General features: G+C 50.0%; 5 protein-coding genes, 2 long non-coding RNA genes and 3 other non-coding genes across 10 annotated transcripts; 8 read left to right on the top strand and 2 right to left on the bottom strand.

The window, feature by feature from the left end:
* Positions 1-37,127: 37,127 nt before the first annotated feature.
* LOC140400135 (histone H2B 7-like) lies at positions 37,128-37,592 on the bottom strand. Its single transcript, XM_072489609.1, has one exon. It carries the CDS (start codon positions 37,556-37,558, stop codon positions 37,181-37,183), a length of 378 nt encoding a protein of 125 aa, XP_072345710.1. The 5' UTR covers positions 37,559-37,592; the 3' UTR covers positions 37,128-37,180.
* A 19,022-nt stretch (positions 37,593-56,614) lies between these two features.
* Positions 56,615-106,856, top strand: LOC140400029 (uncharacterized). The gene is made up of 3 exons (XR_011937986.1): positions 56,615-56,723; positions 97,692-97,776; positions 104,821-106,856. It is a non-coding gene; the product is annotated as an uncharacterized lncRNA (long non-coding RNA).
* LOC140400134 (histone H2B 7-like) lies at positions 80,822-81,283 on the top strand. The gene has a single exon (XM_072489608.1). It carries the CDS (start codon positions 80,843-80,845, stop codon positions 81,218-81,220), a length of 378 nt encoding a protein of 125 aa, XP_072345709.1. The 5' UTR covers positions 80,822-80,842; the 3' UTR covers positions 81,221-81,283.
* LOC140400133 (histone H2B-like) lies at positions 82,099-82,505 on the top strand. Its single transcript, XM_072489607.1, has one exon. The coding sequence runs from the start codon at positions 82,119-82,121 to the stop codon at positions 82,503-82,505; it is 387 nt and encodes a 128-aa protein (XP_072345708.1). The 5' UTR covers positions 82,099-82,118.
* Positions 106,857-106,967: 111 nt separating the features above from the next.
* On the top strand, positions 106,968-107,474 carry LOC140400132 (histone H2B-like). Its single transcript, XM_072489606.1, has one exon. It carries the CDS (start codon positions 106,968-106,970, stop codon positions 107,352-107,354), a length of 387 nt encoding a protein of 128 aa, XP_072345707.1. The 3' UTR covers positions 107,355-107,474.
* Positions 107,475-113,582: 6,108 nt separating this feature from the next.
* LOC140400028 (uncharacterized) lies at positions 113,583-129,016 on the top strand. The gene is made up of 2 exons (XR_011937984.1): positions 113,583-113,657; positions 128,522-129,016. It is a non-coding gene; the product is annotated as an uncharacterized lncRNA (long non-coding RNA).
* LOC140400027 (histone H2B-like) lies at positions 121,778-123,186 on the top strand. The gene has a single exon (XM_072489516.1). It carries the CDS (start codon positions 121,919-121,921, stop codon positions 122,303-122,305), a length of 387 nt encoding a protein of 128 aa, XP_072345617.1. The 5' UTR covers positions 121,778-121,918; the 3' UTR covers positions 122,306-123,186.
* trnam-cau (transfer RNA methionine (anticodon CAU)) lies at positions 126,753-126,824 on the bottom strand. The gene has a single exon. It is a non-coding gene; the product is annotated as a tRNA-Met (tRNA).
* A 2,485-nt stretch (positions 129,017-131,501) lies between the features above and the next one.
* trnag-ucc (transfer RNA glycine (anticodon UCC)) lies at positions 131,502-131,573 on the top strand. Its single transcript has one exon. It is a non-coding gene; the product is annotated as a tRNA-Gly (tRNA).
* Positions 131,574-131,973: 400 nt separating this feature from the next.
* On the top strand, positions 131,974-132,045 carry trnaw-cca (transfer RNA tryptophan (anticodon CCA)). Its single transcript has one exon. It is a non-coding gene; the product is annotated as a tRNA-Trp (tRNA).
* Positions 132,046-144,179: the final 12,134 nt, after the last annotated feature.

Here is a 144,179-nt window from a genome sequence, read left to right as displayed (position 1 = left end):
TACCGCATGGATCAGTTCTGGGTCCTCTGCTGTTTGTGATTTTCATTAATGACTTGGATGAGGGAGTTGAAGGGTGGGTCAGTAAATTTGCAGACGATACGAAGATTGGTGGAGTTGTGGATAGTAACGAGGGCTGTTGTCGGCTGCAAAGAGACATAGATAGGATGCAGAGCTGGGCTGAGAAGTGGCAGATGGAGTTTAACCCTGAAAAGTGTGAGGTTGTCCATTTTGGAAGGACAAATATGAATGCGGAATACAGGGTTAACGGTAGAGTTCTTGGCATTGTGGAGGAGCAGAGAGACCTTGGGGTCCATGTTCATACATCTTTGAAAGTTGCCACTCAAGTGGATAGAGCTGTGAAGAAGGCCTATGGTGTGCTCGTGTTCATTAACAGAGGGATTGAATTTAAGAGCCGTGAGGTGATGATGCAGCTGTACAAAACTTTGGTAAGGCCACATTTGGAGTACTGTGTACAGTTCTGGTCGCCTCATTTTAGGAAGGATGTGGAAGCTCTGGAAAAGGTGCAAAGAAGATTTACCAGGATGTTGCCTGGAATGGAGAGTAGGTCTTACGAGGAAAGGTTGAGGGTGCTAGGCCTTTTCTCATTAGAGCGGAGAAGGATGAGGGGCGACTTGATAGAGGTTTATAAGATGATCAGGGGAATAGATAGAGTAGACAGTCAGAGACTTTTTCCCCAGGTGGAACACACCATTACAAGGGGACATAAATTTAAGGTGAAAGGTGGAAGATATAGGAGGGATATCAGAGGTAGGTTCTTTACCCAGAGAGTAGTGGGGGCATGGAATGCACTGCCTGTGGAAGTAGTTGAGTCGGAAACATTAGTGACCTTCAAGCAGCTGTTGGATAGGTACATGGATTACGGGAAAATGATATAGTGTAGATTTATTTGTTCTTAAGGGCAGCACGGTAGCATTGTGGATAGCACAATTGCTTCACAGCTCCATGGTCCCAGGTTCGATTCTGGCTTGGGTCATTGTCTGTGCGGAGTCTGCACGTCCTCCCCGTGTCTGCGTGGGTTTCCTCCGGGTGCTCCGGTTTCCTCCCACAGTCCAAAGATGTGCGGGTTAGGTGAATTGGCCAATGATAAATTGCCCTTAATGTCCAAATTGCCCTTGGCGTTGGGTGGAGGTGTTGAGTTTGGGTAGGGTGCTCTTTCCAAGAGCTGGTGCAGACTCAGGGGGCCGAGTGGCCTCCTTCTGCACTGTAAATTCAATGATAATCTATGATTAATCTAGGACAAAGGTTCGGCACAACATCGTGGGCCGAAGGGCCTGTTCTGTGCTGTATTTTCTATGTTCTATGATACAGTATGAGAGTGTGTGATTTACTCACTCTCTGATACAGTGTGTGAGTGTGGGATTTACTCACTCTCTGATAGTGTGTGTGGCGGATTTACTCACTCTCTGATACATTGTGAGTGTGGGATTTACTCACTCTCTGATACAGTGTGAGTGTGGGATTTACTCATTCTCTGATACAGTGTGTGAGTGTGGGATTTACTCACTCTCTGATACAGTATGTGAGTGTGGGATTTACTCACTCTCTGATACAGTGTGAGAATGTGGGATTTACTCACTCTCTGATACAGTGTGAGAGTGTGGGATTTACTCACTCTCTGATACAGTGTGAGTGTGGGATTTACTCACTCTCCGATACAGTGTGAGAATGTGGGATTTACTCACTCTCTGATACAGTGTGTGAGTGTGGGATTTACTCACTCTCTGATACAGTGTGAGTGTGGGATTTACTCACTCTGATACAGTGTGTGAGTGTGGGATTTACTCACTCTCTGATACAGTGTGAGTGTGGGATTTATTCACTCTCTGATACAGTGTGTGAGTGTGGGATTTACTCACTCTCTGATACAGTGTGTGAGTGTGGGATTTACTCACTCTCTGATACAGTGTGTGAGTGTGGGATTTACTCACTCTCTGATACAGTGTGTGAGTGTGGGATTTACTCACTCTCTGATACAGTGTGTGAGTGTGGGATTTACTCACTCTCTGATGCAGTGTGTGAGTGTGGGATTTACTCACTCTCTGATGCAGTGTGTGAGTGTGGGATTTACTCACTCTCTGATACAGTGTGTGAGTGTGGGATTTACTCACTCTCTGATACAGTGTGTGAGTGTGGGATTTACTCACTCTCTGATACATTGTGAGTGTGGGATTTACTCACTCTCTGATACAGTGTGTGAGTGTGGGATTTACTCACTCTCTGATACAGTGTGAGTGTGGGATTTACTCACTCTCTGATACAGTGTGTGAGTGTGGGATTTACTCACTCTCTGATACAGTGTGAGTGTGGGATTTATTCACTCTCTGATACAGTGTGTGAGTGTGGGATTTACTCACTCTCTGATACAGTGTGTGAGTGTGGGATTTACTCACTCTCTGATACAGTGTGTGAGTGTGGGATTTACTCACTCTCTGATACAGTGTGTGAGTGTGGGATTTACTCACTCTCTGATGCAGTGTGTGAGTGTGGGATTTACTCACTCTCTGATACAGTGTGTGAGTGTGGGATTTACTCACTCTCTGATACAGTGTGTGAGTGTGGGATTTACTCACTCTCTGATACAGTGTGAGAGTGTGGGATTTACTCACTCTCTGATACAGTGCGTGAGTGTGGGATTTACTCACTCTCTGATACAGTGTGTGAGTGTGGGATTTACTCACTCTCTGATACAGTGTGTGAGTGTGGGATTTACTCACTCTCTGATACATTGTGAGTGTGGGATTTACTCACTCTCTGATACAGTGTGTGAGTGTGGGATTTACTCACTCTCTGATACATTGTGTGAGTGTGCGATTTACTCACTCTCTGATACAGTGTGTGAGTGTTGGATTTACTCACTCTCTGATACAGTGTGTGAGTGTGGGATTTACTCACTCTCTGATACATTGTGAGTGAGATTGTATTACTCTAGCTGAGGCCTAACCAACGTTTTTATAGTTCCAGCAGAACCTGCCTGTTCTTAAACTCTGTGCATCGGCAAACTGTCGGCTATTAGAGACAAGGGCCTGGCATTTTCAAGCTCAGTGTCGTGTCCTGTGGGTGGATCTCGGGAACGTTTCAGGAGGGTGGCGGTAATCCAGATTGCGGGAGGAATGGCCAATGGTCACGACCAGCTTTTAAAAGTGCCGGCTGTGATGGCTGTTTGAGATTAACGGCCATCCCGCGCGTTCCTGCCTTATCATCTAGCGCGCAAGTTGGACAGGCTCCTCCTGATGTCAGCGCGCTGTCCCAGGACAGTTATATTCAGCAAATTCTTGAGTCCTCCCACCAGAAGCAGCGGCAGAGAGCAGGTCACACATACGCTGACATCACGTGTTCTGGGCCCGAGAGAGATTCCTCCATTTTGCAGCTGCCAGCAGTGCTGGTGTGAACTCCAGGGCCTCTGGTGAACAACCCATGAAGAAGCTGAAAACAGGAACAAAGCAGCACAATGATGATTATTTGAGGGGTGGGTTTATAAATTGTGCCACTGCAATCAGGAGTCAAATTTCATGGGTGTTACATGCAGGGAATTACTGGCAAATGAATGTTTAAACCTCAAATTGTCAAAGACATCTGAAGACTAAGCATGGCGAGTTCGAGGACAAACCTCTGTAATATTTTTTCAATGGATGCAGTGACATCTTCAATCATCAGCTGAAGTCATTATCAGAAATGTAACATTGAATAACAAAGCAAGTGAGATCGTGGGGACCGAGCAGGCCCACCTGTCACATTAAAGTCAAGTGAAAATGGTGGGTCGCGAAGATCAGCCGGAGATGGTCGCAAAGGCCGCCCAGCGAGGGTCCCGAAGGATGGCCGGTTGGTAAAAATGGGACCCCAGTTAAAAAGTTTGATCCACACTGCCAAAGGCTTCCTTACCCATTGTATCCAGCTGCTCTGCTACCTTAAGGTACTGGTGTACATGCACACCAAGATCCCTCCGGTCCTTCGTGCCTCCCAGCGTCCTGCCATTTATCATGTATTCTCTTGTCTTGTTTGTCCTGCCCAAGTGCATCTCTTCCAGATTGAATTCCATTTGCCACTGATCAGTCCATCTGTGTCCTCCTGTATTCGGAGGCTATCCTCCTCAACATTTACCACCCCACCAAATTTCATATTTGCAGCAAACTTACTGATCAACCCTCCTATATTCATATCTAAAGCATTTGTATCAACCACAAACAGCAAGGGGCTCAACACTGATCCCTGTGGGAACCCACTGGACACAATCTTCCAATCAGAGGCTAGGGGCTGGTTTAGCACAGTGGACTAAACAGCAGAACAATGCCAGCAGCGCGGGTTCAATTCCCGTACCGGCCTCCCCGAACTGGTGCCGGAATGTGGCGACTTGGTGCTTTTCACAGTAACTTCATTTAAGCCTACTTGTGAAATAAGCAATTATTATTATTATTAGAAAGACACTCCTCCACCAACAGCCTCTGCTTCCTGCCACTCAGCAATTTTGGATCCAATTTGCCAAATTTCCTTCAGTCCCTTGGGCATGTGTCTTCACATCAGTCTCCCATGTGGGACCTGATGAAAAGCCTTGCTGAAGTCCAAGTAGATTACGTCAAATGCATTTCACTCATCTACACACCTGTTCACCTCTTCGAAACATTCAATCCATTTCGTCAGACATCTCCTCCCCTTAACCAAATCACGTTGACCTATTAATATCTGCCTCTACAAATGCAGATTAATTCCGTGTCTCAGATTTGCTTCCAATAGTTTCCCCACCACACAGGTTAGACTGACTGGTCTGTAGTTTCCTGGTTTATCCTTTCCTCCCTTCTTCAATAATGGTACCACATTGGCGATCCTCCAGTCCGCCAGCGCCTCTCCTGTGGCCAGAGAGGAATTGAAAATTATTGCCAGTGTCCCTGCTATGTCCTCGCTTGCCTCACTCATCAGCCTGGGATACATTTCATCTGGCCCTGGAGCTTTGTCTACTTTGAAGCCTCCCACTCAGAACCTCCTCTCTGTCTATATTAATCTCTTTAGTTTTATTACAATCCTTCTCCCTGATTTCTATACCCACACTGTCCTTCTCACGGGTGAACACTGACACAAAGTACCCATTTCGACCACACACAAGTTACCACTGTGATCCATCATGGGCCTTACTCTGCCCCAAGTTATCATTTTACCCTTAATGTACTTGTAGAACAATTTAACAACTTTATTTTACCTGCCAGTATCCTTTCAGTATCTGGTGCGACTGCATTTGGAGTATTGCGTGCAATTTTGGTCGTCGCATTATCGGAAGGATGTGGAAGCATTGGAAAGGGTGCAGAGGAGATTCACCAACATGTTGCCTGGTATGGAGGGAAGATCTTATGAGGAAAGGCTGAGGGACAGCTGAGGCTGTTTTTGTTTGAGACAAGAAGGTTAAGAGGTGACTTAATTGAGGCATACAATAGGGCAGCACGGTGGTGCAGTGGGTTAGCCCTGCTGCCTCACGGCGCTGAGGTCCCAGGTTCGATCCTGGCTCTGGGTCACTGTCCGTGTGGAGTTTGCACATTCTCCCCATGTTTGCATGGGTTTCGCGCCCACAACCGAAAGATGTGCAGGGTAGGTGGATTGGCCACACCAAATTGCCCCTTAATTGGAAAAATGAATATGGTACACAAAAATAAAAAATTTGTTTTTTTTTTTAAAATTGAGGCATACAAGATGATCAGAGGATTGGATAGGGTGGACAGTGAGAGCCTCTTTCCTTGGATGGTGATGTCTCGCACGAGGGGACTTAGATTTGAATTGAGGGGAGATAGATATAGGACAGATGTCAGAGGTAGGTTCTTTACTCAGAGGGTAGTAAGGGCGTGGAGTGCCCTGCCTGCAACAGTAGTGGACTCGCCAACACTAAGGGCATTCAAATGGTCATTGGATAGACTTATGGACGATAAGGGAATAGTGTAGATGGGCTTTAGAGTGGTTTCACAGGTCGGCACTACATCGAGGGCCGAAGGGCCTGTACTGCGCTGTAATGTTCTATGTTCATGTCTCCTTTTTGCTCTCCTCATTTCCGTTTTAAGTCCCCTCTTGCACATTCTGTACACCTCTAGCACTTCTGCTGTTTTGAGCCCTTGATATCTGCCACAAGCCTCCCTTTTAGACCATAAGACCACAAGACATAGGAGTGGAAGTAACGCCGTTCGGCTCATCGAGTACACTCCACCATTCAATCATGGCTGATTTCAACTCCATTTACCCGCTCTCTTTCCATACCCCTTAATTCCTTGCGAAATCAAGAATTTATCAACTTCTGTCTTAGACACTCAACGTCCCGGCCTCCACCGCCCTCTGTGGCAATGAATTCCACAGACCCACCACTCTCTGGCTGAAGAAATTTCTCCTCATCTCTGTTCTAAAGTGACTCCCTTTTATTCTAAGGCTGTGCCCCCGGGTCCTAGTCTCCCCTGCTAATGGAAACAACTTCCCGACATCCACCCTATCTAAGCCATTCATTATCTTGTAAGTTTCTATTAGATCTCCCCTCAACCTCCTAAACTCCAATGAATATAATCCCAGGATCCTCAGACGTTCATCATATGTTAGGCCTACCATTCCTGGGATCATCCGTGTGAATCTCTGCTTGACCCGTTCCAGTGCCAGTATGTCCTTCCTGAGGTGTGGGGCCCTAAATTGCTCACAGTATTCTAAATGGGGCCTAACTAATGCTTTATAAAGCTTCAGAAGTACATCCCTGCTTTTATATTCCAAGCCTCTTGAGATGAATGACAACATTGCATTTGCTTTCTTAATTACAGACTCAACCTGCAACCTTTCTACTTATCCAACGCTGTATATCCCTCAATATACATGGTTGACTGGATTTGTTGGTCTCACCCGTTTCTTGATTGGAACATGTTGGCCCTGTACTCTCCCTATTTCCTTGTTGAATGTGACCCACTGTTCTGTCACAGATTTACCTAATGGTGTCTGCTCCCTATCAACTCTGGCCAAATCATATCTGATCTTATTAAAATCAGCCTTCCTCCATTTGTGAACTTTGATCTCAGGTCCATCCACCTCCTTTTCCAGAACTATCTTGAATCTAATGAAGATATGATCACTGTCTGTAAAATGCTCCCCCAACGATACTTCAACCACTTGTCCAGCTTCGTTACTGAAAGTGAAGCCCAAGACCGCTCCTCTCTTGTCTGTCCCTCTACGTACTGGCTTAAAAAGTTCTCATGTATGTATTTTAAGAATTACGCTCCCTCTGAACCGTTCACACTATGACTACCCCAGTTCATATTGAGGAAGTTGCGATCCCCCACTGTTCTCACTATCACACCCCTATTACTTTTCCACTTCTCTGAAATTTGCCTCCATATTCACTCTTCGATTTCTCTCAGATGGTTAGGGGGCCTATGGAACACTCCAGCAATGTGATTGCTCCTTTTTGGTTATTAAGTTCTACCCATTTGGCTTCAGTATAGTTCTAATATCTGGGCACCGCAAGGCTGCCTACTTAGCCCCTTACTATCCTCCTTGTACACACATGACTGCGTGGCAAAATTTTGTTCCAACCCCATCCACAAGTTTGCTGACGATACGATCATAGTGGGCCAGATCAGTGGAATGACGAGTCAGAATACAGGATGGAGATCGAGAACCTAGTGGAGTGGTGTAGCGACAACAACCTCTCCCTCAATGCCAGCAAATCTAAAGAGCCGGTCATTGACTTCAGAAAGCTAAGAACTGGACACACCACTGTCAGCATCTATGAGGCCGAGGTGGAGATTGTTCGCAGTTTCAAATTCCTAGTGGTTCAAATCTCCAAAAATCTGTCCTGGTCCACCCACACCGACGCTACCACCAAGAAATCTCATTACTTCCTCAGGAAATGAAGGAAATTCGGCATGTCCACATTAACTCGTACCAACTTTTACAGATGCACCATAGAAAGCATCCTAGCTGCTGCATCACGGCCTGGTATGGCAACCGCTCGGCCCAAACCCGCAAGACACTTCAGAGAGTCGTGAACACAGCCCAGTCCATCACACGAACCTGCCTCCCATCCATTGACTCCATCTACACCTCCCGCTGCCTGGGGAAAGCGGCAAGCACAATCAAAGACTCTCCCACCCGGCTTCCTCACTCTTCCAACTTCTTCCATCGGGCAGGAGACACAAAAGTCTGGGAACACGCACAAACAGACTCAAAAACAGCTTCTTCCCCACTGTTACCAGACTCCTAAACGAACCTCTTATGGACTGACCTCATTAACACTACACCCTGTATGCTTCACCCGATGCAGGTGTCTATGTAGTTACATTGTGTAACTTGTGTTGCCCTATTATGTATTTTCTTTTATTTCCTTTTCTTTTCATGTACTTGGTGATCTGTTTAGCTGCTCGCAGAAAAATATTTTTCACTGTACCTCGGTACACGTTACAATGAACAAAATCCAATCCAATTGAAGAGCTTTCTAAGATGTCATCTCTCCTTACTGCTGTAATTCATTCTCTGATCAAAATTGTGACATTGCCTCTTCTTTTACCTCCTGCCCTATCTCTCCTGGAGACCCTGTATGCTGGAATATTGAGCTTCCAATCCTTCCCCTCTCCCAACCGTGATTCAGTGACAGCAAATACATCATAACCCCATGTTCTCACTTCATCTGCCTTGTTCGTCTGACTCGCAATCCCGCTGTGATATAGAACGCATACTTACTGTTTACTGCTAAGTTAGTGTGTGTGAGTTTTACCCTCGCAATGTCCCTGTGATATATAATGCATATTTTACTACTTCCTGCTCAGTTACTGGTGTGTCAGAGTGAGAGAATGTGAGTGTGTGTGCACGTGTTTTATTTTCAATATGACTCTATGATATATAACACATATTTTCCTGCTTACTGGTCAGTTATTGATGAGTGAGTGTGTGTTCCTGTGTGTAAGAGAGTGTGAGTGACCGCATTAATGTGTGCGAAAGTGTGTATTACCCTCACTGTCTCTCTTTGATACAGAACACATATTTTACTGCTTACTGCGCAGGTACTGGTGTGAGTGTGCGTGAGAGAATGTGTGTGAGAGAGAGGGCATGTGTGAGACGGCTAGTGCGCGTGCATGAGGCCTAGTGCGCGTGCGTGAGGCCTAATGCGCGTGCGTGAGGGCCAGTGCGCGTGCGTGAGGGCCAGTGCGCGTGCGTGAGGCCCAGTGCGCGTGCGTGAGGCCCAGTGCGCGTGCGTGAGGCCCAGTGCGCGTGCGTGAGGGCCAGTGCGCGTGCGTGAGGGCCAGTGCGCGTGCGTGAGGGCCAGTGCGCGTGCGTGAGGGCCAGTGCGCGTGCGTGAGGGCCAGTGGGCGTGCATGAGGCCCAGTGCGCGAGGGCTAGTGCGCGTGTGAGAGGGAGCGCGCGTTTGAGAGGGAGCGCGCGTGTGAGAGGGAGCGCGTGTGCGAGAGGGAGCGCGTGTGCGAGAGGGAGCGCGTGTGCGAGTGGGAGCGCGGGTGTGAGAGGGAGCGCGGGTGTGAGAGGGAGCGCGGGTGAGAGCGGGAGCGCGAGTGGGAGCGCGCGCGGGTGTGAGTGGGAGCGCGGGTGTGAGAGGGAGCGCGGGTGTGAGTGGGAGCGCGGGTGTGAGTGGGAGCGCGGGTGTGAGTGGGAGCGCGGGTGAGAGTGGGAGAGCGGGTGTGAGTGGGAGCGCGGGTGAGAGTGGGAGCTCGGGTGAGAGTGGGAGCGCGGGTGAGAGTGGGAGCGCGGGTGAGAGTGGGAGCGCGGGTGAGAGTGGGAGCGCGGGTGAGAGGTGAGAGTGGGAGCGCGGGTGAGAGTGGGAGCGCGGGTGAGAGTGGGAGCGCGGGTGTGTGTGGGAGCGCGGGTGCGAGAGGGAGCACGTGTGCAAGAGGGAGCGCGTGTGCGAGAGGGAGCGCGTGTGCGAGAGGGAGCGCGTGTGCGAGAGGGAGCGCGTGTGCGAGAGGGAGCGCGTGCGAGAGAGGGAGCACGTGTGCGAGGGAGCACGTGTGTGAGGGAGCGCGTGTGCGAGGGCGAGCGTGTGCGAGGGCGAGCGTGTGTGCGAGGGCTTGTGAGAGAGCACGCGTGTGAGAGCACGTGTGTGAGAGAGAGCGTGTGTGAGTGAGCGTGTGGGAGCGTGTCATGTGTGTGTGTGGGAGCGTGTGTGTGGGAGCGTGTGTGTGTGGGAGCGTGTGTGTGTGGGAGCATGTGTGTGTGGGAGCATGTGTGTGTGGGAGCATGTGTGTGTGGGAGCATGTGTGTGTGGGAGCATGTGTGTGTGGGAGCGTGTGTGTGTGGGAGCGTGTGTGTGTGGGAGCGTGTGTGTGTGGGAGCGTGTGTGTGTGGGAGCGTGTGTGTGTGTGTGTGGGAGCCTGTGTGTGTGTGGGAGTGTGTGTGTGTGTGGGAGCGTGTGTGTGTGTGGGAGCGTGTGTGTGTGGGGGGGGGCGTGTGTGTGTGGGGGGGCGTGTGTGTGTGTGAGCATCTGTGTGTGTGAGCATTGTCTCAATAGTCAGCATGAGTGTGAGTGTGTGGGGAGAGAGTGTGTGTTTTACCTTCATTATCTCTCTTTGATATATTACACATATTTTACTGTTCCTGCCCAGTTACTGGTGTGTGTGAGAGAGAGAGTGAGCGTGTGTTTTACCATCATTGTCTCTCTATGATAGATGATGCATATTTTACTGCTTATTACTCAGTAACTGTTGTGTCAGAGAGTGTGAGTATCAGGTGTGTGAATATGAAAGAGTGCGAGTGTGTGAGGGAGCGTGTGCAAGTGAGTGTCAGTCTGTGTGAGGGAGTGTGAGAAATAGTCAGCATGAGTGTGAGTGTGTGGGGAGAGAGTGTGTGTTTTACCTTCATTGTCTCTCTGTGATATATAACATATTTTACTGCTCAGTCACAGGTGTGTGAGTGTTTTATCCTCACTGTCTGTCTATCAGAAATAACATATTTTGCTGCTTACTGCTCAGTAACTGGTGTGTGTGTGTGAGAGAGAGATTGTGTGGGGAGAGCGCGTGTGAGCGTGTTTTGTACCCTCACTGTCCCTCTGTGAAATCAGCAAGAAGTCTTGCTGGAGAGGGATAGGGCCATATGGCAGGGCAAGGTTTATAATTGGGGGAGGGGGGAACTTCCGGTTGCGGCTATGTGGAGCTAAGTCGCACATTCGGCGGCTCCCGCAAAAACGGACTTTTGGGTTCTTTTCAGGGCCCCCAATTTGCGGATTCTGGGCCTCCCGGAGGGGACGGACGTGGGGGCCTATGTGGTCACCATGTTGAACTCGCTGATGGGAGCGGGGTCCTTCCAGGAGCCCCTGGAGCTGGAAGGGGCCCATAGAGTTCTGGCGAGGAGGACCAAGGCTAACGAGCCTCCGCGGGCGGTGCTGGTGAGGTTCCATCGGTTCGTCGATCGGGAATGTGTGTTCAGGTGGGCCAAGAAGGAGAGGAGCAGCAGGTGGGAGAACGTGGAGGTACGGATATATCAGGACTGGAGTGCGGAGGTGGCGAAGAGGAGGGCCGGGTACAATCGAGCGAAGGCGGTGCTGCACAGGAAGGGGGTGAAGTTTGGCATGTTACAGCCGGAGCGACTGTGGGTTACCTTCAAGGACCGGCACCACTATTTGAAATGAAATGAAATGAAAATCGCTTATTGTCACAAGTAGGCTTCAAATGAAGTTACTGTGAAAAGCCCCTAGTCGCCACATTCCGGCGCCTGTTCGGGGTGGCTGTTACTGGAATTGAACAGTGCTGCTGGCCTGCTTTCAAAGCCAGCGATTTAGCCCTGTGCTAAACAGCCCCATTGAGTCTCCGGAGGAGGTGTGGGCCTTTGTTCAGGCCGAGAAGTTGGACACAGATTGAGGGTCGGGACGAGCGATTGGGGACTATGGTTGATATGCTATGTTTATTTTTGTTTCGAGGGGGGGGCTTTTGTATTGCTCCAGGTTTCTTTTTCCTTGTGTTTTTTCTCTTTTGGGTCGGAGAAGGTGGCTGGGGCGGGTTGGGCACTGTTTTGGTTGGGTTGGTCGGGGGGGCTCTTGAAGGTGAGATGGGGCCCCGCGGGGGTGGGGGAGTCCCGAGTCAGGGGTGAGGGGGACAGGGCCTGTAAAAGGAGCTGCGTCAGAGGTGGCGGGGCCTGGTAGGTGGAAAGCGCGGGCTTTTTCCCGCGCTGAAGACTGGAGGGGCCGGGGCGGGGAAGCGAGGGTTGTTTTCCGCGCTCAGAACAGAAGGGGGAGGGGGAGAGCCTATGGATGGGGACGGGAGAGGAGGGTGTGCCACACAATGGGAGGAGTCGAAGGAGAGGCGGGAGTGGCCGGGGTCAGCAGGCGTCAGATGACTTGCGGAAGGGCAATGGGGGGAGTAAATCAGCTAGGATGGGTCCTAACCGGGGGAGGGGGGTTGGGTGTGGGGGGAATCGAGTTGCTGCTGCTATGGTCAAGGAGGAGCTGGAGCGAGTGGGGGGGTTTGAAGTGGGGGTATGCCACTGTGGGGAACGGGCCGGGTGTGGGGTGCGGGCGTGTGGCTGGCCGAGGAGGGGTCATGGCTAGTCGGCGGGGGAGGGTGGGGGGAGGTGTAGCCCCCTGATCCGGCTGATAACCTGGAATATAAGGGGACTGAATGGGCTGGTTAAGCAGGCCCGCGTGTTCACGCACCTGAAGGGGCTGAAGGCGGATGTGGTTATGCTTCAGGAGACACACCTGAAGGTGGCAGACCAAGTAAGATTGAGGAAAGGGTGGGTAGGTCAGGTGTTTCACTCGGGGCTGGATGCCAAAAATCGAGCGGTGGCGATCTTGGTGGGAAAGAAGGCGTCGTTTGAGACGTCGAGCATTGTGGCAGATAATGGCGGCAGGTACATAATGGTAAGTGGTAAGTTGCAGGGAGAGAGGGTGGTACTGGTCAATGTGTATGCCCCAAACTGGGACAATGCGGGTTTTATGTGGCGTATGTTGGGTCGGATCCCAGACTTGGAAGTGGGGGGCCTGATAATGGGGGAGACTTTAACACGGTGCTGGACCCGGCACTGGATCGCTCCAGGTCTAGGACGGGTAGGTAGTCGGCGGCGGCTCGAGTGCTGAGGGGGTTTATGAACCAGATGGGAGGGGTGGACCCTTGGGGATTTGCAAGGCCGGGGGCTAGGGAATTTTCATTCTTCTCACATGTCCATAAGGGTTATTCCCGAATCGACTTTTTCACCTTGAGTAGGGCGTTGATAGCGAGAGTAGAGGATACTCAGTATTCGGCAATAGCCATTTCGGACCACGCCCCGCATTGGGTGGACTTGGAGATGGGGGAGGAGAGGGACCAGTGCCCGCTGTGCCGCTTGGAGGTGGGGCTGTTGGCGGACGAGGAGGTGAGCGAGCGGGTCCGAGGAAGTATAGAGTGGTACCTGGAGACCAACGCCAATGGGGAGGTCCGAGTGGGGATGGTATGGGAGGCACTGAAGGCGGTGGTGAGGGGAGAGCTGATCTCCATTCGGGTCCACAAGGAGCGGAGGGAGTGGGGGGAGAGGCTGGTGGGGGAGATGGTGAGGGTAGACAGGAGGTATGCGGAGGAGCCCGAGGAAGGATTGTTGAGGAAGAGATGTAGCCTCCAGGCCGAATTTGACCTGGTGACCACCAGGAAGGCGGAGGTGCAGTGGGAGGAAGGCCCAGGGGGCGATTTACGAGTATGGGGAAAAGACAAGACGGATGCTGGCGCATCAGCTTCAGAAGCGGGACGCAGCTAGGGAGATCGGGGAAGTTAAGGTCCGGGGGGGGGGGGGGTGCGGAGTGGAGCTGGCATCACTGGGGGACTTCAGGGACTTCTACGAGGAATTGTACCAACCAGAGCCCCCACGGGAGGAGGGAAGGATGGGCCTCTTCCTGGACCAATTGTGGTTTCCAAAGGTGGAAGAGGGACTGGTGGCGGGATTGGGGGCCCCGATTGGGCTGGAGGAGCTGATCAAAGGGATAGGAAGCATGCAGGCGGGGTAGGCACCGGGGCCGGACGGTTTCCCGGTCGAATTCTATAAAAAATAGATGGACCTGTTGGACCCGCTGTTAGTTAGGACCTTCAGTGAGGCAAGGGAGGGGGGGCTTTGCCCCCTACGATGTCCCGGGCACTGATCTCCTTGATCCTGAAGCGGGACAAGGATCCCCTGCAGTGTGGGTCTTACAGACCGATTTCCTTGCTAAATCTAGATGCCAAGGTGCTGGTGAAGGTCTTAGCCATGAGGATTGAGGATTGTGTGCTGCAGATAATCCATGAAGACCAGACGGGGTTTGTGAAGGGGAGACAGTTGAACGCGAATGTGCGGAGGCTTTTGAACGTTATCATGATGCCGGCGAGGGAGGGGGAGGCGGAGATAGTGGTCGCGATGGACGCTGAGAAAGCCTTCGATAGGGTAGAGTGGGGGTATCTGTGGGAGGTGCTGAAGAGGTTTGGGTTTGGGGAGGGGTTTGTCAGGTGTGTTAGGCTGTTGTATGAGGTCCCGATGGCGAGTGTGGCTACAAACAGGAGGAGGTCCGAGTACGTTAGGTTGCACCGAGGGACGAGACAGGGGTGTCCCATATCCCCCCTGCTCTTCGCACTGGCGATTGAACCCCTGGCTATGGCACTGAGGGAGTCAAGGAACTGGAGGGAGTTGGTGCGGGGTGGGGAGGAGCATAGGGTGTCACTTTATGCGGACGACCTGCTGCTGTATGTGGTGGACCCGGTGGGAGGAATGCCGGAGATAATGAGGATTCTTAGGGAATTCAGGGACTTTTCGGGGTACAACCTCAACATGGGGAAGAGCGAGCTGTTCGTAGTTCATCCAGGGGACCAGGAGAGGGGGATTGGCGAGCTCCCACTAAAAAAGGCGGAGAGGAGCTTCAAGTATCTGGGAGTCCAGGTGGCCAGGAGCTGGGGGGCCCTGCATAGGCTTAACTTTACAAGGCTGGTGGAGCAAATGGAGGAGGAGTTCAAGAGGTGGGACACGTTGCCGCTGTCCTTGGCGGGTAGGGTGCAGTCAATCAAAATGACGGTGCTCCCAAGGTTTTCGTTCCTGTTCCAGTGCCTCCCCGTGTTTATCCTGAAGGCTTTTTTCAGGCGGGTTAACAGGAGTATAATGGGGTTTGTGTGGGCGCGAGAGATTCCGAGGGTGAGAAGGGTGTTCCTGGAGTGGAGTAGAGATAGGGGGGGACTGGCGCTGCCCAACCTCTGTGGATACGACTGGGCCGCCAATGCGACAATGGTGCACAAGTGGGTGATGGAGGGGGAGGGGGCCGCATGGAAGAGGCTGGAGACGGCACCTTGTGTGGGTACGAGTCTGGGGGCGCTGGCAACGGCACCGCTGCCGCTCCCTCCATGGAGGTATACCACGAGCCCAGTGGTGGTGGCTGCCCTCAAAATTTTGGGGCAGTGGAGGCAGCACAGGGGGAAAGTGGGGGCCTCGGTGGGGACCCCATTACGGGGGAACCACTGGTTCGCCCCAGGAAGAACAGGTGGAGGGTTTGCGGGGTGGCACAGGGCAGGGATACGAAAGTTGAGGGACCTGTTTGTGGGCGGGAAGTTCGCGAGCCTGGGTGAACTGGAGGAGACGTACGGGCTCCCCCTGGGGAACATCTTCAGGTACTTACAGGTAAGGGTGTTTGCCAGACGGCAGGTGGTGGAATTCCCGCGGCTACGGCCACACACAGTATAGGACAGGGTGCTCTCGGGGGGGTGGGTGGGAGTGGGGAAGATCTCGGGAACTTACCAGGTGATGCAGGAGGAGGAAGAGGCCTCGGTGGTGGAGGTAAAAGGTAAGTGGGAGGAGGAGTTGGGAGAGGAAATTGAGGCAGGGACGTGGGCAGACGCCCTGGGGAGGGTGAACTGTTCCTCATCGTGCGCGAGGCTCAGCCTCGTACAGTTTAAGGTGCTGCACAGGGCACACACACCGGGACAAGGATGAGCCGGTTTTTTGGGGGGGGAGGACAGGTGTGTTAGGTGCTCAGGGAGCCCAGCAAACCACACCCATATGTTCTGGCCATGCCCAGTGCTGGAGGAATTTTGGAAGGGCATAGCAAGGACGGTGTCGAGGGTGGTAGGATCCAGGGTCACGCCGGGCTGGGGGCCCGCAATATTTGGGGCGGCAGAGGAGCCGGGAATGCAGGAGGAGAAAGATGCCGGAATTCTGGCCTTTGCGTCCCTGGTAGCCCGGCGAAGGATTCTTCTTCAGTGGAACGATGCGAGGCCGCCTAGCGTGGAATCCTGGATCGACGATATGGCGGGGTTTATTAAGTTGGAGAGGGTGAAATTCGCCTTGAGAGTGTCGGTACAAGGGTTCTTTAGGCGGTGGTAACCGTTCTTAGACTTCCTGGCAGAGCGGTAGACATTGGTCAATGGCAGCAGCAACTCGCGGGGGGGGTCACTTTATTTTTTTGTTTTTGTTATTTACACTGGAGGTTCTGAGGGGTTGTATATACTTGTTGTATTAAGTCAGAGTGTTAATGTTAATTTATTATTCATATACAGGGGGGGAGGTGGATATGGAGGGTTGTTTTTCTGGACTGTGTTTTGTACTTAACCCTGTTGGGTTTCTTTTTCATGTTGTTATTAATATTTTATGAAAACCTTTAACAAAATTTTTTATTTTTAAAAAATAATTGTGGGAGGGTTAATGATGATGTGATTAGGCAAGAATTAGGAAGCATAAGATGGGAACAGAAACTGTCAGGGAAAAGCACAAATGAAAAGTGGAGCTTGGTCAAGGAACAAATACTGCGTGTCCTTGATAGGTATGTCCCTGTCTGGCAGGGAGCAAATGGCCGTGTGAGGGGACCATGGTTCACAAAAGAGGTTGAATGTCTTGTCAAGAGGAAAAAGGAAGCGTATGTAAGGATGAGAAAACAAGGTTCAGTAGGGTCGCTTGAGGGTTAGAAGGTAGCAAGGAATGAGCTTAAAAAAGGGCTTAGGAGAGCTAGGAGGAGGCATGAGAAGTCCTTGGCGGGTCGGATCAAGGAAAACCCCAAGGTTTTTACTCTTATGTGAGAAATAAAAGAATGACCAGGGTCAGGTTAGGGCCGGTCAAGGACAGTAGTGGAAACTTCTGCGTGGCGTCATAAGAGATAGGAGAGGGCAGCACAGTAGCATTGTGGGTCGCACAATTGCTTCACAGCTCCAGGGTCCCAGGTTTGATTCCGGCTTGGGTCACTGTCTGTGCGGAGTCTGCACATCCTCCCCGTGTGTGCGTGGGTTTCCTCCGGGTGCTCCCGTTTCCTCCCACAGTCCAAAGATGTGCAGGTTAGGTGGATTGGCCATAATAAATTGCCCTTAGTGTCCAAAATTGCCCTTAGTGTTGGGTGGGGTTACTGGGTTATGGGGATAGGGTGGAGGTGTTGACATTGGATGGGGTGCCCATTCCAAGAGCCGGTGCGGACTCGATGGGCCGAATGGCCTCCTTCTGCACTGTAAATTCTATGAGAGGCGTTGACTGAATACTTTTCTTCAGTGTTCACCGAGGAGAGGGGCTGTGTTTTTGAGGATGAGTGTGTGAGACAGGCGGGTAGGCTGGAGGAGGTAGATGTTCTGAGAGAAGATTTATGAGCAATTTTGAAAAATCTGAGGGGCGACATGTCCCCTGGGCCAGATGGGATATATCCTCGGTTTCTTTGGGAGGCAAGGGGTGAGATTGCAGAGCCTTTGGCTTTGATCTTTGGGTCCTCACAGTCCACGGGGATAGTGCCAGATGACTGGAACGTGGCAAATGTTGTTCCTCTGTGCAAAAAAGGCAATAGGAATGACCCGAGTAATTATAGGCCGGTTAGTCTTACTTCGGTTTTCAATCAGCTTTAAACAAAGCTTCTACTTGTAGGCACTTGCAGCTGGAGCTTGTTAATTAGTTAATTGGATTACGCCAGTTTTCAGAGGCTAGATTCACAGTATAAAAGTGATCCCCGACAGTGCAGACTTTGTTTGCATTCAGTGCTGAATTTGGTGCATTTGAGTGCGATAGTGAGAGTTTGGTGACTGAGGGAGTGCTGAATTTGAGTGCATTTGAGTGCTATAGTGAGAGTTTGGTGACTGAGGGAGTGCTGAATTTGGTGCATTTGAGTGCAATAGTGAGAGTTTGGTGACTGAGGGAGTGCTGAATTTGGTGCATTTGAGTGCAATAGTGAGAGTTTGGTGACTGAGGGAGTGCTGAATTTGGTGCATTTGAGTGGTATAGTGAGAGTTTGGTGACTGAGGGAGTTAGGTGAGGAGGGAGTAAAGTGCTCCTTTCATTTTGTTTCCGACATTTCCGCAAAGAGTGAGAAGAGAGCCAGGAGTTTACAGAGAGTGCAGCTGACTGGGAGCAGTGTCGGAGGGCGGAGATCCAGTTGGTCCACAGGGCAGCTATATTCTGTAAGGTAAGAGGGGATGGAGGCTAGGCCAGTTGCATGCTCCTCCTGTAGGATGTGGGTGGTGAGGGATACCAGCGGTGTCCCCGCTGACTAAAACTGCGGGAAGTGCACCCAACTCCAGCTCCTCAAAGACCGTGTTAGGGAACTGGAGCTGAAGCTGGATGAACTTTGGATCATCTGGGAGGCAGAGGGGGTGATAGAGAAGAGTTACAGGGAGGTAACCACACCCAAGGTACAGGACAAGAATAGTTGGGTTACAGTCAGGGGGAAAAAAACAAACAGGCAGACAGTGCAGGGATCCCTTGTGGCCGTTCCCCTTCAAAACAAGTATACCGTTTTGGATGCTGTTGGGGGGGGATGACCTACCGGGGGAAGGCCCTAGCGGCCAGTTCTCTGGCACGGAGTCTGGCTCTGGGGCTCAGAAGGGAAGGGGGGAGAATAGAAAAGCAATAGTTGTAGGAGATTCAATGGTTAGGGGAATAGATAGGAGATTCTGAGGTCGCGAGCGAGACTCCCGGAAGGTATGTTGCCTCCCGGGTGCCAGGGCCAGGGATGTCTCGGATCATGTCTTCAGGATCCTTAAGGGGGAGGGGGAGAAGCCAGAAGTCGTGGTGCACATTGGTACCAACGACGTAGGTAGGAAAAGGGGTGTGGAGGTAATGAATGAGTTAAAAGCCAGGACAGACAGAGTTGTCATCTCTGGTTTGTTGCCGGTGCCACGTGATAGCGAGGCTAGGAATAGGGAGAACACGTGGCTGCAGGAAATGTGTAGGAGGGAGGGCTTCGGGTATTTGGATAATTGGAGCGCATTCTGGGAAAGGTGGGACCTGTACAAGCAGGACGGGTTGCATCTGAACCAGAGGGCACCAATATCCTGGGAGGGAGGTTTTCTAGTACTCTTCGGGAAGGTTTAAACTAATTTGGCAGGGGAATGGGAACCGAATTTGTAGTCCAGCAACTAAGGTAGCCGATATTCAGGACGCCAAAGCGTGTAATGAGGCAGTGGGGAAGGGAACACTGACAAAGGAGAGTACTTGCAGGCACGGAGATGGGTTGAAGTGTGTATACTTCAACGCAAGAAGCATCAGGAATAAGGTGGGTGAACTTAAGGCATGGATCGGTACTTGGGAGTACGATGTGGTGGCCATCACAGAAACTTGGATAGAAGAGGGGCAGAAATGGTTGTTGGAGGTCCCTGGTTATAGATGTTTCAATACGATTAGGGAGGGTGGTAAAAGAGGTGTGGGGGGGGTGGCATTGTTAATTAGAGATAGTATAACAGCTGCAGAAAGGCAGTTCGAGGCGTATCAGCCCACTGAGGTAGTATGGGTTGAAGTCAGAAATAGGAAAGGAGCAGTCACCTTGTTAGGAGTTTTCTATAGGCCACGCATTAGTATCAGAGATGTGGAGGAACAGATTTTGGAAAGGTGCAGAAGTCATAGGGTAGTAGTCATGGGCGACTTTAACTTCCCAAATATTGAGTGGAAACTCTTTAGATCAAATAGTTTGGATGGGGTGGTGTTTGTGCAGTGTGTCCAGGAAGCTTTTCTAACACAGTATGTAGATTGTCCAACCAGAGGAGGGGCAATATTGGATTTAGTACTGGGTAATGAACCAGGGCAAGTGATAGATTTGTTAGTGGGGGAGCATTTTGGAGATAGTGACCACAATTCTGTGACTTTCACTTTAGTAATGGATAGAGGGATAGGTACGTGCAACAGGGCAAGGTTTACAATTGGGGGAAGGGTAAATACGATGTTGTCAGACAAGAATTGAAGTGCATAAGTTGGGAACATAGGCTGGCAGGGAAGGACACAAGTGAAATGTGGAACTTGTTCAAGGAACAGGTACTACGTGTCCTTGATGTGTGTCAGATAATTAAAGGTGCTATATTTAAATGCGCACAGTGTACGGAACAAGGTAGATGAGCTTGTGTCCCAGATTGTGACTGGCAGGTATGATGTGGTAAGCATCACAGAGACATGGTTGCAGGGGGTTCAGGACTGGCATTTAAACATCCAGGGATTCACAACCTATTGAAAAGACAGAGGTGGGCAGAGGGGGCGGGATTGCCTTGTTAATTAGGAATGAAATTAAATCAATAGCACTAAACGACATAGGGTCAGATGATGTGGAGTCTGTGTGGGTAGAGTTGAGGAACCACAAAGGCAAAAAAAACATAATGGGAGTTATGTACAGGCCTCCTAACAGTGGTCAGGACCGGGGGCACAAAATGCACCACAAAATAGAAAGTGCATGTCAGAAAGGCAAGGTCACAGTGATCATGGGGGACTTCAATATGCAGGTGGACTGGGTAAATAATGCTGCCAGTGGACCCAAGGAAAGGGAATGTTTACAGGAGGGCTTTTTGGAACAGCTTGTGATGGAGCACATGAGGGAACAGGCCATTCTGGGCTTAGTGTTATGTAATGAGCCAGACTTGATTAAAGATCTTAAAGTAAGGGGGCACTTAGGAGGCAGTGATCACAATATGGTAGAATTCAGTCTGCAATTTGAAAGAAAGAAGGTAGAATCAGATGTAAATGTGTTACAGTTAAATAAAGGTAACTACAGGGGCATGAGGGAGGAACTGACGAAAATCGACTGGGAGCAGAGCCGAGTGGGGAAGACAGTAGAACAGCAATGGCAGGAGTTTCTGGGAGTAATTGAGGACACAGTACAGAGGTTCATCCCAGAGAAAAGAAAGGTTATCAGAGGGGGGATTAGGCAGCCATGGCTGACAAAGGAAGTTAGGGAATGCATCAAAGCAAAAGAGAAAGCCTATAATGTGGTACAGAGTAGTGGGAAGTCAGAAGATTGGGAAGGCTACAAAAACAAACCAAGGATAACAAAGAGAGAAATAAGGAAAGAGAGAATCAAATATGAAGGTCGGCTAGCCAGTAACATCAGGAATGATAGTAAAAGTTTCTTTAAATACATTAAAAACAAACGGGAGGCAAAAGTTGACATTGGGCCACTCCAAAATGACGCTGGTAATTTTGTGATGGGAGACAAGGAAATAGCTGAGGAACTAAATAAGTACTTAACGTCAGTCTTCACAGTAGAAGACATGAGTAATATCCCAACAAATCTGGAGAGTCAGGGGGCAGAGTTGAATATGGTAGCCATCACAAATGAGAAAGTGCTAGAGAAACTAAGAGGTCTAAAAATTGATAAATCTCCGGGCCCAGATGGGCTACATCCTAGAGTTCTAAAGGAGATAGCTGAAGAAATAGTGGAGGCGTTAGTTAAGATATTTCAAAAGTCACTGGAGTCAGGGAAAGTCCCAGAGGATTGGAAAATCGCAGTTGAAACCCCCCTGTTCAAGAAGGGAACAAGGAAAAAGATAGAAAATTATAGGCCAATTAGCCTAACCTCGGTTGTTAGCAAGTTTCTAAAATCCATTGTTAAGGATGAGATTTCTAAATTCTTGGAAGTGCAGGGTCGGATTAGGACAAGTCAGCATGGATTTAGTAAGGGGAGGTCGTGCCTGACAAACCTGTTAGAGTTCTTTGAAGAGATAACAAATAGGTTAAACCAAGGAGAGCCAATGGATGTTATCTATCTTGACTTCCAAAAGGCCTTTGATAAGGTGCCTCACGGGAGACTGCTGAGTAAAATAAGGGCCCATGGTATTTGAGGCAAGGTACTAACATGGATTGACGATTGGCTGTCAGGCAGAAGGCAGAGCGTTGGGATAAAAGGTTCTTTTTCGGAATGGCAACCGGTGACTAGTGGTGTCCCGCAGGGTTCAGTGTTGGGGCCACAGCTGTTCTCTTTATATATTAACGATCTAGATGACGGGACTGAGGGCAGTCTGGCTAAGTTTGCTGATGATATAAAGATAGGTGGAGGGGCAGGTAGTATGGAGGAGGTGGGGAGGCTGCAGAAAGATTTAGACAGTTTAGGAGAGTGGTCCAAGAAACGGCTGATGAAATTCAACGTGGGCAAGTGCGAGGTCTTGCATTTTGGAAAAAAGAATAGAGGCATGGACTATTTTCTAAACGGTGACAAAATTCACGATGCTGAAGTGCAAAGGGACTTGGGAGTCCTAGTCCAGGATTCTCTAAAGGTAAACTTGCAGGTTGAGTACGTAATTAAGAGAGCAAATGCAATGTTGTCATTCATCTCAAAGCAGGGAAAGCTTTATAAAGCATTAGTTAGGCCCCATTTAGAATACTGTGAACAATTTTGGGCCCCACACCTCAGGAAGGACATACTGGCACTGGAGCGGGTCCAGCGGAGATTCACACGGATGATCCCAGGAATGGTAGGCCTAACATACGATGAACGTCTGAGGATCCTGGGATTATATTCATTGGAGTTTAGGAGGTTGAGGGGAGATCTAATAGAAACTTACAAGACAATGAATGGCTTAGATAGGGTGGACGTAGGGAAGTTGTTTCCATTAGCAGGGGAGACTAGGACCCAGGGGCACAGCCTTAGAATAAAAGGGAGTCACTTTAGAACAGAGATGAGGAGAAATTTCTTCAGCCAGAGAGTGGTGGGTCTGTGGAATTCATTGCCACAGAGGGCGGTGGAGGCCGGGACGTTGAATGTCTTTAAGACAGAAGTTGATAAATTCTTGATTTCTCAAGGAATTAAGGGCTATGGAGAGAGAGCGGATAAATGGAGTTGAAATCAGCCATGATTGAATGGTGGAGTGGACTCGATGGGCCGAATGACCTTACTTCCGCTCCTATGACTTATGGTCTTATGTCCCTGTCAGACAGGGAAGAGGTGGTCGAGTGAGGGAACCATGGTTGACAAGAGAGGTTGAATGTCTTGTTCAGAGGAAAAAGGAGACTTATGTAAGGCTGAGGAAACAAGGAGAGGGCGTTGGAGGGATACAAGATAGCCAGGAGGGAACTGAAGAAAGGGATTAGTAGAGCTAAGAGAGGGCATGAACAATCTTTGGCATGTAGGATCAAGGAAAACCCCAAGGCCTTTTACACATATGTGAGAAATATGAGAATGACTAGAGCGAGGGTAGGTCCGATCAAGGACAGTAAAGGGAGATTGTGTATTGAGTCTGAAGAGATAGGAGAGGTCTTGAATGAGTACTTTTCTTCTGTATTTACAAATGAGAGGGGCCATATTGTTGGAGAGGACAGTGTGAAACAGACTGGTAAGCTCAAGGGAAGGAAGGAATATATAAAGAGAACAGCTGTGGCCCCAACACTGAACCCTGCGGGACACCACTAGTCACCGGTTGCCATTCCGAAAAAGAACCTTTTATCCCAACGCTCTGCCTTCTGCCTGACAGCCAATCGTCAATCCATGTTAGTACCTTGCCTCAAATACCATGGGCCCTTATTTTACTCAGCAGTCTCCCGTGAGGCACCTTATCAAAGGCCTTTACTTGTTAGGAAGGAAGATGTGTTGGGCATTTTGAAAAACGTGAGGATAGACAAGTCCCCCGAGCCTGACGGGATATATATGGGAAGCAAGAGATGAAATTGCAGCGCCATTGGCAATGATCTTTTCATCCTCACTGTCAACAGGGGTGGTACCAGGGGATTGGAGAGTGGCGAATGTCGTGCCCCTGTTCAAAAAAGGAATAGGGATAACCATGGGAATTACAGGCCAGTTAGTTTTACTTCGGTGGTAGGCAAAGTCATTGAAAAGGTACTGAAGGATAGGATATCTGAGCATCTGGAAAGACACTGCTTGATTAGGGATAGTCAGCACGGACTTGTGAGGGGTAGGTCTTGCCTTACAAATCTGATTGAATTCTTTGAGGAGGTGACAAACATGTGGATGAAGGTAACGTAGTGGATGTAGTGTACATGGATTTTAGTAAGGCATTTGATAAGGTTCCCTATGGTAGGCTTCTGCAGAAAGGAAGGAGGCATGGGATAGTGGGAAATTTGGCCAGTTGGATAACGAACTGACTAACCGATAGAAGTCAGAGAGTGGTGGTGGATGGCACATATTCAGCCTGGATCCCAGTTACCAGTGGCGTATCGCAGTTCTGTGTCCTCTGCTGTTTGTGATTTTCATTCATGACTTGGATGAGGGAGTTGAAGGGTGGGTCAGTAAATTTGCAGATGATACGAAGATTGGTGGAGTTGTGGATAGTGAGGAGGGCAGTTGTCGGCTGCAATGAGACATAGATAGGATGCAGAGCTGGGCTGAGAAGTGGCAGATGGAGTTTAACACTGAAAAGTGTGAGGTTATCCATTTTGGAAGGACAAATATGAATGCGGAATACAGGGTTAACGGTAGAGTTCTTGGCAATGTGGAGGAGCAGAGAGATCTTGGGGTCTATGTTCATACATCTTTGAAAGTTGCCACTCAAGTGGATAGAGCTGTGAAGAAGGCCTATGGTGTGCTAGCGTTCATTAACCGAGGGATTGAATTTAAGAGCCGTGAGGTGATGATGCAGCTGTACAAAACTTTGGTAAGGCCACATTTGGAGTACTGTGTACAGATCTGGTCCCCTCATTTTAGGAAGGATGTGGAAGCTTTGGAAAAGGTGCAAAGGAGATTTACCAGGATGTTTCCTGGAATGGAGAGTAGGTCTTACGAGGAAAGGTTGAGGGTGCTAGGCCTTTTCTCATTAGAACGGAGAAGGATGAGGGGCGACTTGATAGAGGTTTATAAGATGATCAGGGGAATAGATAGAGTAGACAGTCAGAGACTTTTTCCCCGGGTGGAACAAACCATTACAAGGAGACATTAATTTAAGGTGAATGGTGGAAGATATAGGGGGGATGTCAGAGGTAGGTTCTTTACCCAGAGAGTAGTGGGGACATGGAATGCACTGCCTGTGGAAGTAGTTGAGTCGGAAACATTAGGGACCTTCAAGCAGCTATTGGATAGGTACATGGATTACAGTAAAATGATATAGTGTAGATTTATTTGTTCTTAAGGGCAGTACGGTAGCATTGTGGATAGCACAATTGCTTCACAGCTCCAGGGTCCCAGGTTCAATTCCGGCTTGGGTCACTGTCTGTGCAGAGTATGCACATCCTCCCCATGTCTGCGTAGGCAGCAATGCTAACCACTGTGCCACCGTGCTGCCCTCGGTGGTCGATAAGTTCATGGAAAGTGTCCTGAGGGGTAGGATTAATGACCATGTGGAAAGATGCAGCTTAATCCGGGATTGTCAACAAGGATTCGTGAAGGGTCTTGCCTCACAAATTGGATTGAATTCTTTGAGGAGCTAAGTGTGCAGATGAAAGTAGAGCAGTTGATGTACTATACATGGATTTCAGTAAGGTTTTTGATGAGGTTCCCCATGGTCAGCTCATGAAGAAAGTAAGGAGGTATGGGATAGAGGGAAATTTGGCCAATTCGATAAGTAACTGGCTATCACATAGAAGACAGAGGGTGGTGGTGGGTGGAAAATTTTCAGACTGGAGACCAGTTACCAGCGGTGTACCACAGGGAGCAGTGCTGGGTCCTCTGCTATTTGTGATTGTTATAAATGACTTGGAGGAGGGGGCTGAAGGGTGGGTCAGTAAATTTGCTGATGATACCAAGATTGGTGGAGTAATGGATGAGATGGAGGGCTGTTGTAGGCTGCAAAGAGACATTGATATGATGCAGAGCTGAGCCGAAAAATGGCAGATGGAGTTTAACCCCTGATAAGTGCGAGGTGATTCATTTAGTCGGACAAATTTGAATGCGGATTACAGGGTCAACGACAGGGTTCAGAGGAATGTGGAGGAACAGAGAGATCTTGGGGTTCATGTCCACAGATCTCTGAAGGTTGCCACTCAAGTGGACAGAGCCGTGAAGAAGACCTATAGTGTGTTAGTGTTTATTAGCAGGGGGCTTGAGTTGAAGAGCCGTTGGGTTATGCTGCAGCTGTACAGGACCCTGATGAGACCACATTTAGAGTATTGTATGCAGTTCTGGTCACCTCATTATAGGAAGGATGTGGAAGTATTGGAAAGGGTGCAGAGGAGATTTACCAGGATACTGCCTGGATTGGAGGGTAGGTTTATGAGGAAAGGTTGATGGATCTAGAGCTTTTCTCATAGGAGCGAAGGAGGATGAGAGGCGACTTAATAGAGGTTTCTAAGATGATGAGGGGGATAGATAGAGCGGACGTTCAGAGACTATTTCCTCGGGAGGATGTAGCTGTTACAAGGGGGCATAACTATAAGGTTTGCGGTGGGAGATATAGGAGGGATGTCCGAGGTAGTTTCTTTACTCAGAGAGTGGTTAGAGTGTGGAATGGACTGCCTGCTGTGATAGTGGAGTCGGACATTTAGGAACTTTCAAGCGGTTATTGGATAGGCACATGGAGCACACCAGAATGACAGGGAGTGGGATAGCTCGATCTTGGTTTCGGACAAAGCCCGGCACAACATCGAGGGCCGAAGGGCCTGTTCTGTGCTGTACTGTTCTATGTTCTAACAACACCAGGTTCAAGTCCCACAGGTGGTGCTTCGAAACAAACCTTTTGGACTTTAACCTGGTGTTGTAAGACTTCTTACTGTGCTCACCCTAGTCCAACGGTGGCATCTCCACATCATCTCTGTGATATATAACACATTTTACTGCTCAGTAACAGGTGTTGGAGAGTGTGCGAGTGTGTGTTTTATCCTCACTGTTTGTCTATCATATACAACATATTTTGCTGCTGACTGCTCAGTTGCTGGAGTGTGTGAGTATGTGAGAGTGGCGAGAGTGTGTTTTACCCTCACTGTCCCCCTGAGACATACAATGCATATTTAACTGCTTACTGCTCAGTGACTGGTGTGTGTGAGAGAGCATGAGTGTGTGTGAGAGACAGTGTCTGTATGAGAGTGTGAAGGTGTGATTTGCCCTCATTGTTTCTCCGTGATATATGATGCTTACTGGTGTGTGTGAGTGAGAGAGTGTGTGAGTGAGTGTGTGCTTTATCCTCACTATCACTCTATGATACATACCAAAAATTTAACTGCTTACTGCTCAGTTAATGGTGTATGAGTGTGTGTGTGAGTGCGAGAGTGTGTGACAGAGCGAGTGTGAGCAGAAGTGTGTGTGTGGGTGTCAGTTTTCTCCTCACTGTCTCTGTGATATAGCATATATTAGTGTCTGCTGCTCAGTTACTGATATGTTTGAGAGTGGGTGTGTGTGCGTGAGAGAGAGCGGGTGTGTGTGCATGAGGAGAGTGGGTGTGCGTGCGTGAGAGAGAGCGGGTGTGCGTGAGAGAGAGCGGGTGTGCGTGAGAGAGAGCGGGTGTGCGTGAGAGAGAGCGGGTGTGCGTGAGAGAGAGCGGGTGTGCGTGAGAGAGAGCGGGTGTGCGTGAGAGAGAGCGGGTGTGCGTGAGAGAGAGCGGGTGTGCGTGAGAGAGAGCGGGTGTGCGTGCATGAGGAGAGTGGGCGTGCGTGCGTGAGAGCGGGTGCGCGTGAGAGAGAGCGGGTGCGCGTGAGAGAGAGAGCGGGTGTGCGAGAGAGAGAGCGGGTGTGCGAGAGAGAGAGCGGGTGTGCGAGAGAGAGAGCGGGTGTGCGAGAGAGAGAGCGGGTGTGCGAGAGAGAGAGCGGGTGTGCGAGAGAGAGAGCGGGTGTGCGAGAGAGAGAGCGGGTGTGCGAGAGAGAGAGCGGGTGTGCGTGAGAGAGAGTGTGTGAGTGAGTGTGTATTATCCTCACAGTCTCTCTGTGATATACAATTAATATATTCTTGATTACTGCTCAGTTATTGATTTGTGAGTTTGTGGGAGAGACAGTGCGTGGGTGTGTGTGAGAGAGTGTGTGAGAGACAGAGTGTGAGTGTGTCTAAACCTCTCTGTTTCTGTGTGCGATATATGACATATTTTACTGCTTAATGCTCAGTTATTGGTGTGTGTGTTTCACCCTCAGACTCCCTGTGATATTCACTGCATATATAGTGCTTCCTGCTAAGTTACTTGTGAGTGAGCATGTGCATGAGAAAACGTGAGTGTGTGTTTTACCCTCACTGTCTATTTATGATATATGGCATATTTTACTGCTTCTTGCTCAGTTGTTGGTGTCTGAATGTGAGAGTGTGTTTTCCACGTTAGCTGTCTGTCTCTGTTATGGGTCAAGTGTTAGGGGGGAAATTAATTTGATTCCCTAACTCCTGTCTCTGTGCTTGCATTTGTAGCTGTCTGTCCCTTATGGGATTCTGGGTTTAATCTCTATCTGTAATATTATTTACATTTACACGAGAGGACAGGTAATCTCAGTCTGTCCACCTCTCTGATGTGCAAGATTTTATTGTGTTTTCTGTACTTGTCAATACCTGTTTTGTGAGTTAAGGGTGAACATTCTGTTCAGTATTGACCTTCCATTATTACTTTTAGTGATAACATTGATATGTTAAATGATCTATTTCCATGTCTGTTTCATGAGAATGACACTGTACCATTATATCTGAGATTGTGTGAGATATTTGGATTGGAATTTTATATTTTGTTTTGGGAGGTGGCTCGGTAATTATATTTAATTATGATTAATTCGGCACTTTTCAATCAGCTGTACTATCCGACCTTTCACTTGTACCAAAGGTTCACAAATGGTGAGATGAAAGGATGGCCTGACAATTTGATAAGTGTCCCTTTGGAGAACAATTTAAATGAATAATTTTTCTGTTAATGCCTTATTCAAGTGCTTTGCTTCTGATATATTTTAAACTAAGAAAGTTACAAAAAAGTGCCAATGGATACTTGCACATTGATTGCTGAATCTATAGCCTAATTAATACTATACTGATTACTTTACAGATGAAACGCTGTTGTCAAAAGTTGATCCAACATTCCATGAGAGAGTAGGGGTGAATTGTGGAAAATTATGCCACCTGTCCTCTCGTGTATCTGTAAATAATATTTACATTTTCTCCAGAAGTCCAGATTTACTTGAATTTCTTCAATTGGATAATGAGGACTGTTGGATTGGACATGTTCATCTGGGACTTGAGGTCTCTGCGAGTCTGTCTGCTTCTGCTCTGTGACGGTGGAGCTGATGTTGTGTCTGTGTCTCTGCAATGTTGGATTAATATTGTACTTACAGTCAGTTAGAAGGAGACAGCTGCACATTCCTGTTGCTGAGGAATCATCATCATCATCTTGGAACTCATCATTTCATCTGTTGAACTAGGAAGAAGAAAACAAATTTCATGTAAGTTAGGGTCAGGTGAGGCCAATGATAGATCAATCTATTCTTTCAACTGATAATCAGTAAAAGAAAGAAAATACTCTCCAAATCCTAACCCAGAATCAGACAATAAGCCAGGCCCAGAAAGAGCTCTCCCCTCCCCCTCCCCCCCCCCCCAAAAGTCCCGGAACAAGATCGTGCTCCGCTGCGCCTCTTGCAAACAGCCCCCGATTCTCCCTGAACTCCCCCCGAGTCAGTAATGATCTCTGAGCCTCTTTGCTCACACTCCCAGATGGAGGTGCTGCTGCAATGAGAACGCTGTTTCCTCGCTGTCCTGGGCCCTGACATTGACATTTCCCTCAGCTTCAACAAAGCGATTCAGTGACCAAATGGAGAGTGTGGGGGGGAGGGGTTGCGCATGCGCTCCCAATCTCAGAATGACGAGCGGCAAGCGGTTACCCCGGGCGTGCGCAGATCCCCGCAGCAATTCCGCATTGAGAATCAATGGGAGTATTCCCCATTTCACGGTCATCACAAACGGAGCAGAACCTCCTACAGAGCCCGTGTTGGGGGGACTGTGTGTGTGGCTGCAAATGGCCCTGCGCCCTCGGTCTTAACCAATCACCTTTGTAGCTGTGTGTTTGTCCCAATGAGATGTTCAATTTGCAGTCATTACCTGCAGCTTGTTTGTTATTACACTGTCACTCAGCCCCTCAAACTCACACTTTCTGCAAACTACCATTTCGCTGACTGACTTCATTTTTCATAGAAGCACACAATTTATTTTCAAAAATATACTTCATTTATAAAATCCCTTGAAATAAACATGGTCAAACATTTCAAATTGTCATCACAATAACATCGTTTCGTACAATAATATTTACATTTTCTCCAGAGCTCCAGATTTACTTGAATTTCTTCAGTTGGATAATGAGGACATTACACACATTTCAATATTTACATTACAATTCTTCTCAAAATATTTACATCGGTCATGTTCCACCCTGTAAAGCTTCAATAATTTTAAACATTTAGTGTTAATCACACAGACCGACGGGTTTTACACGGTCACCAGCCCCTCTTTGGAGTTAATCACACAGACCGGGGTTTTACACAGTTAACAGCCCCTCTTTAGTGTTACTCACACAGACCCGGGGGTTTTACCCGGTTACCAGCCCCTCGGTGTACATTTGCTGGAAGAACTTACACAGTGGCCTTTCCCCATTGTGCCTTGGTGCTGGGTACCCCAAGCTTGAGTGCGTCCCTCAGCACGTAGCCCTGGACTTTGGAATGTGCCAGTCTGCAACACTCAGTCGAGGCCAATTCTTTACCCTGGAAGATCAACAGGTTACGGGCAGACCAAAGAGAGTCTTTCACCGAGTTTATGATCCTCCAGCAGCAGTTGATGTTTGTCTCAGTGTGTCCCCTGGGAATAGCCCGTAGAGCACAGAGTCCAGTGTCACAGAGCTGCTTGGGATGGAAGCTGGACAAATCCCACTGCATCTCTCAAAAAAGAACAATACAGCACAGGAGCAGGACCTTCGGCCGTCCAAACCTGTACCGGTCATGATACCAAACTTTGCCAAAACCCTCAGCACTTCCTTGTGCCGTATCCCTCTCTACCCATCCTATCCACGTGTTTGTCCAAATGATTTTTGACCGCCGTAATGTATCTGCTTCTACAACCTCCCCTGGCAACGCAGTCCATGCCCTCCCCACTGTCTGTGTAAAAAAACCTGCCTCGTACATCCTCTCTAAACCTTACCCCGTGCACCTTAAATCTATGCCCCCTGGTGACTGACCCCTCCACCCTGAGAAAAATTGCCTGCCCATTCACTCTGTCCATGCCCCTCATTTTGTAGGCCTTTATCGTATCACACCTCAAACTCCGTCTTTCTATGCTTTGTAGAGTCTATTTAGCCTCTCCATACAGCTGTAGCATGACTTGCCAGTTTTTATACTTAATGCCCGGCCAATGAAAGCTGGCATTCCGTCTGCTTTGTTGATGACCTTGTCCACTTCCATTGCCACCTTCAAAGATCTGTGGACCTGCGTGCCCAGATCTCTCCGACTTTCTATATTCCTAAGAGTTTTGCCATTTACGGTATATTTCCCCTCTATGTTAAACCTACCAAAATGCATTACCTCCAGTTTGTCCAGATTAAACTCCATTTGCCATTTCTCTGCCCAAGTCTCCATCCTATGTATGTCCTGCTGTATCCTCTGATAATTCTCAACACTCTCTGCCGCTCCCACCAACCTTGGTGTCATCCATGAACTTTCACTCTCCAGACCTTCTTTGGAAAGGCACATTCCACATGGATGTGAGTGAACGTTTCATCCCCCAGCCACTTTGAGGGCAGCGTGTGACGGCGTTAAGACTTTGGGTGTGCATGAAGGATCTGACGGGGAGGACCGTTCTCACCACCAGCCAAGCTTGGTGCTTGTTTGAAAGTTCTGGTGATGAGATGATCTGCCAGATGCCTCTGAGAGTCCGCTCAGGGGAACCATCTGACATGATCCACCGTCTCCTTTCCCTAAGGGCCTCGAGGACATTACGTGCAGACCACTGCTTGATCGCCTTGTGGTCAAAGGTGTTTTCCTGAACAAATGTCTCCATGAGGGACAGGTACTACGACACGGTCCAACTACCAGAGCATCCTGCGGCAATGAAGCCAGACCCATCCTTCGTAACACCGGGGACAGGTAGAACCTCAGTACGTAGTGACACTTGGTGTTTGTGTACAATCACGCACAGCTTGATGTAGCCACACACAAAGGTGGACATCAGGGGGAGGACAGCCTTATCCAGAGATTTGTACATGCTGTGCCGTCTGTTTGTATATCATAGATTATCATAGATTATCATAGAATTTACAGTGCTGAAGGAGGCCATTCGGCCCATCGAGTCTGCACCGGCTCTTGGAAAGAGCACCCTACCCAAGGTCAACACCTCCACCCTATCCCCATAACCCAGTGACCCCACCCAACATTAAGGGCAATTGTGGTTACTAAGGGCAATTTATCATGGCCAATCCACCTAACCTGCACATCTTTGGACTGTGGGAGGAAACCGGAGCACCCGGAGGAAACCCACGCACACACGGGGAGGATGTGCAGACTCCGCACAGACAGTGACCCAAGCTGGAATCGAACCTGGGACCCTGGAGCTGTGAAGCAATTGTGCTATCAACAATGCTACCGTGCTGCCCCTGTGATCTCCAGATGGGTCTCTGTGATCTCCAGATGAACTTGACGATGGCTCGGGTGACTGCTGCGCGCAGGACTGGGGAATGGGCCAGACCTGCGCCACGTCCAGCAACACCTAGATCCTTCCCATATAATTACTACAGTGCAGGAGGCCAATCAGTCCATTGAGTCCACAGCGACTCTCTGAAAGAGCAAACCTACCCAGGCACACTCCCTCGCAACTCCACCGAACATACACACGCTTAGATACAAAGAGTTCATTTAGCATGGCCAATCCACCGAACCTGCGTATCTTTGACTGTGGGAGGAAACCCACACAGACACAGAATGTCAGGGTCAGAGTGAACCCGGGTCCCTGGCGCTGTGAGGCAGCAGTGCTGACCACTGTGCAGCCCATCATGTTGCAGTTTGTACGTGTTGTTCAGCGCGCTCTTTTCACTTCTGTTTGGAATATAAAATGTGGGATGGAGCAGGCAGGAGGCGGAGCTGGATGATCAAAGACATTTCACTGCTCTGTCTGTCACTCAGTCTGTTCCCCGCCTCTCTCTCTCAGTCAGGTCGGGGCGGGCTGTATAATAAAGGAAAGTGCAGCAGCTCGTCTCTCATTCGGCAGCGATTTGATTGAACAAGCATCATGTCTGGCAGAGGGAAAGGAGGCAAAGGACTGGGCAAAGGCGGAGCAAAGCGGCACCGCAAAGTGCTTCGTGATAACATCCAGGGCATCACCAAACCAGCAATCCGCCGCCTGGCTCGCCGTGGCGGCGTCAAGCGCATCTCGGGTTTGATCTATGAGGAGACTCGCGGGGTGCTGAAGGTTTTCCTGGAGAATGTGATCAGGGACGCCGTCACCTACACTGAACACGCCAAGCGCAAGACCGTCACCGCCATGGATGTGGTTTACGCTCTCAAACGCCAGGGCCGCACTCTCTATGGATTCGGCGGCTGAGAAAATCCATTTGTCAATTTAACAAAACCCAAAGGCTCTTTTAAGAGCCGCCCAAATCCTCACATTGAGAGCACTGACCTTAGAATGGCACCAGCATAACTCATCGAGCTGGTTTAGCGACTCCTAGCTTGGGAACCTCGATTTCCTGTTAAAACGGGTGGCGTTGGAGCAGGAAATCCTTTCCGAGCATTGATTTCTGTTTTCACTCTTGGTGCAGATTCGATGGGCCGAATGGTCTCCTGCAGTATAAATTATATAATTCGGCGACATAGTTGTACAGTCTGAAACACAAAACCATTCTCCGAGGTCAAACCTGTAACCGCGCACAATGAACACTGACATTGATCAGAGACACTATTTACATAACTGATCTGTAAACACCGCCTCCTCCTTCCATCTCCCCCAGAACAGTCGCTAAACGAATCAGCCAATTTTCCCTTTAATACCTATCGCTCTTTGCATTGAAAGAACCGATATCGCTGATCAGATAAAAATGAGACAGAATTCCGCCCCTCAATAGGAGCTTTATCCCAGTCTGTTGTAGAACAATCAGGGAGTGAATCTGAATTTAATCCGGGTGCTCAGGCAGTGGGTCGAATCTGAGACAAAAATGGGACCAGGAATCATTGAGACGTTTTTCACATTTACAACTTGAGATTGAGTTTTGATTTTTTCGGTTTTGTCAAATATCCGTTCCTGGTCCCTGTGAAATTGGCGGGCTTTTTGAAATTGATGGGGTGTCAGTTGCAGGTCCACCAATCAGGGCCCTGATATCCTTGCCGCTCATCGCTCTTTTCAAACTTGTCCACGGGATCGGGCTGCATCCAATGAGGAGAAGTGGGCGGTCACTATAATGTCTTAAATAGCCAGCGAGAGAGCGGCGCCAGCATTCTCAGCGTGTGCGTTTCTCCCAGTTTCACATCATGGCCAGGACCAAGCAGACAGCGCGCAAATCGACCGGAGGCAAAGCTCCTCGCAAACAGCTGGCTACCAAAGCGGCCCGCAAGAGCGCTCCAGCCACGGGCGGAGTGAAGAAGCCCCATCGCTACAGACCCGGCACTGTGGCTCTGAGGGAGATCCGCCGCTACCAGAAATCCACCGAGCTGCTGATCCGCAAACTGCCCTTCCAGCGCCTGGTGCGAGAGATCGCTCAGGACTTCAAGACAGACCTGCGCTTCCAGAGCTCCGCCGTCATGGCCCTGCAGGAGGCCTGCGAGGCTTACCTGGTGGGGCTCTTTGAGGACACCAACCTGTGCGCCATCCACGCCAAGCGAGTCACCATCATGCCCAAAGACATCCAGCTGGCCCGCCGCATCCGCGGGGAACGCGCCTAAAGCCCGGATTCAGCACCAACAACAACAAAGGCTCTTTTAAGAGCCACCAAGTCTGTCAGGAAGGGAGCTTCACCACCCAATACTTTTCATTTGACGTGATTTCGAAAATAAGCATCGGCTTTAGGAAGCTTTATTGAAATTATCACATACCCGAATTAATAGGATGGAATGAATTTATGAAATGAACATCGCTTATTGTCACTAGTAGGCTTCAAATAAAGTTACTGTGGATAGACCACATTCCGCCGCACGTTCGGGGACGCTGGAAGGAAATTGAACCGTCTTGCTGGCCTTTCGTCTGCTTTAAAAACCAACTCTTTAGCCCTGTGTTGAACCAGCCCGGATTAGATTCTTCCCGGTCCTGGCGCTGGTTAAGAGTCCCTAAATCGACAAATAAAAGCTGCGATCTCCTGTTACTGGTTCCAATGCTCAAGCCTCTCAAAATTACAATTAAACTCCATTGCAATGGAGAGTTATCTTCTCTCCGTATCTCTGAAGGAGAATTTATGTTAATATGAGGCTCCGAGTTAGAAACGAGTCACATAGTAGCCCACTTAGAGATAGCCATTGCAGAAACATCTACACATTAAATAGCAGAGCAGAAACGACAGGATAGATTGGATCGCAGGCTTCCTTATTTTAGCAATATTATTGGAACGCGCTACGGATTGATACCATAAAGCGTTAAATATTTTCATATTAAGAAGCAGAGCAGAATCTCGAGTGACAAAAAATAATTCGCTCTTTTTCAGATGAAGTGAGTGGCTCTGAAAAGAGCCTTTGTGTTATTAGAATAAAGAATGGTCGCTTCACTTCTTGCCGGCGCCAGCGCTGCTTTTCTTGGGCAGCAGCACGGCCTGGATATTAGGCAGCACCCCGCCCTGAGCGATGGTCACCCCTCCCATCAACTTGTTGAGCTCTTCGTCGTTGCGGACGGCCAGCTGCAGGTGCCTGGGGATGATGCGGGTCTTCTTGTTGTCCCGGGCCGCGTTGCCGGCCAGCTCGAGGATTTCAGCGGTCAGATACTCGAGCACAGCAGCCAGATAGACCGGGGCTCCGGCCCCCACACGCTGGGCATAGTTGCCCTTTCTCAGGTGCCTGTGAACACGGCCCACCGGGAACTGCAGTCCAGCCCGGGAGGAGCGAGACTTGGCCTTGGCCCGAGCTTTACCGCTGGTCTTTCCTCTTCCAGACATTGTCACAATCTCACAAACACTTTCACACAGAATGAGGAAACCCGCCCACATTCACTTCTCTTATAGCTTCAGGAGGAATGGCGGTGCACACATTGCTGATTGGTTATCTGAACAACATTGTGCAGCCTGGTACAAACTGACCAATCAGATGTCTGTTTGAAGCACCAATCAGGATGATCCAGGGTACTGAGGGCGGAAAGTTTGGGCGCCAAATGTTCAGATTCCAACCGAAGATTGATTTCAAAGCTTAAAAGAGCGCGAAAAGATTTAAAAAAGAGAAAATTGAATAGGGACCGTAAAAAATGTGAATAAATCGATGAATATTGAGTGTAAGAATGTTGGATTCTCTCTCTATCCCTAGTCCACAGTTTCCGCTCATCTGTCAGTTTCTGATTTCGTGTTTTCTCTGTAACTGACAACAAACCCAAAATAAATTAAAGCAAAATAATGCGTTGCTGCAAATGTGAATTAAGGAGAACGTGCTGGATAAACTCAGCATGTCCGGGGGCATCTTTGTAAACGTTTTGAATCTGCAGAACGTGGATTTAGATCCGAAACAGTCTTCAAAAATGTTTACAGTTTGGAGTCCAGTCGGGTTTAATCTGGCTGCTGTTTAAAACGCTCTCAGTCGCCGACAGAATGTCTAATTTACAGCCAAGTGAAAATTTTATAATTTGTTTCCATATTGTATACTGCTTCCTCAGTGTTAAAAGTGGAGTGAGCAATTTGGAGCTCGTGTCAGTATTGAAATGGAGTTTTCCCACAACACTGGGGTGCTCTCAATAAACTGATCGATTATTGAGTAAACCTGAACATAAATGGAAAGGGAGGTTTTTCGGAACCTGAACACAAATTGAAAGGGAGGTTTTGGAGTTCTATTGTCTCTCCAAATCTAGCGACAGGGACCGAATATGACCAAGTCAGAAACCAAAGACACACAGCGTCACCGAGCAGTCACGAAATGATGGGACTTCATTATCAAGGCACGAAGGGTGTTATGTTCCAGTGAAACGCTATTTGAACGGATTTGGCTATTCTTAAACTGATAATTGAAAATATGATAGTTTGGCTGCTTTCCAGAAATTGTGGGTGGCTCTTAAAAGAGCCGTTGGGTTTTAATGAGTTTGAGAACAGTTTTATTTGGAGCTGGTGTACTTGGTCACCGCCTTTGTCCCTTCCGACACGGCGTGCTTGGCCAGTTCCCCGGGCAGCAGCAGGCGCACGGCGGTCTGGATCTCCCGGGAGCTGATGGTGCTGCGCTTGTTGTAATGGGCCAGGCGGGAAGCCTCACCCGCGATGCGCTCGAAAATATCGTTGACGAAGGAGTTCATGATGCTCATGGCCTTGGAGGAGATGCCGGTGTCGGGGTGAACCTGCTTCATCACTTTGTAGATGTAGATGGAGTAACTCTCCTTCCTGGCTCGTCTCCTCTTCTTGTTGCCCTTCACTGGTACCTTCTTCTGGGTTTTCTTAGCGCCCTTCTTGGGAGCTGGAGCTTTCTTGTCCTCAGCCATGGTCAGAGCAAACTGCAGACACACAATAACTGAGAACTGCCACACAACTGTTCTTTTCTCGACTAACTCAGTGAACTATGTTAATGAAGGATGGCTGAGAGACCAAGTCGCCATTGGTGAAGTTAGAATGCTGAGACATCTATGAGCATCTGATTGGTTGTTTCAGGTACCCAATTAGAGCAACTGCCCCGCCCATCCACAAACGTCTGTGGCCAGTCAGATTCCCCTAATTGACACATTGCTCTGACTCTGGGCCTCCCTCTGCCGGCAGCAGCACATTCTCTCTGCTGGTAATAACACGTCACTCTCCAGGGACTGTCCCGGCTGCCGGCTATACCGCGCATGCGTGCCCACTCAGCCCGATCAGGCAGTGCGCAGGCGCGGTACACAGCGGGCCGGACCGCCTCCTCCTGACGTCACCGGGCTGTCCAAGGGCAGCTTCTTTGAAGCAACAGCAGGTTGAAGCGGCGCCAGAGAGCAGATCCTCCATTTTGTAGCTGGCAGCTGTGAAGAATTGAAAATGGACGGTTTTGTAATAAGGAAGAGAGGGTCAGAGACACAAACAGGCCCGGATCACACATCTAAATCTGTGGGAGAGAGTCGCTGAGGAGAGTCCACAGCAACACAAAGCAGAGCTGGGGTGAGCTCCACGGCCTCTGCTCAACAACCCATTAAGAAGAAGCTGGAAACAGGAACACAGCAGAATAAAGGTGATATTTGAAGGTATGTCTTTATAAATTGTGCCAATGCAAATCAGGATCCCCTCTGGCTGATTTGTTTGCTGATGAAACGTGGAAGCTCTCTATGTCTTACCTTGCAGACATCTTTTCAATTCTAAACACACTGAACCGCAAATTGTCAGGGAAGGAGGATGATTGCTTTTGGCGCTGTGAAGAATTTGATGCTTTCCAAAAGTAATTGAACGTTAGGCAACTGCGCGTAGAAAGCCAAACCTACTACATGTTCCCCACACTGCAATGACATCTCAAAGAAAACGGTTAGGATGGGAACTGTCAATAGACTGGCTGCACTGAACAACAGTTTTTATCGCTATTTTCCAGAGGAGAAGTTTCAGATTTTGAGAGAGAATTAGTTGGTGAAAACTCCCTTTGAGTTCGAGACCCCAGACTCAATTTACTGATTTATAGCTGACTCCAAATGTACAAACTGAGCTTCTGCACCTTACCTGTGACAGCACATTAAAAATAAGGCACAACTCCATGAGGTTTTCAGAATTCTGGCATAGCGTCTAGGAGGAGTATCCAGTACGGAGTAAAATAAGCATTCTTTTGCTATTACACATCACAAGGATCTACATGTTCAAGGTTGGATTATTCATCCTCAAAAGGATGAAGACAGCACACAGGAACCAGCTGAGCTCTGCACCTGATACACGCACTGCCCTCTCCACTAAACCTGATTGGAGTGAGATCATAAGGACCAAGCAAGTTCACCTACTGGATTAAAGGTAAGAGAACATAGTGGGTCACGGAGGTCAGCTGGTGTGGGTCCCAAAGGCTGGCCAGCATGGGTCCCAAGGGATAGCCGGTTGGTTAAAATGGGTCGCAGGTAAAAACAGTTTAAAAGTACTGCTCTGTAAAATTCTGCTGATTCAGTTCATCCACTTTTCCTTCATTTACCAGGACTAACTGATCTAATGTCATTGATGTAGTACATATGTTACAGATAAGAACATTTATAACTGAAGCAGAATGGAAAGGCAGTTTCAGACATCAGGACAAGACCAGGTCTCATGCTACAAGAAGAGACCTGAGCACTGATACATTGTTAGAATTATTATTGGTAAACATGCAGTTACTGAAGAAGAATTTTAAAATCCAGGTTTGGCAGTATGTCATGGTGCTCATTACAGAGAAAGTGCTGCAAACTGCTCCGAACTGTTTGTCAACAATTCAAGTGGAGACTGGAGAAGCTTTCCACTGGAGCTGAGTTCATAGATTTCATCGAGTCTACAGTGGCCACTCGGCCCATCAAGTCTCCAACGGCCCTTGGAAAGAGCATATTAATAATAATAGATTGTCACAAGTAGGCTTCAATGAAGTTATTGTGAAAAGCCCCAGTCGCCACATTCTGGCGCCTGTTCGGGGAGGCCGGCACGGGAATTGAACCCACGCCGCTGGCCGTGTTCTGCATTACAAGCCAGCTGTTTAGCCCACTGTGCTAAACCAACCCTCCCCAACTACCTAAGCTCACACCTGAACCCTATCCCCACACCTCCAACCCTTCCCTAACCTTTTTTGGGCACTAAAGACAATTTAGCACAGCCAATCCACATAACCTGCACATCTTTGGACTGGGAGGAAACCGGAGCACCCAGAGGAAACATGGGGAGAACGTGTGACTCAGTTGACTGTGTAAACCAGGGGAGTGTTCAAATCATATTCAATTTCAAATTGGAAAGGAGTGAAAATGAAGTCAGTCAGTGAAATGGTAGTTTGCAGAAAGTGAGAGTTTCAGGGGCTAAGTGACAGTGTAATAACAAACAAGCTGCAGGCAATGACTGCAAATTGAATATCTCATTGGGACAAACACACCGCTACAAAGGTGATTGGTTGAGCCCGAGGGCGCAGGGCCACTTGCACCCACACACACACAGGGTCTCAGTCTTGCGGGAGTGGAGCTGCTGCTTTGCTACTGGAGGTGGGAGTGAGACTACCTGGGGCCTGTTGCTGCTCCCTCCCGGGGTGAAGGCCCTGACCTCTGTCCTCCCACCCCTCTGCCTGAGGTGGGACCACATGGGGCCTGGTGCTGTTTCCCCTCCCGGGGTGAAGACCCTGCCTTTTGGTCCTCCCGCCCCTCTGCCTGAGGTGCGAGTGGGACCGCTTGCGGCTGCTGTTAAGAAAAGGACTTTGTTTCGGGCCCCCACAGGGCTGAACAGGGCCGACCGCCCACCATTCCTGTGGCGGGTGTGGGGCAGCTTGGGACATTGATTTCGGCCCCTCCAGGGCTGAAGAACGCTGCCCCGCTTACAGTGACTATCTGTTGTTGCCCTGCAGCTCCTTCCCTTGTGGCACCTGCTGTTGTGGGGCCATGTCCTTCCCCATGTATCCTGATCTCAGTTACAAGGCCATGCCATACCAGGGCCAGTAACCCAGGGGCATCCTCCACTCTGCCGGGGGCAGGGCGGACAAGTCACTATGCGGGGAAGACAGCCTCCTCACCCTTCCGCCTCCTAACGCAGCAACTTGGGGTCAAATGTTATGCCCACCCAACCATGGCCATCAAGGTGTGCACTCGTGCGATGGCCGGGGTCATCAGCCCTTTGGCCATCGTAGCCGCTTCTAGGATGTACGGTAAGGCCGTGTTTTTCCTGCGAGCCGAGCAGGCGGTCTACCGTGTCCTGGAAAGGGGGCTCACAGTGGGTGGGACACACGTGGTGGTGGACCCATTGGAGGCCACCGCCGAATGTGTCGTTCCTTCAAACGTCCCGCTCTACCTCCCCACCGAGCTCCTCCTCCCCATCTCAACTTCCTGGGGGAGGTCAGGTCCGGGGTGGCGCCGCTGACACTCGGCCTGCGGGACACTTCCCTCAGTCATGAATACTCCTTCCGGCGTCAGGGTTTTGTCTGCCTGACCCGGGAGGAGGTCATGGAGGGAGGATTTGTGGTTCCCCACCAAGGGAAGGACCATAAAGTGATCTGGTCTGCGGATGGCATGCGGTGCCATGCCTGAAGTGGGCTGGGGCATATATTCGCCGGAACTGCCCCACCCTAACGGCCACTGCCAACACCATCTCCAGGCCGGCCATGGCTGGCACAGCCCCCCTCTCCTCCACCACCTCTGTCTGCCCAGCACACCTTGGCCCCATCACGAGTACTGACCCCGTGCCCGTCCCAACCAACACAGAGGCCGCAGCCTCACCTCGCGATGCCGCCGCCACCTCGCAACAACATGAGGGGCCTGGAGAGACCAACACACGGGCTCCGGAGGGCGGTGGGGACCCTGTGTACAGTCCCGAGCTGGATGCTGTTCCGGCCCCACCACAGTCCCAGGGGCTCGGCGATGCGGAGGGGGGGGGCATTGCAGAGGGTGGGGGGGGGGGGTTGCTGCCGAGGGCCCTCCAGCAGTGGTGGCCCCGCAGCAACACCAGCTTGCCCACCGCAAGCGCCAGCGGCCTGGGTTGGAGGTGGTGGTGGATCTCGCTACCCCCCTCCACAGGCGAGCGGGGTTTGGTATCTCCTGTGTTTATTTCCATCACCCTGATGCCCAGCCCCGTTAAAAAGAAGGCCAAAGCAGCCGCTGATGTGACCGAGCTGCCGTCGTCCCCCGAGCAGGGAGGCCTGGGCGCGGGCGGAGACGTGACCCCCCAAATGCTTGTTCTGCCCGGTGCAGTTTTACTCCCCGAATACCTTTTGTTCATCGCTGGGGGCCAGCGGCAGCCACCAGAGCCCCTATATCTTCGGGTCGTGGGCGGGCGACGGGGAGGAAGGCTCCCCGCTCACAAGGCCCAAGCAGACGATGCGAAGGAGCACAGGATCCATCCCGGAGCTGTTCCCGGGGGTCTTTCCGGGTCTCTCCGAGGGCCCGGCATCGACGGCGGGGTCGGTGTCGCCACGGACTCTGAATCGAGGGGGGGGAGCCTGCGAGGAACCCGCCTGAGGATGATCCTGGGGGTGGGATCGACTCGGACCAGGGGGAGCAGTGCCAATCTGTTCTGTTCCTCGCGGGGCTCCTCAGGGAGTGGAGGGGGCAACAACCCTCGACTCCCTCTGAGCAGAGTTATGGGTGATTGGTGAAGGACACACGCTACAACTGACTTGGAGGTAACCATAGCCAGACTCAACATCCACGGCAGCAGGGACGCGCATCACCATTTCCAGTGCTTCTCTGTCCTCCGGGACGCAAAGTATGGGGTGTGCTTCCTGCAAGAAACCCACGCCATTCCGGGGGACAAAGCTAAGTGGACCCTGGAGTGGCAAGGGGGAGTCTTCATGAGTCACTTGGCCCCACGTTCGGGCGGGGTGGCTATCTTGATGATTTCCCATTTTCAGCCAGAGATCTTGAGGGTCAAGGAGCCAGTGCCAGGCCGTCTGTTGCATTTAACGGTCCTCGACGGGGACGTGGTGCGTCACTTTGTGAATGTATACGCTCCCTGGCCGGGCCGCAGCAAACGACTTTCTTTGACAAAGTGTCCACTCTTCTTGGCACCATCCCTGTGGGCGAGTGCATCATCCTTGGAGGGGATTTCAATTGCACCCTCCAGGACAAGGACCATGGTAGAGTCCAGTGCAGCACGCAGGCGGTGATGAAGTTAAGGGACCTGGTCAGGTCCTTCGACTTGGTTGGCGCCTGGAGAACTCTCCATCCTGAATCGCAGGTGGACACATTTGTGGGCCCTCTGTTGGGAGCGTCCAGAATCGACCGTCTTTACATTTCTAGGACGTACTTGCCCAGCGTTCAGACGGCCTGTGGAGCAGGTGCCGTGCTCGGATGACCACCTGGTGTGGGTGGGGCTCGGCCAGCTCCGCGCTCAGGCACGGTCCGCGTACTGGCACTTTAACAACCTGCTGCTGGAGGACAAGAGGTTCCTGGAATCGCTTTGTCATTTCTGGGCCGGCTGGAGAAAGAAGCAGGGTGGCTTCCCCTCCTTGAGGCTATGGTGGGACTTGGGAAAGACTCATATCCGCGCCTTCTGTCAGAGGTACACGAAGCGGTCGATGCCAGGGCGGAAATCCACGATCGCCAAATTGGCTGAAGAAGTCTTCCATCTGGAGTCACGTCTCGCTCAGTCGGATGAGGACCCGGCCCTGGGGCTGCTGTACAGGGAGAAGATGGGCGTGCTGCGGGACCTGCAACTTGTTGGGTCCCACGGCGCGTATGTGAGGTCACGGATCCGTTTCCTGACAGACATGGACCGTGGCTCCCCCTTCTACTCGCTGGAAAGAGGATGCAGGGCCAGTCGGCCGACGACGGTCCCTCGTCTCGGATCCGGAGGGGGTCAGGACCCTAATCAGGGACTTTTATTCTGACCTCTATACTGCAGATCCGTGCAGCGAGGACGCTTGCAGAGTTCTGTGGGAGGACCTGCCGCAGGTCGGCCCGGAGGGCGTCGGGGTCTCGACCAAACCGTCAATCATCAAGAACGGCACCCTCGACAGCAAGACCCCAGGGCTGGATGGGCTGACCGTGGAGATCTTCAGTGCGAGCTGGGACGTCCTGGGGAGTGACTACGTGGGGTCCTGGGGAATGTATCGTGACCGGGGAGATGCCCCTTTCGTGGTGCAGGGCCATAATGGCGACCGGTCTCCCTCCTCAGCACGGACTACAAAATAATTGCCAAGGTCATGTCTTTGCACCTTGGCCCTGTGCTGGACCACATGATCCACCCCGACAGTCCTACACCGTACCGGACCGCACCATTTACCATGATCCACCCTGACAGTCCCACACCGTCCCGGACCGCACCATTTACCATGATCCACCCTGACAGTCCCACACCGTCCTGGACCGCACCATTTACCATGATCCACCCTGACAGTCCCACAACGCACCATTTACCATGATCCACCCCGACAGTCCTACACCGTCCCGGACCGCACCATTTACCATGATCCACCCTGACAGTCCTACACCGTCCCGGACCGCACCATTTACCATGATCCACCCTGACAGTCCCACACCGTCCCGGACCGCACCATTTACCATGATCCACCCTGACAGTCCCACACCGTCCTGGACCGCACCATTTACCATGATCCACCCTGACAGTCCCACAACGCACCATTTACCATGATCCACCCCGACAGTCCTACACCGTCCCGGACCGCACCATTTACCATGATCCACCCTGACAGTCCCACATCGTCCTGGACCGCACCATTTACCATGATCCACCCTGACAGTCCCACACCGTCCCGGACCGCACCATTTACCATGATCCACCCTGACAGTCCCACAACGCACCATTTACCATGATCCACCCTGACAGTCCCACATCGTCCCGGACCGCACCATTTACCATGATCCACCCTGACAGTCCCACACCGTCCCGGACCGCACCATTTACCATGATCCACCCTGACAGTCCCACAACGCACCCTTTACCATGATCCACCCTGACAGTCCCACACCATCCTGGACCGCACCATTTACCATAATATCCATCTGGTCCGGGACATCCATCATTCTCAGACGACTGGGATGTTGAGCGCCTTCCGGTCTCTTGACCAGGAGAGGGCGTTCGACAGGGTGGGGCACGAGTATTTGCTCGGGACTCTGCGAGCCTTCTGGTTCAGGACGCACTTTGTCTACTGGATCCGATTACTGTACGCTGCCTCGGAGTGTCTGATTAAGGTTAACCTGTCCCTGACAGCGCCCCTTCACTTTGGGAGAGGTGTGCGTCAGGGCTGCCCCTTGCCCGGCCAACTTTATTCTCTCTGCGTGGAGCCTTTCCTGCGCCTCCTGCGGAGGAGGTTGTCGGGGCTGGTTCTGAGTGAGCTGGGCATGGCGGTGGTCGTTTTGGCTTAGGCTGATGATGTGCTGCTCATGTTCATTGACCCCGGTGACCTGCGGAGGATGCGAGAGTGCCAGGCTGTGTACTCCGCCGGATCTTCTGCTGGGACCAACCGGGCTAAAATGTTCCGGACTCCTGGTCGGTCCATGGCAGATGGACCCCCTCCCAGAGGAGCTCAGGCCTTCAGCTGGCGCCGGTCCAACATCTACTTGGACCAACATCCTCGACTTGGGAGTCTATCTTTGCCCGGCAGAGGAAGCCTGGCCGGCGAACTGACAGGAGTTGGCGACCAAGGTCACCGCTCGCCTGGGACGCTGGACAGGACTGCTCCGAGTGATGTCCTACAGGGGTCGAGTTCTCATCATAAACCAGCTGATAGCCTCCATGTTGTGGTACCAGCTGGTCACTTTGACCCCTCCCCCTGACTTTGTCACAGGCATCCAGAGAACTCTGATTCGGTTCTTCTGGGACAATGGATTGCACTGGGTCGCTGAGGAGGTCTTGAGTGTCCCGCTTGCGGAGGGCGGTCAGGCGCTGGTGTGCCTTCGCATCCAGATCACGACTTTACGCCTTCAGACTCTGCAGCGATACCTGGACGTTGAGCCTCCTCCACGATGGTGTGTCCGGGCGAAGTATTTCTTCCCCCAGGTGCACGGCCTGAACTACGATGTGCAGCTCCTGTTCGTTGACCAGCAAGGTCTTCAGAATTCTTTGTTGACGCTGCCTGTCTTGTACAGGATCTTCTCAAAGTCAGGAACAGGCGACATATTTCTTCTGCCAGGTGCACAGCCTGAACTATGACGTTGACCAGCAAGGTCTTCAGAATTCTTTGTTGGCGCTGCCCGTCTTGTACCAGGACCGTCTCAAAGTCTGGATCAGGGTCCCCACGTGCCACAGCTCTCCGCTGTCAGGAGTAGTGGCTCTCGTAAGGGAGCTGCTGCACAGGAATCCGCACCTCAGCCAATATCCATTCCGGTGGCTGGCGGAGCGGAGGGCTATGGATGTCGGGGTGACCAGGATCGGGGACATGCAGGGTGGCAGAGGAGTGCACCTGATGACGCCCTACGAGCTCACCGAGCGCGATGCTGTATCCATCCAGCACGCGGCCAAAGCCATCCGAGGCCTCAAAATGGTCGTGCTCGGCCCCTAGGACTCGAGACGGCGCAGTTGTGCAGTGGCATCCCGTCTGAGCGGACCCCTGCTCGGATGGAATGCCACGTTGGTCCCAGGACCCGGAACCCCTTCCGGGCGCCGGTACCCCACAACCCCAGTCGCTTCATGTAGACACCCCCCGTGCCTTTTCGTACCGCGCAGATGTGTTTCCTGTACGGCCTGCTGCTGCACACCTTCCACCTCCTTGCCCTCGCCCGCCATCCGGACATGGCTTGGCGTGCCTTGCTGCAGTCCGGCAGCGGAGGTCCCAACTGGAGGTCCCTCTACAGAGGCGTCCTCCCTATAAGACTTGGGGACCTGGGATGGAGGGTGCTGCACAAGGCAGTGTCGTGCAACCATCGCTTAAATCACCACACGGCCTCCCCAGAAACCTGCCACTTTTGCAGCCTGGTGGAGTCTGTGGAGCATGTGTTTGTTGTCTCGCTTTGGCTGCACTCCTTTTTTAGTTTTTTTGACGATATTCTTGTTGAGGTTTTCTTTGCACTTAAGCCCCACGCTCCTGATCTATGGACATCTGGTGTGGGAAGGTGGGGAAGCGGGGAAGGCGGAGGACCTCCTTGTGAACCTGCTCCTGGGCCTGGCCACACTTGCCATTAATAGGCCCAGCTCCCCTCCCCCCGCCAAGCTCCCCTCTCCCTGACCCCGCTCCCCCCCCAGGCTACCCCCCCCGCCCAGCTCCCCTCTCCCTGACCCCCCCCGCCCAACTCCCCTCTCCCTGACCCTCCCCACCCCCCCAGCTCCCCTCTCCCTGACCCCCCCCGCCCAGCTCCCCTCTCCCTGACCCCCCCCCGCCCAGCTCCCCTCTCCCTGACACCCCCAGCCCAGCTCCCCTCTCCCCTCACCCCCCCCCCAGCTCCCCTCTCCCTGACACCCCGCCCAGCTCCCCTCTCCCTGACCCCCCCGCCCAGCTCCCCTCTCCCTGACACCCCCGCCCAGCTCCCCTCTCCCTGACCCCCCCGCCCAGCTCCCCTCTCCCTGACACCCCCGCCCAACTCCCCTCTCCCTGACCCCCCCGTCCAGCTCCCCTCTCCCTAACCCCCCCCCCCCGCCCAACTTCCCTCTCCCTGACCCCCCCCCCCCCTCCGTCCAGCTCCCCTCTCCCTAACGCCCCCCCCCCCCGGCCCAGCTCCCCTCCCCCCGCCAAGCTCCCCTCTCCCTGACCCCGCTCCCCCCCAGGCTACCCCCCCCCCCCGCCCAGCTCCCCTCTCCCTGACCCCCCCCGCCCAACTCCCCTCTCCCCCCCCCCCCCCCGCCCAGCTCCCCTCTCCCTGACCCCCCCGCCCAACTCCCCTCTCCCCCCCCCCCCCCCCCCCCCCCCCCCCCCCCCCCCGCCCAGCTCCCCTCTCCCTGACACCCCGCCCCGATGGTCTCCTTTTTAAAAATAATTGATTTAAAATACAGTTTTGTCCAGGTTGTGGATACAGGTATATACCTGACAAAACAAAACACAGGCTCCAGGAAATATACCCAGACGGGAGGGGTCTTTCCTCCCCTCTCTTCTTTCCTTTTCACTAATCATCTAACTGGGCAATTGTTCGTTTCCCCTTCCCAGTTTTCTTTGCGTTCTCTCACCGTGCTGTGGTTGCTCCTACTGTCGTCTTCCCCTGTGCTCTGCACACCCCCCCCCCTCGCCCGTTTTAGTTTCCTTCTCTTCCCCCTTCTGGCTACCCCTTTTTGTCCCTTTTCCCCCCTTCACTGCTGCCCCCATTCTTTCTTGCTGGCTGGCTTTTGTTACATCACCTTCCCCTCCACCCCGGTCCTCCCTCGGTTTCCTCTTTCTGTCTCGTCCTGGCTATTTCTCCCGGGCTACTCGCTACTTATTCATGTGTTGGCCACAAACCGGTCTCGGAGCATCAAGTCTCCAACGGCCCTTGGAAAGAGCATATTAATAATAATAGATTGTCACAAGTAGGCTTCAATGAAGTTATTGTGAAAAGCCCCAGTTGCCACATTCTGGCGCCTGTTCGGGGAGGCCGGCACGGGAATTGAACCCACGCCGCTGGCCGTGTTCTGCATTACAAGCCAGCTGTTTAGCCCACTGTGCTAAACCAACCCTCCCCAACTACCTAAGCTCACACCTGAACCCTATCCCCACACCTCCAACCCTTCCCTAACCTTTTTTGGGCACTAAAGACAATTTAGCACAGCCAATCCACATAACCTGCACATCTTTGGACTGGGAGGAAACCGGAGCACCCAGAGGAAACATGGGGAGAACGTGTGACTCAGTTGACTGTGTAAACCAGGGGAGTGTTCAAATCATATTCAATTTCAAATTGGAAAGGAGTGAAAATGAAGTCAGTCAGTGAAATGGTAGTTTGCAGAAAGTGAGAGTTTCAGGGGCTAAGTGACAGTGTAATAACAAACAAGCTGCAGGCAATGACTGAAAATTGAATATCTCATTGGGACAAACACACCGCTACAAAGGTGATTGGTTGAGCCCGAGGGCGCAGGGCCACTTGCACCCACACACACACAGGGTCTCAGTCTTGCGGGAGTGGAGCTGCTGCTTTGCTACTGGAGGTGGGAGTGAGACTACCTGGGGCCTGTTGCTGCTCCCTCCCGGGGTGAAGGCCCTGACCTCTGTCCTCCCACCCCTCTGCCTGAGGTGGGACCACATGGGGCCTGGTGCTGTTTCCCCTCCCGGGGTGAAGACCCTGCCTTTGGTCCTCCCGCCCCTCTGCCTGAGGTGCGAGTGGGACCGCTTGCGGCTGCTGTTAAGAAAAGGACTTTGTTTCGGGCCCCCACAGGGCTGAACAGGGCCGACCGCCCACCATTCCCACCCCCTGTGGCGGGTGTGGGGCAGCTTGGGACATTGATTTCGGCCCCTCCAGGGCTGAAGAACGCTGCCCCGCTTACAGTGACTATCTGTTGTTGCCCTGCAGCTCCTTCCCTTGTGGCACCTGCTGTTGTGGGGCCATGTCCTTCCCCATGTACCCTGATCTCAGTTACAAGGCCATGCCATACCAGGGCCAGTAACCCAGGGGCATCCTCCACTCTGCCGGGGGCAGGGCGGACAAGTCACTATGCGGGGAAGACAGCCTCCTCACCCTTCCGCCTCCTAACGCAGCAACTTGGGGTCAAATGTTATGCCCACCCAACCATGGCCATCAAGGTGTGCACTCGTGCGATGGCCGGGGTCATCAGCCCTTTGGCCATCGTAGCCGCTTCTAGGATGTACGGTAAGGCCGTGTTTTTCCTGCGAGCCGAGCAGGCGGTCTACCGTGTCCTGGAAAGGGGGCTCACAGTGGGTGGGACACACGTGGTGGTGGACCCATTGGAGGCCACCGCCGAATGTGTCGTTCCTTCAAACGTCCCGCTCTACCTCCCCACCGAGCTCCTCCTCCCCATCTCAACTTCCTGGGGGAGGTCAGGTCCGGGGTGGCGCCGCTGACACTCGGCCTGCGGGACACTTCCCTCAGTCATGAATACTCCTTCCGGCGTCAGGGTTTTGTCTGCCTGACCCGGGAGGAGGTCATGGAGGGAGGATTTGTGGTTCCCCACCAAGGGAAGGACCATAAAGTGATCTGGTCTGCGGATGGCATGCGGTGCCATGCCTGAAGTGGGCTGGGGCATATATTCGCCGGAACTGCCCCACCCTAACGGCCACTGCCAACACCATCTCCAGGCCGGCCATGGCTGGCACAGCCCCCCTCTCCTCCACCACCTCTGTCTGCCCAGCACACCTTGGCCCCATCACGAGTACTGACCCCGTGCCCGTCCCAACCAACACAGAGGCCGCAGCCTCACCTCGCGATGCCGCCGCCACCTCGCAACAACATGAGGGGCCTGGAGAGACCAACACACGGGCTCCGGAGGGCGGTGGGGACCCTGTGTACAGTCCCGAGCTGGATGCTGTTCCGGCCCCACCACAGTCCCAGGGGCTCGGCGATGCGGAGGGGGGGGGCATTGCAGAGGGTGGGGGGGGGGGTTGCTGCCGAGGGCCCTCCAGCAGTGGTGGCCCCGCAGCAACACCAGCTTGCCCACCGCAAGCGCCAGCGGCCTGGGTTGGAGGTGGTGGTGGATCTCGCTACCCCCCTCCACAGGCGAGCGGGGTTTGGTATCTCCTGTGTTTATTTCCATCACCCTGATGCCCAGCCCCGTTAAAAAGAAGGCCAAAGCAGCCGCTGATGTGACCGAGCTGCCGTCGTCCCCCGAGCAGGGAGGCCTGGGCGCGGGCGGAGACGTGACCCCCCAAATGCTTGTTCTGCCCGGTGCAGTTTTACTCCCCGAATACCTTTTGTTCATCGCTGGGGGCCAGCGGCAGCCACCAGAGCCCCTATATCTTCGGGTCGTGGGCGGGCGACGGGGAGGAAGGCTCCCCGCTCACAAGGCCCAAGCAGACGATGCGAAGGAGCACAGGATCCATCCCGGAGCTGTTCCCGGGGGTCTTTCCGGGTCTCTCCGAGGGCCCGGCATCGACGGCGGGGTCGGTGTCGCCACGGACTCTGAATCGAGGGGGGGGAGCCTGCGAGGAACCCGCCTGAGGATGATCCTGGGGGTGGGATCGACTCGGACCAGGGGGAGCAGTGCCAATCTGTTCTGTTCCTCGCGGGGCTCCTCAGGGAGTGGAGGGGGCAACAACCCTCGACTCCCTCTGAGCAGAGTTATGGGTGATTGGTGAAGGACACACGCTACAACTGACTTGGAGGTAACCATAGCCAGCCTCAACATCCACGGCAGCAGGGACGCGCATCACCATTTCCAGTGCTTCTCTGTCCTCCGGGACGCAAAGTATGGGGTGTGCTTCCTGCAAGAAACCCACGCCATTCCGGGGGACAAAGCTAAGTGGACCCTGGAGTGGCAAGGGGGAGTCTTCATGAGTCACTTGGCCCCACGTTCGGGCGGGGTGGCTATCTTGATGATTTCCCATTTTCAGCCAGAGATCTTGAGGGTCAAGGAGCCAGTGCCAGGCCGTCTGTTGCATTTAACGGTCCTCGACGGGGACGTGGTGCGTCACTTTGTGAATGTATACGCTCCCTGGCCGGGCCGCAGCAAACGACTTTCTTTGACAAAGTGTCCACTCTTCTTGGCACCATCCCTGTGGGCGAGTGCATCATCCTTGGAGGGGATTTCAATTGCACCCTCCAGGACAAGGACCGTGGTAGAGTCCAGTGCAGCACGCAGGCGGTGATGAAGTTAAGGGACCTGGTCAGGTCCTTCGACTTGGTTGGCGCCTGGAGAACTCTCCATCCTGAATCGCAGGTGGACACATTTGTGGGCCCTCTGTTGGGAGCGTCCAGAATCGACCGTCTTTACATTTCTAGGACGTACTTGCCCAGCGTTCAGACGGCCTGTGGAGCAGGTGCCGTGCTCGGATGACCACCTGGTGTGGGTGGGGCTCGGCCAGCTCCGCGCTCAGGCACGGTCCGCGTACTGGCACTTTAACAACCTGCTGCTGGAGGACAAGAGGTTCCTGGAATCGCTTTGTCATTTCTGGGCCGGCTGGAGAAAGAAGCAGGGTGGCTTCCCCTCCTTGAGGCTATGGTGGGACTTGGGCAAGACTCATATCCGCGCCTTCTGTCAGAGGTACACGAAGCGGTCGATGCCAGGGCGGAAATCCACGATCGCCAAATTGGCTGAAGAAGTCTTCCATCTGGAGTCACGTCTCGCTCAGTCGGATGAGGACCCGGCCCTGGGGCTGCTGTACAGGGAGAAGATGGGCGTGCTGCGGGACCTGCAACTTGTCGGGTCCCACGGCGCGTATGTGAGGTCACGGATCCGTTTCCTGACAGACAGGGACCGTGGCTCCCCCTTCTACTCGCTGGAAAGAGGATGCAGGGCCAGTCGGCCGACGACGGTCCCTCGTCTCGGATCCGGAGGGGGTCAGGACCCTAATCAGGGACTTTTATTCTGACCTCTATACTGCAGATCCGTGCAGCGAGGACGCTTGCAGAGTTCTGTGGGAGGACCTGCCGCAGGTCGGCCCGGAGGGCGTCGGGGTCTCGACCAAACCGTCAATCATCAAGAACGGCGCCCTCGACAGCAAGACCCCAGGGCTGGATGGGCTGACCGTGGAGATCTTCAGTGCGAGCTGGGACGTCCTGGGGAGTGACTACGTGGGGTCCTGGGGAATGTATCGTGACCGGGGAGATGCCCCTTTCGTGGTGCAGGGCCATAATGGCGACCGGTCTCCCTCCTCAGCACGGACTACAAAATAATTGCCAAGGTCATGTCTTTGCACCTTGGCCCTGTGCTGGACCACATGATCCACCCCGACAGTCCTACACCGTACCGGACCGCACCATTTACCATGATCCACCCTGACAGTCCCACACCGTCCCGGACCGCACCATTTACCATGATCCACCCTGACAGTCCCACACCGTCCTGGACCGCACCATTTACCATGATCCACCCTGACAGTCCCACAACGCACCATTTACCATGATCCACCCCGACAGTCCTACACCGTCCCGGACCGCACCATTTACCATGATCCACCCTGACAGTCCTACACCGTCCCGGACCGCACCATTTACCATGATCCACCCTGACAGTCCCACACCGTCCCGGACCGCACCATTTACCATGATCCACCCTGACAGTCCCACACCGTCCTGGACCGCACCATTTACCATGATCCACCCTGACAGTCCCACAACGCACCATTTACCATGATCCACCCCGACAGTCCTACACCGTCCCGGACCGCACCATTTACCATGATCCACCCTGACAGTCCCACATCGTCCTGGACCGCACCATTTACCATGATCCACCCTGACAGTCCCACACCGTCCCGGACCGCACCATTTACCATGATCCACCCTGACAGTCCCACAACGCACCATTTACCATGATCCACCCTGACAGTCCCACATCGTCCCGGACCGCACCATTTACCATGATCCACCCTGACAGTCCCACACCGTCCCGGACCGCACCATTTACCATGATCCACCCTGACAGTCCCACAACGCACCCTTTACCATGATCCACCCTGACAGTCCCACACCATCCTGGACCGCACCATTTACCATAATATCCATCTGGTCCGGGACATCCATCATTCTCAGACGACTGGGATGTTGAGCGCCTTCCGGTCTCTTGACCAGGAGAGGGCGTTCGACAGGGTGGGGCACGAGTATTTGCTCGGGACTCTGCGAGCCTTCTGGTTCAGGACGCACTTTGTCTACTGGATCCGATTACTGTACGCTGCCTCGGAGTGTCTGATTAAGGTTAACCTGTCCCTGACAGCGCCCCTTCACTTTGGGAGAGGTGTGCGTCAGGGCTGCCCCTTGCCCGGCCAACTTTATTCTCTCTGCGTGGAGCCTTTCCTGCGCCTCCTGCGGAGGAGGTTGTCGGGGCTGGTTCTGAGTGAGCTGGGCATGGCGGTGGTCGTTTTGGCTTAGGCTGATGATGTGCTGCTCATGTTCATTGACCCCGGTGACCTGCGGAGGATGCGAGAGTGCCAGGCTGTGTACTCCGCCGGATCTTCTGCTGGGACCAACCGGGCTAAAATGTTCCGGACTCCTGGTCGGTCCATGGCAGATGGACCCCCTCCCAGAGGAGCTCAGGCCTTCAGCTGGCGCCGGTCCAACATCTACTTGGACCAACATCCTCGACTTGGGAGTCTATCTTTGCCCGGCAGAGGAAGCCTGGCCGGCGAACTGACAGGAGTTGGCGACCAAGGTCACCGCTCGCCTGGGACGCTGGACAGGACTGCTCCGAGTGATGTCCTACAGGGGTCGAGTTCTCATCATAAACCAGCTGATAGCCTCCATGTTGTGGTACCAGCTGGTCACTTTGACCCCTCCCCCTGACTTTGTCACAGGCATCCAGAGAACTCTGATTCGGTTCTTCTGGGACAATGGATTGCACTGGGTCGCTGAGGAGGTCTTGAGTGTCCCGCTTGCGGAGGGCGGTCAGGCGCTGGTGTGCCTTCGCATCCAGATCACGACTTTACGCCTTCAGACTCTGCAGCGATACCTGGACGTTGAGCCTCCTCCACGATGGTGTGTCCGGGCGAAGTATTTCTTCCCCCAGGTGCACGGCCTGAACTACGATGTGCAGCTCCTGTTCGTTGACCAGCAAGGTCTTCAGAATTCTTTGTTGACGCTGCCTGTCTTGTACAGGATCTTCTCAAAGTCAGGAACAGGCGACATATTTCTTCTGCCAGGTGCACAGCCTGAACTATGACGTTGACCAGCAAGGTCTTCAGAATTCTTTGTTGGCGCTGCCCGTCTTGTACCAGGACCGTCTCAAAGTCTGGATCAGGGTCCCCACGTGCCACAGCTCTCCGCTGTCAGGAGTAGTGGCTCTCGTAAGGGAGCTGCTGCACAGGAATCCGCACCTCAGCCAATATCCATTCCGGTGGCTGGCGGAGCGGAGGGCTATGGATGTCGGGGTGACCAGGATCGGGGACATGCAGGGTGGCAGAGGAGTGCACCTGATGACGCCCTACGAGCTCACCGAGCGCGATGCTGTATCCATCCAGCACGCGGCCAAAGCCATCCGAGGCCTCAAAATGGTCGTGCTCGGCCCCTAGGACTCGAGACGGCGCAGTTGTGCAGTGGCATCCCGTCTGAGCGGACCCCTGCTCGGATGGAATGCCACGTTGGTCCCAGGACCCGGAACCCCTTCCGGGCGCCGGTACCCCACAACCCCAGTCGCTTCATGTAGACACCCCCCGTGCCTTTTCGTACCGCGCAGATGTGTTTCCTGTACGGCCTGCTGCTGCACACCTTCCACCTCCTTGCCCTCGCCCGCCATCCGGACATGGCTTGGCGTGCCTTGCTGCAGTCCGGCAGCGGAGGTCCCAACTGGAGGTCCCTCTACAGAGGCGTCCTCCCTATAAGACTTGGGGACCTGGGATGGAGGGTGCTGCACAAGGCAGTGTCGTGCAACCATCGCTTAAATCACCACACGGCCTCCCCAGAAACCTGCCACTTTTGCAGCCTGGTGGAGTCTGTGGAGCATGTGTTTGTTGTCTCTCTTTGGCTGCACTCCTTTTTTAGTTTTTTTGACGATATTCTTGTTGAGGTTTTCTTTGCACTTAAGCCCCACGCTCCTGATCTATGGACATCTGGTGTGGGAAGGTGGGGAAGCGGGGAAGGCGGAGGACCTCCTTGTGAACCTGCTCCTGGGCCTGGCCACACTTGCCATTAATAGGTCCAGGCAGCGGGCGACCGAGGGGGTCGTCCGGCCTGACTGTCTGCCCCTCCTCCGCAGCCTCGTTCGCGGCCGGGTGTCCCTGGAGTGGGAGCTTGTGGTGACCACGAGCACACTTGAGGCCTTCCGTGCTCGGTGGCCGCCGTCGGGGTTGGACTGCCTCATCAACCCTGATTTTCACACTTTAATTTAACGTGTTTTGTTCCGTTTCCGTTTCCTTTCTGATTCCTTTTTGGGCTCTGCTCCAGTTGCTTTCTTTTTGGAGCACCCCCCGGTTTGCTTTTGTCCCTCAGTTAATTTTTGTATTTTTACTTTCGTTGTCACGCCGTGCATCACTCCAGAATAGTCGGTGGATGCAGGGTTTTAATCCTGCTGCGTGGAGATCAATGCAGCAGGTCATCACTCACAAGGGAAGAAAACACAAGAAAAAAAACCAACACAAAAATATTATGACAGTTGTTAAACCCGATAAAACCCCCCACACACAGACCCCCCACACACAGTGCCCCCAACACGGGCCCTATAGGAGGTTTTGCTCTATATGTGATGACAGTGAAATGGGGAATATTCCCCTTGATTCTCAATGCGGAATTGCTGCGGGGATCTGCGCATGCCCGGCGTAACCCCGCCCCCTGCCTGTCGTCACTGAGGGTGAGAGCGCATGTGCAGCCCCTCCAGCCCAGGAACAGCGTTCTCATTGCAGCAGCACATCCATCTGGGAGTGTGAGCAAAGAGGCTCAGAGATCATTACTGACTCGGGGGGGAGTTCAGGGAGAATCGGGCGCTGTTTGCAAGAGGCGCAGCGGAGCACGATCTTGTTCCGGGACTTGGAGTGAGCGGGGGGGAGGGAGAGCTCTTTCTGGGCCTGGCTTATTGTCTGATTCTGGGTTAGGATTTGGAGAGTATTTTCTTTACTTTACTGATTATCAATTGAAAGAATAGGTTGATCTATCATTGGCCCCATCTGACCCTGATTTACAAGAGAGATGTTATCTTCCGCCCAGTCCAACAGATGAAGAGATGAGTTCCAAGATGATGATTCCTCAGCAACGTGAATGTGGCGACTTGGCGCTTTTCACAGTAACTTCATTTGAAGCCGACTTGTGACAATAAGCGATTTTCATTTCATTTCACATGGTTAGGTGGGGTTACTGGGTAAGGGTGGAGGCGTGGAACGCTCTTTACAAAGATGGGCTCGATGGACCGAATGGCCTCCTTTTGCCCTATAAATTCTGTGATTATCAGTTGAAAGAATAGATTGATCTATCATTGGCCTCATCTGACCCTGATTTACAAGAGATATGCTTTCTTCCCCCTAGTTCAACAGATGAAGAAATGAGTTCCAAGAACAAGATGATGATTCCTCAGCAAAATGTATGTGTCGCCGTCTCCTTCTAACTGACAGTAAGTACAATATTAATCCAACATTGCAGAGACACAGACACAACATCATCTCCACCGTCACAGAGAACAGAAGCAGTCACACTCACATTGACCTCAAGTCCCAGATAAACATGTCCAATCCAACAGTGATACACGAGAGGGCAGGTGGGGTAATTTTCCACAATTCGTCCTCCCTCCATATCATGGAACGTTGGATCAACTTGTTGTGATAATAGCTTTTCGTAAAGTAATCAGTATAGAATTAATTAGGTACAGATTCAGCAATGTGTAAGTATCCATTTGCACTTTTTTGTAACTTTGTTGGATTAAAATGTATCAGAAACACTTTAACCTCAAGTTGTGAACCTTGGTGCAAGTAAAAAGTCAGATAGTACAGCTGATTTAAAAATACAGAATTATTCGTAAGTTTCTACTGAGACAAGTCAGAAAACAAGATATTGGGGGAATGTCCAATTCACATAACAAGCATGTCTTTCGGGACTTGTGGGAGGAACCCGGAGCATCCGGACTAAACCCACACAGACACAGGGAAAACGTGCGGACTCTGCACAGACAGCGACCCAAGCGGGAATCAAACCTTGGAACCTGGCACTGTGAAGCAATCCCCTGATTTACACAATCCCCTGGTTTACATCCCCCTGCTTTATACACTCCCCGGCTTTATACACTCCCCTGCTTCATACACCCCCCTGCTTTATACACTCCCCTGCTTTATACACTCCCCTGCTTTATACACTCCCCTGCTTTATACACTCCCCTGCTTTATACACTCCCCTGCTTTATACACTCCCTTGCTTTATACACTCCCTTGCTTTATACACTCCCTTGCTTTATACACTCCCTTGCTTGATACAACCCCCTGCTTGATACAACCCCCTGCTTGATACAACCCCCTGCTTGATACAACCCCCTGCTTGATACAACCCCCTGCTTGATACACCCCCCTGCTTTATACACTCCCCTGCTTTATACACTCCCCTGCTTTATACACCCCCTGCTTTATACATCCCCCTGCTTTAAACACCCCCTGCTTTAAACACCCCCTGCTTTATACACCCCCTGCTTTATACACCCCCCTGCTTTATACACTCCCCTGCTTTATACACCCCCTGCTTTATACATCCCCCTGCTTTAGACATCCCCCTGCTTTTCCACTCCCCGGCTTCATACACCCCTGTGCTTTACACCCCCCCTGCTTTATACACTCTCCTGCTTCACACACACCCCTGCTTTATAAATCCCCCTGCTTGATACATCCCCCTGCTTGACGCACTCGCCCAGCTTGACACACTCGCCTGCTTGATACACCCCCCTGCTTTATACACCCCCCTGCTTTATACACCCCCCTGCTTTATACACCCCCCTGCTTTATACACCCCCCTGCTTTATACACCCCCCTGCTTTATACACCCCCCTGCTTTATACACCCCCCTGCTTTATGCACCCCCCTGCTTTATACACTCCCCTGCTTTATGCACCCCCCTCCTTTCATCCCCCTGCTTTATACACCCCCCTGCTTTATACACCCCCCTGCTTTATACACCCCCCTGCTTTATACACCCCCCTGCTTTATACACCCCCCTGCTTTATACACCCCCTGCTTTATACACCCGCCTGCTTTATACACCCCCCCTGCTTTATACACCCCCCCTGCTTTATACACCCCCCTGCTTTATACACTCCCCTGCTTTATGCACCCCCCTCCTTTCATCCCCCTGCCTTATACACCCCCCTGCTTTATACACCCCCCTGCTTTATACACCCCCCCTGCTTTATACACCCCCCCTGCTTTATACACCCCCCCCTGCTTCATACACCCCCCTGCTTCATACACACCCTTGCTTTACACGCCTCCCCTCCACACCCCCCCCACCCCACCCCCCACACACCCACAACCCCCCCAACCACACACCCCCAACCCCCCCAACCACACACCCCCTCCACCCCCCCTCAATACTCCCCCCTCCACACACATCCCCCCTCCACACACCCCCCCTCAAACCCCCCCACACCCCCTCCACACACCCCCCTCCACACCCCCTCCACACACACCCTCCACCCCCCCTCCACACACACCCCCTCCACACCCCCCACACCCCCCTCCCCCACACCCCCACAGCCCCTCCCCTCCCACACTCCCCCCCCCGCCCCTTCCCCCCACCCTCCACAACCCACCCCCTCCCCCCCCCCCCCCCGGCTTGGCATATCCCCCTGCTCTATACATCCCCCTGCTCTATGCACTCCCCTGCTTTATACACTCCCCTGCTTTACGCACTCCCCTGCTTTACGCACTCCCCTGCTTTACGCACTCCCCGGCTTTACGCACTCCCCGGCTTTACGCACTCCCCGGCTTTACGCACTCCCCGGCTTTACGCACTCCCCGGCTTTACACACTCCCCGGCTTCATACATCCTCTGCTTTAGCGTATAAAGGGTGTATTAGCTGGGCTGGTTTAGCACACTGGGCTAAATCGCTGGTTTTTAAAGCAGACCAAGGCAGACCAGCAGCACGGTTCGATACCCGTATCAGCCTCCCCGAACAGGCGCCGGAATGTGGCGACTAGGGGCTTTTCACAGTAACTGCATTTGAAGCCTACTTGTGACAATAAGCGATTTTCATTTGATTTATGCACTCCCCTGCTTGAACCACTTCCAATCGTTTAGAAGCTCCACTGGTTTCCACACTTTCTTGTTGCGCACATCCCTCTGTTTTCACATTTCAAAAAACAAAAAAAATTGCCGTTCGTTTTCATTTATTGTCCAGAAACAAAGGCTTCTTCTTCGCTTTCTCTAATAACAGTCTGTCGCCATCTGGCTCAGCAAACAATCCTCCCTATTTCCCCCCCACCCACCCAGCTTGCCTCCCACTGACCCCCCCCCCCCCCCCTGCCCAGCTCCCCTCTCCCTGACCCCCCCCCGTCCAGCTCCCCTCTCCCTGACCCCCCCCACCCAGCTCGCCTCCCCCTGACCCCCCGCCCAGCTCCCCTCTCCCTGATGCCCCCCCCCACACCCGCGCAGCTCCCCTCTCCCTGACCCCACCCGCCCCCCCCCCGGCCCAGCTCCCCTCTCCCTGACCCCCCCCCCACCCAGCACCCCTCTCCCTGACCCCACCCGCCCCCCCCCGGCCCAGCTCCCCATTCCCTGACCCCCCCCCACCCAGCACCCCTCTCCCTAATCCCCCCCCCCGCCCAGCTCCCCTCTCCCTGACCCCCCCCCCCGCCCAGCTCCCCTCTCCCTGACCCCCCCCGCCAAGCTCCCCTCTCTCTGACCCTCCCCCCCCCCCCCCACCCAGCTCCCCTCTCCCTGACCCCCCCGCCCAGCTCCCCTCTCCCTGACCCCCCCCACCCTGATCCCCTCTCCCTGACCCCCCCGCCCAGCTCCCCCCCCACAGCTCCCCTCCCCCTGACCCCCCCACCCCCCCCCCATCCAGCTCCCCTCTCCCTAACCCCCCCGCCCAACTCCCCTCTCCCTGACCTCCTCCGTCCAGCTCCACTCTCCCTAACCGCCCACTCCGCCCAACTCCCCTCTCCCTGACCCCCCCCCCCTCCGTCCAGCTCCCCTCTCCCTAACGCCCCCCCCCGGCCCAGCTCCCCTCCCCCCGCCAAGCTCCCCTCTCCCTGACCCCGCTCCCCCCCAGGCTACCCCCCCCGCCCAGCTCCCCTCTCCCTGACCCCCCCCGCCCAACTCCCCTCTCCCTGACCCTCCCCACCCCCCCAGCTCCCCTCTCCCTGACCCCCCCCGCCCAGCTCCCCTCTCCCTGACCCCCCCCCGCCCAGCTCCCCTCTCCCTGACACCCCCAGCCCAGCTCCCCTCTCCCCTCACCCCCCCCCCCAGCTCCCCTCTCCCTGACACCCCGCCCAGCTCCCCTCTCCCTGACCCCCCCGCCCAGCTCCCCTCTCCCTGACACCCCCGCCCAGCTCCCCTCTCCCTGACCCCCCCGCCCAGCTCCCCTCTCCCTGACCCCCCCCGCCCAACTCCCCTCTCCCTGACCCCCCCGTCCAGCTCCCCTCTCCCTAACCCCCCCCCCCCCGCCCAACTTCCCTCTCCCTGACCCCCCCCCCCCCTCCGTCCAGCTCCCCTCTCCCTAACGCCCCCCCCCCCCGGCCCAGCTCCCCTCCCCCCGCCAAGCTCCCCTCTCCCTGACCCCGCTCCCCCCCAGGCTACCCCCCCCCCCGCCCAGCTCCCCTCTCCCTGACCCCCCCCGCCCAACTCCCCTCTCCCCCCCCCCCCCCGCCCAGCTCCCCTCTCCCTGACCCCCCCGCCCAACTCCCCTCTCCCCCCCCCCCCCCCCCCCCCCCCGCCCAGCTCCCCTCTCCCTGACACCCCGCCCCGATGGTCTCCTTTTTAAAAATAATTGATTTAAAATACAGTTTTGTCCAGGTTGTGGATACAGGTATATACCTGACAAAACAAAACACAGGCTCCAGGAAATATACCCAGACGGGAGGGGTCTTTCCTCCCCTCTCTTCTTTCCTTTTCACTAATCATCTAACTGGGCAATTGTTCGTTTCCCCTTCCCAGTTTTCTTTGCGTTCTCTCACCGTGCTGTGGTTGCTCCTACTGTCGTCTTCCCCTGTGCTCTGCACACCCCCCCCCTCGCCCGTTTTAGTTTCCTTCTCTTCCCCCTTCTGGCTACCCCTTTTTGTCCCTTTTCCCCCCTTCACTGCTGCCCCCATTCTTTCTTGCTGGCTGGCTTTTGTTACATCACCTTCCCCTCCACCCCGGTCCTCCCTCGGTTTCCTCTTTCTGTCTCGTCCTGGCTATTTCTCCCGGGCTACTCGCTATTTATTCATGTGTTGGCCACAAACCGGTCTCGGAGCAGTCGGGTGAATGGCTCCCATGTTTTGTGGAAGCGCTCTCCCGACCAAGGATGGTGAATTTGATATTCTCCATTTGGAGAAATTCCGATCGGCCGGGAAGCCAGTCGGCAGTTTTAGGTGGTGCTGCTGATCGCCAGCCGAGCAAAATTCTACGGCGGCCGATCAGGGAGGTAAAGGCATCCGCCCTCCTCCCCATGAAGAGATCTGGCTGGTCTGATACCCCAGAGACTGCCACTTTCGGGCATGTCTTCACTCTCATCCCTAACACTTTGGACATTGCCTCGAAGAAGGCTGTCCAGTACCCACCAAGTCTGGGCAAGACCAGAACATGTGGGCGTGGTTGGCCAGGCCTCCTTGGCAGGTTTCACATCTATCCCCCACCTCTGGGAAGAACCTGATCATTCGGGTTCTGGTCAAGTGGGCTCTGTGTACCACTTTTAGCTGCGTTAGGGTGAGCCTCGGAGGGAGAGTTGACCCTGTGCAGTGCGTCGCTCCAGAATCCCCACCCTATTTCGAACCCCAAGTCGTCTTCCCATTTCCTCCTTGTCGTGTCCAGTTCGGTGTCGGTCCTCTCTAGCAGTTGTTCGTACATGTCACTACAGTTCCCTCTGCCTAGGATGTCTGCGCCCAGTAGCTCTTCCAATAGTGTCTGTCATGGTGGTCGTGGTTATGTCCTTGTCTCCTTCCTTGAGGAGTTTTGTCGCTGCAGGTATCTGAGTTTGTTGCCTTTAGCTGGTTGGAATCGCTGCGTCAGTTCTTCCAGTGTTGTGACCCGCCCGTCAGTGTATCGGTCCCTGACTGTCAATGTCCCCCACATCCTGTCTCCACCTTTTGAAGGTGGCGTCGGTGAGTGCTGGTGTGTACCTGTGGTTATTGCAGATGGGGGCTTTGTCGGATATTTTGGTCAGTCCGAATTGCTGCCGTAGTTGGTTCCACGTCTGGAGGTGGCTATCACCACTGGGCTGCTGGAGTGTTTCTTGGGAGAGCCGCCTTGGTGAGGGCCCGGGGGGAGGTCCCCTTGAGGGGGTCTCCTCTGCGTGCATCCACTTGGCTTCTGCCTCCTTTGTCCATCCCATCTCTCTTGGATTGGATTGGATTTGTTTATTGTCACGTGTACCGAGGTACAGTGAAAAGTATTTTTCTGCGAGCAGCTCAACAGATCATTAAGTACATGAGAAGAAAAGGGAATAAAAGAAAATACATAATTGGGCAACACAACATATACAATGTAACTACATAAGCACTGGCATCTTATGAAGCATACAGGGTGTAGTGTTAATGAGGTCAGTCCATAAGAGGGTCATTTAGCAGTCTGGTGACAGTGGGGAAGAAGCTGTTTTTGAGTCTGTTTGTGCGTGTTCTCAGACTTCTGTATCTCCTGCCCGATGGAAGAAGTTGGAAGAATGAGTAAGCCGGGTGGGAGGGATCTTTGATTATACTGCCCGCTTTCCCCAGGCAGCGGGAGGTTTAGATGGAGTCAATGGATGGGAGGCAGGTTCGTGTGATGGACTGGGCGGTGTTCACGACTCTCTGAAGTTTCTTGCGGTCCTGGGCCGAGCAGTTGCCATACCAGGCTGTGATGCAGCCTGATAGGATGCTTTCTATGGTGCATCTGTAAAAGTTGGTAAGAGTCAATGTGGACATGCCGAATTTCCTTAGTTTCCTGAGGAAGTATAGGGGCTGTTGTGCTTTCTTGGTGGTAGTGTCGACGTGGGTGGACCAGGACAGATTTCTGCAGATGTGCACCCCTAGGAATTTGAAACTGCTAACCATCTCCACCTCGGCCCCGTTGATGCTGACAGGGGTGTGTACAGTACTTTGCTTCCTGAAGTCAATTACCAGCTCTTTAGTTTTGCTGGCATTGAGGGAGAGTTTGTTGTCGCTACACCACTCCACTCGGTTCTCTATCTCCCGCCTGTATTCGGACTCATCGTTATTCGAGATCCGGCCCACTATGGTCGTATCATCAGCAAACTTGTAGATGGAGTTGGAACCAAGTTTTACCACGCAGTCGTGTGTTTACAGGGAGTAGAGTAGGGTGCTAAGTACGCAGCCTTGTGGGGCGCCGGTGTTGAGGACTATTGTGGAGGAGGTGTTGTTGTTCATTCTTACTGATTGTGGTCTGTTGGTAAGAAAATCGAGTATCCAGTTGCAGAGTGGGGAGCCAAGTCCTAGGTTTTGGAGCTTTGATATGAGCTTGGCTGGGATTATGGTGTTGAAGGCGGAGCTGTAGTCAATAAATAGGAGTCTAATTTAGGAGTCCTTGTTTTGGAGATGCTCTAGGGATGAGTGTAGGGCCAGGGAAATGGTGTCTGATGTGGACCGGTTGCAGCGGTATGCGAATTGCAGTGGATAAAGGCGTTCTGGGAGTCTGGAGGTGATGCGCTTCATGATCAACCTCTCGAAGCACTTCATTACGACTGAAGTCAGGGCCACTGGTCGGTAGTCATTGAGGCACGTTGCCTGGTTCTTCTTTGGTACCGGTATGATGGTGGTCTTCTTGAAGCAGGTGGGGACCTCGGAGTGGAGTAGGGACAGGTTAAAGATGTCCGTGAATACCTCTGTCAGCTGCTCCATGCAGGCTCTGAGTGCACGATCAGGGATCCCGTCTGGGCCCGTCACCTTCCGAGGGTTCACTTTCAGGAAGGCCAATCTGACTTCGGAAGCTGTGATGGTGGATATGGGTGAATTATGGGCTGCTGGGGGCACTCGCCAGCGGATTGTTGGTTACCTGCTCGAACCGAGCATAGAATGCATTAAGTTCATCGGGGAGGGGTGCGCTGCTGCCAGAGATACTGTTCGGCTTTGCTTTGTAGCCCGTTATATTGTTTAGTCCTTGCCACAGCCGCCGAGAGTCTGTCTGACTCTAGCTTGGTTTGATCTTCTCTCTTGGCATTCCGGATGGCTTTGCGGAGCTCGTACCTGGATTTCTTGTATAGGTCAGGGTCGTCTACCTTGAACGCCTCAGATCTGTCCTTCAGTAGGGAGTCAGTCTCGCGATTGAGCCATGGTTTCCGGCTGGGGAACGCACGTACTGCTTTCTTTGGCATGCAGTCGTCCACACATTTGCTGATGAAGTCTGTGACGGTGGTGGCACACTCATTTAAGTTGGGCGCTGAGTTCTTAAATATGGACCAGTCCACTGTCTCTAAGAGCTCTTCTGTCTCCTCGGACCAGCACTGCACAACCTTCTTAGCTGGATTCTCCCGCTTGAGTTTCTGCTTGTATGCCGGGAGAAGGAGCACCGTCCTATGGTCTGATTTCCCAAAGTGCGGTCGGGGGATGGAACGGTAGGCACCCTTGATTTTTGAGTAGCAGTGGTCAAGAGTGTTGTCGCCTCTGGTGGGACAGGAGATGTGCTGGTGAAATTTTGACAGTACACTCTTGAGGTTGGCCTTGCTGAAGTCTCCAGCCATGATGAACAAGGCCTCCGGGTGTTCTGTTTCGTAGTTGTTTATTACTGTGTATAGTTCGTCCATCGCCTTCCTCACTACTGCCTGGGGTGGGATGCAGCCCGCTGTGATAATGGCTGAAGTGAACTCACGTGGAAGATAATATGGGCGGCACTTCACGGTCAGGTATTCCAGGTCTGGGAGCAGTGGGTCGCCAGAGTCGTCACATCCAAGCACCAGGAGGAATTGATGAGGAGGCAAACCCCTCCACCCTTCGCTTTGCCTGATGATGCCGTGCGGTCCACCCGGTGAATTGAGAAGCCTTCAGGTTGTATGGCACAGTCCGGTGAGGCAGGGGTGAGCCATGTCTCTGTGAAACAGAGCACACAGCAGTCTCTTACTTCCCTCTGAGAGGTAAGTCTGGTGTTAAGTTCATCCAGCTTGTTTTCGATCGCTTGGACGTTTGCCAGGACTATGCTGGGGAGAGGGGTCTTGAAACCACGTTGCTTCAGTCTAACCTGCAGACCGCCGCGTTTCCCTCGCTTCCTCGGTTGGCGGCTGCTGCTGGATGATCCTGGGATCCGATGGTAGATGTCAGTTCTTGTGGAAGGTAGGTGGTCGTGTCTGGCGGGGTCCAGGGCGCTGGCGGGGACAAGGGCGCTGTTTACGTAACTGGGGTCGCGTCTGGCAGGGTCCCGGGCACTGGTTGAGGTAGAGGGGTTGCAAGGGGGGCACGTTTGCGATCCGGATGGGTCCCGGCCTTCTGCGGGCACGGGAATACCTTGCAGCACTTTTGGGTCCTCGCACGGGGTCTCCGCCGTTTCGGGAGTCCTGGGTAGTGGGCAGGGGTTTCCTGAGGCAGGTTGGGCTGGGTCCCATGGTCTGTTCCCTCCCTGGGTGCTGCTGCGGTAGGATCTTGAAGTGGGCCCGTTCGGGCCTCCACGTGGATTTTTCTTTCTTCCATCACCAGGTAGGTCGGGTTGTTGGGCGGGCCTCTCAGGGTCGGGTCGCTGGGCGGGTCTCTGGGGGTCGCGTTGGGCCGGGTCTTGCCATCGGGGGTCGGGAGCTCCGGGGACTGGGCAAGGCGATCCGGGGGCTGGCGTCGGTAGTTAGGCCGGGTTTGGAGCTCCGAGGTCCGGGTCGGCTCCAAATCGAGGTCAGGGCTTCACTTCCGGTTTGGGCCCGATCTTCTTCCAGGTCGCGGAGGTCAGGTCGGGTCGGGTCAAAAGGTCTCCAAGGGCTTCGGAGGATGTTCAAGCCTGCAAGAGAAGATAAAAGAGAGAGGATAGTAATAATGTTAGTTTTAGAATTAATTTTTCCAAGATTGGAACGAGTATAAGTTAAGTAAAAAGTGGATCTGTTTGGGAGAGCTCGCAGAGAGTTGCCTCGCTACGGCGCCATCTTGGTAAAAGATGCCGCTTTCGCTGCCCAGTGTTAGAATTGAAGGTTTGGGAGGGCTAGCACTCCCCTGGATTTTGGTTTCTGTTGGACCTTCTTTGTGATCCTAGCATTCTTTTCCCCCTATACAAACGCCATGATTAACTTGTCCAGTGAGTTAAAAAAGGCCTTGGGGATATAGATTGGGATCAATCTGAATAGGAAGAGGTACCTGGGCAGTACGTTCATTTTGATTGTCTGTACTCTCCCCAACAGGGAGAGTGGGAGTGTGTTCCATCTCTGCAGGTCCTTTTTGACTTCCTCTGCCAGACTGGTCATGTTCCATTTGTGGATCCCCATCCAGTGATGAGCGATTAGGATCCCCAGGTAGTGGAATTTGTGTTGGGATTGTTTAAACGGCAGTCCCACCAGTGCTGCCCCTCCCTCTTGCGGGTTCACCGGGAAAATCTCACATTTGCTCATATTGTGTTTAATCGGCCGAGACGGCACCAATCTCTTTCAGGAGCGCAATGATTCCTTTCATGCTGCTTTGTGGGACCGAGATGTAGAGGAGCAGGCCATCTGCAAAGAGTGAGACTCTATGCTCTCTGCCTCCTCTTCGGATCCCTCTCCAGTTCTTTGCTGTTCTGTGAGCGATCGCTAATTATTCGATCGCTGGAACGAACAGCAGCTGTAACAGCGGGCATCCCTGCCTGGTGCCCTTGTGGAGCTGGAAGTACTGGGAGCTGGTGTTGCTTCGCCATTGGAGCATTGTACAGGAGCTCCACCCAGGAGGTGAACCCTGATCCGAGCCCGAACTGCTCCAGCACCTCTATAAGGTACTTCCACTTGACTCTGTCGAAGGCCTTTTCTGCATCCAGTGAAACGATCACCTCAGGTGCTCTGACCCCAGATGGGATCATGATCACGTTCAGCAGGTGCCTGATGTTCGATGTTAGCTGTCTACCTCTGACAAAGCCCGTTTGATCCTCTGCGACCACCTCTGGTACGCAGTCTTCCACTCTTTTGGCTAGGATCTTGGCCAATATTTTGGAGTCTACTTTTCGTAGCAAAATGGGTCTGTATGAAACGTATTCAGTCGGGTCTTTCTTAGGTATTAGCGAGATTGAGGCTTGTGCTAGTATAGGTGGCAGTCTGCCCCTTGCCAGCGAGTCTGTGAACATCTTCCTCGGGTGTGGGGCCAGTGCTGTCACAAATGTTTCGTAGAAGTCCGCCCGGAACCTGCCTGCATGGAGCTTATACTCTCCATGATCTCTCCCAGTTCTAGCGGTGCTCCCAGGCCCCATTTTCTGTCCTCCCCCACGACTGGCATGTCTAGTCTATCAAGGAACTGTTTCATCCCTGAGCCCCCTGTTGGGGGCTCTGAGGTGTACAGTCGCCAGTCAAAGTCCTCGAAGGTCTTGTTAACCTTGTTTGGGTCTGTTTCTAGTGTGCCTCTGTTGTCCCTAATTTGCACGATCACTCTGGTGGCTGCCTGCTTTCTCAGCTGGTGTGCCAACAGGTGGCTGGCTTTGTCCCTGTTTTTTTGTAGGCGTCCCCATGCCTGGCGGAGTTGGTGCACTGCTTTCCTCGTGGAGAGCAGGTCAAAGTCCATTTGTAGCTTTTTCCTTTCCGCCAAGAGCTCTGCTGTTGAGGCCTAGCCGCTCTCTCCTCTCTCTCCCTTTGCGCTTTAAAGGCAATAATTTCCCAATTTTCTTTTTTAAATTTAGAGTACCCAATTAATTTTTTTTTTTTTTCCAATGAAGGGGCAATTTAGTGTGGCCAATCCACCTAACTTGCACATCTTTGAGTTGTGGGGGCGAAGCCCACACAAACACGGATAGAATGTGCAAACTCCACACACAGTGACCGAGATCAAACCTGGTGCCTCGGCGCAGTGAGGCCGCAGTGCTAACCCACTGCGCCACCGTTCTGCCCAATTTCCCCTCTAATCACGGCCTTCAGCGTCTCCCAGAACGTGGAGGATGAGACCTCTACCAATCTTGTTTGTCGTATACTCCGCTGTGGCCTGTGAAACCCTCTCACTGAAGTCCTTGTCGGCCAATAGGGCAGTGTCCAATGTCCATGTGGGGCATTGGGTAGTGCCCGTCCCCAACCTCACTTCCATGTACTGTGGAGCGTGGTCGGAGATTATGATTGCGGAGTACTCTGCCTTGACCAGCCCTTGGAGCACTGATTTTCCAACCACAAAGAAGTCAATCCTCGAGTATACGTTGTGGACTGAGGAGAAGAAGGAGAACTCCTTCTCCCCTGGGTGGGTGATCCTCCATGTGTCCACCACCCTCTTCTGCCCCATGAAGCGACCGGGTTCCTTCTCCATGTTCAAGGTCTTCCCTGCTCTGGGGTTTGACCTGTCTGTCCTTGGGTCCTGGACACAGTTAAAGTCCCCCCACCCCCCACCATGATCAGTTGGTGCGTCGCTATGTAGGATATTTCTGCCATGGTCTTTTTCATGAATTTTACGTTGTCCCAGTTGGGAGCAGGCCGCACAGGAAACCCATCTGCGCGGTACGAAAAGGCACGGGGGAGTGTTTCCGTGTGGCGGCTGGGGTTGTGGGGTACCGGCGGCCGGAGGAGGTTCCGGGGCCTGAGACCAACATGGAATTCCGTCTCAGCAGGGGTCCGCTCAGACGGGATGCCACCGCACAACTGCGCCGTCTCGAGTCCAAGGGGCCGAGCACGACTGTTTTGAGGCCTCGGATGGGCTTGGCCGCGTGCTGGATGGATACAGCACCATGCTCGGCGAGCTCGTAGGGCGTCATCCAGTCCACTCTTCTGCCACCCTGCACGTCCACGATCCTGGTCACCCCGCCATCCACAGCCCTCCGCTCCGCCAGCCACCGGAATGGATATTGGCGGAGGTGCGGATTCCTGAGCAGCGGCTCCCTTACGAGAGCCACTGCTCCTGACAGCGGAGAGCTGCGGCACGTGGGGACCCTGTTCCTGACTTTGAGAAGGTCCTGGTACAAGACAGGCAGCATCAACAAAGAATTCTGAAGACCTTGCTGGTCAACGAACAGGAGCTGCAGATCGTAGTTCAGGCCGTGCACCTGGGGGAAGAAATACTTCGCCCGGGCACACCATCGTGGAGGAGGCTCAACGTCCAGGTATCGCTGCAGAGTCTGAAGGCGTAAAGTCGTGATCTGGATGCGAAGGCACACCAGCGCCTGACCGCCCTCCGCAAGCGGGAGACTGCAGACCTCCGCAGCGACCCAGTGCAATCCATTGTCCCAGAAGAACCGAATCAGAGTTCTCTGGATGCCTGTGACAAAGTCAGGGGGAGGGGTCAAAGTGACCAGCCGGTACCACAACATGGAGGCTATCAGCTGGTTTATGATGAGAACTCGACCCCTGTAGGACATCACTCGGAGCAGTCCTGTCCAGCGTCCCAGGCGAGCGGTGACCTTGGTCGCCAACTCCTGCCAGTTCGCCGGCCAGGCTTCCTCTGCCGGGCAAAGATAGACTCCCAAGTCGAGGATGTTGGTCCAAGTAGAGGATGTTGGTCCGGCTTCAGCTGAAGGGCCTGAGCTCCTCTGGGAGGGGGTCCATCTGCCACGGACCGACCAGGAGTCCGGAACATTTAGCCCGGTTGCTCCCAGCAGAAGATGCGGCGGAGTACACAGCCTGGCACTCTCGCATCCTCCGCAGGTCACCGGGGTCAATGAACATCAGCAGCACATCATCAGCGTAAGCCGAAAGGACCACCGTGTTGCTCTGTTTATCTGGTTATAAATATAAGAACATAAGAACTAGGAGCAGGAGTAGGCCATCTGGCCCCTCGAGCCTGCTCCACCATTCAATGAGATCATGGCTGATCTTTTGTGGACTCAGCTCCACTTTCCGGCCTGAACACCATAACCCTTAATCCCTTTATTCTTCAAAAAACTATCTATCTTTATCTTAGAAACATTTAATGAAGGAGCCTCTACTGCTTCACTGGGCAAGGAATTCCATAGATTCACAACCCTTTGGGTGAAGTTCCTCCTAAACTCAGTCCTAAATCTACTTCCCTTATTTTGAGGCTATGCCCCCTAGTTCTGCTTTCACCCGCCAGTGGAAACAACCTGCCCGCATCTATCCTATCGATTCCCTTCATAATCTTTTATGTTTCTATAAGATCCCCCCTCATCCTTCTAAATTCCAACGAGTACAGTCCCAGTCTACTCAACCTCTCCTCATAATCCAACCCCTTCAGCTCTGGGATTAACCTAGTGAATCTCCTCTGCACACCCTCCAGTGCCAGTACGTCCTTTCTCAAGTGAGGAGACCAAAACTGAACACCATACTCCAGGTGTGGCCTCACTAACACCTTATACAATTGCAGCATAACCTCCCTAGTCTTAAACTCCATCCCTCTAGCAATGAAGGACAAAATTCCATTTGCCTTCTTAATCACCTGTTGCACCTGAAAACCAACTTTCTGCGACTCATGCACGAGCACACCCAGGTCTCTCTGCACAGCAGCATGTTTTAATATTTTATCATTTAAATAATAATCCCTTTTGCCGTTATTCTTACCAAAATGGATAACCTCACATTTGTCAACATTGTATTCCATCTGCCAGACCCTAGCCCATTCACTTAGCCTGTCCAAATCCCTCTGCAGACTTCCAGTATCCTCTGCACTTTTTGCTTTACCACTTGTCTTAGTGTCGTCTGCAAACTTGGACACATTGCCCTTGGTCCCCAACTCCAAATCATCTATGTAAATTGTGAACAGTTGTGGGCCCAACACTGATCCCTGAGGGACACCACTGGCTACTGATTGCCAACCAGAGAAACACCCATTCATCCCCACTCTTTGCTTTCTATTAATTAGCCAATCCTCTATCCATGCTCCTACTTTCCCCTTAATGCCATGCATCTTTATCTTATGCAACAACCTTTTGTGTGGCACCTTGTCAAAGGCTTTCTGGAAATCCAGATATACCACATCCATTGGCTCCATGTTATCTACCGCACTGTTAATGTCCTCAAAAAATTCCACTAAATTAGTTAGGCACGACCTGCCCTTTATGAACCCATGCTGCGTCTGTCCAATGGGACAATTCCCATCCAGATGCCTCGCTATTTCTTCCTTGATGATAGATTCCAGCATCTTCCCTACTACCGAAGTTAAGCTCACTGGCCTATAATTACCCACTTTCTGCCTACCTCCTTTTTTAAACAGTGGTGTCACGTTTGCTAATTTCCAATCCGCCGGGACCACCCCAGAGTCTAGTGAATTTTGGTAAATTATCACTAGTGCATTTGCAATTTCCCTAGCCATCTCTTTTAGCACTCTGGGATGCATTCCATCAGGGCCAGGAGACTTGTCTACATTTAGCCCCATCAGCTTGCCCATCACTACCTCCTTGGTGATATCAATCCTCTCAAGGTCCTCACCTGTCATAGCCTCATTTCCATCAGTCACTGGCATGTTATTTGTGTCTTCCACTGTGAAGACCGACCCAAAAAACCTGTTCAGTTCCTCAGCCATTTCCTCATCTCCCATTATTAAATCTCCCTTCTCATCCTCTAAAGGACCAATATTTACCTTAGCCACTCTTTTTTGTTTTACATAGACATAGAATTTACAGTGCAGAAGGAGGCCATTCGGCCCATCGAGTCTGCACCGGCTCTTGGAAAGAGCACCCTACCGAAGGTCCAAACCTCCACCCTATCCCCATAACCCAGTAACCCCACCTAATCCCCATAACCCAGTAACCCCACCCTACGGGCAATTTTGGACACTATGGGCAATTTAGCATGGCCAATCCACCTAACCCGCACATCTTTGGACTGTGGGAGGAAACCGGAGAACCCGGATGAAACCCACGCACACACGGGGAGAACGTGCAAACTCCGCACAGACGGTGACCCAAGCCGGAATCGAACCTGGGACCCTGGAGCTGTGAAGCAATTGTGCTAACCACCATGCTACCGTGCTGCCCCAAGGAAACCGGAGAACCCGGTTTCCTTGTATTTGTAGAAACTTTTACTATCTGTTTTTATATTCTGAGCATGTTTACTCTCATAATCTATCTTACTCTTCTTTATAGCTTTTTTAGTAGCTTTCTGTTGCCCCCTAAAGATTTCCCAGTCCTCTAGTCTCCCACTGATCTTTGCTACTTTGTATGTTTTTTCCTTCAATTTGATACTCTCCCTTATTTCCTTAGATATCCACGGTCGATTGTCCCTCTTTTTACCGTCCTTCCTTTTTGTTGGTATAAACCTTTGCTGAGCACTGTGAAAAATCACTTGGAAAATCAATATGGCAGTCAATATGGTCGCCTTCCTTAATCCTAATTATGTTTACTTTAGAGTCGCCAGGTATCTCTCGATACCACCACAAGGTTCAATCCCGAATACTGATCAAAGAGCCAATACACAAGTTAGTTAGTTCAAAGTCAATACTATATATTTATACACACAGTCAGATCTACTCATGCACAACAGTACTACAAACTAAACTATCTCTAACGCTAACGCCTGTACTTAACTTCGGGTGCCCACTTTGTCAGAGGAACAACGGCCGTTGTTTGGATCTGAGGCTGTTGGGTTTGAAGATACACAGGAGAACAGCGAAGGTCGTCCGTCTGGTCGCGAGCGTTGACCTTGAACTTACTTGCTTCTGGTGATGCTGGTGGATGGGTCTCTGTGCTTTGAGAGCCAAGTCCAAGAGAGTGAATCTCTCCTGGGGGTTCCTTCTTATCCTTGGAGGGTCTTTGCGCGCTTTTAGGTGGGCCTTAAACTTGGTCCCAATTAATTGGGCCGCTTCTCGATCACTGTTATCGATCATGACCAATAAAGGGGTGGGTGCCCTGATGGCTGGGCGTGTCTCAGGTGGCCGTTGGCCTTGCTTTGTTTGTGCTTTTCGGTTGGGGAACTGGCGCCGGGATGCCTGCAATAGTATCGGTGACCTGAGTGTCATTCCTTTGTTTCCCGGAGATGGGCCATCAATATGCTAATCGACCCATAGTTTCAATTCCGTCTGGGAGCTGTTTCCCAAATATCCATTCAGGCTCTGTGCCTGCTTGTTTTCTAGCATTGTCCACAGTTCCCTATATTCTTTGCGAGAGTCCATTTTGTATTCTGGAAGTGGCCATCCCAGATGGCTACAACCGCCATGCCCGGCTCGCACAGAACCAGCCCCGACAACCTCCTCCGCAGGAGGCGCAGGAAAGGCTCCACGCAGAGAGAATAAAGTTGGTCAGCCCTGACGCACTCCTCTCCCAAAGCGAAGGGGCGCCGTCAGGGACAGGTTAACGTTAATCAGACACTCCAAGGCAGTGTACAGTAATCGGATCCGGGCGACAAAGTGCGTCCTGAACCAGAAGGCTCGCAGAGGCCCGAGCAAATATTCGTGCCCCACCCTGTCGAACGCCCTCTCCTGGTCAAGAGACCGGAAGGCGCTCAACATCCCAGTTGTCTGGGAATGATGGATGTCCCGGACCAGATGGATATTATGGTAAATGGTGCGGTCCAGGACGGTGTGGGACTGTCAGGGTGGATCATGGTAAATGGTGCGGTCCGGGACGGTGTGGGACTGTCAGGGTGGATCATGGTAAATGGTGCGGTCCGGGACGGTGTGGGACTGTCAGGGTGGATCATGGTAAATGGTGCGGTGTGGGACTGTCAGGGTGGATCATGGTAAATGGTGCGGTCCGGGACCGTGTGGGACTGTCAGGGTGGATCATGTAGTCCAGCACAGGGCCACGGCGCAAAGACATGACCTTGGCAAATATTTTGTAGTCCGTGCTGAGGAGGGAGACCGGTCGCCATAACGGCCCTGCACCACGAAAGGGGCATCTCCCCGGTCACGATACATTCCCCAGGACCCCGCGTAGTCACTCCCCAGGACGTCCCAGCACGCACTGAAGATCTCCACGGTCAGCCCATCCAGCCCTGGGGTCTTGCCCCTTGACAAGCTGTCGAGGGCGCCGGTCTTGATGATTGACGGTTTGGTCGAGCCTCCTGACTTGCTCCGGGCCGACCTGCGGCAGGTCCTCCCACAGAACTCTGCAAGCGTCCTCGCTGCACGGATCCGGAGTATAGAGGTCAGAATAAAAGTCCCTGATTAGGGTCCTGGCCCCCTCCGGATCCGAGACGAGGGACCGTCGTCGGCTGACGGACCCTGCATCCTCTTTCCAGCGAGTAGAAGGGGGAGCCACGGTCCATGTCTCTCAGGAAACTGATCCGCGACCTCACGTATGCGCCATGGGACCCGACAAGTTGAAGGTCCCGCAGCACGCCCGTCTTCTCTCTGTACAGCAGCCCCAGGGCCGGGTCCTCATCGTGCTGAGCGAGACGTGACTCTAGATCGAAGACCTATTCAGCCAAGTTGGCGATCGTGGATTTCCGCCCCGCCGTCGACCGCTTCGTGTCCCTCTGACAGAAGGCGCGGGCATGAGTCTTGCCCACGTCCCACCATAGCCTCAAGGAGGGGAAGGCACCCCGCTTCTTTATCCAGCCGGCCCAGAAAAGGCGAATCCAGTCCAGGAACCGCTTGTCCTCCAGCAGCAGGTTGTTAAAGTGCCAGTACGCGGACCGTGCCTGAGCGCGGAGCTGGCCGAGCCCCGCCCACACCAGGTGGTCATCCGAGCACAGCACCTGCTCCACAGGCCGTCTGAACGCTGGGCAAGTACGTCCTAGAATTGTAAAGACGGTCGATTCTGGACGCTCCCAACAGAGGGCCCACAAATGTGTCCACCTGAGATTCAGGATGGAGAGTTCTCCAGGCGCCAACCAAGTCGAAGGACCTGACCAGGTCCCTTAATTTCACCACCGCCTGCGTGCTGCACTGGACTCTACCATGGTCCTTGTCCTGGAGGGTGCAATTGAAATCCCCTCCAAGGATGATGCACTCGCCCACAGGGATGGTGCCAAGAAGAGTGGACACTTTGTCAACGAAAGCCGTTTGCTGTGGCCCGGCCAGGGAGCGTATACATTCACAAAGTGACGCACCACGTCCCCGTCGAGGACCGTTAAATGCAACAGACGGCCTGGCACTGGCTCCTTGACCCTCCAGCTCTCTGGCTGAAAATGTGGAGCCAGCAAGATAGCCACCCCGCCCGAACGTGGGGCCAAGTGACTCATGAAGACTCCCCCTTGCCACTCCAGGGTCCACTTAGCTTTGTCCCCCGGAATGGCGTGGGTTTCTTGCAGGAAGCACACCCCGTACTATGCGTCCCGGAGGACAGAGAAGCACTGGAAACGGTGATGCGCGTCCCTGCTGCTGTGGATGTTGAGTCTGGCTATGGTTACCTCCAAGTCAGTTGTAGTGTGTGTCCTTCACCAATCACCCATAACTCTGCTCAGATGGACTAGAGGGTTGTCGCCCCCTCCACTCCCTCAGGAGCCCCCCGAGGAACAGAACAGCCTGTCGCTGCTCCCCCTGGTCCGAGTCGATCCCACCCCCAGGATCACCCTCAGGCGGGTTCCTCGCAGGCTCCCCCTCCGTGGCGACACTGACCCCGCCGCCGATGCCGGGCCCTCGGAGAGACCCGGAAAGACCCCGGGATCAGGTCCGGGTTGGATCCTGGGCTCCTTGGCATCATCTGCTTGGGCCTTGTGAGCGGGGAGCCTTCCTCGCCGTCGCCCGCCCACGACCCGAAGATATAGGGACTCTGGTGGCTGCCGCAGGCCCCTGGACGGGCACGGGGTCAGTACTCGTGATGGGGCCAAGGTGTGGATGGATTCCGTCTGACCGTCACGCCGTCTTCCGTTTGGCCTTTTTAGGCTGCCTCTGGTCTATTGGAGTCTCCCTCTCCCCCGCCAGCAGCCGCGGTGTTGTCAGGGGCCGGCTGCTGGGCAGACGAAGAGGTGGTAGAGGAGAGGGGGGCAGTGCCAGCCACGGCCGAGCTGGAGATGGTGTTGGCAGCGGCCGTTAGGGTGGGGCAGTTCCGGCGAATATGCCCCAGCCCTCTTCAGGCATGGCACCGCAGACCAGATCACTTTATGATCCTTCCCTTGGTGGGGAACCACAAAACCTCCCAGCGTGACCTCCTCCCGGGTCAGGCGGGCAAAAGCCTGACGCTCCGAGTATACATGACGGAGGGAAGGGTCCCGAGGCCGAGTGTCAGCGGCGCCACCCCGGACCTGACCTCCCCCAGGAGGTTGAGATGGGGGAGGAGGAGACACGTTCGGCGATGGCCTCCAGCGGGTCCACGGCCATGTGTGTCCCACCCACTGTGAGCCCCTTTCCAGGACACGGTGGACCGCCTGCTCGGCCCGCAGGAAAAACACGGCTTTGCCGTACATCCTAGAGGCGGCTACGATGGCCAAGAGGCCGATGACCTCGGCCATCGCACGAGTTAATGCCTCGATGGTCATGGTGGGGTGGGCATAACATTTGACCCCAAGTTGCCGCGTTAGTAGGCGGAAGGGCGAGGGGGCCGCCGAGGGTCGAGAGGCTGTTGCCCCCGCATAGGTTCTTGGCCGCCCTGCCCCCGGCAGAGTGGAGGATGCCCCTGGGGTACTGACCATGCCCACACTTGGTACGGCACAGCCATGTAACTGAAATCAGAGTGCTGGGGGAAGGACATGGCACAACAACAGCAGGTGCCACAGGGGAAGGTGCTGCAGGGCAACAGCAGATAGTCACTGTAAACGGGCAGCGCTCTTCAGACCCGGAGGGGCCTAAAGCAAAGTGGCAACTGCCACACCCGCCACAGGGGGTGAAAGAAGTGCGCGGACAGCGCTCTTCAGCCCTGTGGCCCCCAAGACAAAGTCCTTCGTCTTCACAGCAGCCCCCGGCGGTCCCACTCCCACTTCACCCCGGGAGGGGGAATAGCACCAGGCCCCAGGTGGTCCTACCTCAGGCAGAGGGGTGGGAGGACAGAGGTCAGGGCGGTCACCCCGGGAGGGGGCAGCAACAGGCCCCAGGTGGTCCCACTCTCTCCTCCAGCAGCAAAACATTTCATTGATTGACTTCATTTTCACCCCTTTCCAATTTGAAATTGAATTTGGTTTATACACTATCCTGGCTCACACAGTCCGCTGGTTGATACATTTCAGTGGCTTTGGACAATTGTCTGGTCTTGGACAGTCCGCTGGTTTGAAACACTCCCCTGATTTCCACACTCCCTGGTTTACCCACACCACTGATGTAGTCACTCCCCTGGTTTCCAATTTGTAATTGAATATGACTTGAACACTCCCCTGGTTTACACAGTCAACTGAGTCACACGTTCTCCCCATGTTTCGTCTGGGTGCTCCGGTTTCCTCCCAGTCCAAAGATGCGCAGGTTATGTGGATTGGCTCTGCTAAATTGTCCTTAGTGTCCAAAAAAGGTTAGGGAAAGTTTCCGGGGTGAGGGTTGAGGTGTGGGCTTCGGTAGTTGTGGGGCTGGTTTAGCACAGTGAGCTAAACAGCTGGCTTGTAATGCAGAACAAGGCCAGCAGCGTGGGTTCAATTCCCGTACCGGCCTCCCCGAACAGGCGCCGAAATGTGGCTACGAGGGGTTTTTCAGTAACTTAATTGGAGTCGACTTGTGACAATAAGCAATTATTATTATTAGTTTGCTCTTTCCAAGGGCCATTGCAGACTCGATGGGCCGAATGGCCACCTTCTGCTCTGTAAATGTTATGAAATCTATGAACTCTGCTCCAGTTGAAATCTTCTCCAGTCTCCACTTGAATAGTTGACATCCAGTTCTGAGCAGCTTGCAGCACTTTCTCTGTCAGGTGCACCATGACATACTGCCAAACCTGGATTTTAAAATTCTTCTTCAGTTTCTTCTTCCGTTACTGCATGTTTACCAATAATAATTCTTATAATATGTCATTGCTCAGGTCTCTTGTTGCATGAGACCTGGTCTCGTCCTGATGTCTGAAACTGCCTTTTCCATTCTGCTTAAGTTATGAATGTTCTTATCTGTAACATATGTACTACATCAATGACATTAGTATGAACTTCATCAAGCACCGATACTGTGTATGGCACAGTGATGGATTTTGCTGACATTTTTTGTATAATTGAAAAATACATTCCAGCTGTAATACATTGAGAATACCTTTAATACCTGCGACTCCAGTTCATGTATTCCAAGAAGTTTTCATAGTAAACTTACACACATCGATTAGGAGCTGCCAGATGTGTACAACTATCATATTCATTTTAAAGCCACGCAGAATACACGGGCAAAATGCTGGAGTTAAAATAAATCATTCTCTGCCAGAATCTGAGCATTATGGAATAGTGTAATAAACAAAAAATGTGTATTACACATGAATCCATACATATGGATTGTAAACAGACAGGTGGCCCATAAACCCACAGCAGGGTTTTATTTCAGTCAGGTTTTTCTCAATGTTGTTGTCACTGCTCTTCTAACATTTTATCCAAAAACATTCGCAGCAATGTTCAAATGAGCCCCAGTTGTAAATCAAACATTCTGGATTCTACTTCCGGATGAAGGGCGGGATTAATAAACATCAGTTAGTCCTGGTAAATGAAGGGAAAATGGATGAACTGAATCAGCAGTATTTTACAGAGCAGTACTTTTAAACTGTTTTTACCTGCGACCCATTTTAACCAACCGGCCATCCTTTGGGACCCATGCTGGCCAGCCTTTGGGACCCACACCAGCTGACCTCCGTGACCCACTATGTTCTCTTACCTGTAATCCAGTAGGTGAACTTGCTTGGTCCTTATGATCTCACTCCAATCAGGTTTAGAGGTGAGGGCAGTGCGTGTATCAGGTGCAGAGTTCAGCTGGTTCCTTTGTGCTGTCTTCATCCTTTTGAGGATGAAAAATCCAACCTTGAACATGTAGATCCTTGTGATGTGTAATAGCAAAAGAATGCTTGTTTTACTCCGTACTGGGTACTCCTCGGAGACGCTACGCTGGAACTCTGAAAACCTCATGGAGTTGTGCCGTATTTTTAATGTGCTGTCACAGGTAAGGTGCAGAAGCTCAGTTTGTACATTTGGAGTCAGCTATAAATCAGTAAATTGAGTCTGGGGTCTCGAACTCAAAGGGAGTTTTCACCAACCAATTCTCTCTCAAAATCTGAAACTTCTCCTCTGGAAAATAGCGATATAAACTGTTGTTCAGTGCAGCCAGTCTATCGACAGTTCCCTTCCTAACCGTTTTCTTCGAGATGTCATTGCAGTGTGGGGAACATGTAGTAGGTTTGGCTTTCTACGCGCAGTTGCCTAACGTTCAATTACTTTTGGAAAGCTTCAAATTCTTCACAGCGCCAAAAGCAATCATCCTCCTTCCCTGACAATTTGCGGTTCAGTGTGTTTAGAATTGAAAAGATGTCTGCAAGGTAAGACATAGAGAGCTTCCACGTTTCATCAGCAAACAAATCAGCCAGAGGAGATCCTGATTTGCATTGGCACAATTTATAAAGACATACCTTCAAATATCACCTTTATTCTGCTGTGTTCCTGTTTCCAGCTTCTTCTTAATGGGTTGTTGAGCAGAGGCCGTGGAGCTCACCCCAGCTCTGCTTTGTGTTGCTGTGGACTCTCCTCAGCGACTCTCTCCCACAGATTTAGATGTGTGATCCGGGCCTGTTTGTGTCTCTGACCCTCTCTTCCTTATTACAAAACCGTCCATTTTCAATTCTTCACAGCTGCCAGCTACAAAATGGAGGATCTGCTCTCTGGCGCCGCTTCAACCTGCTGTTGCTTCAAAGAAGCTGCCCTTGGACAGCCCGGTGACGGCAGGAGGTGGCGGTCCGGCCCGCCTTGTTCCGCGCCTGCGCACTGCCTGATCGGGCTGAGTGGGCACGCATGCGCGGTATAGCCGGCACCCGGGACAGTCCCTGGAGAGCGACGTGTTATTACCAGCAGCGAGAATGTGCTGCGGCCGGCAGAGGGAGGCCCAAAGTCAGAGCAATGTGTCAATGAGGGGAATCTGACTGGCCAGAGTTTGTGGATGGGAGGGGGGGCAGATGCTGCAATTGGTTACCTGAACCAACCAAACAGATGCAAATAAACGTCACAGCATTCTAAATTCACCAATGGTGACTTGGTCTCTCACCCATCATTCATTAACATTGGTAAGTGAGTTTCAATCAAAGAAAAGCACAGCACAGGAACAGGCCCTTCGGCCCTCCAAGCCCGTGCCGACCATGATGCCCGTCTAATCTAAAATCTACACTTTCTGGGTCCGTATCCCTCTATTCCCTTCCTATTCATGTATTTGTCCATATGCCTCTTAAATGTCATTATCGTCCCTACTTCCACCACCTCCTCTGGTAGCGCGTTCCAGGCACCCACTACCCTCTGTGTAAAAAACTTGCCTCGTACATCTCCTCTAAACCTTGCCCATTGCACCTTCAACTGATGCCCCCTCATAATTGTCCCCTCTACCCTGGGGAAAAGCCTCTGAGTATCCATTCTGTCCATGCCCCTCATAATTTTGTAGACCTCTCAGGTCGCCCCCAACCTCTGTCGTTCCAGTGAGAGCAAACCGAGTTTACTCAATCGCTCCCCATAGCTAATGCGAGTTATTCTGGAAAAGAGCAGGTGTGTGGCAGTTCTCAGTTATTGTGTGTCTGCAGTTTGCTCTGACCATGGTTGAAGACAAGAAAGCTCCAGCTCCCAAGAAGGGCGCTAAGAAAACCCAGAAGAAGGTACCAGTGAAGGGCAACAAGAAGAGGAGACGAGCCAGGAAGGAGAGTTACTCCATCTACATCAACAAAGTGATGAAGCAGGTTCACCCCGACACCGGCATCTCCACCAAGGCCATGAGCATCATGAACTCCTTCGTCAACGATATTTTTGAGCGCATCGCGGGTGAGGCTTCCCGCCTGGCCCATTACAACAAGCGCAGCACCATCAGCTCCCGGGAGATCCAGACCGCCGTGCGCCTGCTGCTGCCCGGGGAACTGGCCAAGCACGCCGTGTCGGAAGGGACAAAGGCGGTGACCAAGTACACCAGCTCCAAGTAAAACTGTTCTCAAACTCATCAAAACCCAACGGCTCTTTTAAGAGCCACCCACAATTTCTGGAAAGCAGCCAAACCATCGTTTTAAAATTCTTATTAGATTATGAATAGCCAAATCGGTTCAAATAGTGTTTCACTGGAACATAACATCCTGGGTGATGTCCAGTTATCGCCCGGTCGATCTTCGTGCCTTGAAAATAAGTCTCCTCATTTAGTGACTGCTCGGTGTCCCTGTGTCTTTGGTTTCTGACTTGGTCATATTCGGTCCCTGTCGCTAGATTTGGAGAGACAATAGAACTTCAAAACCTCCCTTTCAATTTGTGTTCAGGTTTCCAAAAACCTCCCTTTCTCTTTCAGGCTTCCTCAATAATCGATCAGTTTATTGAGAGCACACCAGTGTTGTGGTGAAATTCCATTTCAATACTGACACGAGCTCCAAATTGCTCACTCCACTTTTAACACTGAAGTAGTCTACAATATGGAATATTTTTAATAAGGTTTGTAGTTGGCTGTAAATTAGACATTCTGTCTGCGGCTGAGAGCGTTTTAAACAGCAGCCAGATTAAACTCGATTGGACTCCAGATTGTAAAAATCTGTGGAGACAGTTTCGGATTAAATGCCCCTTTTATAAATCCGAAACATTTCCACAGATTCTCCCAGACATGCTGAGTTTATCCAGCATTTCTCTTCAATTCACATTTGCAGCATCCGCATTATTTTGCTTTAATTCATTTTAGGTTTGTTCTTTTAGAGAAAAACCGAAATCAGAAACTGACAGATAAAGGGAAACTGTAGATTACGGAGAAAGAATCCAACAATCTTATACTCAGTGATTTAGTCTCGTTTTTACGTTTAATCAGCGGTCGGAAGGGGTTTGCTTTATTTCTGGGTGATATTGACGATGGCTGACGAGAAGAAACCAACATCGAAACCAGCTTCCAAGAAGGGAGCCAAGAAAGTCATTAAGAAACCGGCAGTCAAGGGCGGCAAGAAGCGGCGAAAGTCGAGGAAGGAGAGTTACTCCATCTACATCTACAAAGTGATGAAGCAGGTTCACCCCGACACCGGCATCTCCTCCAAGGCCATGAGCATCATGAACTCGTTTGTCAACGATATTTTCGAGCGCATCGCGGGTGAGGCTTCCCGCCTGGCCCATTACAATAAGCGCAGAACCATCAGCTCCCGGGAGATCCAGACCGCCGTGCGCCTGCTGCTGCCCGGGGAACTGGCCAAGCACGCCGTGTCGGAAGGGACAAAGGCGGTGACCAAGTACACCAGCTCCAAGTAAAGCTGTTCTCAAACTCATCAAACCCGACGGCTCTTTTAAGAGCCACCCACAATTTCTGGAAAGCAGCCAAACTATCACATTTTAATTTACTGGTTTATTTCTATTATGAAAAGCCAGATCTGTTTTAATAGCGTTTCACTGGAACAACATCCTGTGTAATGCAGAGTTATCGTCCTGTCGATCTTTGTGTCTTGTCTATAAAGTCCCATCATTTAGTGACTGCTCGGTGACGCTTTGGCCTCTGACTCGTTCATACTCGGCGCTGTAGCTGGATTTGGAGAGAAGAGAAATCCAAAACCTCCCTTTGCATTTATGTTCGGGTTTACTCTCAATAATCGATCAGTTTATTTGGAGCACCCCGGTGGTGGGAAAACTCCATTTCAATACTGACACTAGCTCCAAACTGCTCACTCTACTTTTAACACTGAGGAAGCGGGAGCAGTCTACAATGGGAACAAATGTTATTGTTTGCAGATGGCTCTAAATTAGACACTGCCGACGGCTGAGAGCGTTTTAAACAGCAGCCGGATTAAACCTGTGGAGACGGCTAACGTTTCGGATCTAAACGTCCCTTCTACAGACCTTAAACGTTTCTCTCCACAGATTCTCCCAGATATGCTGAGTTTATCCAGCATTTTCTCATTAATTCACATTTGCAGCATCCGCATTATTTTGCTTTAATTTATTTTGGGTTTGTTCTGTTCGAGAGAAAACCCGAAATCAGAAACTGACAGATAAAGGGAAACTAGACTCGGGAAAGAGAGAGAATCCAACAATCTTATACTCAAAACACAAATGATTTATTCACATGTTTTACGGTCCATTCAATGTATCTCTTTTATCTTTTCGCGCTCTTTTAAGCTTTGAAATAAATATTCGGTTGGAATCTGAACATTTGGCGCCCAAACTTTCCGCCCTCAGCACCGTGGAGTCTCCTGATTGGTGCTTCAAACAGACATCTGATTGGTCAGTTTGTGCCAGGCTGCACAATGTTGTTCAGATAACCAATCAGCAATGTGTGCACCGCCATTCCTCCTGAAGCTATAAGAGAAGTGAATGTGGGCGGGTTTCCTCATTCTGTGGGAAAGTGTTTGTGAGATTGGGACAATGTCTGGAAGAGGAAAGACCGGCGGTAAAGCTCGGGCCAAGGCCAAGTCTCGCTCCTCCCGGGCTGGACTGCAGTTCCCGGTGGGTCGTGTTCACAGGCACCTGAGAAAGGGCAACTATGCCCAGCGTGTGGGGGCCGGAGCCCCGGTCTATCTGGCTGCTGTGCTCGAGTATCTGACCGCTGAAATCCTCGAGCTGGCCGGCAACGCGGCCCGGGACAACAAGAAGACCCGCATCATCCCCAGGCACCTGCAGCTGGCCGTCCGCAACGACGAAGAGCTCAACAAGTTGATGGGAGGGGTGACCATCGCTCAGGGCGGGGTGCTGCCTAATATCCAGGCCGTGCTGCTGCCCAAGAAAAGCAGCGCTGGCGCCGGCAAGAAGTGAAGCGACCATTCTTTAATCTAATAACACACAGGCTCTTTTCAGAGCCACTCACTTTATCTGAAAAAGAGCGAATTGTTTTGTGTCACTCAGTTTCTGTTCTGCTACTTAATGTGTAGATGTTTCTGCAATAACTATCTGTGTTAATGTATGTGACTCGTTTCTTACTCGGAGCCATGAGACGAGAGAAACTCCATTGCAATGAAGCGTTAATTGTAACTTGGAGGCATTGGAATCAGTAACAGGAGGTCGCAGCTTTTATTTGTCGATTGAGCGGCTCTGAACCAGCGCTGGGACCGGGAAGAATCCAATAACCCAAAGGCTCTTTCAGAGCCACCCACTCCCTCCGGACAAGGGTGACCTGTTGTCCATTCGCTTAATTCTCACTAAAGCTTCCGAATGCAGAGATACTGCCGATGATAATATTCTAAATTACCGCATCTCTACTGAGGGATTAGATGTTGAAGCTCTTTTCCTGACAGACTTGGTGGCTCTTAAAAGAGCCGTTGTTGTTGTTGGTGCTGAATCCGGGCTTTAGGCGCGTTCCCCGCGGATGCGGCGGGCCAGCTGGATGTCTTTGGGCATGATGGTGACTCGCTTGGCGTGGATGGCGCACAGGTTGGTGTCCTCAAAGAGCCCCACCAGGTAAGCCTCGCTGGCCTCCTGCAGGGCCATGACGGCGGAGCTCTGGAAGCGCAGGTCTGTCTTGAAGTCCTGAGCGATCTCTCGCACCAGGCGCTGGAAGGGCAGTTTGCGGATCAGCAGCTCGGTGGATTTCTGGTAGCGGCGGATCTCCCTCAGAGCAACAGTGCCGGGTCTGTAGCGATGGGGCTTCTTCACTCCGCCCGTGGCTGGAGCGCTCTTGCGGGCCGCTTTGGTAGCCAGCTGTTTGCGAGGAGCTTTGCCTCCGGTCGATTTGCGCGCTGTCTGCTTGGTCCTGGCCATGATGTGAAACTGGGGGAAACGCACACGCTGAGAATGCTGGCGCCGCTCTCTCGCTGCCTATTTAAGACATTATAGTGACCGCCCACTTCTCCTCATTGGATGCAGCCCGATCCCGTGGACAAGTTTGAAAAGAGCGATGAGCGGCAAGGATATCAGGGCCCTGATTGGTGGACCTGCAACTGACAAACCATCAATTTCAAAAAGCCCGCCAATTTCACAGGGACCAGGAACGGATATTCGAGAAAACTGAAAAACTCAATCTCAAGTTGTAAATATCAAAAACTTCTCAATGATTCCTGGTCCCATTTTTGTCTCAGATTCGACCCACTGCCTGAGCACCCGGATTAAATTCAGATTCACTCCCTGATTGTTCTACAACAGACTGGGATAAAGCTCGTATTGAGGGGCGGAATTCTGTCTCATTTTTATCTGATCAGCGATATCGGTTCTTTCAATGCAAAGAGCGATAGATATTAAAGAGAAAATTGGCTGATTCGTTCAGCGACTGTTCTGGGGGAGATGGATGGAGGAGGCGGTGTTTACAGATCAGTTATGTAAACCGAGCTTCTGATCAAATCCTGACGCTGAACATTCATCTCCGAAAGTAGATTAATAAAATCCAGCAGGTACAATTTCACATGGACAAGTAACGGATATTTGAGAAAATCAATCGCAAATTGGAAACATAAAAAACTTCTCGATGATTCCTGGTCCCTTTTTTGTCACATTCGATGCACAAAACTGTGCAGGTATTCATTCCCGCTCTCGTTACAATGTCAGTGTTCACTATGTGCGGTTACAGGTTTGACTTTGGAGAAAGGTTTTGTTTCGGACTGTACAGCACATCAATGTCGCCTTATAATGTGAAAAGAGAAATCAATGATAGGAAAGGAGTTCCTGTTATAACAGTACAAACTTTAACAAAATCGTGGTATCTCATTTATGACGCGTGAAACCAAGTCCTTACATTCCTTTATTATCCAGTCCGCCCCGACCTGACTGAGTCAGGGAGAGAGGCGGGGAGCGGACTGAGTGACAGACAGAGCAGTGAAATGTCTTTGATCATCCAGCTCCTCCTCCTGCCTGCTCCAACCCACATTTTATATTCCAAACAGAAGTGAAAAGAGGGCGCTGAACAACACGTACAAACTGCAACATCATACAGCAGCTTGTTAGAAACGCGGATCTATTAAATGCAGACTTGTCAGTAATATTCCCGCCTCAGTTCACTCCTTTCTAGAACCAGCCGAACTATCTGCTCCTATTTCAACTCCAGCTCCGATTCCACCCCCACAACTCCTCTCCCAGACGGGTTGGGAATTTTACTAACATCCCTTCCAGCTGATATAAAGTGTTTATGTTGTGAGGCGGGATTTCTCCGCCCTGTTACCTCTTTTACAGACTCCCCTGAATCTGTGAATAATGAAACTAACACAAACTGTGACTGTTCTCCCGGACACATCCCCGTTTAGGAAGAGGCAGCAACATCCCTGTGTTTTAGTGCAGAGTGGGGGGAGAGGCCCGGTGCAGAGCATGTCAGCGAGTGAGCGGCAATACGGGATTGACATTTCTGTCTGAAATCTGCTCCCAGCACCGGGACAGCGATTCATTGGTCAGGGGATCAGCTCTTTCCTGAGAGATGTGGGTGGCTCTGAGAAGAGCCTTTTGGTTCAGAGGTTTACAATTTGCTCGCCTTCTTTCACTTCTTTGCTGGTTTCTTAGCCGTTGCTGATTTGACTTTGGGCTTGGCCCTCGATTGGGTCGGATTTATTCTGCCCGTGGTCTTTTTCACAAGTGACTTTTTCTTCGGGGCTGCTTTCTTCGCGCTCTTTTTGGGAGTTGCCGCCTTCTTGGTTGCTGGTTTCTTGGGAGATTTCTTGGCTGCTGGTTTCTTGGGAGATTTCTTGGCTGCTGGTTTCTTGGGAGATTTCTTGGCTGCTGGTTTCTTGGGAGATTTCTTGGCTGCTGGTTTTTTGAGAGATTTCTTGGCTGCTGTTTTCTTCACTGAAGGTTTCTCGCCTGCTCCGGTCTTTCTCACTTTCCCCCCGGTTGTCTTCTTAACGATCTTGAAGGAGCCGGAGGCGCCCGTGCCCTTGACCTGAGCCAAGCTGCCGTTGTCCACACTCCTCCTGACACTTTGCTTGATCTGGGCCCCCCGTTTATCCACATCGACCCCTTTGCTCCGCAGCGCCTTCTTTATGGCCTGTAAGGAAATCCCCTTGCGATCGCCGCTTTCCGCCACAATCTGGAGGATCAGCTCGCCCAGCCCGGGACCTTCTTGTTTCTTCCGGGGAACCGCCTTCTGCTTCTTGACAGCCTTGACTGGGGCGGCTGGAGGAGCCGTTTCGGCGGCTGCACTATCGCTCATGTCCGAGACTCTGCACAAAATCTCTCCGTCAATGTGGGTGAGAAATGAAGCCTCTGGTGGCGGCACTGAGCAACTTAAAGGCAGCGAGCGGACGGGGCGGAGACAACCTGCTCTCAGCTCCAGGCTGCTGCTGCCTGTCTGTGTTTTTCTCTCGTCCCAAACTCTCCAATTCCACTCAAATTCCAGCTCCACAGTGTCCCAGGATAATTCCTTCCTGTCTCTCACACTCTCATGTTTGCTGTCGAAAAGGTTTCACGCGATTTGAAGACTCCATTTTGCAATTAAACCCGTTTTACTGATGCACTGTTCGCGCTCTCTCACCCGATCGCTCTCATTTTCCCAACCTTTCCACAGAAACCTGGAAAGCAGCATCGAAACTGCCCTGAAATCCAACTTGGAAAAGTAGGAGGGGAACAGGGGGATTGTTGGAATGAAAAATATTTCCATTTAGTCCCAGAGGGATTGGGAGATCTCCTGGTCAGAGCGGACACACAAACACAGTTGGTTTCTCCTGTTTGGTCCGCCCCTTTCACACACTCTCTCTTCCACAATATTCACATCCACACACAAGGTTTGGAAATGACATTTCCCAGGGCAGAATTCTCCCTCTTCTCAACAAACAAAGAAATGTACAGCACAGGAACAGGCCCTTCGGCCCTCCAAGCCCGTGCAGACCATGCTGCCCGACTAAACTACAATCTTCTACACTTCCTGGGTCCGTATCCTTCTATTCCCATCCTATTCATATATTTGTCAAGATGCCCCTTAAATGTCCCTATCGTCCCTGCTTCCACTACCTCCTCCGGTAGCGAGTTCCAGGCACCCACTGTGCTCTGTGTAAAAACACTTGCCTCGTACATCTACTCTAAACCTTGCCCCTCTCACCTTAAACCTATGCCCCCTAGTAATTAACCCCTCTACCCTGGGGAAAAGCCTCTGACTATCCACTCTGTCTATGCCCCTCATAATTTTGTATACCTCTATCAGGTCTCCCCTCAACCTCCTTCGTTCCAGTGAAAACAAACCGAGTTTATTCAATCGTTCCCCATAGCTAATGCCCTCCATACCAGGCAACATTCTGGTAAATCTCTTCTGCACCCTCTCTAAAGCCTCCACATCTTTCTGGTAGTGTGGCGACCAGAATTGAACACTATACTCCAAGTGTGGCCTAACTAAGGTTCTATACAGCTGCAACATGACTTGCCAATTCTTATACTCAATGCCCCGGCCAATGAAGGCAAGCATGCCGTATGCCTTCTTGACTACCTTCTCCACCTGTGTTGCCCCTTTCAATGACCTGTGGACCTGTACTCCTAGATCTCTTTGACTTTCAATACTCTTGAGGGTTCTACCATTCACTGTATATTCCCTACCTGCATTAGACCTTCCAAAATGCATTACCTCACATTTGTCCGGATTAAACTCCATCTGCCATCTCTCCGCCCAAGTCTCCAGACAATCTAAATCCTGCTGTATCCTCCGACAGTCCTCATCGCTATCCGCAATTCCACCAACGTTTGTGTCGTCTGCAAACTTACTAATCAGACCAGTTACATTTTCCTCCAAATCATTTATATATACTACAAAGAGCAAAGGTCCCAGCACTGATCCCTGTGGAACACCACTGGTCACAGCCCTCCAATTAGAAAAGCATCCCTCCATTGCTACTCTCTGCCTTATATGGCCTAGCCAGTTCTGTATCCACCTTGCCAGCTCACCCCTGATCCCGTGTGACTTCACCTTTTGTACTAGTCTACCATTAGGGACCTTGTCAAAGGCCTTACTGAAGTCCATATAGACAACATCTACTGCCCTACCTGCATCAATCATCTTAGTGACCTCCTCGAAAAACTCTATCAAGTTAGTGAGACACGACCTCCCCTTCACAAAACCGTGCTGCCTCTCACTAATACGTCCATTTGCTTCCAAATGGGAGTAGATCCTGTCTCGAAGAATTCTCTCCAGTAATTTCCCTACCACTGAAGTAAGGCTCACCGGCCTGTAGTTCCTGGGATTATCCTTGCTACCCTTCTTAAACAGAGGAACAACATTGTCTATTCTCAAGTCCTCCGGGACATCCCCTGAAGACAGCGAGGATCCAAAGATTTCTGTCAAGGCCTCAGCAATTTCCTCTCCAGCCTCCTTCAGTATTCTGGGGTAGATCCCATCAGGCCCTGGGGACTTACCTACCTTAATATTTTTTAAGACACCCAACACCTCGTCTTTTTGGATCACAATGTGACCCAGGCTACCTACACCCCCTTCTCCAGAACACTTGTTCCCAATCCGTGTCTTAATTACTGTTCAACTCTCTGAATTTTCTGCTCCCTATTTTCTGTTTACCTAAATACCCGGCAGCAGCCAGTCATATTTTAAAATCTAAATTCATTGATGACAAACCTCCCTTGAAGGTGAAAATACAATTGATCTCCTCTCTCTCAGTGGAGATTTTCCTGCTTGATGTGATCCTCCTGCACTGCCCGGTAACACTGAACCGCAAACTCAACAAGCAGGGACCCCCAGTTAACGAATAATCCCACCCCCTCTGAGAGTGGAGATTTTCACAGTGACACAGATTCTGACCATTCTGATCCAAACAGCAAATTTTAAAAATAAAGATGATCTGATAGACCAGGACTTCCTGTGTGGAGGAGGGACAGTGACCGTTTCACCCACAACACGGCAGCTGTGTTCACAGTGAGGGCCAGTGTTACAGGTGTTATCACTGTGTCCAGTGTTCACAATGACGGCCAGTGTTCCACGTGTTATCACTGTGTCCAGTGTTCACAGCGAGTGCCAGTGTTCCACGTGTTATCACTGTGTCCAGTGTTCACAGCGAGTGCCAGTGTTACACGTGTTATCACTGTGTCCAGTGTTCACAGTGAGGGCCAGTGTTACACGTGTTATCACTGTGTCCAGTGTTCACAGCGAGTGCCAGTGTTACACGTGTTATCACTGTGTCCAGTGTTCACAGCGAGGGTCAGTGTTACATGTGTTATCACTGTGTCCAGTGTTCACAGTGAGGGCCAGTGTTACACATGTTATCATTGTGTCCAGTGATCATAGTGAGGGCCAGTGTTACACGTGTTATCACTGCGTCCAGTGTTCACAGTGAGAGCCAGTGTTACATGTGTTATCACCATGTCCAGTGTTCACAGTGAGGGTCAGTGTTACACGTGTTATCACTGTGTCCAGTATTGACAGTGAGGGCCAGTGTTACACGTGTTATCACTGTGTCCACAACACACCGAATGACAGATTGAAAATGAGAGACAGAGAAAAATAGAGCGAGCGACATAGTAACGCAGCAATGTGGAGCGGGAGAGAGGGAGTGAGATACTCATATTGAAGTAGACAGATATTGAGGACAGAGACACATAAAGGAAACTAGAGAGAAACAGAGAGAGAGAGAACAATGGAACGAGTGGCACATAACACAGAGATGTAGAGCGGAAGAGAGGGAGTGAGATAATCATATTGAAGGAGAGAGACATTGAGACACTTAGACAGAGACAGAAAGGGAAGGAGAGAGAGACAGAGTGAGAGACAGAGAGAGAGAGACAGAGGGAGAGACAGAGAGAGGGACAGAGAGAGAGACACACAGGGAGACAAAGAGAGAGAGACACAGAGAGATAGAGAGTGCATAAGTCTGCAGCTCCTAATCGATGCGTGTATGTTTAATCTGAAGGGAAATAAAGTAAAGCGAAGATCCGGAACACATGGAACATGGACACAGAGGCTGATGAAAGATAATGGACAACCGTTTTCATCTCGGTTGGAACTTAACATTCATGCTCAATTATTTATCATGAAAACTTCTTAAAATTTGTGAACTGGAGTCATAAACATTAAATATATTCTCAACCTGACACAAAAGCAAATCAGTTTTCTATTAATCAAAAACCCCCAGCACAATCCAGCTCCATCACTGTGCCATAGACACTCTCGGTGCTTGATGAAGTTCATACTAATGTCATTGATGTAGCCCAGATGTTACAGATAAGAACATTCATAACTTAAGCAGAATGAAAAAGGTAGCTTCAGACATCTCATGCTTCAAGAAGAGACCTAAGCAATGACACACATTATAAGAAGTATGATTGGTAAACATGCAGACTTCTATATTAGACAAACTGAATAAGAATTTTAAAATCCAGCTTTGACAATATGTCATGGTGCCTGTTGCAGAGAAAGTGCAGTAAGCTGCTCAGAACAGGATGTCTGTTATTCAAGTGGAGACTGGAGAAGTTTACAACTGGAGCTGAATTCTTTGACAAGAGTATTAGATTTGTTCAGAGATTGTGTTGAGCATGGGAGCTCAATAAGGAAGCTTTTAATGTTTCCCCCCAGTACAATATGTCCCACACCAACACAAGGAGATACCGTGATACATTTGGTATTGAAATATTGAGTCAGATGTGCTTCATTTTCTAACGGAAAGAGTGGAATTCAATCAAAACTATCATAATATAATGGAATTATGTAAACTGGGAATGTGTAAAGCTGGGAATTTGGTACAACCAGAGGAGAGTGTAAAGCCAGGGGTGTAAGTGTGTTAATGAGGGGAGTGTGGAAAATGAGGTGATTGTGCAATATCGATGTCTGTAAACCTGGAGGCTGTAAAATCAGGGGTGTGTTTGAGTGGATTGTGACAAAGAAGGAAAACACAATGTGGGCATGTATAAATCAGTGGCGTTTAAATCCAGGAGTGTGTAAAATTAGTGTGAGTGTGGAGTGTGGGCATATCAAATAGTGTGTAAACCTGTGTGCATAAAAGTAGGTGAATGTGCAAAACAAGGTGAGTGTGGAAAGCCACACATAACAAATGAGTAGATAAAGCAGGTAGTGTGTCAGCCAGGGAAGTGTACGCACACAGGGGAGTGTATGGATCCAATGGAGTATACACTGTGTAAAGCAAGAAGTGTGCAAAACCAGTGGATGGTTTAAACCAGTTGAGTGTGTGAAATCAGGGGAGCGGCAAACCAGGGGAGTGTGGAAACCAGGGTGGTGTGTAACATCTTCGCTGTATCCAAACCCGTAGAGTGTGTAAATCAGGAGAGTGTGTAAACCAGGGTGTGTGTAAAATCTTTGCTGTATCCAAACCCATAGAGTGTGTAAACCAGGGGAGTGTGTAAACCAGGGTGTGTGTAAGATCTTTGCTGTATCCAAACCCATAGAGTGTGTAAACCAGGGGAGTGTGTAAACCAGGGTGTGTGTAAGATCTTTGCTGTATCCAAACTCATAGAGTGTGTAAATCAGGGGAGTGTGTAAATCAGGGGAGTGTGTAAATCAGGGAGGGTGTAAAACCAGTGGATTGTTTAAATCAGACGAGTGTGTGAAACCAGAGGAGAGCTAAAGCACGAGAGTGTGGAAACCTGGGGAATGTGTAATTAGGGCAGTGTGTAAATCAGGGGAGTGTGTAATACAGGGGAGTGTGTAAACAGGGCAGTGTGCAAACCGGGGGAGGGGGGTTGTAACCAAATAATGTGCAATTCGAGGCTGCGTATAAATCGGGCGAGTGTGTAAAAGATGGTGCTTGGGAAAACTGCTGTGAACCAGGAGAGTGAGCAAACCAGGAGAGTGAGTAAAACAGGGGAGTAAGTGAACCAGGAGAGTGAGTAAACCAGGAGAGTGAGTAAAACAGGGGAGTGAGTGAACCAGGAGAGTGAGTAAAACAGGGGAGTGAGTAAAACAGGGGAGTGAGTAAACCAGGAGAGTGAGTAAAACAGGGGAGTGAGTAAAACAGGGGAGTGAGTAAACCAGGGGAGTGAGTAAAACAGGGGAGTGAGTAAAACAGGGGAGCGAGTAAACCAGGAGAGCGAGTGAACCGGGAGAGTGAATTATCCAGAGGAGTGAGTGAACCAGGAGAGCGAGTGAACCAGGAGAGTGAATTATCCAGGGGAGTGAGTAAACCAGGGGAGTGAGTAAACCAGGGAAGCGAGTAAACCAGGGAAGCGAGTAAACCAGGAGAGCGAGTGAACCAGGAGAGTGAATTATCCAGGGGAGTGAGTAAACCAGGGGAGTGAGTAAACCAGGGGAGCGAGTAAACCAGGAGAGCGAGTGAACCAGGAGAGTGAATTATCCAGAGGAGTGAGTGAACCAGGAGAGTGAGTGAATCAGGAGAGTGAGTAAAACAGGGCAGTGAGTGAACCAGGGGAGTGAGTGAACCAGGAGAGTGAGTGCACCAGGAGAGTGAGTGAACCAGGGGAGTGAGTGAACCAGGGGAGTGAGTGAACCAGGGGAGTGAGTGAACCAGGGGAGTGAGTGAACCAGGAGAGTGAGTGAACCAGGAGAGTGATTGAACCAGGCGAGTGAGTGAACCAGGAGAGTGAGTGAACCAGGTGAGTGAGTGAACCAGGTGAGTGAGTGAACCAGGAGAGTGAGAGAACCAGGAGAGTGAGAGAACCAGGAGAGTGAGTGAACCAGGGGAGTGAGTGAACCAGGGGAGTGAGTGAACCAGGGGAGTGAGTGAACCAGGAGAGTGAGTGGACCAGGAGAGTGAGTGGACCAGGGGTGTGAGTGAACCAGGGGAGTGAGTGAACCAGGGGAGTGAGAGAACCAGGGGAGTGAGTGGACCAGGAGAGTGAGTAAACCAGGGGAGTGAGTGAACCAGGAGAGTGAGTGAACCAGGAGAGTGAGTGCAGCAGGAGAGTGAGTGAAGCAGGAGAGTGAGTGAAGCAGGAGAGTGAGTGAAGCAGGAGAGTGAGTGAACCAGGAGAGTGAGTGAACCAGGAGAGTGAGTGAACCCGGGGAGTGAGTAAACCAGGAGAGTGAGTGAGCCAGGAGAGTGAGCAAACCAGGGGAGTGAGTGAACCAGGAGAGTGAGTAAACCAGAGGAGTGAGTAAACCAGGGGAGTGAGTAAACCAGGGGAGTGAGTAAAGCAGGAGAGTGAGTAAACCAGGAGAGTGAGTAAACCAGGAGAGTGAGTGAAACAGGGGTGTGAGTGAAACAGGGGAGTGAGTGAACCAGGAGAGTGAGTGAACCAGGAGAGTGAGTGAACCAGGAGAGTGAGTGGACCAGGAGAGTGAGTGGACCAGGGGAGTGAGTAAACCAGGGGAGTGAGTAAACCAGGAGAGTGAGTAAACCAGGGGAGTGAGTAAACCAGGGGAGTGAGTAAACCAGGGGAGTGAGTAAACCAGCGGAGTGAGTAAACCTGGGGAGTGAGTAAACCAGGGGAGTGAGTGAACCAGGAGAGTGAGTGAACCAGGGGAGTGAGTGAACCAGGAGAGTGAGTGAACCAGGAGAGTGAGTGGACCAGGAGAGTGAGTGGACCAGGGGAGTGAGTAAACCAGGGGAGTGAGTAAACCAGGAGAGTGAGTAAACCAGGGGAGTGAGTAAACCAGGGGAGTGAGTAAACCAGGGGAGTGAGTAAACCAGCGGAGTGAGTAAACCTGGGGAGCGAGTAAACCAGGAGAGCGAGTGAACCAGGAGAGTTAATTATCCAGGGGAGTGAGTGAACCAGGGGAGTGAGTGAACCAGGGGAGTGAGTGAACCAGGGGAGCGAGTAAACCAGGAGAGCGAGTAAACCAGGGGAGTGAACCAGGGGAGTGAATGAACCAGGGGACTGAGTGAACCAGGGGAGTGAGTGAACCAGGAGAGTGAGTAAACCGGGAGAGTGAGTGCAGCAGGAGGGTGAGTGAACCAGGAGAGTGAGTGAAGCAGGAGAGTGAGTGAAGCAGGAGAGTGAGTGAACCAGGGGAGTGAGTGAACCAGGAGAGTGAGTGAACCCGGAGAGTGAGTGAATCAGGAGAGTGAGTGAACCAGGGGAGTGAGTGAACCAGGAGAGTGAGTGAACCAGGACAGTGAGTGAACCAGGGGAGTGAGTGAACCAGGGGAGTGAGTGAACCAGGGGAGTGAGTGAACCAGGAGAGTGAGTGAACCAGGAGAGTGAGTGAACCAGGAGAGTGAGTGAACCAGGGGAGTGAGTGAACCAGGAGAGTGAGTGAACCAGGGGAGTGAGTGAACCAGGAGAGTGAGTGAACCAGGGGAGTGAGTAAACCAGGAGGGTGAGTGAACCAGGGCAGCGAGTGAACCAGGGGAGTGAGTGAACCAGGGTGGTGAGTGAACCAGGGGGGTGAGTGAACCAGGAGGGTGAGTGGACCAGGGCAGCGAGTGAACCAGGGGAGTGAGTGAACCGGGGGAGTGAGTGAACCGGGGGAGTGAGTGAACCAGGGGGGTGAGTGAACCAGGGGGGTGAGTGAACCAGGGGGGGTGAGTGAACCAGGGGGGTGAGTGAACCAGGAGGGTGAGTGAACCAGGGCCGTGAGTGAACCAGGGTCGTGAGTGAACCGGGGGAGTGAGTGAACCGGGGGAGTGAGTGAACCGGGGGAGTGAGTGAACCGGGGGAGTGAGTGAACCGGGGGATGTGCAGGTTAGATGGATTGGCGATGCTGAATTACCGCTTTGTATCCAAGGGTGTGTAGATTACGTAGGGATACAGATTTATGGTGGTCGGGTGGGGAGTGGTTCTAGGTGGGCTGCTCTTTCTGAGTGTCGGTGCAGACTCGATGGGCCAGATTGCCTCCTTCTGCACTGTGGTAATTCTATGGTTCAGTGGAAAATGAAGTAAATCAGTGGAAAGGTAGTTTGCAGAAAGTGTGAGTTTGAGGGGCTGAGTGACAGTGTAATAACAAACAAGCTGCAGGCAATGACTGCAAATTGAATATCTCATTGGGACAAACACACCGCTACAAAGGTGATTGGTTGAGCCTGAGGGCGCAGGGCCATTTGCAGCCACACACACAGTCCCCCAACAAGGGCTCTATCGGAGGTTTTGCTCCACATGTGATGACTATGAAATGGGGAATGTTCCCATTGATTCTCAATGCGGGATTGCTGCGGGGATGTGCGCATGCCCGGTGTAACCCCGCCCCTGCTAGTCGCGATGTGGAGATGCCGGCGTTGGACTGGGGTGAGCACAGTACGAAGTCTTACAACACCAGGTTAAAGTCCAACAGGTTTGTTTCGATGTCACTAGCTTTCGGAGCGCTGCTCCTTCCTCAGGTGAATGAAGAGGTATGTTCCAGAAACATATATATAGACAGATTCAAAGATGCCAGACAATGCTTGGAATGCGAGCATTAGCAGGTGATTAAATCTTTACAGATCCAGAGATGGGGTAACCCCAGGTTAAGGAGGTGTGAATTGTGTCAAGCCAGGACTGTTGGTAGGATTTTGCAGGCCAGGTGGTGGGGGATGAATGTAATACCTGGGATTCATGTCGCATTACATTCATCCCCAAACATCTGGCCTGCGAAATCCTACCAACTGTCCTGGTTTGAGACAATTCACACCTCCTTAACCTGGGGTTACCCCATCTCTGGATCTGTAAGGATTTAATCACCTGCTAATGGTCACATTCGAAGCATTGTCTGGCATCTTTGAATCTGTCTCTATATATATTTCTGGAACATACCTCTTCATTCACCTGAAGAAGGAGCAGTGCTCTGAAAGCTAGTGACATCGAAACAAACCTGTTGGACTTTAACCTGGTGTTGTCAGACTTCTTACTGTGCTCACCCCAGTCCAACGCCGGCATCTCCACATCATTCTGAGATTGGGAGCGCATGCGCAGCCCCTCCCCCACACACTCCATTTGGTCAGTGAGTGGAATCGCTTTGTTGAAACTGAGTTAAATGTCAATGTCAGGGCCCAGGTCAGCGAGGAAACAGCGTTCTCATTGCAGCAGCACATCCATTTGGGAGTGTGAGCAAAGAGGCTCAGAGATCATTACTGACTCGGGGGGAGTTCAGGGAGAATCGGGGGCTGTTTGCAAGAGGCTTAGCGGAGCACGATCTTGTTCCGGGACTTGGAGTGAGCAGGGGGAAGGGAGAGCTCTTTCTGGGCCTGGCTTATTTGTCTGATTCTGGGTTAGGATTTGGAGAGTATTTTCTTTCTTTTACTGATTGGGGGCAGCAAGGTAGCATAGTGGTTAGCACGGCTGCTTCGCTGCTCTATGGTACCAGGTTCAATTTCCAGGCTTGTGTTGCTATCTGCGGAGTCTGCACGCTCTCCCCGTATCTGCGTGGGTTTCCTCCGGGTGCTCCGGTTTCCTCCCACAGTCCTAAGATGTGCAGGTTAGGTGGATTGGCCCGAATAAATTGCACTTAGTGTCCAAAAAGGTTAGGTGGGGTTACTGGGTTAGGGTGGAGGCATGGGTTACTGGGTTAGGGTGGAGGCATGGATTTCTGGGTTAGGGTGGAGGCATGGATTTCTGGGTTAGGGTGGAGGCGTGAGATGCTCTTTACAAAGATGGACCCGATGGACCGAATGGCCTCCTTCTGCACTGTAAATTCTGTGATTATCAGTTGAAAGAATAGATTGATTTATCATTGGCCTCATTTGACCCTGATTTACAAGAGATATGCTTTCTTCCCCCTAGTTCAACAGATGAAGAGATGAGTTCCAAGAACAAGATGATGATTCCTCAGCAAAATGTATGTGTCGCCGTCTCCTTCTAACTGACAGTAAGTACAATATTAATCCAACATTGCAGAGACACAGACACAACATCAACTCCACCGTCACAGAGAAAAGAAGCAGTCACACTCACATTGACCTCAAGTCCCAGATAAACACACTCGCACGACTGTCACACACACTTACACTCTCTCTCACACACAGATGTTCCCTCTCACACACACTCACAGACTCTCTCTCACACACACTCAGTCACTCTCACTCACACACATACCAGTCACTGAGCAGTAAGCAGTTAAATAAGTTTTATATATCACAGATACATAGTGAGGGTAAAACTCACAAACACCTGTAAGTGTAAATTATGTGTTATATATCACAGATACATAGTGAGGGTAAAACACACACACACCTGTAAGAGTTAAATAAGTTTTATATATCACAGATACATAGTGAGGGTAAAACTCACACACACCTGCAATAGTAAAATATGTGTTATATATAACAGATACATAGTGAGGGTAAAACACACACACACCAGTAAGAGTAAATTATGTGTTATGTATCACAAATACATAGTGAGGGTAAAACACACACACACCTGTAAGAGTAAAATATGTGTTATATATCACAGATACATAGTGAGGGTAAAACTCGCACACACTGTAAGAGTAAAATATGTGTTATATATCACAGATACATAGTGAGGGTAAAACTCACACACACACCTGTAAGAGTAAAATCTGTGTTATATATCACAGATACATAGTGAGGGTAAAACACACACACACACCTGTAAGAGTAAAATATGTGTTATATATCACAGATACATAGTGAGGGTAAAACACACACACCTGTAAGAGTAAAATATGTGTTATATATCACAGATACATAGTGAGGGTAAAACACACACACACACCTGTAAGAGTAAAATATGTGTTATATATCACATACATAGTGAGGGTAAAACACACACACACCTGTAAGAGTAAAATATGTGTTATATATCACAGATACATAGTGAGGGTAAAACACACACACAGACCTGTAAGAGTAAAATATGTGTTATATATCACAGATACATAGTGAGGGTAAAACACACACCTGTAAGAGTAAAATATGATTTATATATCACAGATACATAGTGAGGGTAAAACACACACACACCTGTAAGTGTAAAATATGTGACTGAACAGGTAGACAAGGGTAGAGCAGTTGATGTGGTGTATATGGATTTCAGCAAACGTTTGATAAGGTTCCCCACGGTAGGCTATTGCAAAAAATACGGAGGCTGGGGATTGAGGGTGATTTAGAGATGTGGATCAGAAATTGGCTAGCTGAAAGAAGACAGAGGGTGGTGGTTGATGGGAAATATTCAGAATGGAGTACAGTCACAAGTGGAGTACCACAAGGATCTGTTCTGGGGCCGTTGCTGTTTGTCATTTTTATCAATGACCTAGAGGAAGGCGCAGAAGGGTGGGTGAGTAAATTTGCAGACGATACTAAAGTCGGTGGTGTTGTCGATAGTGTGGAAGGATGTAGCAGGTTACAGAGGGATATAGATAAGCTGCAGAGCTGGGCTGAGAGGTGGCAAATGGAGTTTAATGTAGAGAAGTGTGAGGTGATTCACTTTGGAAGGAATAACAGGAATGCGGAATATTTGGCTCATGGTAAAGTTCTTGAAAGTGTGGATGAGCAGAGGGATCTAGGTGTCCATGTACATAGATCCCTGAAAGTTGCCACCCAGGTTGATAGGGTTGTGAAGAAGGCCTATGGAGTGTTGGCCTTTATTGGTAGAGGGATTGAGTTCCGGAGTCGGGAGGTCATGTTGAAGCTGTACAGAACTCTGGTACAGCCGCATTTGGAGTATTGCGTACAGTTCTGGTCACCGCATTATAGGAAGGACGTGGAGGCTTTGGAGCGGGTGCAGAGGAGATTTACCAGGATGTTGCCTGGTATGGAGGGAAAATCTTATGAGGAAAGGCTGATGGACTTGAGGTTGTTTTCGTTGGAGAGAAGAAGGTTAAGAGGAGACTTAATAGAGGCATACAAAATGATCAGGGGGTTGGATAGGGTGGACAGTGAGAGCCTTCTCCCGCGGATGGATATGGCTGGCACGAGGGGACATAACTTTAAACTGAGGGGTAATAGATATAGGACAGAGGTCAGAGGTAAGTTCTTTACGCAAAGAGTCGTGAGGCCGTGGAATGCCCTACCTGCTACAGTAGTGAACTCGCCAACATTGAGGGCATTTAAAAGTTTATTGGATAAACATATGGATGATAATGGCATAGTGTAGGTTAGATGGCTTTTGTTTCAGTGCAACATCGTGGGCCGAAGGGCCTGTACTGCGCTGTATTGTTCTATGTTCTATGTTCTATGTGTTATATATCACAGATACATAGTGAGGGTAAAATACACACACACCTGTAAGAGTAAAATATGTGTTATATATCACAGATACATAGTGAGGGTAAAACTCACATTCTCTCACTTACACACTCTCACTCACCAGTACCTGAGCAGTAAGCAGTAAAAGCTGTTATACATCACAGAGAGACAGCGACAATAAATACACACACACTCCCAAACACACTGTCTCACTCACACACACACTCCCAAACACACTGTCTCACTCACACACACACTGTCTCACTCACACACACACTCCCAAACACACTGTCTCACTCACACACACACTCCCAAACACACTGTCTCACTCACATACACACTCCCAAACACACTGTCTCACTCACACACACACTCCCAAACACACTGTCTCACTCACAATCCCAAACACACTGTCTCACTCACACACACACTCCCAAACACACTGTCTCACTCACACACACACTCCCAAACACACTGTCTCACTCACACACACACTCCCAAACACACTGTCTCACTCACACACACACTCCCAAACACACTGTCTCACTCCCAAACACACTCCCAAACACTGTCTCACTCACACACACACTCCCAAACACACTGTCTCACTCACACACACACTCACAAACACACTGTCTCACTCACACACACACTCCCAAACACTGTCTCACTCACACACACACTCCCAAACACACTGGCTCACTCCCACACACACTCCCAAACACACTGTCTCACTCACAAACACACTCCCAAACACACTGTCTCACTCACACACACACTCCCAAACACTGTCTCACTCACACACACACTCCCAAACACACTGGCTCACTCCCACACACACTCCCAAACACACTGTCTCACTCACACACACACTCCCAAACACACTGGCTCACTCCCACACACACTCCCAAACACACTGTCTCACTCACACACACACTCCCAAACACACTGTCTCACTCACACACACACTCCCAAACACTGTCTCACTCACAAACACACTCCCAAACACACTGTCTCACTCACACACACACTCCCAAACACACTGGCTCACTCCCACACACACTCCCAAACACACTGTCTCACTCACAAACACACTCCCAAACACACTGTCTCACTCACATACACACTCCCAAACACACTGGCTCACTCACACACACACTCCCAAACACACTGGCTCACTCCCACACACACTCCCAAACACACTGTCTCACTCCCAAACACACTGTCTCACTCACACACACACTCCCAAACACACTGTCTCACTCATACACACACTGTCTCACTCACACACACACTGTCTCACTCACACACACACTCCCAAACACACTGTCTCACCCCAAAAACACTGTCTCACTCCCAAACACACTGTCTCACTCACAAACACACTCCCAAACACACTGTCTCACTCACACACACACTCCCAAACACACTCTCTCACTCATACATACACTGTCTCACTCATACACACACTGTCTCACTCATACACACACTGTCTCACTCACACACACACTGTCTCACTCACACACACACTCCCAAACACACTGTCTCACCCCAAAAACACTGTCTCACTCCCAAACACACTCCCAAACACACTGTCTCACTCACAAACACACTCCCAAACACACTGTCTCACTCACACACACACACACACTCCCAAACACACTGTCTCACTCACACACACACTCCCAAACACACTGTCTCACTCACACACACACTCCCAAACACACTGTCTCACTCACACACACACTCCCAAACACACTGGCTCACTCCCACACACACTCCCAAACACACTGTCTCACTCACAAACACACTCCCAAACACACTGTCTCACTCACACACACACTCCCAAACACAGTCTCACTCACACACACACTGTCTCACTCCCAAACACACTCCCAAACACACTGTCTCACTCACACACACACTCCCAAACACACTGTCTCACTCACACACACACTCCCAAACACACTGTCTCACTCACACACACACTCCCAAACACACTGTCTCACTCACACACACACTCCCAAACACACTGCCTCACTCACACACACACTCCCAAACACACTGCCTCACTCACACACACACTCCCAAACATACTGTCTCACTCACACACACACTCCCAAACACACTGTCTCACTCACACACACACTGTCTCACTCACACACCCACACAGCAGTAAGCAGTAAAATATTCATTATATATCACAGAGAGACAGTGAGGTTAACACATACACACAGATATGACTCTATCTTATAATAATCTTTATTGTCACAAGTAGGCTTACATTAACACTGCAATGAAGTTTCTGTGAAAAGCCCCAAGTCGCCACATTCTGGCACCTGTTTAGGTACAGGGAGGGAGAATTCAGAATGTCCAAATTACCTAACAGCTCGTCTTTCGGGACAATCGACCTATGAGTGTGTGTAGTAACCTCTGTGATAGTAACCACTATCTCTCTGTGATATATATTGAATATTCTACTGCTTATTGCTCAGTTACTGGTGTGTGAGAGATAGTGTGAGTGTGTTTACCCTCACTGTCTCTGTGCTATATAACTCGTATTTCACTCTCTCTCACACATTCTCTCTCACACACACTCATACACTCTCTCATTCACACACACACACCAGTAACTGAGTGGTAAATTATGCTTTATCTTTCACAGAGGGACAATGAGAGACAGTGTGACACACACTCACTATTTCTCTGGCAAACACTAACTCTCACACACACTCACACACACTCACTCTCTCACACTCCTAGTCCCTCTCTCTCAGACTGCCTCACACAGGGACACACCAGTCACTGAGCAGTAAGCAGTTCAATATGTGTTATATATCGCAGAGGGACAGTGAGGGTAAACCACACTCTCGCCACTCTCACACTTAAGTAACTGAGCAGTAAAATATATTATATATGATAGCCAGACAGTGAGGATAAACACACTCGCACACCAGTAACTGAGCAGTAAAATATGTGTGAAATATCACAGAGACAATGAAGGTAAAACACACACGCACTCACGCAGACTATTTCTCACACTCGTACACTCTTGCAGACATAGTGACACATTCCCTCGCACACACTTCCTCACACACACTCACATATTCACAAACTTTGATATTCACACACTCTTTGACACAACAGTAACTGAGCAGTACACAGTAAAATATGCATCATATATCACAGAGACCGTGATGGTAAAACACACTCTCTCTCTCTCACACACACACACCCCAGTAACAGAGCAGCAAGAGTAAAATATGTGTTACATATCAAAGAGTGACAATGTAAAATACAGAGGCTCACTCGCTCACACACGCACTCTCTCACACACCCACTCTCTCTCTCACAAACGCACTCTCACACACACCCACTCTCTCTCTCTCTCACACACCAACTCTCTCACTCACACACACATCCACCCACTCTCTCTCACACACACCCACTCTCTCACACACCCACTCTCTCTCACACACACCCACTCTCTCTCACACACACCCACTCTCTCTCACACACACACACTCTCTCACACACACACACACTCTCTCACACACACCCACTCTCTCTTGCACACATGCACTCTCACACACACCCACTCTCTCACAAACACACTCACACACACATTCACTCTCTCTCACACACACACACTCTCTCTCACACACACCCACACTCTCTCACACACACCCACTCTCTCTCATACGCACCCACTCTCTCTCACACGCACCCACTCTCTCTCACACGCACCCACTCTCTCACACACCAACTCTCTCTCACACACCCACTCTCTCTCTCTCTCGCACACCCATTCTCTTTCACACGCACCCACTCTCTCTCACACACAGACACCCACTCTCTCTCTCACAGACCCACTCTCTCTCACACACACCCACTCTCTCTCACACACACCCACTCTCTCTCACACACACACACTCTCTCTCACACACAACCACTCTCTCTCGCACACACCCACTCTCTCTCGCACACACCCACTCTCTCTCGCACACACCCACTCTCTCTCACACACACCCACTCTCTCTCACACACCCACTCTCTTTCACACGCACCCACTCTCTCTCACACACACCCACTCTCTCTCACACACACACTCTCTCTCACACACAACCACTCTCGCACACACCCACTCTCTCTCACACACACCCACTCTCTCTCTCTCACACACACACCCACTCTCTCTCTCACAGAGCCACTCTCTCTCACACCCACCCACTCTCTCTCACACACACACACTCTCTCTCACACACACACACTCTCTCTCACACACACACACTCTCTCTCACACACACACACTCTCTCTCACACACAACCACTCTCTCTCACACACACCCACTCTCTCTCACACACACCCACCATTTCCACTCGCCTTTAATGTGACAGGTGAGCCTGCTTGGTCCCCACGATCTCACTTGCTTTGTTATTCAATGTTACATTTCTGATAATGACTCCAGCTGATGATTTAAGATCTCACTGCATCCGTTGAAAAAAATACAGAGGTTTGTCCTGGAACTCGCCCTGCTTACTCTTCAAATGTCTTTGACATTTTGAGGGTTTTAAACTTTCACTTGCCAGTAATTCCCGACATGTAACACCCATGAAATTTGACTCCTGATTGCAGTGGCACAATTTATAAACCCACCCCTCAAATACTCATCATTGTGCTGCTTTGTTCCTGTTTTCAGCTTCTTCATGGGTTGTTCACCAGAGGCCCTGGAGTTCACTCCAGCACTGCTGGCAGCTGCAAAATGGAGGAATCTCACTCGCGCCCAGAACACGTGATGTCAGCGTAAGTGGCGTGGGACCTGCTCGCTGGCGCCGCCTCCGGTGGGAGGAGTCCAGAATTTGCTGAACAAAACTGGCCCGGGACAACGCACTGACATCAGCAGGAGCCAGTCCAACTTGCTGGGCTCCAGGCCTGCGCACTGCTTGATAAGAGACGCATGCGCGGAATGGCCGACAATCTCAAACGTCCATCATGGTTGGCATTTGTAAACACTAGTCGTGACCATTGGCCATTCCTTCCGCGATCTGGATAACTACCACCCTCCTGAAACCTTCCTGAGATCCACCCACAGGTCACGACCCTGAGCTTGAAAACCCCGGGCCTATGATATCCTTGTCTCTATTCGCCGAGGCACAGAGTTTAAGAAAAGGCAGGTTATGCTGGAACTGTATAAAACATTGGTTAGGCCTTAGCTAGAGTAATACTCACACTCACACTGTATCAGAGAGTGAGTAAATCCCACACACACACTGTATCAGAGAGTGAGTAAATCCCACACTCACACACTGTATCAGAGAGTGAGTAAATCCCACACTCACACACTGTATCAGAGAGTGAGTAAATCCCACACTCACACTGTATCAGAGAGAGAGTAAATCCCACACTCTCACACTGTATCAGAGTGAGTAAATCCCACACTCACGCACTGTATCAGAGTGTGAGTAAATCCCGCACACACTGTATCTGAGAGTGAGTAAATCCCACACACACACTGTATCAGAGAGTGAGTAAATCCCACACTCGCACACTGTATCAGAGTGAATAAATCCCACACTCACACATTATATCAGACAGTGAGTAAATCCCATACTCACACTGTATCAGAGAGTGAGTAAATCCCACACTGTATCAGAGAGTGAGTAGATCCCACACTCACACACTGTATCAGAGAGTGAGTAAATCCAACACACACACTGTATCAGAGAGTGAGTAAATCCCACACTCACACACTGTATCAGAGAGTGAGTAAATCCAACACACACTGCATCAGAGAGTGAGTAAATCCCACACTCACACAGTGTATCAGAGAGTGAGTAAATCCCACACTGTATCAGAGAGTGATAAATCCCACACTCACACACTGTATCAGAGAGTGAGTAAATCCAACACACACTGTATCAGAGAGTGAGTAAATCCCACACTCTCACACTGTATCAGAGGGAGTAAATCCCACACTCACACACTGTATCAGAGAGTGAGTAAATCCAACACACACTGTATCAGAGAGTGAGTAAATCCCACACTCTCACACTGTATCAGAGAGTGAGTAAATCCCACACTCACACACTGTATCAGAGAGTGAGTAAATCCCACACTCACACTGTATCAGAGAGTGAGTAAATCCCACACTCACACACTGTATCAGAGAGTGAGTAAATCCCACACACACACACTGTATCAGAGAGTGCGTAAATCCCACACTCACACACTGTATCAGAGAGTGCGTAAATCCCACTCTCACACACTGTATCACAGTGAGTAAATCCCACACACACACACTGTATCAGAGAGTGAGTAAATCCCACACTCACACACTGTATCAGAGTGAGTAAATCCCACACTCACACTGTATCAGAGAGTGAGTAAATCCCACACTCACACAGTGTATCAGAGAGTGTGTATATCCCACACTGTATCAGAGAGTGAGTAAATCCCACACACTCACATATTAAAAGGCACTCACAGTTCCTGAAGGAATCCCACAGTCTCTCTGTGCTGAAGGGTCCCTCTCACCGACAGCCAGGTGACTTTTCCCGGTGGATCTTTACACACTGACAAACTGGGACTGGAGACATTCTTTCTGAAATGTATTTCCTGTTTGTAATATGATTGTAATTTGAGGTTTATGATTGGTGCAAAATCCTAATTCTGATTGGTCTGTTTTTTTATCCAGTCAAATAAGCAGAATATAACTGGCTGTCCTCATTCTTACAATGTCCAATCACAATCATTCCTTTCCCCATTCCTCATTAGCATAGATGTGAGGCTCTGTCTATTTAATCAGCGCTCGGAAGAGGTTTGCTTTATTTCTGGGTGAAATTGACAATGGCTGACGAGAAGAAACCAACATCGAAACCAGCTTCCAAGAAGGGTGCCAAGAAAGTCATTAAGAAACCGGCAGTAAAGGGCGGCAAGAAGCGGCGAAGGTCGAGGAAGGAGAGTTACTCCATCTACATCTACAAAGTGATGAAGCAGGTTCACCCCGACACCGGCATCTCCTCCAAGGCCATGAGCATCATGAACTCGTTCGTCAACGATATTTTCGAGCGCATCGCGGGTGAGGCTTCCCGCCTGGCCCATTACAACAAGCGCAGCACCATCAGCTCCCGGGAGATCCAGACCGCCGTGCGCCTGCTGCTGCCCGGGGAACTGGCCAAGCACGCCGTGTCGGAAGGGACAAAGGCGGTGACCAAGTACACCAGCTCCAAGTAAAACTGTTCTCAAACTCATCAAAACCCAACGGCTCTTTTAAGAGCCACCCACAATTTCTGGAAAGCTGCCAAACCATCGTTTTTAAATTATTATTAGACTATGAATCGCCAAATCGGTTCAAATAGGGTTTCACTGGAACATAACATCCTGGGTGATGTCCAGTTATCGCCCGGTCGATCTTCGTGCCTTGAAAATAAGTCTCCTCATTTAGTGACTGCTCGGTGTCCCTGTGTGTCTTTGGTTTCTGACTTGGTCATATTTGGTCCCTGTCGCTAGATTTGGAGACAATAGAACTTCAAAACCTCCCTTTCAATTTGTGTTCAGGTTTCCAAAAACCTCCCTTTCTCTTTCAGGCTTCCTCAATAATCGATCAGTTTATTGAGAGCACACCAGTGTTGTGGGAAAACTCCATTTCAATACTGACACGAGCTCCAAATTGCTCACTCCACTTTTAACACTGAAGTAGTCTACAATATGGAATTTTTAAAATAAGGTTTGTAGTTGGCTGTGAATTAGACATTCTGTCTGCGGCTGAGAGCGTTTTAAACAGCAGCCAGATTAAACTCGATTGGACTCCAGATTGTAAAAATCTGTGGAGACAGTTTCGGATTAAATGCCCCTTTTATAAATCCGAAACTTTTCCACAGATTCTCCCAGACATGCTGAGTTTATCCAGCATTTCTCTTCAATTCACATTTGCAGCATCCACATTTACTCCACTTTTAACACTGAGGAAGCGGGAGCAGTCTACAATGGGAACAAATGTTATAGTTTGCAGATGGCTATAAAATAGACACTGCCGACGGCTGAAAGCGTTTTAAACAGCAGCCGGATTAAACCTGTGGAGACAGTTAACGTTTCGGATCTAAACGTCCCTTCTACAGATCTTAAACGTTTCTCTCCACAGATTCTCCCAGATATGCTGAGTTTATCCAGCATTTTCTCATTAATTCACATTTGCGGCATCCACATTATTTTGCTTTAATTTATTTTGGGTTTGTTCTGTTAGAGAGAAAACCCGAAATCAGAAACTGACAGATAAAGGGAAACTAGACTCGGGAAAGAGAGAAAATCCAACAATCTTATACTCAAAACTCAAATGATTTATTCACATGTTTTACGGTCCCTGTTCAATTTTATCTCTTATCTTTTCGCGCTCTTCTAAGCTTTAAAATAAATATTCGGTTGGAATCTGAACATTTGGCGCCCAAACTTTCCGCCCTCAGCACCGTGGAGTCTCCTGATTGGTGCTTCAAACAGACATCTGATTGGTCAGTTTGTGCCAGGCTGCACAATGTTGTTCAGATAACCAATCAGCAATGTGTGCACCGCCACTCCTCCTGAAGCTATAAGAGAAGTGAATGTGGGCGGGTTTCCTCATTCTGTGTGAAAGTGTTTGTGAGATTGGGACAATGTCTGGAAGAGGAAAGACCGGCGGTAAAGCTCGGGCCAAGGCCAAGTCTCGCTCCTCCCGGGCTGGACTGCAGTTCCCGGTGGGTCGTGTTCACAGGCACCTGAGAAAGGGCAACTATGCCCAGCGTGTGGGGGCCGGAGCCCCGGTCTATCTGGCTGCTGTGCTCGAGTATCTGACCGCTGAAATCCTCGAGCTGGCCGGCAACGCGGCCCGGGACAACAAGAAGACCCGCATCATCCCCAGGCACCTGCAGCTGGCCGTCCGCAACGACGAGGAGCTCAACAAGCTGCTGGGAGGGGTGACCATCGCTCAGGGCGGGGTGCTGCCTAATATCCAGGCCGTGCTGCTGCCCAAGAAAACCAGCGCTGGCGCCGGCAAGAAGTGAAGCGACTATTCTTTAATCTAATAACACAAAGGCTCTTTTCAGAGCCACTCACTTTATCTGAAAAAGGGTGACCTGTTCTCGATCCGCTTAGTGCCGTGTTTGTGAGAATTTCCCAGAGGCTTCCGGCTGGAATGAGCTTCCCCTGTATGGTTGGTATTTACCGGGGGACGGCAGTGTTTAGCCGGCAGGCTTTCCTAAACAGACCATTTATGGGCCATTGCCAATGCGGGGTTTCAGAATTCATTCCCGCTCTCATTACAATGTCAGTGTTCACTATGTGCGGTTACAGGTCTGACTTCGGAGAAAGCTTTTGTGATGCAGATTCATGTCGCCTTGTAATGTGAAAAGAGAGATCAACGAGAGGAAATATTGGTTTATTTTGCCTCCTTACTCGTAAACCAGCTCGGTACATTATGCTGCTGCCATTCTCAGGTCAGTGCTCTCAATGTGAGGATTTGGGCGGCTCTGAAAAGAGCCTTTGGGTTTTGTTAAATTGTCAAATGGATTTTCTCAGCCGCCGAATCCATAGAGAGTGCGGCCCTGGCGTTTAAGAGCGTAAACCACATCCATGGCGGTGACGGTCTTGCGCTTGGCGTGTTCAGTATAGGTGACCGCGTCCCTGATCACATTCTCCAGGAAAACCTTCAGCACCCCGCGAGTCTCCTCATAGATCAAACCCGAGATGCGCTTGACGCCGCCACGGCGAGCCAGGCGGCGGATTGCTGGTTTGGTGATGCCCTGGATGTTATCACGAAGCACTTTGCGGTGCCGCTTTGCTCCGCCTTTGCCCAGTCCTTTGCCTCCTTTCCCTCTGCCAGACATGATGCTTGTTCAGTCAAATCGCTGCCGAATGAGAGACGAGCTGCTGCTCTTTCCTTTATTATACAGCCCGCCCCGACCTGGCTGAGAGAGAGAGAGGCGGGGAGCAGACTGACTGACAGAGCAGTGAAATGTCTTTGATCATCCAGCTCCTCCTCCTGCCTGCTCCAACCCACATTTTATATTCCAAACAGAAGTGAAAAGAGCGCGCTGAACAACACGTACAAACTGCAACATGATGGGCTGCACAGTGGTCAGCACTGCTGCCTCACAGCGCCAGGGACCCTGGTTCACTCTGACCCTAACATTCTGTGTCTGTGTGGGTTTCCTCCCACAGTCAAAGATACGCAGGTTCGGTGGATTTGCCATGCTAAATTAGCCCTTTGTGTCTCCGTGTGTGTGTTAGGTGGAGTTGCGAGGGAGTGGGCCTGGGTAGGTTTGCTCTTTCAGAGAGTCGCTGTGGACTCGATGGACTGAATGGCCTCCTGCACTGTCGTAATTATATGGGAAGGATCTCGGTGTTGCTGGACGTGGCGCAGGTCTGGCCCATTCCCCAGTCCTGCGCGCAGCAGTCACCCGAGCCACCATCAAGTTCATCTGGAGATCACAGGGACCCATATACAAACAGAAGGGACAGCATGTACAAATCTCTGGATAATGGAGGGAGAAACATACACAAGGCCGTCCTCCCCCTGATGTCCACCTTTGTGTGTGGCTACATCAAGCTGTGCGTGGATCCCCAGTACACAAACACCAAGTGTCACTACGTACTGAGGTTCTACCTGTCCCCGGTGTTACGAACGATGGGTCTGGCCTCATTGCCGCAGGATGCTCTGGTAGTTGGACCATATCGTAACACCTGTCCCTCATGGAAACATTTGTTCAGGAAAACACCTTTGACCACAAGGCGATCAAGCAGTGGTCTGCACGTAATGTCCTCGAGGCCCTTCGGGAAAAAGAGATGGTGGATCATGTCAGATGGTTCCCCTGAGCGGACTCTCAGAGGCATCTGGCAGATCATCTCATCACCAGAACTTTCAAACAAGCACCAAGCCCCAGCTTGGCTGGTGGTGAGCAGGACTCTCCCGGCAGATCCTTCCTGCACTCCCGAAGTCTCAACGCCGTCACACGCTGCCCTCGAAGTGGCTGGGGGGGAGGGGGGCGCGAAACGGTCACTCGCCTCCATGTGGAATGTGCCTTTCCAAATGAGGTCTGGAGAGTGAAAGTTCATGGATGATACCAAGGTTGGTGGGAGTGGCAGAGAGTGTTGAGGATTGTCAGAGGATACAGCAGGACATACATAGGATGGAGACTTGGGCAGAGAAATGGCAAATGGAGTTTAATCTGGACAAACGGGAGGTAATGCATTTTGGTAGGTTTAACATAGAGGGGAAATATACCGTAAATGGCAAAATTCTTAGGAATACAGAAAGTCGGAGAGATCTGGGCACGCAGGTCCACAGATCTTTGAAGGCGGCAACGGAAGTGGACAAGGTTGTCAACAAAGCAGACGGAATGCCAGCTTTCATTGGACGGGGCATTAAGTATAAAAACTGGCAAGTTATGCTACAGCTGTACAGAACCTTGGTAAGGACGCACTTGGAATATTGTGCACAATTCTGGTCGCCACCTTACCAGAAGGCTGTGCAGGCTTTGGAGAGGATGCAGAGAAGGTTTATCAGGCTGTTGCCTGGTCTGGAAAGTGAGCTTTATGGAGAGGCTGAATAGACTCGGACTGTTTTCATTAGAAAGACGGAGGTGTGATCTGATAAAGGCCGACAAAATTATGAGCGGCATGGACAGAGTGAATGGGCAGGCAATCTTTCCCAGGGTGGAGGGGCCAGTCACCAGGGGGCATAGATTTAAGGTGCACAGGGTAAAGTTTACAGAGGATGTGCGAGGCAGGATTTTTACGCAGACAGTGGGGAGAGCATGGACCGCGTTGCCAGGGGAGGTTGTGGAAGCAGCTACATTATGGCGGTCAAAAATCATCTTGACAAACACATGGATCGGATGGGTAGAGAGGGATACGGCACAAGGAAGTGCTGAGGGTTTTGGCAAAGTTTGGTATCATGACCGGTACAGGTTTGGAAGGCCGAAGGTCCTGCTCCTGTGCTGTATTGTTCTTCATTTAAGAGATGCAGTGGGATTTGTCCAGGTTCAGCCCGAGCAGCTCTGTGACACAGGATTCTGTGCTCTACGGGCTATTCCCAGGGGGGGACACTGAGACAAACATCAACTGCTGCTGGAGGATCATAAACTCGGTTAAAGACTCTCTTTGGTCTGCCCGTAACCTGTTGATCTTCCAGGGTAAAGAATTGGCCTCGACTGAGTGTTGCAGTCTAGCACATTCCAAAGTCCAGGACTACGTGCTGAGGGACGCACTCAAGCTTGGGGTACCCGGCACCAAGGCTCAATGGAGAAAGGCCACAGTGTAAGTTCTTGCAGCAAATGTACACCAAGAGGCTGGTAACCGGGTAAAACCCCGGGTCTGTGTGAGTAACACTAAAGAGGGGCTGGTAACTGTGTAAAATCCACCTCGTATGTGTGATTAACACTAAATGTTTAAAATAATTGAAGCTTTACAGGGTGGAACATGACTGATGTAAATATTTTGAGAAGAATTGTAATGTAAATATTGAAATGTGTGTAATGTCCTCATTATCCAACTGAAGAAATTCAAGTAAATCTGGAGCTCTGGAGAAAATGTAAATATTATTGTACGAAACGATGTTATTGTGATGACAATTTGAAATGTTTGACCATGTTTATTTCAAGGGATTTTATAAATGAAGTATATTTTTGAAAATAAATTGTGTGCTTCTATGAAAAATGAAGTCAGTCAGTGAAATGGTAGTTTGCAGAAAGTGTGAGTTTGAGGGGCTGAGTGACAGTGTAATAACAAACAAGCTGCAGGCAATGACTGCAAATTGAACCTCACATTGGGACAAACAGACAGCTACAAAGGTGATTGGTTGAGCCCGAGGGCGCAGGGCCATTTGCAGCCACACACACAGTCCCCCCAACACGGGCTCTCTCGGATGTTTTGCTCTCTATGCGATGACAGTGAAATGGGGAATTGATTCTCAACGCGGAATTGCTGGGGGATCTGCGCAAGCCCGGCCTAACCGCTTGCCTGTCGTCATTCAGATATTTAGAGCGCATGCGCAGCCCCTCTCCCGCACACTCCATTTGGTCAGTGAGTGGAATCGCTTTGTTGAAACTGAGTGAAATGTCAATGTCAGGGCCCAGGTCAGCGAGGAAACAGCGTTCTCATTGCAGCAGCACATCCATCAGGGAGTGTGAGCAAAGAGGCTCAGAGATCATTACTGACTCGGGGGGTGTTCAGGGAAAATCGGGCGCTGTTTTGCAAGAGGCGCAGCGGAGCACGATCTTGTTCCGGGACTTGGAGTGAACGGGGGGGGGGGGGGGGCGGGGGGAGGGAGAGCTTTTTCTGGGCCTGGCTTATTTGTCTGATTCTGGGTTAGGATTTGGAGAGTATTTTCTTTATTTTACTGATTATCAGTTGAAAGAATAGATTGATCTATCATTGGCCTCATCTGACCCTAACTTACAAGAATTTTTTTTTCTTCTTCCTCGTTCAACAGATGAAAAGATGAGTTCCAAGATGATGATGATGATTCCTCAGCAACATGAATGTCCAGCCGTCTCCTTCTAACTGACTGTAAGTACAATATTAATCCAACATTGCAGAGACACAGACACAACATCAGCTCCACCGTCACAGAGCAGAAGCAGTCAGATTCGCAGAGACCTCAAGTCCCAGATGAACATGTCCAATCCAACAGTCCTCATTATCCAATTGAAGAAATTCAAGTAAATCTGGACTTCTGGAGAAAATGTAAATATTATTTACAGATACACGAGAGGACAGGTGGCATAATTTTCCACAATTCACCCCTACTCTCTCATGGAATGTTGGATCAACTTTTGACAACAGCGTTTCATCTGTAAAGTAATCAGTATAGTATTAATTAGGCTATAGATTCAGCAATCAATGTGCAAGTATCCATTGGCACTTTTTTTTAACTTTCTTAGTTTAAAATATATCAGAAGCAAAGCACTTGAATAAGGCATTAACAGAAAAATGATGCATTTACATTGTTCTCCAAAGGGACACCTATAAAATTGTCAGGCCATCCTTTCATCTCACAAGTTGTGAACCTTTGGTACAAGTAAAAGGTCGGATAGTACAGCTGATTGAAAAGTGCCGAAATAATCATAAACTTCTACCGAGATACCTCCCAAAACAAAATATAAAATTCCCATCCAAATATCTCACACAATCTCAGATATAATGGTACAGTTCATTCTCATGAAACAGACATGGAAATAGATCATTTAACATATCAATGTTAGCACTAAAAGTAATAATGGAGGATGAATACTGAACAGAATGTTCACCCTTAACTCACAAAACAGATATTGACAAGTACAGAAAACACAGTAAAATCTTGCACATCAGAGAGGTGGACAGACTGAGATTACCTGTCCTCTCGTGTATCTGTAAATAATATTACAGATAGAGATTAAACCCAGAATCCCATAACAGAGACAGACAGCTACAAATGCAAGCACAGAGACAGAGTGTTAGTGAGTCAAATTAAGTTTCCCCCTAACACTTGACCTATAACAAAGACAGACAGCTACCGTGGAATACACACTCACACATTCAGACACCAACAACTGAGCAAGAAGCAGTAAAATATGCCATATATCATAAATAGACAGTGAGGGTAAAACACACACTCGCGTTTTCTCATGCACATGCTCACTCACAAGTAACTCAGCAGGAAGCACTATATATGCAGTGAATATCACAGGGAGTCTGAGGGTGAAACACACACACACCAATAACTGAGCATTAAGCAGTAAAATATGTCATATATCGCACACAGAAACAGAGAGGTTTATACACACTCACTCACACTCTGTCTCTCATACACTCACACACATCCATGCACTGTCTCTCCCACACACTCACAAATCAATAACTGAGCAGTAATCAAGAATATATTAATTGTATATCACAGAGACTGTGAGGTTAATACACACTCACTCACACTCTCTCTCTCACACACACATTCTCCCTCTCTCACACACACACACCAGTCACTGAGCAGTAATCAATTAAATATGCAATATATACCACAGAGATACAGTGAGGGTAAAACATGCACTCACTCTCTCACTCACACTCTCACTCAGTCACACAGCAGTAACTTTGCAGTAAGCTGTAAAATATGTGAGTGTGTGTGCTTTACCCTCACTGTCTCTCTATGATGTATAACACATTTTACAGCTTACTGCTCAGTTACTGCTGTGTGACTGAGTGAGTGTGAGTGAGAGAGTGAGTGCATGTTTTACCCTCGCTGTATCTCTGTGGTATATATTGCAGATTTAATTGATTACTGCTCAGTGACTGGAGTGTGTGTGTGTGTGTGAGAGGGAGAGAGTGTGTGTGTGTGCTGTAAGCAGTAAAATATTTGTTATAAATCAGAGAGAATCAGTGAGGGTCTTTTTCTTTTTAATCATTGAATTTACAGTGCAGAAGGAGGCCATTCAGCCCATCGAGTCTGTACCGGCTCTTGGAAAGAGCATTCTACTTAATCCCACACCTCCACCCTATCCCCATAACCCAGTAACCCCACCCAACACTAAGGGAAATTTTGGACACTAAGGGCAATTTATCATGGCCAATCCACCTAACCTGCACATTTTTGGATTTTGGGAGGAAACTGGAGCACCCGGAGAAAACCCACGCACATACGGGGAGGATGTGCAGACTCTGCACAGACAGTGACCCAAGCCGGAATCGAACCTGGGACCCTGGAGCTGTGAAGCAATTGTGCTATCCACAATGCTACCGTGCTGCCCTTTTTAAGAAACAGATAGATTTAGCACTCAGGACGAAGTGTATCAAAGGAGATGGGGGGGCGGGGGGGAGGGGGTAAAACACTCTCTCTCATAGAAACCCGACAGTGCAGAAGGAGGCCATTCAACCCATCGAGTCTGCATTGACCTTTTGAATGAGCAGGCTACCCGAAGACCAATCTCCCATGATCTCGTTGTAACCCTACCGAGGGACAGTTTAGCCTATTGAACCAACCTAACCTGCACATCTTTGGACTGTGGGAGGAAACTGGAGCACCCGGAGGAAACCCAAACTCCGCACAGACAGGCGCCTGAGGTCAGAATCAAACCCAGCCTCTGGTGCTGTGAGGCAGCAGTGCTAACCACTGTGCCACCCTGCTGCCCATCAGCAGCGCATCCACTTTTCACCCTGTTGCTCTCACACACATTCACCATCCCTCACACATACTCACAGACTCACCCTCTCTCACACACTCTCACACACCAGGAATTGAGCCATAAGCAGTAAAATATGTGTAATACATCACAGAGACGGTGAGGATAAAACTTACACTCAATCTCTCTCACACAGACACTGGCACTCACACACACCATTAACTGAGCAGTACGCTGTAAAATATGTGTCTATATCATAGAGAGACAGTGAGGATAAAAATCTCACCCACACTCCCTCCATCTCACACACACTATCTCACTCATGCTCTCCCACACACACACACATTAATTGAGCAGTAAGCTGTAAAATATTTGTTATATAATCACAGAAAAACACACACTCGCACACTGTCACACACACGCTATCTCTCACACACAGATGCTCCCTCTCTCATACACACGCACAGACTCTCTTTCACACACACTCAGTCACTCTCACTCACACACATACCGGTGGTAAGCAGTTAAATATGTCTAACACATTAACACAACAATAACTGAGCAGTAAGATATGTTTTATTTCATAGAAACACTGAGCATAAAACTCACACTTTCACTCACACACTCTCACTCACCAGCAACAGTGGCACAATAATCATTAAATATCAACTCTGTCTCTCTCTCCTCTCTCTCACTCTCTCTCACACACACCCATTCACTCTCACACACCAGTAACTGAGCAGTAAGTATTAAAATATGTGATATATATATCATCGAGAGACATTAAGGATAAAACTCGCACACACTCTCTCTCACACGCCAGCAACTGAACAGTAAGAATAAACACACACACAGTCACTAATATACTCACACACTCTCGCTCACACACCCACACACCAGTAACTGAACAATAAGCAGTAAAATATTCATTATATATTGCAGAGAGACAGTGAGGTTAATATGACTCTATCTTCTAATAATCTTTATTGTCACAAGTAGGCTTCCATTAACACGGCAATGAAGTTCCTGTGAAAATCCCCTAGTCGCCACATTCTGGCACCTGTTTGGGTACACGGAGGGAGAATTCAGAATGTCCAAATTACCTAACAGCACATCTTTTGGGACTATCTATCCATGAGTGCGTGTAGTAACCTCACTGTCTCTCTGTGATATATAATGAATAGTCTTGTGCTTCCTGCTCAGTTACAGGTCTGTGTTTGTGAGAGATAGTGAGTGTTGAGAGTGAGAGTGTGTCTTTACCCTCACTGACTCTTTATGCTATATAACTCATATTTACTTCTCTCACATACATTCTGTCTCTCACACACTCATACGCTATCTCATTCACACACTCACACCAGTAACTGAGCGGAAAAATATGCATTATCTATCGCGGAGAGACAGTGCCGGTAAAACACACTCTCACTCTATTTCTCTTGCAAACACTAACTCTCCCACACACTCACGCTCTCTCTCTCTCACTCTTGCTGCTTCTTTCGCAGACTCTCTCTCACACACACACATACACACCAGTCACTGAGCAGTAAGCAGTTAAATATGCGTTTTATATAGCAGAGGGTCAGTGGGGGTAAAACACACATTCGCACATCAGTAACTGAGCAGTAAAATATGTGTTTTTTTATCACCGAGACAATGAAGGTAAAACACACACACACTCACACGGACTATTTCTCCCACTCAGACACTCCCAAACACACAGTGACACATTCTCTCACACACACTCTCATATTCACATACTCTCATACTCACACACTCTCATATTCACACACTCTCACAACAGTAACTGAGCAGGGAGCAGTAAAATATGCATCATATATCACAGAGACAGTGATGGTCAAACACATTCTCACCACACACCCCAGTAACTGAGCAGCAACAGCAAAATATGTGTTATATATCAAAGAGAGACAATGAGGGTTAAATACACATAGGCTCACTCGCTCGCTCACCCGCTCTCTCTCACGCACACCCGCTCTCTCTCACGCACACCCGCTCTCTCTCACGCACACCCGCTCTCTCTCACGCACACCCGCTCTCTCTCACGCACACCCGCTCTCTCTCACGCACACCCGCTCTCTCTCACGCACACCCGCTCTCTCTCACGCACACCCGCTCTCTCTCACGCACACCCGCTCTCTCTCACGCACACCCGCTCTCACTCACGCCCACACGCTCTCTCTCACGCCCACCCGCTCTCTCTCACGCACACCCGCTCTCTCTCACGCACACCCGCTCTCTCTCACGCACACCCGCTCTCTCTCACGCACACCCGCTCTCTCTCTCGCACACCCGCTCTCTCTCTCGCACACCCGCTCTCTCTCACGCACACCCGCTCTCTCTCACGCACACCCGCTCTCTCTCACGCACACCCGCTCTCTCTCACGCACACCCGCTCTCTCTCACGCACAACCACTCTCTCTCACGCACAACCGCTCTCTCTCACGCACACTCGCTCTCTCTCTCACACACCCGCTCTCTCTCTCACACACCCGCTCTCTGTCACGCACACCCGCTCTCTGTCACGCACACCCGCTCTCCTCATGCACACCCGCTCTCTCTCTCATGCACACCCGCTCTCTCTCTCATGCACACCCGCTCTCTCTCATGCACACCCAGTCTGAAACATATCAATGACTGAGCAGCAGACACTAATATATGCATTATATACCACAGAGACAGTGAGGAGAAAACTGATACCCACACACACACTTCTGCTCACACTCTCTCGCTCACACACACACCGGTAACAGAATATTACAATGTGTTAGACATGACTGAGAGATCTCACACACACCAGTAAGTATCATATATCACCGAGAAACAATGAGGGCAAATCACAACTTCACACTCTCATACAGACACTATCTCTCACACACACCAGTCACTGAGCAGTAAGCAGTTAAATATGCATTGTATGTCTCAGGGGGACAGTGAGGGTAAAACACACTCTCGCCACTCTCACATACTCACACACTCCAGCAACTGATCAGTGAGCAGCAAAGTATGTTGTATATGATAGACAGACAGTGAGGATAAAACACACACTCGCACACTCTCCAACACCTGTTACTGAGCAGTAAAATGTGTTATATATCACAGAGATGATGTGGAGATGCCACCGTTGGACTAGGGTGAGCACAGTAAGAAGTCTTACAACACCAGGTTAAAGTCCAAAAGGTTTGTTTCGAAGCACCACCTGTGGGACTTGAACCTGGTGTTGTTAGAACATAGAACAGTACAGCACAGAACAGGCCCTTCGGCCCTCGATGTTGTGCCGGGCTTTGTCCGAAACCAAGATCAAGCTATCCCACTGCCTGTCATTCTGGTGTGCTCCATGTGCCTATCCAATAACCGCTTGAAAGTTCCTAAATGTCCGACTCCACTATCACAGCAGGCAGTCCATTCCACACTCTAACCACTCTCTGAGTAAAGAACCTACCTCGGATATCCCTCCTATATCTCCCACCCCAAACCTTATAGTTATGCCCCCTTGTAACAGCTACATCCACCCGAGGAAATAGTCTCTGAACGTCCACTCTATCTATCCCCCTCATCATCTTTCAACCTCGATTAAGTCGCCTCTCATCCTCCTTCGCTCCTATGAGAAAAGCTCTAGATCCATCAACGTTTCCTCATAAGACCTACCCTCCAATCCAGGCAGTATCCTGGTAAACCTCCTCTGCACCCTTTCCAATGCTTCCACATCCTTCCTATAATGAGGTGACCAGAACTGCACACAATACTCCAAATGTGGTCTCATCAGGGTCCTCTACAGTTGCAGCATAACCCAACGGCTCTTAAACTCAAGCCCCCTGTTAATAAAAACTAACACACTATAGGTCTTTTTCACGGCTCTGTCCACTTGAGTGGCAACCTTCAGAGATCTGTGGACATGAACCCCAAGACCTCTCTGTTCCTTCACATTCCTCAGAACCCTGCCGTTGACCCTGTAATCCGCATTCAAATTTGTCCGACCAAAATGAATCACCTCGCACTTAGCAGGGGTTAAACTCCATCTGCCATTTTTCGGCCGAGCTCTGCATCATATCAATGTCTCTTTGCAGCCTACAACAGCCCTCCACCTCATCCACTACTCCACCAATCTTGGTGTCATCAGCAAATTTACTGACCCACCCTTCAGCCCCCTCCTCCAAGTCATTTATTAAAATCACAAATAGCATAGCCCCTCTCTTCGGTGAATACTGAAGAAAAGTATTCATTCAACGCCTCTCCTGTCTCTTCTGATGCCACACAGAAATTTCCACTACTGTCCTTGACCGGCCCTAACCTCACCCTGGTCATTCTTTTATTTCTCACATAAGAGTAAAAAGCCTTGTGATTTTCCTTGATCCGACCCGCCAAGGACTTCTCATGCCCCCTCCTAGCTCTCCTAAGCTCTTTTTTAAGCTAGTTCCTTGCTACCTTCTAACCCTCAAGCAACCCTACTGAACCTTGTTTTCTCATCCTTACATACGCTTCCTTTTTCCTCTTGACAAGACATTCAACCTCTTTTGTGAACCATGGTCCCCTCTCACGGCCATTTGCTCCCTGCCAGACAGGGACATACCTATCAAGGACACGCAGTATTTGTTCCTTGACCAAGCTCCACTTTTCATTTGTGCTTTTCCCTGACAGTTTCTGTTCCCATCTTATGCTTCCTAATTCTTGCCTAATCACATCATCATTAACCCTCCCACAATTATTTTATTTTATTTTAAAACATTTTTATTGAAGGTTTTCATAAAATATCAATAACAAAATGAAAAAGAAACCCACCAGGGTAAAGTACAAAACACAGTCCAGAAAAACAACCCTCCATATCCCCCTCCCCCCCCCCCCTGTACATGAATAATATTACATACATAATCAGGTATGTTCCAGAAACATATATACAGACAGATTCAAAGATGCCAGACAATCTTTACAGATCCAGAGATGGGGTAAGCCCAGGTTAAAGGGGTTTGAATTGTGTCACAATTCACTTGACACAATTCACACCTCTTTAACCTGGGGTTACCCCATCTCTTGATCTGTAAAGATTTAATGAAATGAAAAAAAATGAAATGAAAATCGCTTATTGTCGCAAGTAGGCTTCAATGAAGTTATTGTGAAAAACCCCTAGTCGCCACATTCCGGCGCCTGTTCGGGGAGGCTGGTACGGGATCATCTGCTAATGCTCACATTCCAGGCATTGTCTGGCATCTTTGAATTTGTCTATATATATGTTTCTGGAACATACCTCTACATTCACCTGAGGAAGGTGCAGCGCTCCGAAAGCTAGTGACATCGAAACAAACCTGTTGGACTTTAACCTGGTGTTGTAAATCCCTCTGTGGTGAAGGGTCCCTCTCACCGACAGCCAGGTCACTTTCCCCGGTGGATCTTTACACACTGACAAACTGGGACTGGAGACATTCTTTCTGAAATGTATTTCCTGTTTGTAGTAAGCTGGTTTCTGATTGGTGGAAAATCCTAAATCCGATTGGACTGTTGTTATATCCAATCAAATGAACAGAACATAACTGGCTGTCCTCATTCTCACAATGTCCAATCACAATCATTCCTTTCCCCATTCCTCATTAGCATAGATGTGAGGCTCTGTCTATTTAATCAGCGCTCGGAAGGGGTTTGCTTTATTTCTGGGTGAAATTGAAGATGGCTGACGAGAAGAAACCAACATCGAAACCAGCTTCCAAGAAGGGAGCCAAGAAAGTCATTAAGAAACCGGCAGTAAAGGGCGGCAAGAAGCGGCGAAGGTCGAGGAAGGAGAGTTACTCCATCTACATCTACAAAGTGATGAAGCAGGTTCACCCCGACACCGGCATCTCCTCCAAGGCCATGAGCATCATGAATTCGTTCGTCAGCGATATTTTCGAGCGCATCGCGGGTGAGGCTTCCCGCCTGGCCCATTACAACAAGCGCCGTACCATTAGCTCCCGGGAGATCCAGACCGCCGTGCGCCTGCTGCTGCCTGGGGAACTGGCCAAGCACGCCGTGTCGGAAGGGACAAAGGCGGTGACCAAGTACACCAGCTCCAAGTAAAACTCCACAATGGACTGAAAACCACCCCAAACACAACGGCTCTTTTAAGAGCCACCCACAATCTCTGTGAAAAAGCTGCACCATCTTTTCCCGCATTGACTTGATGAGAAATCTCTTTGTGGAGGAGAGAGATTTGTCCCGTTCCAGAATGTTGTGAATGTGGCTTCATACCCGCCCGTCACAGACAGTTTCACACAGAAGAGAATCAAACTGAATTGAGAGCCGATTTTAAACGCAGTCTGGCATTTGTGACGGACAATGAGGAGAAGCACAATTTCAGGAGGGAATTATTTCAATTTAATGATAACTATATTCAGAGTTTAACAACTGGTGAGTTAAACTCATAAGGAAATTACTATTTTTTTCTCTCGGGTGATGTGTTTCCCGCTCTCGGGACACAGTAAAGGCGGGAATGAAGAGGTTATTTTCGCGCTGATCTGTTTATTCCGCAGTTTTCCCAGGGACGGAATCATCGAGATTTGAGCACACACAGGACCTGAGTCCAATGTAACGCTTTAAGATCTGCCTCTCCCCGGCCCTCCCTATTCTCCGGACACAAAGCTGCCTGTTCCACCGGCTGGATAGAGTCGGGGATTCTCTCCACACTTCCCAGTGTAACATTCCCGGCCGCTTTCAGGAGAGGCTCAGAAATCAGCCCTTTCCCTCTGTCCCTGGGAAGCCTGTGTGAAGGAGTTGGTTGGTAATCTCTGTTTCTGCTTTTGCAGTGAGCTGAGATTTGCTCCGTTTTAAATTGCTGAACGGGGTCTTATTACCGCCGGTTACAGATAAGAGATTGACAAATTAAAACTGTTCCGAAAATAGCGCCCGGATTCTGGGATGGAAAAATCAATAAACAGATCACCAAGTGTGAGATTCAAATAGTTTCCTGAACATGGAGCCGTTCCGTTATTTGGGATTTTCCTGCACTGAAATTGGCGGGAGTTTCGAATTTGAAAATGTCAGCCAATCAAAACCTCCATATTCTTCTCCCTGGCCTGTGATTGGTTAATTGTTGACTGTATTTGAGTTTTAAAATATAATTTGTTTCCACAGACAAAAACCAGAATATTCTGAAGATGAATAAATGTGATGTTTCCTCCACACAAGTTACAGGGAAGAGTGTCGCCAGCTCCTTCCCACACACAATCCGTACATTGTCACTGACAGAGCAAAGAGACACAGACAGATCATCAGTTCCACAGTCTCAGGCAGCAGAAACAGTTCCAGAGACACATTTTCAACCCATCAATCAAACAGCAGGAGAGACAGACGCTGTGTCCATGTCACCCTAACTCAGTTCCACTGACAAGAGGCCCCATAAATCCCAGTGCAAATTCTCACCCATTCTCATCATCACTGTATCAATGGAGCAGCTTAGTGAAATAATCAATATCAGAGACAACTGACACATGGATTCCGGTTTAGAATTACACAATTAACCGTAATAATGTACTCTGAGATTCGAGTGAAATACCAGCCACACCACTCACATCAGGGGTGGCTGTACTAATCCTCAGAGTGCGTCCTCACAAATACATTAGCTGCAAACACAAATATCAGGTGCATTCTCAGATTGAGATATGCTGAAAGCGACAAAGATACAAACTCTGATTCTCGTTTAAAACTCACCTAATTTATGAAAATAAAAGATGCAATATAATTTCGCTGACTATGAACTGAGCTGTAACTTGCAAACTATTGCAAAATCCTCACTCACTCTGTTCCGGATGGAAGATACTGCAGCAATTCCAGACTGTGGTCCATTTTACATTCATGTCAAAATTCTGACTCAGAATCAGACTGAGTCTCACAGATCAAATCAATGTGTACAGCCTGAGTTAAACTTCCAGAGCAATCCAGTATCAGGTTGAAGGTTACATTATCTTTCACAATTGTGTTCTGATATTAAATGCTGGTCCAAAACTATCACACATTGTTTGCTTCAAACCTCCCACAGCAATGGTTTCTTTCTGTGCTGGAAATTTACGTGGAATGAATGCAAACTTATAAACTGTCCCAGAGATTGAAAGGTCACATCCTGAACCGCATCCTCCCACTGAGTCACAGAGCCTGACAGGTACAGGATAATCCTCAAACACGTGTTCAGACTAAGATCCATCATGACACTGAGTCCTGGAGCATGACAGATTCAGGATTATTCTCAAACGGTTGTTCAGAGTAAGATGCTGAAAGACACTGTACTCACTCATAAATAGCAATCACAAAAAGCAATCAGACTCAACAATTGTACCTCTGAGAGATTTAGAAATGGTTAAAAGACTCTCAGAGAGGAAACAATAATGACATACAATCACACGTATACACACAGTGTACAGGCCCACACACATTATACACAGAGTTGCACACACACAGATACACAAACATACACACACAGGTATATACACGTGTACACACACAGTACACAGAGTCACACGCATTATACACACACAGTTGTACACACCCACAAACACAGGTATACAGACACAGGCACATAAACATTCACACATATTCTCAGATACACACACATATATAGAAACACGCATGTACAGACAGAGATATACACAATGACAGATACATTACATCAGAGAAATAAAATTAATCCAGCTACAGTGAAGTAACAGAGATATAGTTCTAATACAGGATGGTGAGTGGCTGGAGTAGAGCCTCCAGGTCGCGGTGTCGCTATGTGTCGGCCGCCCTTGTAGTATATATAAATGATTTGGAGGAACATGTAACTGGTCTGATTAGTAAGTTTGCAGACGACACAAAGGTTGGTGGAAGTGCGGATAGCGATGAGGACTGTCTGAGGATACAGCAGGATTTAGATTGTCTGGAGACTTGGGCGGAGTGATGGCAGATGGAGTTTAATCCGGACAAATGTGAGGTAATGCATTTTGGAAGGTCTAATGCAGGTAGGGAATATACAGTGAATGGTAGAACACTCAAGTGTATTGAAAGTCAAAGAGATCTAGGAGTACAGGTCCACAGGTCATTGAAAGGGGCACCACAGATGGAGAAGGTAGTCAAGAAGGCATACGGCATGTTTGCCTTCATTGGCCGGGGCTTTGAGTATAAGAATTGGCAAGTCATGTTGCAGCTGTATAGCACCTTAGTTAGGCCACACTTGGAGTATAGTGTTCAATTCTGGTCGCCACACTACCAGAAGGATGTGGAGGCTTTAGAGAGCGTGCAGAAGAGATTTACCAGAATGTTGCCTGGTATGGAGGGCATTAGCTATGAGGAGCGGTTGAATAAACTCGTTTTGTTCTCACTGGAACGAAGGAGGTTGAGGGGAGACCTGATAGAAGTCTAAAAAATTATGAGGGGCATAGACAGAGTGGATAGTCAGAGGCTTTTCCCCAGGGTCGAGGGGTCAATTACTAGGGGGCATAGGTTTATGGTGAGAGGGGCAAGGTTTAGAGTAGATGTCCGAGGCAAGTTTTACGCAGAGGGTAGTGGGTGCCTGGAACTCGCTACCAGGGGAGGTGGTGGAAGCAGGGATGATAGTGATATTTAAGGGCATCTTGACAAATACATGAATAGGATGGGAATAGAGGGATCCGGACAGTGTAGAAGATTGTAGTTTAGTCGGGCAGCATGGTCGGCACGGGCTTGGAGGGCCGAAGGGCCTGTTCCTGTGCTGTACATTTCTTTGTTCTTTGTTCACTCTAGATGGTGGTGGATGTGGGTTTGGAAGGTGTTGCCAAAGGAGCCTTGGTGACTTCCTGCAGTGAATCCTGTAGCTGGTATACACGCTGTCACTCTGCATCAGTGCTGGAGCGAGTGAGTGTTTATGGATGGGGTGCCGATCAAGCAGGATGCCTTGTCCTAGATGGTGTCAAACCTATTCAGTGTTGTTGAAATTGCAACTATTAAAGGAAATGGAAATTATTCCAATACATTCCTGATTTATGCTGTGTCGACAGGGTTTGGGGAGTCAGGGAGTGAGTGCCTCGCCACAGGAGTCCGAGTCTTTGGCTTGCCTTCTAGCCACAGTATTTATATGAACAGTTCAGTTTCTGCCCAATGACAATCAGTCAGATGTTGGCAGTGGGGTTTCAGTGATGGGAATTCCGGTGAATGTCAAGGGGCGATGGTTAGATTTTCACTTATTAGAGATGGTCTTTGCTTGGAACGTTTCAGCCCAAGCCTGGACATTGTCCAGGATTGCTGCCTTTGGACATGGACTGTTTCATTAACAGAGGAGTTGTGAATGGTGCTGAACATTCTGCAATCATGGAAAGCCTGTGTGTGTTTGCAGCATTTACAGCGTGTGTCCCTGTGTGAGTAAATGCCATTTCAGACATTGGTTGCACAAATTAAGTGTTTGCTGGAACCCCCTTCCAGCCGAGTAAAAACCCGTTTCCTGGAAAGAAATGTCAGATATACTTGTGGCGAGAAGCTAAATGTTTCTTTTTACTGTAACGGAAAGTATTAAAAAAACAACTAGCAGAGAATGGTTTCGATCCATCGACCTCTGGGTTATGGGCCCAGCACGCTTCCGCTGCGCCACTCTGCTCTAATGGTTTTTATTGCGTTGAAGCGACGCAATTCCTCACTTCGGCAGTGTTGTTCATCAGGATCACATGTGCTCGACAGCGCACCCTGGCGGCACAATTCCACTGTGTAACTCACCAACAATTGAACACACGCAGCAGCTGGACACTGTCACCTTACACAAGATAACACACAAGCTTCGACTGACTGATCATATATAGAAAGTATTCCCATTAAGTTCCAGTGTTCTCTGTCTTCAGGTGACGCCCCGGAGGACTGGAGAATAGCCAATGTTGTTCCTTTGTTTAAGAATGGGAGCAAGGATAATGCAGGTACCTACGCGCCGGTGAGCCTGACGTCAGTGGTCGGGAAATTACTGGAGAGAATTCTTCGAGACAGGATCTACTCCCATTTGGAAGCAAATGGACGTATTAGAGAGAGGCAGCACGGTTTTGTGAAGGGGAGGTCATGTCGCACTAACTTGATAGAGTTTTTGGAAGATGATTGATGCAGGGAGGGCAGTGGATGTTGTCTATATGGACTTCAGTAAAGCATTTGACAAGGTCCCTCATGGCAGACTGGTACAAAAGGTGAAGTCACACGGGATCAGGGGTGAGCTGGCAAGATGGATACAGACCTGGCTAGGTCATAGAAGGCAGAGAGTAGCAATGGAAGGATGCTTTTCTAATTGGAGCGCTGTGACTAGTGGTGTTCCGCAGGGTTCGGTGCTGGGACCTTTGCTGTTCGTCGCATATATAAATGATTTGGAGGAAAATGTAACGGGTCTGATTAGTAAGTTTGCAGACGACAAAAAGGTTGGTGGAATTGCGGATAGCGATGAGGACTGTCAGAGGATACAGCAGGATTTAGATTGTTTGGAGACTTGGGTGGAGAGATGGCAGATGGAGTTTAATCCACAGGTCATTGAAAGGGGCAACACAGGTGGAGAAGGTAGTCAAGAAGGCATACGGCATGCTTGCCTTCATTGGCCGGGGCATTGACTATAAGAATTGGCAAGTCATGTTGCAGCTGTATAGGACCTTAGTTAGGCCACACTTGGAGTATAGTGTTCAATTCTGGTTGCCACACTACCAGAAGGATGCGGAGGCTTTAGAGAGGGTGCAGAAGAAGAAATTTGCCAGGATGTTGCCTGGTATGGAGGGCATTAGCGAGGAGGAGCAATTAAATAAATTTGGTTTGTTCTCACTGGAACGACGGAGGTTGAGGGGTGACCTGAAAGAGGTCTACAAAATTATGAGTGGCATAGACAGAGTGGATAGTCAGAGGCTTTTTCCCAGGGTAGAGGGGTCAATTACTGGGGGGCATAGGTTTAAGGTGTGAGGGGCAAGGTTTACAGGAGATGTACGAGGCAGGTTTTTTACACAGAGGGTAGTGTGTGCCTGGAACTCGCTGCCAGATGAGGTGGTGGAAGCAGGGGCGATAGTGACATTTAAGGGCATCTTGACAAATACATGAATAGGATGGGAATATAGGGATACGGACCCAGGAAGACTAGAAGATTTTAGCTCAGATGGACAGCATGGTCGGCACAGGCTTGGAGGGCCGAAGGGCCTGTTCCTCTGCTGTACTTTTCTTTGTCTTTGTTCTTTGTTCTAAAATCTCCCCTCTTTCCTCTTGTGTAACTGTGTTATCTGCATCTTCACTCTGTTATTGAAAGGTCTTCCCTGATGTTAATTAAACTGCTTTCCGATATTTCAGTATATTCTCTCCCGCTGAACTGTGATTTCTACTGTGGAACCGAGATCTCTACTGTGTAACTGCTCTCTGCTGTGGAATATGATCTCTGCTGTGAACAGTGCTCTGCTGGGGAACGGCGACCTCTCCTGTGGAAATGTGCTCTCTGCTGTGTTACTGTGTTCTCTGCTGTGAAACTGTGCTCTCTGTTGTGTTACTGTGTTCTCTGCTGTGGGACTGTGTTCTCTGCCGTGAACTGTGCGCTCTGCTGAGAAACTGCGATCTCTCCAGTGGAAATGTACTCTCTGCTGTGAAACTGCTCTCTGCTGTGGAAACGCGGACCAGATGTGATGCAGCTGAGGATGCTGAGTGATGTAACGTGGACATGGTGAAGTTACTGTCCAGAAACTTCCGAATTCTATTTTTGTTTTTAATGGACCGCTACAATCCACGTGTTTATTCTAGGACACAACAATGAATAAAAATGAATCAGTGCTGAGCAGATTCTAACATCCCACACCTCCAGTTTGTTCTTATTGAGAACCCCGTCCTCGATGGAAGCTTTTGCTCTCCGGATCACACCACCACCTCCTGGGAATACAGCAGCGATACCTCCAAGATCTGATCTGTAACAGAATCACAGAATAATACAGTGTCCCCTTGTGACTGAGGGGAACAGGTGCTCCCTATCCGCCCTGTCTATATCTAACATAATCTTGTACACCTCGATGAGATCACCCCTCAATCATCTCTGTTCCCGCGAGAGAGAGAAAACAAGCCTATCCACCTCTCTTCATATCCTAAATGCTCCATCCCAAGCAACATCCTGCTGAATCACCTCTGCACCCCATCCAGTGCAGTCACATATTTCCTAGAATGTGGTGACCAGAATTGCACACGGTACTCCAGCTGTGACCTCCCCAACATTCTATACAACTCCACCATGACCTCTCTGCTTTTGTAATCCATGCCCCGAATGATAAAGACAAGTATCTCAAATGTATTTTCCACCACCCTATTAACCTGCCCTTCTGCCTTCAGAGATCTCTGGACAAACACTCCAAGGTCCCTTTGTTCCTCAGGACTTCCCAGTGTCAGGCCATTCACATTAATCCAATAATAATAATATAATATTCTTTATTGTCACAAATAGGCTTATATTAACACTACAATGAAGTTACTGTGAAAACCCCCCTACCAAATGGATCACATCTAATTTTTCAGCGTTAAATTCCATCAGCCACTTTTCTGCCCATTTGACCATCCCGTCTGTATCTTCCTGTAACTCAAGACACTCAACCGAACTGTGAGCTTGAAACTCAGTGAAAGGATTTCACCCTCCTCTCGGAATCTGATCACCACCCAATCCCAACATTCAGCTTGGGTGGGCAGACAAGACAACGTCCTTCCCGCAGCCCCCCAGCACAGACTGGATAATATCCCAAACTCGTATCCTGCTATTGTCACATTGCTCCACCACCTTGGTCTCTTCACAAAACGCCAGGAATCTCAGACCAATTCTTCAGACCTTTGATTCTCTCTTCAAACAACACCTTGTCCCTGATTAAGTCCATCCTGGGAAGAGGGGCTCCCTATTCCGAGTTCCTCTGCGTACATCCGGTTGCTGTTGATGGACCAAAAGAGGTCTCATGCCTGAAAGAAAGCCTCTCTCACAGCCCTGTGAGCATGTCTCCATTAGATGGTGCAGTCGACACCTGCAGAGTAGATAACAATGGAGAGAAGTGTGAGCAATTTCAGCGTCACAATTCTGTGGAAATAGAGCATTCAAAATATAATATTACTGAAAATACTGAACTGATCCTCTGGGAGTAGGACTCAAGTCAAAGGGGAAAATCCAGTGGATTTCTAGTGGAAAGATTTAACAACTGGATGATGGCAGCTGAAATCAGTCCTTGCGTTACAATCTCTGTAGATATTCTACTGAATTGAAACCTGCAAAAGGCATATTTTCCGACTAGAAATCCAACACATTTCCCCCTGTTGTGGAGGAAGTTCTCAATCGCACACAGGTGGTCAAACGGAATAAGGCTGGGCTGGGATTTGAGTCCGGATTTTTCTTCTGTGAACAGACACTTTACCGGACGAAGCTACAGAGTCTGAGGATGTTCAGCTAATCACAAGGGAATGCTGGAAATACTGTACGGATCTGTAGTATCTGTGAAAAGAGAAATAGTTACCATTTCAGATCCTGACATTTCATTGGAACGATCTGTTTCTCTCTCCACAGATGCTGCCGGATCAACTGAATATTTCCAGCATTTTCTGTCTTTGTTTCAGATTTGCAGCATCCACAGTATTTTGCTTTTGGGTCAAAGGACAATGAGTTGCCTTTCCTGCCCTGAGGGTTATTGCAGGTCTCTCTGGCTGTGATTGTCGCTGATTCGGCCAAACATTTACAATCTATCATTAATTGACCGCGAGAATGGGCGGTGAGGGGATTCTGGAACCGCTGCAAGTCCATATGGTGTATGTACACACACAGTGCTGTTAGGGAGGGGTTCCAGGTTTGGATGGTGCCTCGCGGAGGAAAAGTCAATTTCAGGAGTGGGATTCGAGCCCTGACCTCCAGAGGAGACTGCGACCTGCGCTCGGCCATCCTGACGTATTCGAAAGGTTAGGTGCGATTGGGCCGAAATCGGGTGCTCTTTCCGAGGGTCGGTGCCGACTCGATGGGCCGAATGGCCTCCTTCTGCACTGGAGGCATTCTATCATTACTGAAATAGGATGAAAATGGCAGCATCCAGGACACAAGGACAAGTTAAGGTCTCAGGCCAGAGTAAGTGTCCTATGTAATGACACATAGAATGTACATTTATTGTGGACTGGTGCCATCTCCTGGCTGAACGGGAGCCGTGCGACACGGACACTTTCATTCAGGAGCATTTTAAATTGGAGTGAAACAACTTACGCAAAGTAAGGATTTGTTCCGAAACAGTAAATCAAACTGATCTAAAGAACCAAAAGGATACGTTGTAATCAGTGAGCGATGGTGGTATAGTGGTGAGCATAGCTGCCTTCCAAGCAGTTGACCCGGGTTCGATTCTCTGCCATCGCAATAATAAATTCGCAATTTTTGCACCTCTTTGTGAGTTTCAAACTGAGGAAGAGAAAGTTTCTCACTCGGAATTTAGTGGCAAGTACAGCGAGGAGTGAAATAATATGGACAGTGTTCGACTATTCACTGCCCAAGCCCTCCGACAAAAGCTAAAAATCACACCAACTTCACTTCAGCCTCATGAAGTGGACCCAACAGACACGTGACAGACGAGGATGGGATTTGAAGCCACGTGTACAGAGCACAATGGATTATTGTGCATCACCTTAACCACGTGGTACAGCTGCTTTACTTCAGGGCCCTTTAGTATCCCTCAATCTAACTTCCTTGGGTTCCTTTCGCACGGTTGTGTGTAAATAAAACATAAATCTATGAGGAGAAACGTTCAGTTCTTGGGCTTGGGCTTGTGGCGCAACGGTAGCGCGTCTGACTCCAGATCCGAAGGTTGCGTGTTCAAATCACGTCAGGCTCAGGAAGTTTTTCTGCCGCTGGTTCCAGGAATTTCTCTCTGTGGGAATGTTTCCGAAATGACTCCGTTCAAACCACAATTTGTCCGAATGTTTCAGATTTACCCGCTCAGTTTATATTTTTGAGCAGTTTCATCAAACATTCGGATAGCTCAGTCGGTAGAGCATGGGACTCTACCTCCCAGCATCGAGGGTTCGAGCCGCACGTTGGCCGCATCCATATTATTATCTGAGAATATTGAACCAACTGTGCTACCGTGCTGCCCAAACAGTTGGTTCAATCTCACTGCTCGTGGGTGAGACCAGAACTACTGGGCAGTTAAAAACAAAGACGTCGCTCTTTTTCGGACGGAGATGAGGAAATTTCTCCCTCTCAGAGAGTTGTGCGACTTTGGAACTCTGCCTCAGAAGGCCGCGGAAGCGGGACATTGATTATGTTTAAGGCGGAGATGGGGAAATTCTTGTTCAGCAAATAAATCAAAGGTTTATCGGGGTTGCATACAACCATTGCATTCAGCCAGTTACCTGGGTGCACGAGCGTGCGGTTTTTTATTTGATATATCAGTTCCACACCATGGTGAAACGGTGTTAAAATGTCGTTTTCATTTCTTCACGTGTTCTTCACTGATATATTCGCTGCAATAACTTCTCTGGGCACAAAGCACGGTAGCACAAGTGGCTAGCACGGTGGCTTCACAGCGCCAGGCTCCCATGTTCGATTAACTCTCTCCGCGGAGTCTGAACGTTCTGCACGTGCCTGCGTGGGTCCCACAGTGCAAAGACGTGGATTAGGTGGATTGGCCAAATTACCCTGAGTGCCCATACGGGACCAGTCTTTATAAATAGAAGCGTCATCCCGGCCCTGGGTCACTGCCCGTCTGGAGTTTGCTCATTCTTCCCATGTGTGCGTGGGTTTCACCCCCACAACCCAAAGATGTGCAAAGTATGTGGATTGGCCACGCAAAATTGGCCCTTAATTGGGAAAAAAATAATTGGGGACTCTAAATTTATACAGAACTAAATAAATAAATAGAAACGCCGAGCACAAAGGCAAGGCCGCTATGGAGATTCTTCATAAAATGCTGCAACAGAAATAGACAATGTTGGATAACTCGGCTGGTCTGGCAGCATCTGTGGAGAGAGAAACAGAGTTACAGTTTCCAGTCCAGTCTGACCCTACTTCCCATTCTCTGGTTCCCGCTCCACAGATGCTGCCAGGTCTGCTGAGATTTTCCAGCTCTGGGCGACTGACATGGACACGGTGGGCGGAATGGCCGCACCCTGTGCTGGAACCATTCTATGATTCTCAGCTGTCCTCGTAATTGAAACCTTCTCTGTCTGTATCATTCTGGTGAATCTGCATTGCCGCCGCTACATTAAGGTTCTGAATACATTTTTGGACTCCCCTCATTCCCTCCTCCAGCAGATTTTTGCCGGGTAAATATCCAGATTCCCTAAACTCCTCATTCTCTCGAACAATGAAATGTCGCTTGGCTTTGACACTACCCAATAGACAGAGTGGTTCCGACCTCACTACCCGATCAATGCATCTCAATCGGAACAAGACTGAATTTTCAATTCTCGCTCTTCCAACACAACTCGATGCAATCCGGCCTCACAACTTGGACTGGATTGTCACATCAGTGATTGCAGATACTTTGGAAAAATGAGTCCCACTTGGGAGAAAGCAGGATGGAAAATCGACAATGATGGGTTTCGAACCCAAGCACGGAGAGCCCAATGGATTAGCAATCCGGCCCTTTAACCTCTCGGCCACCTCAACCCGCAAGCGCGTCGGTCAAATCAAAGGTTTATCAGGTACAAATAACCATTGTATTCAGCCAGCTGCGTGGATGCTGTTTTTACTTGAGGATCAATTCAGAATTCCACACCATGATCAAACGACCTTTAAATACCCTGTCCGTTTCTTCACGTGTTCTGCACTGATATATTCGCTGCAATAACTTCCCTGGAGCTCAAACCTCCTCCCGATTTCAGTCAATGACACCATCCGGGTTTTTGAACCCGGGACCTCTGGCATTTTATCGCAGCTGAGAATCAATGTCAATGTCAGGAGTGGGATTGAACCCTCGTCTCCAGAGGAGACTGACACCTGATGTATCCAAACGGTTCTAGGGGATTGGGCCGTGTTGGGGTGCTCTTTCCGAGGGTCGGTGCAGACTGGATGGGCCGAATGGTCTCCTTCTGCACTGGAGGGATTCTATGATTACTTAACCAGGGTGCAAACGGCAGCATCAGGACACAAGGACAAGGTGAGGTCTCAGGCCAGAGCAAGAGTCCTATGTAATGACACACAGAACATCAGAAGTAAAAACATTTATTGTGGACTGGTGCCATCTCCTGGCTGACCGGGAGCCGTGCGACACGGACACTTTCATTCAGGAGCATTTTAAATTGGAGTGAAATAACAGAAACATAGTAAGACGTTGTTTACGAAACAAAGCAAAGCATCAAAAGGACTCAACATTCGGCAGTCAGTGATGGAGGGATACTGGGGAGCATCGCTGCCTTCCAAGCAGTTGATCCAGGGTCGATTCCCGACCATCGCAATAATAATTTGATTGGAGGCGTTTGCGTGATTTCGTGTGTTTCGAGCTGAGGAAGAGAGCTGGAGAAAGTGAGGTGGCTGGAGGCAGGAATCTCCGCTTGTTCTAAATAGTCTGGTTGGATTGTTCACATCCGTCCGAGTGGCGAAACTGTGATCTCGGTTTCTGTAGTGGTTTATTATTGGATATTGTTCTCTATAGAATTTACAGTGCAGAAGGAGGCCATTCGGCCCATCGAGTCTTCACCGGCTCTTGGAAAGAGCACCCTACCCAAGCCCACACCACCCTATCCCCAAAACCCAATAACACCACTCAACCAACACGAAGGGCAATTTAGCATGGCCAATCCACCTAACCTGCACATCTTTGGACTGTGGGAGGAAACCGGAGCACCCGGAGGAAACCCACGCAGACACGGGGAGGATGTGCAGACTCCGCACAGACAGTGACCCAGCCGGGAATCGAACCTGGGACCCTGGAACTGTGAAGCTGATGAATGTGATATAAAATAGTTAGTTTAAATATATTAGTTACAGTAATGTAGATGTAGGCCAGTCTAATCCTAGTGAGTTCACAGACAAAGGATTTCAGAAAGCATGGCACGAAAGGGGGAGGTGTGTCTGGTGGAGGAGGAGAAAAGGATGCTGGGTAACAAGAGATCCAGGGGTAAGGAATGAGAAGTGAGCCAATTAGGATGTATTGCCAGGTCAGGAGGGGTATAGGATGACCAATGGGAATCTGTATGTGAAACTTGATGTCATTTGAATGTATTTGTAGAGATTCCTTTGTCTCCAATAGCACTCGATTCGGAAGACCCAGGAGGCAGCTTGTGTTCTGGGTTTGTGTGATGCGATTCAGACTTGCAAGTTGGTTAAAAATAAATAATACTATGCCTACAAATCCATCTCGAGTTTTATTGAGGCCAGAGTAACGGGTAAAGAATTCAATGTTTTGTCATTTGGTGCCGGAAACCCGGGATTTCTCCAGACGGTTAGCGACCAACTGCGACATCAGAATTAGACTGATTTTCGACAAGGAAAGTGGAAACGGGCCCACAATGTGTGTAGCTGTAAAATGACACACATTTGTTTTCCCCCCTTCTCATGGTCTGATTTGTCTGGTCACTCGCGGTTGGTACGGAAAGATCGTCTCGACAAAATCAAAGGTCAGTCTGGGGATTAGAAAATTGAACTGATGGGACATCTGGCAAGATGGTTCCGATCTACGAGTGTTTTTGATGAACTGATGGGACATCTCGAAAGACGGTTTAGTTCCACGAGAGTGTTTTTGAAACTATCGTTCATTAAGCTAAAATTGTATCCTTGGACTGTAGTGGCGAGAAAAGATACATTTTAAAACAAACTGGATGCTGCGTGTTAGTTAAAGCAGAAGTCTCTCAAAGGGTTAACAGCAGCTTGAGATAGCTGGCAGCTTGTGGTGAAATTGGATACCTTTCTTTCGAGTCACTGAAACCCTAGCAAAGTTGCAGCTTGTGGTGTAATTGGATACCTTTCTTTCGAGTCACTGAAACCCCAGCAAAGTTGCAGCTTGTGGTGGAATTGGTTACCTTTCTTTCGAGTCACTGAAACCCCAGCAAAGTTGCAGCTTGTGGTGGAATTGGATACCTTTCTTTCGAGTCACTGAAACCCTAGCAAAGTTGCAGCTTGTGGTGGAATTGGATACCTTTCTTTCGAGTCAGTGAAACTCCAGCAAAGTTGCAGCTTGTGGTGGAATTGGATACCTTTCTTTCGAATCAGTGAAACTCCAGCAAAGTTACGTTTTGAAGTAATTAAAAGGTAAAGGAAGCTAGTGGATTTCTCCACCTCTTTGACATAAGTTAATTATTTTAGCAAGCAATTGATTGAAATTGCCAGAATCTTAAGTTTGAATTACTTGAAATAATGTTGATCTCATTTTATTTGTGAATTAATAGAAACTTAAAGAAACTCACTGACACCATTTTAAAAAGTGTAAATCTGGAGATGACAGTTGACTTTGCTCCGGTATAAATCACCGCAGCTAACTGCTTCCTCATTGATAGCAGCCAACATTTTTGTGAATGTTAGCTGTAATGTTGGCTGAAGCTGCCCCCACCATAAACTTAAATTAAACTAATCAATTAATTAGTGATGGCTGGTCAGGTGATGTGCTTGAGCTGCTTGATGTGGGAGCTGGCAGGTCCCATTGCGAGCTGCAGCGACCACATCTGCAGTAAGTGTTGGCTGCTCGAAGAACTCTGGCTCAGAGTTGATGAGCTGGAGTCTGAGCTTTAAACACTGAGGCACATCCGGGAGGGGGAGACTTACCTGGACACTGTGTTTCAGAAGGCAGTCACACCTGTCAGAGTAAGTAGTTTAAATCCTGCTAGTGGCCAGGGACAGCAGGGTGTGACTGCAAGTCAGGCAGGTAAAGGTAACCAGCAGTCAGGAACTCAGGAGCCTCAGCCCTTGACTCTGTCCAACAGGTATGAGGCACTTGCTCCCAGTGTGGATGGCGAACAGGGCTGCAGGAAGGATGAATCAGCTGACCAAGGCACCATGGTTCAGCAGGCCATTCAAGGGGAGGGAGTAAATAGGCAAGTTGTAGTTGTAGGGGATTCTATTATCAGGGGGATAGATAGTATCCTTTGTGAGCAGGATAAAGAGTCGCGCATGGTATGTTGCCTGCCCGGTGCTAGGGTGCGGGACACCTCTGACCGGCTTGAAAGGATACTGGAGAGGGAGGGGGAGGATCCAATTGTTGTGGTCCATGTCGGTACCAACAACATAGGCAAGTCTAGGAAAGAGGACCTGTTTAGAGATTATAAAGAGCCAGGATTCAAATTAAAAAACAGGTCATAATCTCCGGATTACTGCCCGAGCCACGTGCAAATTGGCACAGGGAGGCAAGAATAAGGGAAGTTAACACGTGGCTGAAAGAGTGGTGTGGGAATGAGGGGTTCCTTTTCATGGGACACTGGCATCAGTTTTGGGACAGGGGGGACCTATACCGTTGGGATGGTCTCCACCTGAACCGAGCTGGGACCAGTGTTCTGGCGAAAAGAGTAAATAGGGTGGTCAATAGATTTAACTAAAGATTGGCGGGGAAGGAAAAGTCAGGGAACCAAGTGGTGAAGTAATCAGTGGGAAGCGTAGCTGCTTAGGAATACAAAAAAGCACGAAAAGACAGAACTCAGGAAAGGTTACAATAGTCCCCATCCCACAAAATATGACACGGTGTATGGAAAGGCTCAGTAAACCAAGGTCCACCACACTAAGAAAACTAAAAGGGACGGTCAATAGAGAATTAAAGGTGCTATATTTAAATGTGCGCAGTGTACGGAACAAGGTAGATGAGCTTGTGGCCCAGATTGTGACTGGCAGGTATGATGTGGTAGGCATCACAGAGACATGGTTGCAGGGGGTTCAGGACTGGCATTTAAACATCCAGGGATTCACAACCTATCGAAAAGACAGAGATGTGGGCAGAGGGGGCGGGGTTGCCTTGGAGTGAAATTAAATCAATAGCACTAAACGACATGGGGTCGGATGATGTGGAATCTGTGTGGGTACAGATGAGGAACCACAAAGGCAAAAAAACCATAATGGGAGTTATGTACAGGCCTCCTAACAGTGGTCAGGACCAGGGGCACAAGCTGCACCACGAAATAGAAAGTGCATGTCAGAAAGGCAAGGTCACAGTGATCATGGTGGACTGTAATATGCAGGTGGACTGGGTAAATAATACTGCCAGTTGACCCAAGGAAATGGAATTAATTGAATGTTTACAGGAGGGCTTTTTGGAACAGCTTGTGATGGAGCCCACGAGGGAACAGGCCATTCTGGACTTAGTGTTATGTAATGAGCCAGACTTGATTAAAGATCTTAAAGTAAGGGAGCACTTAGGAGGCAGTGATCATAATATGGTCGAATTCAATCTCCAATTTGAAAGAAAGAAGGTAGAATCAGATGTAAAGGTGTTACAGTTAAATAAAGGTTAACTACAGGGGCATTGAGGAGGAACTGACGAAAATCGACTGGGAGCAGAGCCTAGTGGGAAAGACAGTAGAACAGCAATGGCAGGAGTTTCTGGGAGTAATTGAGGACACAGTACAAAGGTTCATCCCAAAGAAAAGAAAGGTTATCAGAGGGGGGATTAGGCAGCCATGGTTGACAAAGGAAGTTAGGGAATGCATCAAAGCAGAAGAGGAAGCCTATAATGTGGCAAAGAGTAGTGGGAAGTCAGAAGATTGGGAAGGCTACAAAAACAAACAGAGGATAACAAAGAGATAGATAAGGAAAGAGAGGATCACATTTGAAGGTAGGCTAGCCAGTAACATTAGGAATGATAGTAAAAGTTTATTTAAATACATTAAAAACAAACGGGAGGCAAAAGTTGACATTGGGCCGCTCCAAAATGACGCTGGTAATTTTGTGATGGGAGACAAGGAAATAGCCGAGGAACTGAATAAGTACTTTGCGTCAGTCTTCACAGTAGAAGACATGAGTAATATCCCAACAATTCCGGAGAGTCAGGGGGCAGAGTTGAATATGGTAGCCATCACAAAGGAGAAAGTGCTAGAGAAACTAAGAGGTCTAAAAATTGATAAATCTCCGGGCCCAGATGGGCTACATCCTACAGTTCTAAAGGAGATAGCTGAAGAAATAGTGGAGGCGTTGGTGATGATGTTTCAAAAGTCACTGGAGTCAGGGAAAGTCGCAGAGGATTGGAAAATCGCTGTTGTAACCCCACTGTTCAAGAAGGGAACAAGGAAAAAGATGGAAAATTATAGGCCAATTAGCCTCACCTCGGTTGTTGGCAAGATTCTAGAATCCATTGTTAAGGATGAGATTTCTAAATTCTTGGAAGTGCATGGTCGGATTAGGACAAGTCAGCATGGATTTAGTAAGGGGAGGTCGTGCCTGATAAACCTGTTAGAGTTCTTTGAAGACATAACAAATAGGTTAGACCAAGGAGAGCCAATGGATGTTATCTATCTTGACTTCCAAAACGCCTTTGATAAGGTGCCTCACGGGAGACTGCTGAGTAAAATAAGGGCCCATGGTATTCGAGGCAAGGTACTAACATGGATTGACGATTGGCTGTCAGGCAGAAGGCAGAGAGTTGGGATAAAAGGTTCTTTTTCGGAATGGCAACCACAATGACGAGTGGTGTCCCGCAGGGTTCAGTGTTGGGGCCACAGCTGTTCTCTTTATAAATTAACGATCTAGAAGACGGGACTCGGGGCATTCTGGCTAAGTTTGCCGATGATACAAAGATAGGTGGAGGGGCAGGTAGTATGGAGGAGGTGGGGATGCTTCAGAAAGATTTAGACAGTTTAGGAGAGTGGTCCAAGAAATGGCTGATGAAATTCAACGTGGGCATGTGCGAGGTCTTGCCCTTTGGAAAAAAGGATAGAGGAGTGGACCATTTTCTAAACGGTGACAAAATTCATAATGCTGAACTGCAAAGGGACTTGGGAGTCCTAATCCAGGATTCTCTAAAGGTAAACTTGCAGGTTGAGTCCGTAATTAAGAAAGCAAATGCAATGTTGTCATTCATCTCAAGAGGCTTGGAATATAAAAGCAGGGATGTACTTCTGAAGCTTTATAAAGCATTAGTTAGGCCCCATTTAGAATACTGTGAGCAATTTTGGGCACGACACCTCAGGAAGGACATACTGGCACTGGAGCGCGTCCAGCTGAGATTCACACGGATGATCCCAGGAATGGTAGGCCTAACATACGATGAACGTCTGAGGATCCTGGGATTATATTCATTGGAGTTTAGGAGGTTGAGGGGAAATCTAATAGAAACTTACAAGATAATGAATGGCTTAGATACGGTGGACGTAGGGAAGTTGTTTCCATTAGCAGGGGAGACTAGGACCCGGGGGCACAGCCTGAGAATAAAAGGGACTCGCTTTAGAACAGAGATGAGGAGAAATTTCTTCAGCCAGAGAGTGGTGGGTCTGTGGAATTCATTGCCACAGAGGACGGTGGAGGTCGGGACGTTGAGTGTCTTTAAGACAGAAGTTGATAAATTCTTGATTTCTCGAGGAATTAAGGGCTATGGTGAGAGCAGGTAAATGGAGTTGAAATCAGCCATGATTGAATGGTGGAGTGGACTCGATGGGCTGAATGGCCTTACTTCCACTCCTATGTCTTGTGGTCTTATGGTAAGAAAAACCTGTTAAAAGAAAAAATGTTAAGATAAAGAATTAATTAAGTTGTAAAAGTTATACAAGTTTGTGTTAAGCAAATCGTAAATTCAGTTCTGTGTTGTGATCAGAGCTAAGCTTGCAGGTTGCAGTAATTCAATTTGAATTTTCAAACATTTTAAGTTTTAAAAGAACACTGTTAATACCTTTTAAATAATTTTGCCAAGTAGCAGAAATTGCCATTGGTCATAAATAGGCAAATAATTTTATTTAAAAAAAAAGATAGCCAAAGTATGAAAGCTAAAGAGTTAATTAGATTATGGAGACAATATTGTCAACATGAGAGGGATAAGATCATGTTTTTAAATTGGCAAGAAAATGCCCGTAAAATGGGGATTCCAATAAGTGAAAGGGGAACCAGAAAACTCTGGAGATCTTGAAAAAGGAGTGTGCATTCAAAAAACGCGCAAGTAAAGAGAGGGTGGACTCGAGAAAAAAAAATAGCTACGTAGTTCAATGGCTGTCCTTGCATTGTCAGAAGCAGATGAGCACCTAGAAAATCGGACCATGTCGGGTAGAGTCCCGACTGCACCAGTAGCATTGTCTGCACTAATTCAGGAACCAGCAGGGTATCATAATTTATATCCAGTCACTGCTCCCCAGATTCAAATCATGTCAGCCTCTCCAGCCCCTTCGGTTGACAGCTTGCGTCCTAATTCAGCATCTTCACCGTCTGTTAGAGAAGGGTAGCTGTGTTCAACAAGCCCAGTTAGTGTCTATGACACGATCTCGGACGATGAGAGAGAGGCCTGATCATATCCAGAAACAATCACGCATACCACCTAGATCCCTTCAGACCGATATGGTAGGACAGAAAAGTATGAGAACAAAGAAAGAGGATGGGAATGGTTCTGAGAAGCTGGAGCTCCCTGTAGTCGCAGGGAAGGACGTCGAAGTCTTTGAAGAGCCAGAGGAATCCGCTAGAGCGCCCGCTAGTGAGACTCTGAGACAGTTGCCGATTCGGAAAATACCAAACCCTGATGCTGTAACGGCGGCCGCCCAGCCCACGATAGACGTTTATTTCCCATGGAGACCCAGTGAGATGATGGCTATTCTGGCTGCAATCCCAGACAGGAAGAAATCTCCTGCTGCTTTCGTGGATTATCTGAGAACTACCATTTCAGTTTATCAAGCTGATTCTCGGGACATCTGGGCCCTAGTCCAGCAGGGTTTAACCCCAGCAGAGTACAGCAATCATCTCAATCACTTGAATTATGCTAGCCACGCCGCACTTCAGCAAGCCCATGCTTTGGACGATGATAGACGGGCACAAATCATGAATGCATTGAATGTCACATTACAAATGCCCATAAACATTTCTGCTATCTTAGACCTCAAACCTAAAAAGACTGAAGAGCCAGAGGAATTTCTGGAACGTTTTAATGAAATCTACCGTGGGCAGTCAGGCAACTTGCCGTACCAAAATGGTCAGAATTCCCCTCACTATTGTGCTATGTTAATGCATTGCCTAGCACCTTCCGTGGCTGCTGCCGTGAAATGTAATAACATGAATTATTCAGAGAATGACCCTTCTCAGATGGCCAGGGCGGTCAGATGTTATTGGAAGGAGGGTGTAGGCCAGGAAGGATGCTCAGTTACAAACTAAAGATGCATGGCATTGAGGGTAAAGTGGTAGCATGGGTAGAGGATTGGTCAACTAACAGAAAGCAGAGAGTGGGGATAAATGGGTGTTTCTCTGGTTGGCAACCTGTAACTAGTGGGGTCCCTCAAGGGTCAGTGTTGGGCCCGCAGTTGTTCACAATTTACAGAGACGATTTGGAGTTGGGGACCAAGTGAAATGTGTCAAAGTTTGCAGACGACACTAAGATGAGTGGTAAAGCAAAAAGGGCAGAGGATACCGGAAGTCTGCAGAAGGATTTGGATCGGTTAGGTGAATGGGCTAGGGTCTGGCAGAAGGAATTCAATGTTGCCAAGTGTGAGGCTATCCATTTTGGGAGGAATAACAGCAGAATGGATTATTATTTAAACGGTAAGATGTTAAAACATGCTGCTCTGCAGAGGGACCTGGGTGTGTTGGTGCACGAGTCGCAAAAAGTTGGTGTGCAGGTGCAACAGGTGATTAAGAAGGCTAATCGAGTTTTGTCTTTCATTGCTAGAGGGATGGAGTTCAAGACTAGTGAGGTTATGCTGCAATTGTATAGGGTGTTGGTGAGGCCACATCTGGAGTATTGTGTTCAGTTTTGGTCTCCTTACCTGAGAAAGGACATATTGGCACTGGAGGGAGTGCAGAGGAGATTCAATAGGTTGATCCCAGAGTTGAGGGTATTAGATTATGATGAGAGATTGAGTAAACTGGGACTGTACTCATTGGAGTTTAGAACAATGCGGGGGGTGGGGGGGATCTAATTGAGACACATAAAATTATGAAGGGAATAGATAGGATAGATGTGGGCAGGTTGTTTCCACTGGTCGGGGAAAGCAGAACTAGGGGGCATAGCCTCAAAATAAGGGGAGGTAGATTTAGGACGGAGTGTAGGAGGAACTTCTTCACCCAAAGGGTTGTTAATCTCTGGAATTCCTTGCAAAGTGAAGCAGTTGAGGCTCCTTCTTTAAACGTTTTTAAGAAAAAGATAGATGCCTTTCTAAAGAATAAAGGGATTCGGTGATATGGTGTACGGGCCGGAGAGTGGAGCTGAGTCCACAAAGATCAGCCATGACCTCAATAAATGGCGGAGCAGGCTCGAGGGGCCAGATGGCCTACTCCTGTTCCTAGTTCTTATGTTCTTATTAAGACTGAGTATGTAATGAAAAAGGATGATCTGAGACCCCAACCAGCGGCAGATACGGTGGCTTACCAGCTGGAACCCCAATATTGTGACCTTGGGTGGGTGGATCAACATGGGGTAGGATATCAAACCCACCCAAATGGACCCTCAGCTCCTCTGTATGGCCCAACGTATGCACCAACAGCTTCACAACTGCCGCCCCCTCTGAGGGGCCATTGGTCTACTGGGAAAAGAGGACGAGGCAGATATAGAGGGAACAATGCATGTCTTAATTGCGGCCGTGCAGATCACTGGCAACAGGAATGCCCCTTTAAAAGACGGGCAGCAGAAGGAGACTACCCGACCCAAAGGAGGGGGTACCAACCAAGGGGAGGACAGACGAGGTACACTGACTTCTCCCAGGCAAACCTTTTCCCAACCAAAGATTGACTAGCTAATTTAGTCAGAAGGGCTCTCCAATCGGACAGGGAACCTATTATTTCTCTGCAGATAGGATATCAACACTGCCCATTTGTAATCGACACTGGAGAAGCCATGTCTTCGGTGCAATCAGAACTTCGACTCCCACTATCCGACCACACCCAGCATTTCTCGAGGTTTCAAGGACAGGTGTGCGAGTATCCTAT

The sequence above is a fragment of the Scyliorhinus torazame genome, chromosome 24 (assembly GCF_047496885.1).
Source record: "Scyliorhinus torazame isolate Kashiwa2021f chromosome 24, sScyTor2.1, whole genome shotgun sequence".
Taxonomy (NCBI): Eukaryota; Metazoa; Chordata; class Chondrichthyes; order Carcharhiniformes; family Scyliorhinidae; genus Scyliorhinus; species Scyliorhinus torazame.
This window is presented reverse-complemented; position numbering and strand designations above follow the sequence as displayed.

Excerpts from the sequence above, each read along its gene's own strand:
- LOC140400135 (XM_072489609.1), bottom strand. The coding sequence starts at position 37,558 with ATGGCTGAGGACAAGAAAGCTCCAGCTCCCAAGAAGGGCGCTAAGAAA.
- LOC140400134 (XM_072489608.1), top strand. The coding sequence starts at position 80,843 with ATGGTTGAAGACAAGAAAGCTCCAGCTCCCAAGAAGGGCGCTAAGAAA.
- LOC140400133 (XM_072489607.1), top strand. The coding sequence starts at position 82,119 with ATGGCTGACGAGAAGAAACCAACATCGAAACCAGCTTCCAAGAAGGGA.
- LOC140400132 (XM_072489606.1), top strand. The coding sequence starts at position 106,968 with ATGGCTGACGAGAAGAAACCAACATCGAAACCAGCTTCCAAGAAGGGT.
- LOC140400027 (XM_072489516.1), top strand. The coding sequence starts at position 121,919 with ATGGCTGACGAGAAGAAACCAACATCGAAACCAGCTTCCAAGAAGGGA.